The 144,179-nt window shown below is 38.6% G+C and overlaps 2 protein-coding genes across 7 annotated transcripts; one reads left to right on the top strand and one right to left on the bottom strand.

The window, feature by feature from the left end:
- Positions 1-26,331: 26,331 nt before the first annotated feature.
- LOC308059996 (uncharacterized protein) lies at positions 26,332-140,612 on the bottom strand. 6 transcript variants are annotated; one of them, XM_080378143.1, is made up of 5 exons: positions 135,838-140,612; positions 133,774-133,979; positions 132,864-132,941; positions 49,028-49,119; positions 26,332-41,489 (listed from the first exon to the last, which is right to left on the bottom strand). In XM_080378143.1, exons 1-5 carry the CDS (start codon positions 135,842-135,844, stop codon positions 41,486-41,488), a joined length of 387 nt encoding a protein of 128 aa, XP_080234269.1. In that variant the 5' UTR covers positions 135,845-140,612; the 3' UTR covers positions 26,332-41,485. The 6 variants fall into 6 exon arrangements, 2 of the variants coding, with proteins under 2 accessions (XP_080234269.1, XP_080234268.1); XM_080378142.1 differs by having other exon boundaries at positions 26,332-39,164; XR_013926547.1 differs by lacking the exons at positions 26,332-41,489; positions 49,028-49,119 and adding an exon at positions 125,045-125,381.
- MC2R (melanocortin 2 receptor) lies at positions 87,851-125,033 on the top strand. Its single transcript, XM_080378123.1, has one exon. It carries the CDS (start codon positions 114,549-114,551, stop codon positions 115,506-115,508), a length of 960 nt encoding a protein of 319 aa, XP_080234249.1. The 5' UTR covers positions 87,851-114,548; the 3' UTR covers positions 115,509-125,033.
- Positions 140,613-144,179: the final 3,567 nt, after the last annotated feature.

The following is a 144,179-nucleotide window of genomic DNA, read 5'->3' as shown; positions in this document are numbered from 1 at the left end:
TTGTTCACTGTTTGCATTTCTTGCAATTATGTGAAATTCTACCAAATACATCTGAGTAAGACCAAGTAATCAGCATGTTAATAGTGAAAATGCCATAACTGTGTTCATCTTGTTTTATCGGTTGGTTTCACTGGTTGTCAACACATCAGCAATTATACCTTCAGTTCCCAAAAGCAGAGAAGCGTATCTTGAGTTTCTTTGTAAGTCTCAGAAAAAAAACCAAATTTCAGCTCAGTGTCGGCTACAATTAAGCTCATCCACATAATCCACAATCTTATGAATTAGAGGTTTTCCAGGGATATATTTTGAAAAGTAAACAGTGTAAATTTTATCACATTGCAATTTGACTGTGGTGTGTTTAAACAAAGATAAATTGCAGAATCCAGGCAAATCTAATTCACACAGGTGCTTTGCAACTGTTACCGTAAGTTGGCTGCAATCCACTGCTTTTTAAACTCAGAACATTAGGCAATGTGTGATCTGCTTCAGAAGTTAGGTTTTCCTTTGTAATTGCAGTCTGAGTGCATCCTCTAGGTGTGTCTTACTTGAGGCATTGTCACATGCTGGTCTGAGACAGGAGCGTGGTTCTGTTTGTATTCTCGGGAACAGAATTAAGACTCAAAACAGAGTCAAGAGACAAGGAACTTTATTTGCCCAACAATAAATCTGTGAATGCAAAGGGAAAGATAGTGCGAGATAAAGAGAGAGAAAGGAAGGAAAGAAGGAAGGAAAAAAAGGAAAGAGTTCACAGCAATAGCTACCACCCCAGAGCTACGGTGTACCGACAGTCTGATTCATTTCCAAATACAGTGGGGGAACGTTCCATCCAATGTTAGTTGGTTCTGTTTTTTATAGAGTTGTTACAAGCTGTTCTGCTTAACCACACCTTCCACCCAGCGATGGTGTATGTGCCTAACATTATCAAGTGGTCCTCAGGGGCATCCAGGCACCTTGATCCTCTTGACACCAGGTCTGGGTGCATGCACAGGGGTTTGGTTAAGTTTTGCAGGATCAGCCTCCCTCGTTGCTCCATGGCGTCAGCTGGTTTCCTCCTTTAACAAGGTAAAGATAAATCTCTGTGGTGGCAGTGGTGTTATGTTCCTGCCTTAAATCTCTATGGTGGCAGTGGTGTTGTCTTCCTGCCTTAACAATGTATAGATCATTCACTGCGGTGATGGCATGAGTTTCCTGACATAGCAATGTTGAGACAACACATCTGCTGTGGCAATGGTGGGTCTCTTACAGGCATTGCGATGCACATTGATATTTTGCTAGATTTTTTCATAACAGGTGGGTGAATTGAAGTAACTGGCACTTACACTCTTAGCTACACCACACGTGACTCACAAAACTTGCAATTTGCAATTAGTTCCTACCCTAGTCAATATAAATTAGTCCCACAGTAAACTGGAATTTATGGTAGCAGCAACTCATCAAAGGAAATATACATATGTTTCAGAAGAGTGAAAGAAAACAAGTGGACTAAGAAAAGAAAATTTGGTTAACTTTCTATTTTTCTGCACCACTTACTGCCTTTCCTTCAGCTAAGAAATGCCATCTTTGTGTAACTCAGCAAAGGTCAGCTCAGACAGTTCTTTGAATACTCAGACATTCATCCCTGAAAGGTAGACAAAAACCATCTATGCCAGAAGGCCTCCAAAGAAAATGTGCAGCCAGCACTCTTAAACTCATTAAAGGAGACCAATTAGAGCCCAGAGCCTCAGTGTTCATTTTGTGCTGATTCAATACCCTCAAGGCTGGATACAGAAGCCTGACAAACCACATGCATAGGGATGTTATTGAGAAACAACACATTACCTATGTCATAAAAATATGAATACATAGATATATATTCCAGTGTTTTACAAGATGAAGCTGTCTTCCTTAGAAATAAAATTAATTTTTATTTGTAGTTTATTACCTAGCAGTTTTATTTTATGATCATTCTTTGCTGTACTGCTAAAAGCAGGACAAGTTTATTACATGACAAAAGCAACCATTACAAGAAAACAGCTAGAAACAAAAATGTCAAAATCTTGTAAAGTAACTTTTCTGTAGTAATTGTCTGCAACCAGTGAAGTAAATCATCATCCATGGTGAGTTAAATTCTATTTTACAGCCTCCCCCCCAAGAGTGTTCATTCAAGGTTATAGCTGCTAGAATCATTGAGAACAGATGCAGTGGCAAAATAAGCCCAGATTACCTGAACAGTGACATCAGATTAAAAGCTTTGTCCATCCAGTGCAGGTCTAGAAATAGCTTTTTAATGTCTTAAATTATATTTCCATTCTATCTGCAATAAGCATCCAACATAAGGGGTAGAAAAGCAGGCACACAATTTTTAAGACATTAGCCTTTACTACGGAATCTATTCATTCTTTGATTGCTGAGGAAAGACATGTTTGCCAGAAGACAAAATCCAGATAATGATTGTAGTATTACCTGCCATTGAACAGCATACCCAATAAAGGATTTAAGAATTTTAAAGTGAGCAGACTTGACTCCCATCACGGAAATTAGAGGCCTGTATGAGGATGACAAACTCCCTATGAAAGCACTAGCAGTCATGGGCTTCAGCGCGAGGTGGGAACACACTGGCATGTGGCACCTGGGTCAGCGTACACAACACAAAAAGGACACAACATTGTCTGTGGGAATTGATGTTGACTAGCCAACTTCTCCATGAAGACCTGAGTGGTTAAATTTTATTCTACTTAACACCAGTGAAACTACATTTTGGTCACTAGCTTGTGAAGTGCTTAAATTAATTCTTCACTGCTGATGATTATGTTCTGTGCCCTTCCCACACTGACTGCCCTACACTATAACCTTCTGAGTCAGAGCTAGTTGCTGATTTTCAGAAGCAGGAGAAAAGAAACACATAAAGAAGTGAGTGCAAATCCTTTGCAAGCAAGAGTTTTTTAGTTCTTTCCATCACCCAAAACATCATAAAAGCTCCCAGCATTATGCTGTGATTGGGTAAAAGATAAAGGAATGAAATGAGGACACAGGAAAAGACTATATCCCAGAAAAAAAGAGCAAGAAAAGATGTAGTCTGCAAGAACAGTACTTTTTCAAGTTTCTTTGGCAAGCAAAGCATAAATGATATAACAAGCAGGCTTACATCAATCAGTATAGGGATTACAAGATCCTAGGAAGACACAGAAAAACTGGATAAATCAAATCAAGTAATAGAAAGAACCAGAAAGGAGGTAGACAGTGAATAATTCAGAAAGGGCTCTGAGATGGAGAAAGTTCCTGGGTTATGGAGTTCCTGCTTCAGGACACATAGTATGCAGTAGATGTGAGTTTCTCTGTTGAGAGGGATGTAGTGTAACTGGCATGTGAAAGGGCAAAGTGATTGTCATTTAAAAATACTGACGATATTACGAGGGAAAGCATAGACTTTCAGAGGAAAGTATTTACTCTGTGGAGGATTCTGACCTAGAAGAGTTGGATTTTGGCTCCACATTGGATATGAGCTATAGCTTGGAAGAGCTGTACATCTAGACTTCACAGGAGGCCTACCCACAGCATAATATAAATTAAGCTGACAGATTGTGAATGACTGATATCCCACAGATCATAAGAAAGAATTTGAGATGTGGAGACATTGTACCACTAGTAAACCTGCTTAGAAAAGCATCAAGACTGCTGACAGGGGCGCTTCTGGTGTCATGGACCTATTCAATCCAATAAAAATATGGTAATCTGTTGGCCATGTGTCTGGCAGCTATTCTTGAGCAAAGCAATTTGAGTTGGTTTAGGAAACTCTGCCTGAAAACCTGTGAAGGATAAAAGCAAATTTGGCTCCCTGAGAGGCGGCAAATAACAGTGGGTCCTGGAGTTCCTACTCAGTAGTTCATTTTCAAAGAAGCAGTCACCTCCACATCCTCATGGCAAGGTATATTCTATATAGGATGTATATTATCTAACAAGAGGATGAGAAGAGATTTTGACATACTTCATAAGGGACCTGAATGGGTAAAAATGCAGGTTTTGACAAGTTGTTTTCATGAGATTCTGAATTGTGACTCATTCCCACAAGACCCTCAAGATACCTGAAATGTCCTTTTAAGGACTCAGGCAATCTAAGCTATTCTATTAAAGGTTATAAATAGTCTGTGCTAGGCCTTTTCTTACACCAAGATCACTTCAAGTCAGGAAGCATTGGTCTACTTCTCTTGTAATCACACTACCGTTTTTCTTCCTCCTGCCACAGAGCCAGGCATGAGTCAAAGAATACTTTCAGTTAGATGACCAGGCAAGTTCCCTAAGATACTACAGGAAAGATTCAGGTGCTGATATATTAGTAGCTAGCACCATTTGAGATAACTTTTTGCATTCAAGATATCCACAATGGAGATACACCACCGGACCACATGAGACCACAGACCTCCCTGAGTGGAAGTTCGCAGCCAGAAGGCATCACAAATGGCATCAGACACCCATGTGGAGGATCCTGAATCCCAACCACTGTGTCATTCCTATGCCTCAAGGCACAGGACTGAAATTAAGATGTTCAAATCAAGGCACAGATGAACAGGACATGCAGTAGTGGCACATCCCTATTTAAAGCAGATAAGGAGCAAGCCATCACTGATTTTAGAAGTGTGAAGCTTCTTGATGGATTATGTGCCACTCCCACAGGCATAACAGGAAGCAGGAAGTTATCATTAGCGAGGGGGAAGGTACTGCTTTAATTTAGTCACTTGGGTGCAGTCTAAATGTTGTCTGTGAAACAAGAGAAAATTGAGACTAGATGTGTGGACAAGACCAAGAAATGAAAAATCTTGACAGCAAGAAGGTGCTGAAGTGATAAGGAAAATCTCGAGGAATTTTTAATATGTTTACAGTGAGAAAAGAAAGATTTTGCCAGCAGGACATTTGCTAGCCTGGCACAGAGGAAAAAAATTGAAGTCCTAGAGTCAGCTGAGTGTAGTATCTGCTTCTTCCACAGGAGACTAAAAGCTATCAGCTCAGGTGTCTAAAAGAATTATGATCTCCATACCCATAGCATTTCAGTAGCATTGAAAAACTGAGTTCCCTCAAACCTCTTGTGAATTCTGACATCTGAGCTGATTGAGATATAAATAGTGCACATTTACATATGGAAATTACTGTGCTACATCTGACGTATGCATCCTCTGGTGCTGTGCAGTACCTTTAGAGGAAAGAGTCTTTGTTACAGAGAACTATGAAATAACCTGCTGGTATGTGGCAGCTGGTGTTTACTTAGTACCTGTGAAACATTTCTGCTTTCCACTGAAAATCCCATTTCATAGCACTGTTTAGTATAAACTGGAGTTGTGCAAATAGTAGGATGAAAAGTGAAATATAATAATCAGAAATTATTCTTCTCATGACTGACAGAGCTACATATCCTCATGCACCCACTATCTATCAGCTAGGCTGCCTCCTGCAAGCTGTACAATAAGCTGCATTAAGCTTTGTTTATAGAGAAGACTGAGAAAGATGAGAAGATGTGCATGTACTTTTTCTTCCCCTGAAATCCTCTGATCTTTCAATTTTCACCCAATATGGAACATAACACTGCTTTTTCCTACCCTGTCATCTTCATTCATGCCTTGTCATGAGATAAATTTCCTTCTAGTACTTTATGTTTGTCTTGTAAGATTTGATTTTATTGGAATTGCATTAACATCTTCATGTCACCTGTTTGTGATTAAAGCAAGGCCAACAAATTTGGTAAGTTTGTATATTGTACTTCCTTATTTTCAAAAAATTCTGTTAGATGGACTTTTTATAGCAACTAAGAAATGTAGAGAATTTTCCTTCATTTCATCTACACTACAGACTTGAAATAAACCCAGCACTATTTCTCATCTCTAGACTAGCTATCCCCAACCTATTCAGTATCTTATAGGGAGGCACTGTCAAAGGTCAAATAATTCAGATTTTAATTAATTCTATTTTAGCCACATCTGCTTTTTCCTTTCCTTAGAAGGCAATAATGTTTACTGAGCATAAAATATATGATGTAGTCAATACAAGCAAAAGGCCATGGCTTTGTACTCACCTGACAGAGCAGGATCTCAAGACATGTCTTGGCCTGTCCTGATTTAATATTTGTCTATTAGTGATGTGACTGTTGCCCCACTTGTTTCAGCATCAGGCTCATGAATGCCATGTAGGTAAAAAAAGCGGACCAAGGCAGGACTCAACAGGTGTCAAACAGTAGCCTCTTAAGGGAAGCTGGGACTTCTGGAAAAGAAAACATGAACCACCATGTCTAACAATAAATAATAATTATTATTTTTTAATTTTATTAATTATATATTTTCATATATTTCATATTTATTTTATATGTATATATTTATATATATTTATTTTATGTTTAGATTAATTTTTATTTATTTATTTATATTTCTATATTGTTTATACATTTATTATTTTATATTATATTGTTTGATATATATCGTTTTTATATTTATTATATATTATATATAATAGATTATATATATAATGAAAATTAATAAATAAATAAAAGCCTAACAATAGTATTTTAGCTTATTCTGGTTCACTTTAACATTGTTTGAAGTTCTTTTCAGCATGTTCTTTCATGGGGTGTTTTTAGGTTGTCATAATCCCTGCTATGCATTGCACATAAGCCATAGGTGAGGTTAATGTGGAAGCAGCAAGGGAGAATACCCTGCAATCCTTGCACACAGTACCTTGGTTTTGTTGAAATGGGTTTCATTTCTCTGTGCTGTGTAGGTCTGAGGAGCTTCAGGAATAGCTGCTGACTAGCTCAAATAATTCTACTTTAAATTTTTGCACTTTACAACTATTCTTCCCAAAAAAATAAAGCATTCCATGACTACCAGTTTTGTACTTGGTACATACTTAATTCATTTTGCATGTCTGACTAAAACACTGTACATATCCAGTGGCCATTTCTGACCTTTCTGGATGCCTAGGGTGCCTGAAAATCATTGAATTGTTGTCCAAAGTGGAGAAGAAGGTAGTTCTTAGAGTCGGTAGTCAGCCTCAAAAAATCGCAGGACTGTCTACCCTGCTTTAGCTGGGACTAGGGATATATTTATGTGGTGACTAAAAAAAAGGAGTCACTGTAAAAGTGTTTTCAGCCTAAATTATGGATTTGAATATGGATATATACAAACAAAACATAGTTCTGTAGGAGGGCACTGGCCATCTAACTCATGGCCCTTGGCTATTCCTAGGAATCTGTCCAGTGCTTTCCAGTGATTTAAGAATAAATACATTTATCTCCCTTCTGTCTTTCAAATCAGTTTCATACAGCAAACCACACTGAGCTCTGTGCTGACCTGATAAACATCACCCACACGAAAGCTAGAGAAAAGGAACATCATAGTGCTTTTGAAATTCTGCTGCAGCTTAAAAAAATATGAGGAGTACCAGAAAATATTAGCTGAGTTAATGTTCTGAAAAATGTTCTCATTTCTGGAAATCTATCCTTCATATTTTTTGTTGGCTTTTAAATATATATGTATATTGCCTTCTGTTTTCTTCTGCCTAAGCCTGACATTTCTGAGGTTTTTCCGTCCACCTAAAATGTCATCAGCCCCTTTTTTAGGGAATTTTGAATGACTTTACCCATCTCTAGATCAGTGGGAGGCAGTCACCATCTGTACTATGTGCACCTTACTTACTTTTCTTCCTTCATGAAAACAGCTCACAGAAGCTGTTGAAATTACTGTTGCACACTACATACCAAAAATATTCTTTCCACAACTGAATCTCTTTTTTAAAGGTGGTTTATTTCAGATTCTGCAGGAATAGTGGTGAATGCCAATGTGTAGGTGGGGGTGGTAGAGAGGGAGGGAGAGAGTGGGGGGGGGGGGGGGGGGTATGTGTGTCTGTGTGTGTGTCTGTGCGTGTGTCTGTGTGTCTCTGTGTGTCTGTGTGTGTGTCTGTGTGTGTGTGTGTGTCTCTGTGTGTCTATGTGTGTCTATGTGTGTGTGTCTGTGCGTCTCTGTGTGTCTGTGTGTGTGTCTGTGTGTGTGTGTGTGTCTCTGTGTGTCTCTGTGTGTCTATGTGTGTGAGTCTGTGTGTGTGTCTGTGTCTGTGTGTGTGTCTCTGTGTGTGTGTGTGTGTCTGTGTGTGTGTGTGTGTGTGCAAGCAACAGACCCTTTCCAGGGGAGTAAACAATGCGTTGCAATGAGATGCATGAGAAACTAAGGATGTGATTTAAGGGATGTCAGGTCTTTGTCCCTAGTATACAAAATCGCTTGTTAACACAGCCTCAAAGTAAAAACCAAGTTGTTTTTCTCTGACATGAAGCGAAGCTCTCATAAGAGTTCATTACAATTGTATAAAACTCACTTCCTCATCAACGTACCCTCCCTTCTGTCAATTTCTGAGAACATAAGAACATATTTAGAGTTCTGAGAACACTAATTTACAAATTTAACGATATAAGGGAAAATACAGTTCTTGGTTGGAGGCCCAGTCTTAAAGCTGCCTATTACCTGTCCTCTAATTTTGTGTTAGTCATCATGTTTAACTACATATATATATAGCTAAGTGGTTAAATAGTATCTAAAGACAGGATGGGAACCTTCCAGCCATCATTAGGTAAAAGATTTCTCATGGAAAATAATAAACTTTACAGACATTAGTTCAGGGGCTCTTTGCGGGGAAAAAATGTGATGATAATATAATTTGTGCTCTTATGAAGAAGTCACTATTTCACAGCTTCTGTTTACCATTGGGCAGAGGAATTCTTTTACATATGTCCCAGTAAGTGTGATGTTTGCCATGACCAGTAACAAGCTGCAGACCCTGTACAGCCCTGGCTGCGGCGGGTCTCTGGACTCATCCAGGCTTGATGTGGCCACAGTCTGTTTTGGCAGTTCCTGAGAGGAGCAGTACCCATGGGACTCCTGTTTTAGCTTCACCCTGTGATTCCCCGTGTGGCACTGGCCTGATCAACCGCAGTGGGACTCAGGGGGTGACAAACAGCAGCCCTTGAGGGCAGCTGGGGCTGGAGGAGGCCACCGTGCCACTCTCTGGCTTCAGCTGGGAGCCTCTGAGAAGGGGAAATCAGGCTGTGAGGAAAAACAAACAAATAAAAATAGCCACACACAGACCCAAGACTGTGGAGGAAGAGAACCCCATCTTGAATATCGTATCCCTCCCAGCAAAGATCCCAGGACAGTGACAATTTGTTGCAACCCTCCCATTTCCTCTTGAAGGGACTGAAACTGTCTTTCTCCCATCTTAGAGGCACACAGAAAGGGTGAATGTCACACCAGAGAAAATGGGGAGATAGCAGTAAGCTTTCCTGCACAACAATTCTAAAATTATTAATGAGTCTTATTTTGCATTTCTTCATACTTGTAATAGCATTAATATGGACTGATAACAGCTATTTGTTGTCCTTTGGTTAGTTAAAAATAAATTCTGGGATCCATATATGTGCCATGTTCCTTTTTGCTGCTAAAAATATTTTGAATGTAACATTTGTTTCACTTTATTACTATTTTTTCATGTATCTTAGTTTTGTTTTTAAAAGTTCAGTTATTTTAAAAAAAATAAGGTATTTCAGTTCATTCAACTACTTTATACAAGAAATCACAAACAACAAAAGGTTCAGCCCAGATGCTATAGAATCTTATCAGTTTACAGCATCTGGTTTTATTATAGAGGGATACAGTAAGTTGCACTACCTATAGAATATAATGGATGACAGTAAGTTCTCTGAAGCAGTAATCAACACTTAAAAAGCATTTTGTAAAGCATACATGCCAATGGGGCACTTGGCTCAGTTCAGGCCTCCAATGCTGACACAGCACAGTGATTCAAAACAGCTCACACAAAAATTGAGTACTACATATGTAAATGCTTATACTGTGCAAGCACTGTACTCATCAAGTACTGAACTGTGCTTAACAAGCACTAAATGTGCTTGCTAAGAGAGAGAAAAGAAAGGGAATCAGTAATAAGAAATAATATTTTGGTCAAAAGTGAAGCTACCAGATTCCTCTTATAAAACAAACACGATTAAATGTTCCCCAACTCTCTGATGGACAGCAGCTTCTAAACAGAACTTTTGCATCACGATGGTAAGGGATTCCAGCCTTCAAATGATCCTGTTCAGAGTCATCTAGCTGACCAATTATATTTATTTTCTCCTTCTTGGTTACAGATGATAGTCACAGCAATTAAAACCCTACTTGATTATATTAAACTGAGTAACTTGATGAATAGAAATGGGGTTTTCAAAACAACAAGAAAAAAAATAGATGAGTGAGCTAGCAATTGACTGACTGGCAAGGAAACTAACAGATTTTTAAAAAAAAGGTGAGTTGGTGCATAAATCACATAGAGTAGGTATGACTGAAGAGGAAAATCAATTGTGATTAGAAGTAGTAACAGTCTACAGAGTTTTATTTTTGCTTTGCCTTATATTCTTGTGTGTGTTCTAAGACTAAGATCAAAATGAACTGGCTTATGAAAGACAATCACATTTGGAACCAAGTGTTTTATTTAATGAACTTGTTACTATTTAATTGTTTAAGAATAGGGTGCTCTGAGAGGAAAAAAAGGTGAACAAGGCTGAAAATTAGCTAGACGTCCCTTTTATAGAAAATGCAAAAAGGAAAAGCAAACCATTCTCTATGAAGCCTATACTTGTCTTCTCTTTTTGTGATCTGCTAAAAGATGTGAAGATCTGGCAAAATAGGAAAATCATTATTGTCCAAAAGTCAGCATTGGTAGTGTTGTAATAGTTACTGAAAGAGCTGATTTGCCTAACTGAGCCATGAAAATTGGCTTCTTCCACGCCTTTCTTTTTCACAAGACATTATCTTATTATTTCAGACTGATTTATCTGTATATGATAATCTTTCTATCATCTACTGCCTCCTGCATCCTGTTAATTATTTGCATGAGAAACTAACAGTCATAATACTGATGTTTTTACATAAACTTGAAAATCTTCATGTATTATTTTTTGCTTTTTCCCTCTTTGTACTTGAGAAGCACTTACTTTATCTCTATTCCAAAATTAGGAAGTCATTCCCACACTGTTTTTCTTTTGATGTTGCCAATTAAATATCCCAAACTCCGGTCTCAAACTGAGCTTCACAGGAAGACAGACAATTTAGATCTCTATTGCAACTCAATGTGTGCCAAATGCGTTTCTCTTTGTATATGGAATTATATATAGAATGTTTTTATTACCTTGAATTCGTGTTTTCAAATGGTCTGTTGTACATCCAGGTTGTTATGATTGTATCTCAGAAATTATGAGAACTTCCACAAATGAAATCTGTTGTCTGTTGATACAGCACACATTTTGGCAGTCATTGGGTGCATTTTGAGAGATTTGTTCTTCCCCCAGAAATGTGGCCCTAATTCCAGTCATTATTCCAATCACAAAAGCAATAGTTTAAAATTAAGCACATGATCGAAGAAGAAAAATTTAATTGTTGGACTTCAAAAAAGCATAGAATTGTAATTGTTTGACTTCAAGCTAAATCAAACCTAATTGGAAATTATTAATGATAACCTATTCACAAATAATTGAATTATAGAGCTGTATCCACAGGGATGCCAGACCTCTGCTGGTGGACACAGCTGACAGGTACAGCAGCACGTGCAGATGGATGCACAGAAGGTGACTGGAAATGGATGAAGGTAGTGAGGGTCCACTACCTCAGTGGCGATGTCCCACAGGGCACAGTGCCATCACCCACAGGCACAACTATCCCTGCGCACAGCAGACGCTTTGACCGAGAGCTAGATCTGAGGGAGGATGCAATTCTGCAGGTCAGCACCTCCTCACATAGGAAGTACCAACATCAGGGAGCTCATTTTTACATCCAAGGGATCCTCTCTGAAGATGGAAGACTGCTAGGAATATATAGGATCCATCTGACAAAGTGGAGCAAGGGCATCTTTGCCAACAGGCTGGCCAATCTGGTGAGGAAAGATTTAGACCAGGAATGATGGGGGGAGGGGGGACATTGCAGACCACAGTTAAAAAGGAAACAGTAGAATGGCTAGAAAACAAAGGATGAAGGACCATGTGAACAAGAGAGACCTCAGGAGTGGTAGAAGTGGGCAAAGGAGCATCAGACTGTAGGATATGCAGAAATGCATGCATGCTGGGAAACAAGCAGGAGGAGCTAGAGCTGCGCGTGTCATCACAGAAGTGTGCTACTAAGGTCATACATAATCTCTCCAGAGAAAACAAGCATGGAAAGGGCCCAAGGGAGGATGTTGCCATCCATGAGCAGGAGCATCTTGGATATATGGGGCTGTTGCACATAATGGATAGCTGTCTGGGTAAAAGCTTGCAGGTCAGGGTCAGCAGAGAGGCCAGTAAAGGTGTCATTGTGGTGGGAGTTTGATCACCCAATCTGAGACACAAAATTGGTGACATCTTCTTTAAACAACTCATGGAAGTCTCTACACCACAGACCGTGGTTCTTGCAGGGGTCTGCCAGCTCCTGAAAGTGCAACAAGGAGGGACCCAAGCCATCGAAGGATTTCTGGTGGTTGTTTGGTGTATCTTCTTGATGCAGGAGTTTCACATCATTTGTGGAGTGAATCTTCCTGCAGCACATCATATTAAGAAGAAGGTGATTGGGAATAGTCAACAGAGATTAGCAAAGGCAAATCACACCTGACCAGCTGCGTAAGAACAGTGGGTGCCATTTACTTCGCATTTAGCACAGCTTTTAACAGTCTCCCTTAACCATCTTGTATACATGCTGGGACATTATGGTATGGATGGGTGAACAACCAGATGGGTAAAAAACTGGCTAGATAGTTGGCTTCAGAAAGTAGAGGTCTATGGGTAGTGCTCAATAACTTGAGTACCACAGGAATCTGCAATGGGACCTTTCCTGTTTAACACATTAATGAGCTGGAGAAGGTAATGGAGCACACTGTCATCAACACTGAGGATGGCACCAAACTGGTGGGGCACGGGGAGCAGTCAATATATTCAGTGGCAGAGCTGCCATTCAAAGAGACCTAGGCAGGTTGGAGGAAGGGGGCGACAGGGACCATGTGAAACTGAACAAGGACAAGTGACAAGTCCTGTCCCTAGGATGAAGGAGTTTCTGAGATGACACAGGCTGGGGGTGGACAGGCTGAGGAAGGACAGATCTGCAGGAAAGGCCCTGGTGGACAGCAAGGTGAGCCTGAACAAGCTATGTGTCCTCATGGCAAAGGTGGCCAGCAGCATCCCAAGCTCCACGAACAGGAGCATGGCCAGCAGTTCACAGGGAAGGGATTATCCCCCTCTACTGAGCACTCACTAGACTGCAACTTTTATACTATGTGCAGTATACTTTGTATACTGTGTGCAGTATAACTTTTATAGGATGCCCCACCTCCCAATATGAGAAAGACAACAAACTGGTGCACATTCAGTATAGGACTACCAAGATGGCAAAGAGGCTGGAGTGCTTGCCCTATCTGGGAGGAACTGGACTTTTTCAGCCTGGAGAAGGGATGGCTTTAGGGGGACTCGATAGCAGCTCCCCCAGCAGCTATGAGGAGGCAATTGATGGAGCCAGTCTCTTCACAGTAGTGCATGGTAAGGGGGTGGGAGACAACAGGCATAACTTGAAAGAAGTAAGGTTCAGACCAGACATAGGAAAAACTTCTTCACTATGAGGGCAGATAGGCATTGGTCCACGTTATCTGGGAAGACTGTGCAGTCTGTCTGTGGAGGTTTTCAGAACCTAAATAAACAAAGCCCTGTGCTTTGGACTGGAGACATCCAGAGGGCCCTCCAACCTGAATTTTCCTATGATTTTACTATCCTGTGAATAACGTATCCTATTTGGATGCAAATGCTTTGCAGATACCTCATCCAAATTACTACATTCTACATGAAATTTTGTTTTGGTTTTGTTTTTTTCAGATTTTTTGATGACTGGTTAATGGCTTTGGGTGGTTTCTTCGATAGGGTAAGACCACTGTGCTGTGTTATGGAGCTGTCATTAAAAAAAGACATTTCTATGCTCTAGTGCTCTACTGCACCTTCCTTTCAGGATGGCCTCCCAGCCTGACTGCATCTTGTACCTCATTGCAATGATCACCCCAATCAAAACCCACTTATTCCTTCATGCCCTCTTCCTGTCATTCTAACACATGTACAATCTAATAACAAATGGGATTTTTGCCTCATCTTTGGACAATAGCTCTGGGGAGAAGGCAATACATCAGTGTTTCTACCTTTCTTCTAAGGAATTTTTTGCTTCACATTTTTAACAAGTGTCATAGTTATACACCTGCTCATTTGGAAGCCCTTCTGGCTTGATGTCTTATTCTCTTTGAAGAGATTTTTGGCCTCTCAGTGATTCAGTCTTTATATGTTATGTCAGTCTAGCAGAAAATAGTAAAATCCAGTCACTCTTTTCTCCTCAGACTTTTCAGTCACAAATTGTTTGATTATAAGGAATTCTAGACAGAAGTTAAGGCTGTTGGAAACAGCAATAAGCCAGAGAATATTTCCCAACAGAAAACAGCAATAAAGAATGACAAGAAACTCAACAATCCCATAGTATCATTTTTTAAAAGAAAATGTATGTTGGGAAAAAAAAATTGTCTCATCAAATGAACACAAAAATACAGCTACTTTCTGTATTTGTTTGATTTAATTTGCTGGTTGACTGCACACCTGTAAGAGTCAGTCCAAAGAGAACAATATTGTCTCAACATTGCCAACAGACACCTGGAGTTGGAATGCAGTCCTCATGGACACCAAGGCACAAAGACCCTGGGAAGGAGAACTGCATGGTACGAGGAGTACTATGCCATTCCCTGCCACCTGGGATTGAAAGGAACAACTACAATAAGGCCGCATAACTGCTGTCCAGAAGATGGATCACAACCACTGTCATAGCAACGCACCAGAAAACTTGAACTTCAGGTGAACTTTCTTCATTATAATATCATTATAATACAAAAAGACACCTCCTGGTCTGAAGCTACCCGCCTCTAAGGCAAACCACGCCTCGGGCACTCCTCTTTGGACAAGCGTGGTAACCTTGTTGGAGAAGGCGGAGACTGGCAGCAATCCATGGGCCAGAGGAGGAGCAAGGTGTATTGCTTGGCATAAAAGATGGCCCCTTAGCAACTGAACTTTGAAGATCTTCCCCACCAAGGACCACGACAATCAGAAGGACCAGCAGGACACTGCCTGGACCTGGGACCATAGGGATGCCTTGGACTCATGGTGGTAGCTATAATCTTCTTTCCTTTTCTTTTACTTTACCTTTTCTTCCCTTCCTTCACTCTATCACACGCTGCTTTACGGGCAAACAATAAAGTTACACTGTTTGACCAAAGCATAAACCCTTGGTGTGGTCACCTTGATTTTTTTGTGCTTCAAGATCATAGTAAACGAACTATCACAAGTTCACTGAGTGGACCATGACAACACCTTGGCTATGTCTTCAAGATGCGTCAGTAACAACAGAAAGTATTAATTCAGCTGGAACCAGGGATAGCAGAACATAATGACAATCAATATTTGGTAACTGATTTCAGCTCTTGAAACACATTGCTGCAGTGACGTAGATGCTAGTGCAAGAGTTCTGCAGAAACACTGCCAAGATTTTAACTGAAAATAACGCATCAGAAACAATAACTTCAAAATACTTATAGGAAGTAGAACAGCTCCTGGGGTGGGAGGTAGAGCAGGAGCACAGCACTCAGCTGTCTGGCTCATGCAGGCTTCCTTGCAAATCACGCAGGAAAGTCTACAGAGAAGTCTACTGGGTCAGGCTCCAAGCATATTTTATAAGGGGGTGTTAAACTCTTGTTTAATTATCAAAATTAAGACAGTAAGTACATACAACTATCAGCCATAAATGAAAGAGGATGGCTGAGTTCCCACCACCAAAAGAAAGGATCTACATAAGCTAAAAGTTGTAATACATTCGGTGAACCTTGCTCGTGATGTAGGAGTTGATGGATAAAAGACTGAATAGATAGCTAGTATTAATTTTGCCTCCCTCAGCAATGGTACAATACAAACCCAAGCTTTTTAAAATTTTGTTTTGGTTTGGTTTGGTTGTATTTTCCTAAGAAACCATAAGTTCAATGCTTGCTATGGTAAACCTGTCCCAAAGTGAAATTTGCATACATTGTTCTGGCATTGTCCTTGTCTTTTGCTCACTTTTACTGCCCAGAACACTGTACTTCCTCAGAGAGGTGGAATGGGACATGCAATTGAAGGAAAAATAAGGCTAAGATACTGCTACCTTCTCAGATATTTTGTTTTCCGATTCTTTAGCCCTGCTTGTCGTCTTGTTTTTCATGAGTATATTCAGTAGCATTTTCGTGTCTTTTGCAGTAGGGGATTTCTTTAGAAACTGATGTACATTTCCCCTTACTTAGAATGTCCGTAATGCCGGTTTCTACCTTCACTAGGTTTTCATGAGACCACTCTGCATTCATTATACTGAATACAAATCCTGTGCAGTCTGTGGAGAACTGAGCAGAACAGATTTATAAGAATCATGGATCAAGATGTCCAGAGGTAACGTTCTGTTTCCCCAGGCATAATGGAAGGCACATCTGTTGCACAGGTAATAAAATCTCCAGGAAAAGGAAATAGGACATTTTAATGGTGATATAACAGCCCCAGAAAGATAGTTAAAGTTTATCCAGTGGAGGCAAGAGCTGTATTTGACAGCTAAGCACTAGTGACTCCTTTATGATCAGTGTACAGAATAAATGCATCAAGTAGAAAAAAAGGAAAGAAAAGGTATAAGAGATATGAATGACAGTTCACCTAAGGTTGCTGCCAGTAAAGCGCAGCTGTCTTACTATGCATTCTTATCTGTTACTACGCATGTCCATTCACATAGTATGTTTCACGATAGAAACATAGGTGTTGGGAGGAAGAATAAAAAAAATCTTGTAAACATATATTTTATTTTTTCCTTCTTTTTAAAGTCTTCTAACATTGATACCAGCCTGCAGAATTCCATGCAGGCTCAGCAAGTCTGCAGCATACAACAAATCCTATGATCAAAGCCTCAGACTATGACATTCATCAAGCACCACATGGATATGCTAACATCTGTGCAAACTATCTCTTGAGCTGCAGCAAATTAAGAGACGGGATGTAGCTTGATGCAAGCAAGATGTCGATTTGTTGTACACAATCACGAGTTTATATATGTTTTCAGAAGCTGCGTGCTTTAAACAGATTGGTTCTTTAAGCTAAGCATTACATACTAGGCAATCCCTGACTGGTGGTTAACTACAAACAAAGGACACTTTCATCAATTAGCAGCAAGGTATTACCTCTCCTTGGCGCCATCCGTTCCTCGTTCCTCATTCCCGGCATGACTCACCCTGTTGATTGTTATTTATTCACATTCTTTGTCCTCCCAGGGTTTGTGGCCTACAAGCTCGAGCACATTCCTTTCAGCTAACTGATTGCCACTTTATGGTCCTGATTTCCAGGCCCCCTCCTGCATTAAGTCTGGCACAAGTGCAGCTTTATAATCCCATTTTTCAATACACAGCTTGAACAGCAACATTCAGTTTTCTGTAGGTGAGAAAGATGAGAAATTATGTACAAAAGCATTACAATATCATACTGATACTTTTTTCCTAATCCTTGCATTTTTTTTTTCAGTGGTGTTCATAGTCTGACAGATACTCATCTATAGAGGGAGGACAGGCAGGTAGGCCGGCAGCCATCTCCAGAGGGTGTTTTTCCAATGATGGAAGTTTTGATGATGGCAGAAGGCATCATTGTGATGTCTTTTTCTTTCCGCGTTCACCTGTGAAGAGGTTGACTCTACTGAACCCCCCCAAAAAACACTGTTTAGTTTAAATGCAAGGGTGTTATTAATTTTTCTGTCCACTTCCAGAAAAAGATTCTTCTGTTCTGCCTTAATCTTTACTTGAAACAGTGAGTAAACGATACTGCTTAGTCCTGAAGAAGAGAAATATAAAAAACCCCAACACATAGGCCTTCTTTAAAAGTGAGTCTGTTTACAGGCTTAGAACAGTAAAGATGTTACTAACAGAAAAGTGTCCTAGGTGTACCCAGAATATCTGTTCCTCAGGAACTGCAAAATTACTCTTGTTCCAATTCACATTTTTTTTCCACAGTGCAGCAATTCAACAATTTTGTTCTTTAAAATAATACAATGATATCAGAGACATCTATTTTTTCGTTTTATCTTGGAAACAAAATAGAGATTTCCTGCAATCTTGTATCACTTTTTCAGGCTGCTGGCCACAAAGCTTGCTGCCAAGTAGGGCACCAAGATTGCCAATTTCCTGTTTCTGAAGTAAAACTGAAGATTCTAGTTTCTACCCAAAAACCTGAAGAAATGGACACAAAATCTTGCAGGAATTTAGTTTTCTCTTTGTGTGATTAAACACCATATTTTCTGAATATATATTTCTTCTCCTGAAACCATGCCCCAGATCTACTGAAAATTTATTTTGGCCATTAATTACCTGTTAAAGGAGCTGAAGATGCTGCCAGTGGAAGAGCTGAGTCACCATCCCCAGGCAGTCTTGAAAGCTCCTCAGTATAAGTGATGCTTTCTGCATTTCCATGCATGCACACAAAAAAAGCCAAAGCTCTAGACACAAAGACATGAATAGATACATTGAATCATTCATTATTCTCAATTCCTTTTCTTACAAAAGTTCCTTTTCGTTTGAATTCTTGAATATCTTCCTCCTTTGTCCTGAATATCTTTTCCTTCAAACACCCATTAATGGAAAAGGCTACTGCATCAATCAAGAAGCATTAGAAAATTATTTTATATTCTTCCCAAATGCTTCAGCTAGAACATTCACATCCAGGTACCTACTACAACTTAAGTGCAAAAAATATGCTGTCAAGTGAGCTTTTCAAATCTAAATATACTTCTCAATAGCCAAGATGTCATGCTATTATTTCCAAATAATCTATATATATAAAAATATATAAAATGTCTGGAATAAGAATATGACACATGCCAATAGAATTGCTAGACTTGCAAAAGTAATAGAATATATAATAGGGTGACCTTTCTACCGAATTCTTGATAGCAAATACACTTTCTCAATTTTTAGTTCATTATTTTACAAAAGTGTTCATATTTTAGCTAAGGAATTCTTTTTTGAAACAAAAAAAAATGGTTGCAATGTGCTTCTGGGGAACCAGAAATGCCTAAATGTATGCCTAGGAATATTTTATTTTGTTATATCTTATTTTATTTCAAAACAATAATACAATAAATGTACTTAAAGTCTTAATAGTCACGGTTCCACTGTTTACCTACGCATATTACCTGAGCCTTTGCCATCCTGTTCAAATTTCTATTGAAGTCCAGAGACAGTGTCCTATTGACTTGAATGAATGAGACTCTATGTTTATTTATTTTTCCTCTTATGTCCCTATTAGTTTAGATTCTTTCTTTATGTAGCTACAGAACTTTAATGATTCCTTTTTTTTTTCTCCTAAAACTTCCTCAGTAAATTCTCTTCTTCTCTCTCTTCAAGCACAGAGAGCTTTGACCCGTCATCTTCAGTGCTTCCCTGACAAGCCTGGTTACTTTTTTTTACTTTAAAATGTTATACAGTCCAAGCACTCTTACTGCCTTAATATTCAGCATGGGTATAAAATAATTATTGTACTGGTTTTGTCAACAATACTCAAATAATTTTGAAGTTGACTTTGTATGTATTTTCCTTTCTTTTTGTACTTCATCAAGAAGACACTTAATATTAAATATTCAAAGACTCCTGCATCTTGGGCTCTTTCATCCTCAGTGATCCCATATTTCTGGGATCAGGTTTTGCACTGACTTACATTAAAGGTAAAAACAACAAATGAGTGATAGTACATAATAGGGGATAAAGACATTAGCCGCTCATCAACAAAAAGAAGCCATGCATGTAAAGTAGCCTTAATCAGTTGCCTGGGAATATAAAGAACAAAATAATTCCAAAGCTGATTTCTCTGTTTAAGATGAAGTGAAGCCATGTGTTGCCGTGGCATGGTGGAATCACTGTGGAACTGGTTTTGTTAAACTCCTTCTTTGCACCATGCAAGTAAGGGTTGGAGCTAGCTCCAGCTGAAGAAATCAGAGTAATTTGCTTCTGTTTTGTGTTGACAACTGGGGTTCGAGAAGCTGAATGCCAGATTTTATGTCACAGTAACATGTTGCAACCTTCTGGTAGAAAAATAAAAGCTTTGCTTGCACAAGGTCAGAGTTTTCAAACTGCCAAGTTATTTGCATAAAAATAATAATAAATATATATTTGTTTCTTAGTACATGTTTTAGAGCACAAGTTTGTGTCAGTTGTATGGAAATAACGTTCCTGAAAATTAGATAGTTACAGCCTGGTTCACATATAAAATGTTGGTTTTTGTTATGTTGGATTCAGAACCAGAAAATACCTCTTCTATTTGGTCCCAACATGATACCAGTAGTGCTTTAGGAACAGCTGCTGTCATGGTTTTGACATGGATTTATTTTTTTTTTACACGGATTTTTGAAATCAATTCACACCTAATTCCCCCATGATTTCTCTGAGGACAAAAAAACTCCTGGGAAGAGTTCCTTGGATGGTGACACTTACAGATTCAACAATAAAAGCATTAGAGTCTGAATCTAGCTTCATAAGAGATCCTAGAATATTTGATTTCATCTGGTTTAAATTTTATTTTTTCATTAGTATGGTCACTTTCCATTCTGCCTCTCTTCACATTGTGGGATAATAAATGTTCAGAAATCCCTAAGTCTAACAGCAAGTTCCCTTAATAACTGTTTGCCAAGGTCATACTTCAACTCAAAAGTCTGTATGTGAAAATAGAGATGACCTTCTTCAAACAAAACTTCCACAGCCCTGGTTCTCAGTGTCCAAACACCCACCTCAATCCATCCATATTATGCGTGAGAGCTTTGATGACATATTTCTCAGCATATGCAATTTGACAACAATTTAGGCCAATCCTGCCCCTCATCCCTGGACACTGGCTACATATTGACACCCCTTCCTGCCAACTTTTCATGAAGGTGTAGCAAGCTTATTCAGGGAACTGAAAACTGACAGTTGAAAAATAAATGAAAAAAGAAGACTCACACAAGTGCTACTGCTGACACAGTCAGGGGCACGGGAAGCTCTTGCTGGCAGAAGGAGAGCACGTGAGAGGACAGCAGCCTGAAGTTAGTTTGGTTTAAATTGTTAGAAAAATTTGCAAAATCATGTATATCAACATGAAACTTTCAAGTAGCTAAATATAAAGGAACTCTATAACATGTAAAAAGCCATACTATTCCACAGTATTGCACAGTCCAGAAAAGCTGTGCCAGTAATAGATTTAATCAGCTGTGTGTGACACTAGAGTGAGTTGTGAATTTGAGAATTAGTGGTTTTGGCAAAACGTGATTTAAGAGTTTTACACCTTGAAGACACCGAAATAATACTACATCTTTATATGAGTTCTATCAAGATAGGTGTACTGGAGGTACATGTTTGTAAATATAAATAAAAGCAAACAGGGTTGATACAGATGTTCTAGAAGGATGCAAATTGTAACAGATGTTTTGTCAGATGTCCATATGCTTCAATTACAAAGGAACATTACGCTAATTTAAAAGAATGGTTGAATTTAGGACTGGGGGACCTCGTAGCTCAGCAGATCCAATTCCTGATGATCAAATACACAAGCCAAGTATTTTGTTCCTATTACTTCCACAAGGAAAGTGTTTCAGTTCTGTCAACACTTTTCTACACTGCATTCAATTACAGGCAGCTTATAGTCTTTAGAGTTTGCAAGCTTGCACCAATTTCTATACTTTCACTTATGCAACTCTTTGTTTTCTTCTCTGATATTAATTTAAGTCTCTATAAAGCAGCTGGTTCTCAGTCTTTACTTGCAGCCAATCTCTTTTTCATTCTCCTGATTATCTTTAAAAACAGCAAGAACAAATGAAGTCCTAGCATTGTCTGGAGTCATATGCCATGTGTAGATATATGGGAAACTTTATTGTTGCACTATTTCACATCAACCAAAGAATTAAAAAAAAACATTAGAACTGCTGAATCATATAACCTGATAGAAAGTTTTTGATTTAGAGGGATTTAGTCTAAACTCACTTTTGATGAAAGAAATAATTATTGTCTTTCTGAAAGCTGTAAGTACTATTATGAAAGTATCTGGCACTAATTGTTACTTTTTTTATTCTATAGGTCCAAAATTTGTTCTTTAATAGGGAGAATAGATGTTACTGTTATATGGACAGGATGGAAAATACTGATTATGTGATTTCACCTCTTTGCCCAGAAATAAGCTTAATAGAACATTCGGAAGGTGAAAGTATTCCTGATAAGAGGCTACTGGAGAGTATATGGAAAAGTAATGACAAAGAAATTTAGACTGAGATTAGTTGGTTTTGTCAAGAAAATGTTAATTTTGGAATTCTGAGAGGAAATATGATTTTTTAAGTAACCACAGGTCAGATTAAAGATCAAGGTAAAGAAGAATTAAGGGATTGTATTAGTACAAAGTCAGATAGGTATAATTTGGGCATTTAGATTGAAAATTAAGGGTTTCAATCATTTAAGGCATGAAGTTCTAAAACAGCCTTCCAAACACATCCATGTTGGGGTTTTTTTGTCTGCATTCCTTTAAGAAAATAAAGTTTGCTGATTTTATCAACAGGTACATTTGTAAAACAGAGTATGGGTGACCTAAAGATAGAAACATGATAACTCCTTGCCTGATAAATCCTTCCCAATTAAAACCTTTATTAAAATTAAAAACATACAAAAAAAAAAAAAAGTCTAAAATGTCCAACAATAATTGACCTTGCAAAAATGGTTGAAATATCATAGAATCATGGAATTATAGACTGGTTTGGGTTAGAAATGTCCTTAAAGATCGTCTAGTTCCAACCTCTCTGCCATGGGCAAGGACACCTTCCACTAGACCAAGTTGCTCAAAGCCCCATCCAGCCTGGCCTTGAACACTTCCAGGGATGGGGCATCACAACTTCTCTGGGCAACCTAAAATTTGTAAATAGGCAAAATAAAAATTATCAGAATTATCAATATAGAGCAGAAGATTCTACTCCACTACCTTGTAAAAGTCTCACATCTATCTGCATAGAAGAATTTTGGTGGAACTTAGTTCCATGGATTTTTAGACTGAAATTATGAATACTTTATCATGAGAAATGCAAGGTTTCACTTTAGTTGGAGAAAGGGAGAATGCCAATATGTCACAGATGGAAAATTTTGTGAAAACGTAGCAAACTCAGAGTCTAACACCTAAAATAATAGGAAGGAAATTCAATATAACAGAGCAAGTTGTAGCTTGATGGACACATGATGTTTGAGAAGGGGAATCTAATTACTTGTGTTCATGCACTATGCAAGGAATCTGTTATGTGGACTTCCATGCTTAGACTATGGAGATGATGTATGCCTCAGATCTGTAGAAAATAAGAACTTTAGAAATTAATTCACTAAGCAAAACAGTCTTTCTGACAATGAGAGTACAGTTAGTTAATATTCTCTGCCTTCACCACCTATCCACAAGGCTTCCAGCCCTGGGAATTGCTTTCATTTATTTAGTTTTGCGGTTTATTTTGGTTTTTAATTATTCCCTGAAGCCCTACTCTCAGAAACTAACAGACATATCCTTTTGGGTAATCATTTATTTATTATTTTTCCAAATGTGTGGGTTTGAGTTACCTCTTCTGGGCAAACATCAAAAGGTTTTGAAAGTTCAAGCTGCTTTTATGAATGCATTATGGCTCCATCTCAGTGCATTCCAGGTCATCTTATTATTTTGGTTATTTTTGCAGGTTGTTTTTTCAGGAGGATTTGATTTTTTGTTTTGTATGAGGGTTTGCTTTGGAGGAAAGATAGGATCACCACATACACCTCAACAGACTCTTAGGTATCACTGTCTACAGGAATATTAAATACTGAGAGATCATCAGGCTGGTTTTGCAACTGGTCTTCAAAAAACTGGCAAAAATAAAAAGGACAAAGTGAATAAAGATGATAATGTACTTTGTTTCACAGACCTTAGGGAGGTAGTATTCGCAGCACAGCTTAAAAATTACCTGCTTTTGATGCTGGCTTGCGTTGTCTTACCAGTGGTTAGGATATGTGACATTAAGCTTCTTGGCAGTAGGTTTGGGTTGTTTTGTGTTTTTTAAAGAAGACATAATAGAGGAAGACCTCAAAATAATGAGCCTTCGAGTCCTGAAGGAAGAGAAACATGGCAGGATGTTTTCCTTTAGAAAACAGACATGGAAGTAATTCTTTAAAAGAACTATGGAATTAGGAATAGTGCCCTGGAAAGAAACCTTAGCAACTGTTTAAGATTGGGAAGCTGTCATCTGTTGCTGCTGCTGACAGCCAAGCTGTAGGAAGAATTCAAGCCCTAACAGCTGTTAATCTTTCACAAACCACAAAACCTTTAATGGGAAAATCAACAGAATGAAGGGGGCTTAGAATGACCAGCTGGAAAGTGCTGAGTCCACCTTGTATGTAATACTTTTCTGCTCCCCACTTGCAAAACATAGACTTTCCAGGAAGAATTACATGAAGTTAAACTGCAGAGTTCTTCATGTATCTAATAAATTTTCAATGAACAACGAAGGGAACCATAGTTTCTTCTTAAGACAGAATTTAACACAGAAATAAAGTAGTTTAGAAGTCTGAAGTACACTTATTATTCCATGAAAAAAACTTTATAACTTTTAAAAGCACTGTTTGAGCGTCATCTCATTTAAATGTTGGTGCATCACAGAGAATATCACTGTCCCAAAAGTCTTGCCCTCTACTGCAATTTCCCGTCAACTAATGCTAGCTAAGTCAGACAAAAACATGTGAACTTTACCTAACATTTTGGTCTGATTTTGTTCTCCTTAAATAGGATTCCTATAAATGTGTATATGTTTATATTCCTATAAACAGCTGATCCTAGTTTCAGAATATGCATCTAGCCGTGTTATAAACATAGAACCTCTTCAACCACAGTCATGTCCCTTCTCTCTTTACTCTCCAGAATGTACCCTACCCGTGGCAGAATATCAACTTTCGACTTACCTTAAAGAAGGAAGTTACTAACAGTGAATCAGTCAGTGACGATTACAAAAATGATACGCAGGAACAAGGGAGACAGAGGTTTTTAGATGTACAGCAAATGAAGAAGTCACAAGAAAAGGAGGGATATCGGAGGAAGCAGAGATTTTGATACAATTTCAGATGTTTACATGCTCCAGATGACTCAGGTGCCTTGCAATATTCCCACCCTCACAAAACACTCCCAGGTATGGGCATATGCTGTTAGACCACTCTACAGCTAGAATTCTAGGGAGATTATTCCTACTTCTGAACAGATGCAAAGCATTTCTGAGCTACTGGATGAGTGAATTTAAAAAAAAAAATGTTTGAAAAATAATGGATAATTATATATAAAAAATATATTATAATAACTTAAACCTAAATATACTCATAACAGTAATTTGTTTACCTTTTATAAAATTATACTGCAATAAGAATTAGTTATAACTTACTCCCATGTTCCTTTGTATCTCTTATTCTAGAAGTTACAGTACTGAATCTTATGGAACCTACATTTTTTACAACTAGAAAACTGTTTATGTCAACATACTTAGAACTAGTTGTTAATTTAAATACAATTTCAGCAAATGTTGACAAAACGTTTGACATAAAATGGAAATAGGGCACTAAACCCCCATATTTTTAGTTTTCATGTATGTATATGAATGATTGTAGCAGCTTAAAATCCGTGGGAAGGTAACCTCATTTTAAAGGAAGAAATGAGTAGAAGACAGAAATGGAAGTGCTTGGGAATATACCCTACAATCTGGAACTTAAGGTATTCATGTGGAAAGGTAGAAAATCACATTTGTTACCTTAATCAAAGTTAACCATGGAGGGAATATGTTCTGATGCTCCTTCTTCCATGCAAGTTCCATAATCACTTGGTATTTGTAGGAGCATAACTGTCTCCTCATCTTTTTTAGCAACTGTAATCCCATTGAGTCTTCCCTTAAGACTCCAGCCCCCCATAATTAAATTTTCTTGGTTTTCTTTCTACAGAGTGTTATGGTAAGCTTTGCTTTGAGTGGATTAAGAGACAAAAAAATTTAATTCCTATAAATCTACGGTGCATCAACACAACCTTGGTGACTGCAAAATATGTTAATACATCTCAGAGCTGTATGCAAACAACCCCCAGTGCAAACCAAGTGCAAACTAAGATCTCTCCCCTGAGAAATGTACTCCGAGGAATTCAAGACATGATGCATGAAGACTATACCCATATCCAAATGGAACGTCAAGACTGCAGCAAGAGCCAGCTAGATGGCCCCAAAACAGCCAGAGTTGAAGGAGCTAAATCACATATCAATATGATCCTAGTTGAAGCCACTATACTTAAGTTTCTGCAAACCTATATACACGATGAATATTCATACACGCATCACACCTTAATTCTATCGGTTACGTACACTGTTCAAACGCTGCTATATAGATACTAATTGATTAAAAGCATACAAGCAGTTAGTCTCATCATTAAAATTGTTGACATTCTTGTGGTCATCAGTTCCCAGCTCAGCTCCTGTTCTTCTGCCTGCTTAACTGCCAAAGATCCCGTTTTCTTCGTTCCAGGTGTCTTCCTTGCTCAACTGTGCAGCCTTGCTGAGCAGATAAAACTTTTAATCATATCAAGCTGCTAAAGCAAGAGTGACTTTTGATAGGCCAGGTGTCCCTTTTCTTTCAAATACATTGCCACAAAAAGTCATATTGAACTCATGGCAGGGTTGTGAGGGGTGTCATTTTAAAGCATTTGCTCTCACCCTGTCAAGAAATGGTTGACTCAGTGCTCCCCTGTGGTCTGGAAGGGAGAAGGAAACCGAGGGTCTGTCAGTCAAATTCACCTTCTTGAGCACAGAATCGTATTACCAGCACTGTGTTTCTAAGTGCTCAGTACTGTAGGATGACATTCATAGATACATTTTATCTATATTGATTGAAAAGACTATCAGGAAGTCTTAAAGCCTAGTGTTTTTTCAAGCTGACAGCAATTACCACTGAAGGAGCATATGCCACATGCAGCGAGTTTTAAGAATGAGATGTGATTCTTTTGTGAGTTTGGTTTCATATTCAGGCAGAGTGTAAAACAGTTCAGTGAAAAGATTTTGGGTAAACAGTTTCATTTTCGATACAGCAAATGTGTTTACCTGCGAAGTTTACTAGTTACCCCCACCCAGAAAAAAAAAAAAAAAAAAAAGAGCGAAGCCCGGATTGGGTTAGCGCAGGAAAAGCTTTTCTCTCTTTTTCCTGGCAAGGTACTCTGGCAGCCTTCCTCTAAGATGAAAATGTAAGGTATTTTTTCAGAAGAATATAAGTTTCCATACACTAGGCTTCTAATGCATGCTGGTGCTTTTGAAAAACAGTTCCCACCTCTCTAATTTTTGCTACTATGAGAGAATGGGAAGCACTGTGCTTTCTTATGCAGCATTTTAAATACAGATGTCTCACAATAGATTTTAACAGTAAAAGGCTATAGGGTTCCATTTGACATTTAATGCTTTTAACTTTCATTCAAATTTAATGAAATAAATGTTTAGTATCCGTATATACAAGTTTAATTGTCAAACAAACAGCAAACCCTACAAACAGGTAGATAGAGGTTTCAACTTCTCTGCTCTCTAACCTTTCTCAAACTTAATTTTAGAGACTTAAGTGACTCAGGAAACAACATTCACGTCTAGGTTTGAAATTACTGTAGACTAATAACAACTCCTTCAGATAAATGAGTTATTCAGTGACCTGTGCAAACTAGGTTGTTGGTGTCAAAGCTGCTTTCTTCTGAGAAGCTGTTGTCAGTGTTGTTGCTAATTGGTAGTCTTAGTGTCATTCTCAGCAGAAATTAAGGACTGAGTAGACAGAGACTTGCTATTTCTGGACAGTTTGCCCATGAAACTATATGTCCAGTGGCAGCAGAACAGGGGAAGTTGTATAGAAAAACCTATATTTCTTCTATTCCTATTTGGGTTTAATAAAACTATTACTGGAGTTGAAGTAGCCGTAGTAGCATCTTTAAAAAATACGACTGTGGATATGGTTTGGGTTTTTAAAAATGTGGTGGCTACAGTGGGCTGAGTTTGGGGCTGAGTTAAATACCTTGTATTTCTGAAGTACAGAGAGATGCAGACACCAAAACAGAGAGGAGAAATAAATTACTGGGAAAAATCACTGATCTCCTATTCTAGGTAATACAAATATTCATTTCTTCACCATACATTTTCAGAATTTGGCATGCTATGCCTTATCATAAACTGAAAAGATGTATGTTGTAAATACATTTCAGCAGATTTCTTGCTGTGCTTTTCTGTACTACTTCAAGTAAACAGAAGAATGGAATTGAGTTAAATGTAAGACATACAAGACAGTAGCTCAAATACAGAACTTGCACAACCTGAGTGAATAGGACATAAGTGAATGTGACTTTCATGCAGCATGCAAGTTTATTCTCTCTGTGAGCTATTTACTTACATAACTTGATTAACAGTATAAGTGAGACAACAAATGGGTACAAAAGGAGAGAATAAAACCATAAAAATATGTGGCTACACAGATGCAATTTACAGAAGAAAACTGAATAAAACTTCAGCTAAAATATTATTTCACTCTACAGAAAATTTGTGTTATTAACTGTTTCCATCAGGCTATTAAAAGTAAACAAACCAAGGTCTTCTAATGTAGACTAGAAGACAAAGCTGGCATTGAAATGAAGAAGGGTGCAGAAAACGCAGACACTGAAAGTAGCTTTCCTCACACAGTCCTCTCCATTCTCTTCTGCTACAGGTTTCTGACCAGTGGAAGGATAATCACACTCCTTCACCATCAGACTCTTTTTCTAATCTTCATCTTTTAACTAAACTTTATACTGCTGGTGTTGTTGCACAGTGATTTGTATCTTCCAAACAAAAAAATCATTTAATTATCAAGGACAAATACGTGTCTGCTTAAAAATGTCTCTGATGTCTTTTGAATGAGCTCAGCTTTTTGACATTCAGAGAGGTAAGTTTTAAAGAATATAACAGGAAATAACAGTGCTTGTAATTTTAAATTTCATGCTTATCAATCCCTATGGATTCAGCTCTGACCCTCAATCACCCAGTGCTGGGATTTCAGAGCAGAACTCTCAGGTCACAGACACATGCTACAGGTACTAAGCGGTCAATTCTTCTTCATTTCTGCAAATAGAATAAAATATAATAGAATAAAAAATAAAGAGCAAGATTCTCAAAAAGCTAATCTGGCCTGTGCACACCACTTCTCTCTTACTCCAAAAGCCCTTTCCTGCCTCTCACTCAAATTATGTGGTTTCTTGTAGAGGAATGAAGGCAGTGGGTTGATTAGCATTGATAATATGCAGCTGTGGCCTTGCCTGGAAGGTGGATGGATGATGTGCAGCTGTAGCTCGTTCCTGCTAAGTGGTTAAATAGCACTGAGGAGTGGAGGTGAAAGGGATGGATACAGGAGGGGTAGTGTGCTCTGGTCTTGTTTCTGGAGGAAGGTGAAACAGTAGAATCTGACTGTAAAAGCCTTGTTGCAGCCTACTAACTTGTCTGTGCTGTAACAATTGGTGCCTCGTGTGAGGCTAAGTTGGACTCAGACTACAACAGTTTCTTGGTTGGCTGTTTCTTAAACCTGGTTTTAAAAACTCACTTTCAGTAGCAAACCCCAGCCATCATCATCATCCTTTACTCAGACAGAGAAAAGGCTTTTATCTCTGCATGCAGCTTCACAGGCAGTACATATTATGAAAGCCTTGCAAATTGGGGGCACACCAACTCCACCACCCATGGAAATGAAGTTCCCTCTGGGTAAGCATAGCACCTGTGATACTCTAGATACTGCCTAGAGTCATATAGACTACTCCAGGCCCACACTGTAAATCAGGACTGGTAAGTGGATATGCTATGGCTCTGGTCATGCTGCTAAGGAATAAGTACTGTGTGGGAACTTGCACTTGCTAACACTGGGCAAATTTGAAATTGCAGACGCATTCTGAAATGTCTTTCTGTATCTATTTTTATTTTATTTTGTTTTAAGGGAAAAGTGTCCTGCAGGGATCTCAGACAGGAATGACTCACCGAAAAGTATATATTATTACGAAAAGGACAGAGCAATCAAAAGAAACATAGTTCCTGTTATCCTTTGCAATGAAAGGCAGCAGGAGGAATCAACTGGATTTTAGCACCAGATTTAGTTTTCTGTTAAAAAAATCATGGAATGAGACTATAAGAAGGCAGAGGATGACTTGCAGGGATGTTTTGAGAGGAGAGGACTCTTCTTCAATGCACAAATTAAAACATCTTCTGCACTAATCACAGGATCAAAGTTTTTTGGGGTTTTTTTGTAACCTAAGTGTCTGAGCAACTATACTACAGCATTTTCTGTTTAGGTTATGTTTGCCTTTTTGAAATAGGTGATGCAATTGTAGGTGGAAGTATGGAAGCATGGGGGTTTGTTTTGTTTTCCTGGGGAAAGACCAAAATATGTTAATGCTTTACTGAAACCACAAGTGATAGTCCTGACAGTGTCACATTTAGCCCCATCCATTACACTGCCAAAGACTGCGTCATCAAATAGGTGATCCTGGTTGGCAGAAAGGTATGGAGGGGAAAATGAAGTTCACAGGCTCATGTCAGCAAGGTGGACAGGGTGGAGATTTCCAGCATGCTCCGTTGCTTGTGCATCTAGGTTTCAAGTAAGTAACATTCATGCTCTTTGGCTTTAAGTGTCATTTAGCACCTCTCATAGTGATATGTCTCCCTTTCATCAGATAGATGAACATTTCAAACATGAGTAAGAAGCAATCTGAATAAGGACTTCAGCATTGCTCTTAAACATGCTATAGAACACCAAAGGCTTTGGACTCAGCTGCAGTGAACAATAGCATATCACCATGGAAATTACCACCTGAGATTACAGCAGGCTGAGTCAGTGCCTTTGTTCATAAATTTGATCTATTAATCATCATAACAAAAGGCATGAAGAAGTAGCTTGCGCTTGAAAAATGTAGTCTCTGAGAAGAATAAGACCAGAGCCTGTTGGCAGGTTGAATAAGTTGCCTATCAATGTTGTTTGCATAAGCAAAAGGCAGATTGGCCAGATGCATCCTGTACTCAGAACCAGTTCAAAATAAATCAGAATCCTAGTAAAAACTTAGAAATAATCATAAGGATTATACAATAATCAAATGTTGGCGTGTTTGTTCTTCCTCAGGTGACAGGGAGAATTAAAACTTTTAGTTCCCTAGGTAGAGAAAACATGTTTTTTTTTTCTTTGCTAGTCACTATTCAGTGGAAACACCAAAGTAGACTACCCAAATACAAAACGGCTGCTCTTAGTTTTTAGCAAATACAAGGCTATTTTGTAAAAGGAAATTCCTTCTCCTTTACAGCTCACTTGTTTATAAGAAGCCTTGAGCAGCAAATTTGGCAGTTATTGGCAAATAGCTTTCTCAGACCTCTGGAGGCTTTTAATAAGATGTCTGCTTTTGTGAAAGGTGATCGTTTCTCAAGGACTGCTTTGCAACAGTCTCCTGCTTTTGGCAACTCCTGAATATTTAATAACCTGAGAAGAAATCAGTTATTCCCCTCAATCTCATGTACACTTTTCAGTAATACATCCCAGGATGCAACTGTCCTTTTTTTTTTTGCTGCAAGGTCCCACTGCTTAGTCATGGTCAACTTGTCTAGCAGGACAACCAGATCCTTTTCTGCAAAGCACCTTTCAGTCTAACACACAGCCTGTACTGGTATATGGGGTTATGCCATCCCAGGTGCAGCACAATGACGTTCTTGAAGTCCATGGGGTTTTTATCAGCCCATGACTCCAGTCTACCAAGGATCCTCTGAGCAAGATCTTTACCCCTCTTCCCAAGCACATCAGTCCTTCCTGCAATTTGATATCCTTCCTCAGCTTTTTGAGGTGGACTCTTGCTCATCATCCAGGTCAGTAATAAGTTGAACAGCAGCAGCCCCAGTACTGGCCCCTGAGGAAAGCTACTAGTAACTATCTACCAGCTAGACTTTGTACTGCTGATCCCAAACCTTTGAGCTCAACAGTCCAGCTGGATTTCCACTTTCCTTACAGCCCACCTATCAATTCCACATGTCATCAGTTGAACCATAAGGATACTATAGGAGACTGATGAACATCTTGCTAAAGTCAAGGTAAACAGCCACTGCTCTCCAGTCATCTGTAGAGCCAGTCATCTGTAGAAAGCTAGCATAATGGCCAGGTACATATTGTCCCTAGAAAATCCAGGCTGGCCCTTCCCAGTCATCTTTTTCTCCTTCTTGTGCTTGGACATGGTGTCTACAAGTATGTGCTTGGTAACCTTCACAGGGACTGAGGTGAGATTGAGCCTCCAGTTCTCTAGGCCCTCCTTCTTTCTCTTCTTGGCTTAATATTTGCCTATTTACAGTCATCAGAAAGTTTTCCAACTCGCCTTGACTTCTCAAAGATGACTGACAGCAAATCTACAATGACATCATCCAGCTCCCTCAGCCACCTTGGAGGCACTGATCCTTGGACATGTGCATGTCTGACTTCCTCAGGTAGTCCCTCAGCGTTCCTCTAACATGGCTCATGGTTCCCTCCCTTGGACAGTCCGAAGCTTAGGGACCTTAGATGCCTGAGGGCAGATCAGACCAAGAAAAACTGAGGCAAAGAAACCATTAAGTACCCCAGCCTTCTCTATGGCCTATGCCATTTAGCACTCCACCGAGCAGTGAGGTCATTTTTCCTTAGTCTTCCTTTTTCTGCCAATGCACTTACAGAAACTTTTCTTTTTTTCCCTTCAAATCCCTCCTAGCTTCAATTCCAGCTGAGCTTTGTCTTTCCTAATTCCATCCCTGCACATCCAAGCACTGTCACTAAATTCCTCCCTGGTTCCATCTTTTGGGTTTTGTTGTACCTGCCTGACTCTCCGCATCAGAATGGACTGTTCTTGCTGTCTGAGGAATTTATCTTTGAAGATCAATGAACTCTCCTAGGTTCCTTTGCCCTTCATGCACCAGGGTGCAATGTAGAAATATCTGTTCAATTTTAACTGCGATATGAAGAGAGTTGAAGCTTTTTCTTTTTCATCAAAGTTTTAGGAATAAAATGACACACAGTGTTTTCTATGTTCCTGCTTGTCAATGCCTCCTGACATTTTTAGGGATTGCAAGAATTTTTGGATTTATTATGAGTTCTATATTCAGAAGTCTGTGTCCTACTCAGACTAAGACAACCTTGTCCAACACTCAAGTCAGACAGCCCTTCCAGTGATTCCAGAAGCTCTTAGTCAGTAGAATGCTGGGCAGAGAAGGATGAATGTTTTTTCACAGAAAAGTTTGAAGTTTTAAAAGTTTGGGTGTGGCAGTGTGGTGGGGTTTTCTCCGTGTTATGAAGAAAACAAAGACCTTCAGATTTATTATGTAGAAATACTTATGTAGCAGATCATATCCTGTTAGGGAACTGTCCACTCATGGAGCCCATGCAGGGAAGATTTTTCTTTGCATTAATGAGGTCTCCAAGGCTGAGCTTCCCATCTGATATTCCATCCTAGCCAGATCCTTTTGGATAAAAGGTGTGGGGACAGACAACATATATCCTATTCATTGCTGGTTTGGTCAAGTCTGAAGATGCTGTTGTGAATAACACTGTGGGTTTTGGAGGAGAGAAAGGAGGCATGGAAAGTAGGCTACAGAATTCATTAGTACAAAGGTTGCACCATCCACAATGTGTGATACATATGTGAAAAAGGTTAGTCATGTCCGATTTTGTTTCAAGAGTTTTCATCCACAACTGTAAAACGTTCCAAAATCAGTCATATTTATACTTTGATGTATAAATATCTGAGAATTATAGCTTTCATAAGGTTGTACTTCAGATCTTATTCTGAAATATCATCTAAATAATATTTTTTTCTCTGAAGAACGTTGCTATGGAGACGAGTGACCTACATGTTTATTTTTTGACACAGGAGAACGGGTTAGTTTAAACCTTCTTCTGCATGTGGAGGGTTTTTCTGGTTAAACACAGTGTCTATGGATACCAAGAAGTCTACAATAACTCCTCCTTTTTGCAGTCAGAATTGTATTAATACTCTGGGTATTAGCCATGGGACAAGAGGAACAAATCTGTGTATTCAGAAGGCTAAACAGAGTCATGTGAATACAGTAATGGTTTACACCATTTCCAGCCATGACACAGATAAAATACACTTCATCCTCAAACGTTCTGGATCACAGCAGGGTGCAAAGTGAAATGTGTTAGGTAGACTTGGTCTCAAATTCCCTGACATGTTTCTCCTCAGACTGCAATCGCTGGTAATTTCTCTGACCATTTTCTGTAACATGACAGAGACCAATCAGGACTTACTGAGAGACAAGACTTATTAGTTCAGGATTATTGAACTCTCCTCTACTTCTCACTAATTCCAGAACAAGGTATTTGGATTGAGGTCAGTTCTGGATGTCATTTAACAGTTAACCAAATTGACAGTTTATCAAAGGTCTCATGAAAGGAACTACATTTCTTCATTTTTTGTTATTATTTTTGCTATTTTGCTTTTGTTAGTCGCTCATTTTTTATATTAAAACAAATATAAAAGATATGAATAAGGGAATTAAATAGGTTTATATACTGCTAAAAGTGAAGATTTTTTTTGTGTGGCAGCTATTTGTGAGTAATACCTAACACTAAAAATTTCAGATGGATTAAAAAAAAAAAATAACTGGAGGGGGGGAAGATGTGAAGAGTTTTCTGTCAGAAAGTTTCAAAGCTAGGGGAATGAACAATATTTTCTTTCAATTACAATTTTTAAAGTTGCAAATTCACATTGTGTACATGAAAGACCTCACAAAAATTGCTAACTAGTGGTCCAAAAAAAAATTATTTTACAACTAGAACAGTCACATTATATTTTAAATAAATGGCTAGCATACAAAGAGCTTGAGCTTTAGATATGTCCTTTGAAACTTAGAAGAATGCAAATAATTAATGTATCATCTGCTTTGATGTGGCTTTATCTCATTGTAAGTGGTGCTGCTCAACATGAAAGTATGTAAGAACTTTAGTGAATCAAGGCCCAACAAAAATTCTTGAGTGACAGTTGTCTGTGACATCTTAAGCCATCAACCAGCAGAGTCACTAGCCAGGTCCAGAGACCATATGACCCCAAACTATATATTCAAATGTTATATCCCGTATGGAAAGCATATGAAACACAACATTTTCTGTATGTTCATATCAACCAATCTACTGCAACTGTACAGACTTTCAATTATGTGCAGTCTGGGAAACTCTACTGAATACACAAAGGAGTCCAGCCAGACTTGGTTGCTGTGTTCAAATGATGGTTATTATCACAGCTGTATGATTTATCTGTCAAGGACAGCAGAGGTGCTAAAACAACACCATTCAGAATTCTTGAACTGGCATCAGAGCTACTTGTGTTCATGCAGAGCATATTACAACCACAAGAGCAAAGACCAATATTACTAGAATAAAATCTTCACTTGAGTGGGTGGATATAAACAATACCCTCAATTCCATTATCATTTTGGAATGGATAGAAGAACAATTCCATGTGTTTGTTTTCAGTTTTATGTGTTTTTCTAGTTAAAAAAAAAATAATGAGCAGTATAACGTGGAGGACAGATCACAGTTTTCAAAGACCTATTGAATTTTTTGTAAAGGCTTAAGGCAGCCTCAACAACTTATAAGTTTGGGATACAATAACAGACACTAACAACTTTATATACTTCATAATAACAATACCGTAGCAAATAACAGTACTGTAACAACAACCCCCCCACCAGCAGCCCTCATTCCTGTGCAGAGGGATGGGGGAGATAATCAGAGGGCAAAAGTGAGAAAACTCATGAGTCAAAATAAGACAGTTTAATAAGTGAAGGGAAAGCTGTGCATATAAGCAATGTAATGTAGGGAATTCTTTCACTACTTCCCATCGGCAGGCATTTACAGGAAAGTGGGGCTTCAATCAAATAGAATAGTTACTTGGGAAAACAAATGTCATAGCTGCAAACATCCCCCTGCCTCCTCCTTCCTCCTCCTCCCCCAGCTTTTATTGCTGAGCACAACAACATATAGATTGGGACATCCCTTTGATCAGTTGGGGTCAGCTGCCCTAGCTCTGTTGCCTCCCACCTTCTTGTGCAGCCCCAGCTAACTCATTTTGGAGGGGCAGAGTGGGAAAAAGAAATGTTTGTACTGTACAATCACTGCTCAACAACAGCAAAAACATTGGCTCTTACCTTGAGGACAACGGCGTCTCCATCTGCACCAGAACTTGATAACCCTTGGTAAAATCTTCTAATCCTTGTCTTACTCTTGGACTAAATGCAGTGAATGCAAATGCTAGCATTAAGTTTAGCATAACAACATATCAGGAAATACACCAGAAAAGGTAGATTATTGTGCCTGTGCGTAGTCATGAGTGGATATTCCCTTAACTATCTCAAAGTCAAGGTGACAGGCATGTGGCAGCCTGAGATAAGCATGAAAAGAAATGCATAGGGAAGCTAAAGTCCCAACACTGCAGCACTCCTGTGATGTCATTTGTAATGTGAGTGACAAGAATTTGATAACTGTGTCCATCAGCCCCTGCATTTGTGATGAAGTTGAACCCTTTTGTGTTCAAAACTGAGTTCAATAAATGTGTTGCAGAGCTCTTATGCATTTGCATCTCTGCAGTAGCTCTCCAGAGGGGTTTCACTGACTTACCCCCTTGGGCATGTGGCAACTCAGGCTGCACTTGAAAGGGGGTATGCAGGAGAAAGACACGTGGTCCTTTACAAAATAATGTCAGCTTTATTTTTTCCATACATAAATAGTTGCAGTGCAACAATTCCAAAATCAAGGGGGAAAGTGCCAAAAAGCACAATGCTGATTCATGAATCAAGTATTCATGTGTGCTGTAGAATCATGTAAGCCGTGTAGGATTTTATTTGTTTCTGTGAAATTACATAGTTTTCTTCAGGAATGTGTGCTAATAGCTGGTGCCCAGTATTTTGGAGAGGGAAAGCATGATATTCTTTTGAAAAACATACTTTTGACATGCCACTGACCATTCTTGACCTCAGAGTTCTCCAGCCATCCTGCAAATGCCACATTTTGTGTAAGGTACACGATTAAATCCAGTTTCCCCTCTCACAGAAACCATTGTCAGCATCCTAACCCTCATCATATAGGTATGAAATACAATTTGTGAAGCAGAGGGTCATCAGGCCAATTAGACTTTAATAAAAGGGGGCTATTCTGTCAACAAAGTTGGTACTGTTATAACCCACTATGAACAAGATACACACAATAACATACTGTTATTGAGAATACAGTAACTATAGATAAGTAGAAAAAGAGTTCTTACCCCACAAAACCTAGAATGATTTCTAAAAAGTTTGGTTTCTATCAGGACAAAAGTTTAACCTTAGGAAAGCTGTGCAGGAAAGACAGGGAAGTTCGGTGTAACCTGGAAAGAGGTCTTCCCTCATCAAAACAACAAATACCCAAATGGTTATTGCAGTCATCCTTGGTCATCTTGCAGGACTTTTTCAATTTTATATTAACATGGAATAACACAAAAAGAGTTGAACCAATGACCAACGTTCACCCCTCCAAAATGCTGAATGAATACTCCAGCCACCAGGAAATTATCTAATCTTTCATGGAAGATGGGTGTGCCTGACTTCTGATTTTTTTTTCCTTTTCTTATTTAAAAAAGCATTCACATTGTTTACTACAATTAAAGAAAAAAAATGCACGTAAGACCTAAATAGACTTTTATATAGAATAAATAGTTCAAAATCAATAGTTTAAATAGAATTTGAACAAAAAAAGTTCAAATTAAGAAAATGCTTCAACTGAAAATTTCTCCAAATTGCAATCAGTACTTTTCCTTTAAATATGAGAATGTGAAGAAATTTTATTCTTTCCTGAAGGGGGTTTGGAGAGAAAGGGTACATATTTCTAAATACACTCCGTTTCTCTTGCTTTTTATTTCAGTGACTGTGAAGATGAGGTAGCTTCCAAACTGTCTTCATCCCTGTCAACAAGCACTGAAACACTGTCCCGCATATTTGGTGTCTTGATGGATACAGGTTGTTTTAGGCATCCAGCATTCATGTGCAAAACTGGGAAAGCAAAGCAGCACAAGCTGGGTTAGCCAGGAACTAGTCCTCAAGTAGCTTGGATAGACAACATGACCAAGATATACATTGGGACACTAGAAGAGAAATAATGACCCCACAGGTCAACTACCAGTATCATCTGGTAATTTCTGTGTGTATATACTTCAGCTGATGGAGGCAACAAGACCTTTGCTTATAGCAATGTGACAGAGATGGTTACAGTCATCACAAATATGAACTAACTACATTGGCAGATGTAAGAAAATCTTTAAACCCATTTTTATGATTTATTTATTAATTACATAAAGATGAAATTAACCTTTCCATACAACACCAGTTAAAACAAGAGAAACCTGTATGATGTCATACATTTACTTTTTTTTTAAGAAGCAACTGTCTATTTCTACAATCAACAACTTCATTAATGGCAGAAAAATGCAGAAAAGCTGGTAAACATACTTTAATTGATACTATTGCAACTAATTTCTGGTGAACAGACTATCTCCCAAATAACTACTTTGTGACCTGAATATTTTTTCATTTTACCATGTGCAAATATGTCTGAAAAGAGAAATGTGATTTGATTCTCCATTACTAACAGATTCCATGTACTTTGCCTCCTGCTATTTGCACTATGATTGTATAATGCAGGAAAACTTTCACTCCAGTTTTGACTGGAACCAGACCAAAAAAAAAAAATTTGGAAAATGTTTTTGTCAGAATGGTTAATTCTCTTCAGAAAACTGTCTCCTTTTTTTCACTTGATGGACTCTACATGAAAAAATATTTTTTTTTTTTCCAAATGTCAAGCCATGACATTTCAACTTCAGACTCTTCCATCTTTGGAAACAGGCACTCTTTCTGCTTTCCATTTACAGATTTGGATTTTCTGTCAAAGCTTCTAAATTCGTCTCTCGGTTTTGGAGTTAACAAGGTGGTGACTTTTCCAAGGTTTTCCTGCAAGAGTAAAACAAATTTAACTTTTTGTTTAATTCAGAAGTATTCTGTGGAAGTAACCCATAATCTTTCAGGAAAGAGTCTTTACCAAAAACGAGAAAGGATATGGTGAAAATATCTTTTATCACTTTCTATAACAGATATTATGATGAAGTCTGTCATGAAAATGTTGTTCTTCTGCAGAAGACAAAGTAACAGAACTTGTTTCTAATCCTGTCAATCTCATTTGTTTTTGCTGTTCCCTCTGGGACTATTCTCTGACAGAGATACTTGCTAGGAAAACTGAATACAACTAAATTAACATCAGAATAGAAAAATGGGGGGGGAAGTGGTGTCTTCAGGTCCCTTGGGAGACATAGCATGCCTGCAGAAATTTACATCTTTAGAAGTAAAGCAGCTTTGGGGCTGGACTTGGTCGTACATTGCTTTTTAGTTCTTTGACATAATGAGATCAAGGCTGAGACATGAAGGGAGCCCAGGATGTTTGATTCTGGTCTGTCAGCAGCAGGCCTTCTGCTAATGGGGATTGAACAACTAATACTATGTTTTCACTAAGTCATACTGAAGCAGCTTGTATGACAAATACCACAAATGTGTGTTTCAAAGCCCCATGAGTGTCGTTGCGTTGATTTTTCTGCACTTCCAAATGCTTTATGAAACAAATTTAATGACATTTTGAAACTGGTGGAAGAAATTTTACCATGATATTACAGAAACACTAGCTTAATACTGTAATATAAAACAAAACACAGTAATATCTGCAATCATTTTGGTCATCCTAGAAAATTGGTCTTTTTCAAAGTGATCACAATATTTACTTTTATAAAGGTTAAAAAACCAATCTGAGTCCTCAAAAAAACTTCTATTGATTGTTCTTGATCTTTTACTGAGTTTTGTTGAGATCCTAGCAGTATCCTTCAATAATATCTAAATATTAGCTTTTCTCTTTCTCTCCAAACACAAATATTTCCTTTCTTTTCTGCTAGACTTCACCCAATTAAGCTAAAATTTTTGAGCAAAATCTAGTTTTGAAAATGTTCCTGAGGGATAGCCTGAATGAAGTGCATTTTTGTTTAAAGGCATTAACCTCAAAATAACAGTGCAACTTATCATTTGGGATCAACTTTCAAATGTAACATCCAGCAGATCATAGTTTCTAGCAATTACCTCTTGCAAAGCTGATAGCTTTAGTAGTCCAGTGGACTGGAGCTGTGATGAAGGCTGATGGATGGTGAAGCCAAGGTGGTTCATCACAGGGGCTGGCACTACAAGCAGCTTTTAAGATAAAGACAGGCTTACTGTGTACACACACTTAAGTTCTTTAGCATTGGTGATGATTTATTTCAGAAGCCTGAGAGCTCAATCAGACAGGAGGGAAGTTTTGTACTAAAAATGGATGGGAAAAGGTATTTTGAGGAATGCACTTTGTTCCTAAAAGCTGTCTCAGTCAGAAAGCTCTGATTTTTCTAGCCATGAACTAGACTTTGTAACTGAACTCCCCTCAGATTTCTTTCAATCAGACAAGAAAGCAAGCAGCAAAACACCTCACGTTAACATTTTAGACTATGCTTGAAGGAGGAGGCCGTTGTTTCTGTTGGCTTCTCAACAGCAACATGACCCATTGTCCTCCCCATAGGGCCCTAAGCTCCTGAAGTAGCTGAGAGATTTCCTGCTCGTTGTCATGTGTAACCGTTACGCTCAATTAGGCCCAGAGCCACTGAGGAAGAGGGTGTACTCAGGCTCTTATAGCAAAAAAACCCTATTAATTTATTCTTATACAAGGTATAATATTCTGTAGAGAAAGATGAAATTATTTTGTGCAGCTAAAAATTACCACTATTTTAAGCCCTGCAATTACCACTGCTTTAACTCCTGCAAGGTCCTAATTTTTTCTCTACAACCTCTTTTGACTCATATTCTCACTATCCAAAATAGTAAAGTCCAGTTACAGAATAGTTATCATCTTCCTGAAAGATACAGCAGGATGAAGGCAGTGGGAAGAGGAATGTGTATTTGTCTGACTGACTACTTAGACTTTCCATTTTGGTGGTTATCAGCTGTTTAAATAATATTTCCCTTAGGCACTCTAAAGACACAGAATCATATTTTACAATGTGCTTATCTATCAGATAGTAAGTGTTTTAAACAAGTGTCAGTGGAAACTCTACTACCTCCCATCCTTAACAGTATAGCTTGTAAGCTGATGTCATATACTGCTTCCATGAATTAGTGGTAAATGACAAAAACAGCAAAACGTGACTCAAATTTCAGGAGTGCTCATTTGTATAGATTCCATATAGCATGTAGAAGTGTTCTGTCCTCTAGCTATGATTGCATGAAGTTTGTATTAGATAAATACATTCACTGAAGCAAAATCTTCCTACAAAATTAGAAACAGTTAATGAATAGTAATTTTTTCTCTCCTTTCAAAGACATTTTAACTTATCATTGAGCCTTTGCACTCAGGTTTGTAACAGTATTAACCATAAAAATATTACTCTTTACAAGGTTTATTTTAAGTGATATTATCAGAGATACTATACTCAAACTTGGCAGGAAAGGACAGACTAAAAAGATCTTTGCAGGTTCTAAAGTAGACACAGTTCTATAATGCATCTCTACCTAATTAAGTCTGAGTTTACATTTCCAATGAATCACTTGATATTCCTGGGTATATCCATGCCTCCATCAAAGGACTGAGTGTTATGAACAATGGAGTCAAATTACATTCAGAATTTTTTCAGTCCTACCGTGAATGAAAGGAATGTCTATAAAGGGTAAATTATATAAAGTAATCTCAGTCACACTATTAAGGCAGCTTTCTGATACACGGGCAAATGAGATTCTCATTAAAAAGACTCGGTATTGTTAAAGACTTCCTCATTAAGGATTTTATTGACTGAAAACCAGGGCAGAAAGAGCAGAAATGAGCAATTGCAACATAGACTATTCACATTCAAAATATTTTTTCTGTACTCAGAAAAGCTTTCTTTTATGTTTTATCAAATATTTGTTTTTCTTGACAAGACTTTGGTCCAGTCTCTGGGCACAATGTATGCACATACAAATCCAGTTCTTGCCACCCAACCCCTTTCAGGTCTCAGCTGCCTGTGTCCCTGGCTAGCTGTGCACCACAACAGGATGTGTGATTTTACAGGCTTTAATTGAACTGGCTCATATTATAGCTGCAAACCACTTCCAACACAGCCTCCCAACCTCCTTAGCCACTGGAGATGCCAGCATGGACTCAAGTGGCTGACACAGATGTCTGAACTCAATGGTTATCCAAATTAGCTCAATCACACTGAGCTTAAGTATATCTACATACACTGTGATCCCTCTTTTGATGCATCTGGAGTTGTACCTCCCCTCTTCGTATCACGCTGGGAGATGGGGGTGTAAAGAATGAATGACCTCTTGCAATTAAACTTGCTGCTTTCAAAAGATCCCCAGAAAGCTGTTTTATAAGGATACCACATTTCCTTCTGCTTTCAGAGGATATCCCTTATTAAGCATTTTGACTGAAACTGAGTGAAACTTATGAGTTCACTTTCCATTCTGTATTTCAAGCATCGTGTGCCAGTTTTGAAAGGTTAGGTCAGATTCTGCCATTCTTGCCTGCTTTCAGCCCAGCTTCTGGAAATACTAGTGAGCCATACAGTAAATATACTAGTTACTGAGCAAGGTTCTCTTAACAGTTGGTAGAGATGTTAGCATTTAACCCATAATAAAATTACCCTAAGATTGATGCTCTCAAGTGCATTTGCAACTGCATTGAAGTTCATTGTGCCCAAACACCTTTATAAATATTAATTAAAACTAAAACTCTGTTGATAATTCAGCACATTCTGAGCTCTGAAGTGCTGCCATTGTACCATACTCGTATAATTTTAATGTAATTTTAGTATAACCTAAATTATATTATATAAAAATCTAAAATAATGTAAATTAAACTATAGAGTATACATGTATGGATTAAAATAATTCAATATAATGTAAATTATATAATATGATATGAATTCAATGTGACTTGGGGATGCAGAGTTCCTCAGCAGTATAGCAGCTCTTCACCTGTCCATCAGTTCCCCATAATGTCAATCCCTCAAATGTAATTTTGTGGAGTTATAATTCAGAATTTTGGTAATTGTAAACCTGATATAAAAAGGGAAAATACGAATTTTTGTTTAAATATACATGTATCAAATTACCAGGATAATAATAACTAAGAAATTGATATTATCTTCAAAGCTTCTCTGTAATTTGGACCCTGCTAATGCCATACATGGGAGCAATCAAAGTATAGCTCTTCTGGTTCATCCTAGCCACTGCACAAGAAAAAAAAAGGCTGATAAGGAAATTTTGTATCTTTGAGATCTCTGTGTTCAAAGATCTAAATATTTTAGGGGAGCTCTGTAAGTCTTATGTCTTGAATTGGAAAGTAATCCTTGAGCTTCATATGTTCATGTCCTTTCACTCCCTAGAAAAGAAGAAGCTTTAGATAGCTATAGTTTCTTGTGGACCTACATACCTGTTCTCACCAATCTGCAAGCAAGCATACACTGGGACTGGTTCCCTGTGCCTGCTTTGAAGAGGTAAGGAGAAAAAATGTCCTGAGCTGGGCTAGCAGCCAGCTCCTGCCCTCTTAGCAACTCACCCAGTGGAAAAACAAGCCTAGATTCCTGTCTGGGCAGAGACTGAAGCAGCTCCCTCTGGAAAGAAAGGTGAGAGCCAGAATTGTAAAGTACAGGTGAAAAGGGAGGAGGAGGAAGGCTGCAACTTCATCTTGTAGGGCCAGTTAGCAGCTAGGCTGGCTCTATGCCCCAGCAAACCACCACTTCAGATGGCAGCAGACGAGCCTTCCCTGAAAGTTTGTTTATGACTGTGCAATTATACTGTTACTGTGAAATAAAGAAGTCATATAGTCTATAATAATTACATGTATGTAGTTACGGGATTTAATATCATATTATGATGAAAACTGTCATATAGAATGTCACAATCTTCAAGTTCCTTTTTATTGTTGCTATAATGGTGGGTTTTTGCTCTGGAAAGTGCTTTCATCCCTAGAGTTATATATCAAAGCAGACAACAAGCTGTTCACAAAGAAGGTTGTCAGAACTGAACTTTTTTTATTGCTATAATTATATTATTGTTAATACAGATATTTAAAAGATTAATTACCAAAAGAATATATTATATCTATTTCCCATATTTTAGAGGACACAGAAAAAGCCTCACTGTTCTTCCAATCTTTGCAGTGGCCACACTAAGTTCCTGAAAGAGTGGCATTTCACAGATTCCATGCTTCACATTTTCAGTCACAAAAGAGTTATATTTGTCTTGAAATTGTATCCAGGGTGAGTTCTCAGCTACTTTGTTTCTACTATAATTAAATGCTGGGACTCTACTAGGGCAGAGGTGATTCATTCCCACTGTTAGCCACCACTGCCAGTGACAGGTATGTCCAAAGGTCCATCTCTTCCAGTGCCTGAGTTCAAACAGACGATCACTACAGCAGACCAGCCTTCTATGCGCTGGTGCTGGCTTCAGCTGGCTTACAGCAAATGCTTTTAAATGTAAGAGTTGTCTTACTTTTCAGTCAAATAGCTGCGACTTCTAGATGAATACTGTGTTTCAGAGAGCTGGAACTAAATGAGCTAGTGATGTTTAACATCTCTTGGAAACATGCTCTGCAGCCATGGGGACCTTGAGTCTCATCTACAGCAGTAATGCTGGCAGTGCAAACCTACTTTTTTTTCTCAGAACAGACAAAGCTTTTGTTGTTTGCTTCTTTTTTGAATCAGACTACCACCTAGACAAGATTGTTCCTGAGAGCACTTGTGACAAAAACTGTTCTACTTCCAGTTTGAAAATCAGACAGTAGTAACAGGAGAAAGGCAAAACGAGGTCTCTATTCTAGGATGCAAATAAGGGTAAGAAGCATTTCCAATTATAATCAATGGCTTTTGACTGGTTATTGCTTACTCTGACCTCCCATAAACAGTGAAACAATCTTAACACAGGCAATATCAGAGCATTTATTTTCACACATGGACCCTGCACTCACATCTGGTGATGGCTCTTAGGATGTACAAACACCTCCAGCTCTGAGATCTCCTTGGACAATGCGCTTGTACACTGTTTTTGCCAGCAATGCAGGGCTCATTCAGCTCCTCCTTTCCTGAAGATTTGTATCCTGTTTCCCACCTCAGTGCTTACAAGCTGTTCAGACTGGCAGCTGGATCAGACACAAATATTTTCATAGCCTTTATCTCTTGTGAAAACAGCAGGAATGATGACCTTGTTCCTAACATGGTCTTTCTACACATTTTCTTCTCTTAACTTACCTTTTAACTACATCATCTGTCTTCTTTTTTTAGTTTGTTGTTTTAGATTTAACCAAACAGTTCTGACTCTCCAAGGCTTCCAAGAGACTCCAGCTGTTTTTTCCTTTCCTCAAAACATTTCTGATGCAATTCTTACTACTCCCTATACTAGTGTTACCCCATTTGTAGTGCATGGGCCACAGATGATCCACAATATATTGAGCAATCTGAGAAAAAATCTGTTTAGAAAGCTCACAATGAATGTATTCCTTTCTCTTCTCTTCCACACCTTCTTGGTTCCCAACCAGGCAAACATGCAAAAAGATAAGGGGGGGGGGGGCATCAAAGATAAAAACTAGTTAAAATTTTGTACATTTGTTACATGATTGTGAATAAAACACATCCTGTCAGTATTGCATTCTCACACAACATATCCAGTGTTAAATTAATGCTAAAATACAAATGCAGGGCTTTGAAATCTGTCTAACTAGAGACCTATTATTGTTATTATTACTATTATTATTATTATTATTATATTGGTTTATTGGTTTATTCATTTATACTTAACCATTTTTCCTGCCTGCCTTTTTTTTTATTCCTTTTTTTTTTGTTTCATTTAAGAATATGTTGAACCTAGCCACCTAAAAGTAAGGAAGCAACATAACTGTCAATGCTTTTCAAATGAAAATCACCAAGTTATATTTGTCTTGAAATTGTATCCAGGCTGAGTTCCCAACTAATTTGTTTATTATCACCAAGTACTGAAATATCAATCTGCAGAAAATAATTGCAGTGTTAGAACTTTAAGCCAAAGAAGCAATACAGTTGTGAAATGTTTGCAACACAGAATGGCTCCATTTCAATTTCATACTTAGTAGAGAGCAAAATTATGTTGAATGGCAGATAGCTTCCCACCTGAGGGAAAGTTTGCTTTAGAAAATAACATCTTCAAAGTGAGTAAAAACATGATGAAACCTTCAGTGAAAAGTAGTGGGCCTGTGAAGTCAAAGAGAAATTGATGAATGTTGTGACATTTCCTCATCTTTCTCAAGAATAGTAAATGATAATACAATAAATTAAATAGGCAAAAACTGTTAGAAAATGAGCCGTTGTGTTCTTGCTTTTCAGAACAGATTTGGATATTGCTATTTGGTAGAAAAAGTTATTTTTCCTTGACCCACTACCTAACAATAAAAATGATAAATATTCTAAGGAAGAAGTACTGCTAAGTGAGTTATGTTTAGGTAACCCTGGACTTAAAGAAATGAAGAAAAATTAAGGAAGAAATGTAAACTCTCCATCTTCTGATTTAGATTAAGAAATAAAGCAGTAAGTGTGTTGTTACCATTTGTGGCAGCTTTCTTGTGAGAGTCTTCCCCTCCTCCTCACACCGTAATGACAAAAACATCAAAAGAAAGAATCCACAGCAAGATCCTGTGTTAACCTTTCACACACAAGCTTCACACTATGACCAACAAACTTGCATAAAAGTTATGTCTACAAGGGGTTCATTAACGTTTTATTTATCCATAGGTTTAATTAAACAATTTAAAGTATTCCATTTTTCTGAAAGCAACTATAACCACATCAAGAAAATCCTGATTTCACAATTGTTGCATTAGTTTCCTAAATATTTTATTTATCATATTTTGCCTCTTTCCTTCCTTTATTCTGTAACCAACAAGTAATAAACAGAAAATGCCATGTGGATTTTTTTCCAAAAAGGCTCTAGCAGCAATGCACCATTGAAACATGCTCTGCTGGAGACTGAAATGCCTTTGATTTTGTATGATAGTTGACAGAAATATAGTAAAGGAGATGGTATATTTGCCAAAGATATATTCTAGTTTTATATAGGCAACTGCCTATGTTCCACAATTTTGTGTGAGATTTTTGACCAAAAATGCATTAAAAACAGTCCCCCTTGTTTTGATTTACTAAACAGTTTGGCTTGGATAGAAGGATAGGTTCTACTGATTTTTTTGTTCTATTTTATCTTTTAAATGAACAAGTATTGTGACTGCAACCTCTGTGATTTCTCCTTTATTTCTACCTTAAAAAGCAGAAACATTCCTATCTGAATTATTGATCCTTCACGTCTCTTCTGCAGAGGCTCACTGTCTTTTGGAGTACACTTAAACTCTTTGGTTATTTCTTCTGCTGTCTTTCTATTGCTTAGATAGGGGGGTCATCATTTTTAATATGAGGAATTGTCTCTCTCTCTCAGTGTAGTGTTTCCCCAAATTTTTATTTTACACATAGATTCGGCTAGCATCAGGTTAACTCACCACCGTGATACCCAAATTTCCTTCATTAAGTAGGTTTCCATCAAGTTGTTCTGCACCCCCATATTAATTTTACTATGATATCTTAAAAAAAAATAATAATATCCCAGAATTATTCCTGAAAACTCGTCTTTTCAGTCATTCCCAGTGGTTGGCTAATATTTTCTTTTTTATGAAGCTCCTCCTTGAAGACATGTTTACATGCACACTGTGGTGTTATTATGGAGAGAAGAACTACCTTCAAATATAATAGCTTAGAAACCAGAAGTAATTTTGCCATCCCAGAACAGAGCTCTGCATGAGGTAATTTATAATGTCGAAAAACATTATGGTATTCAGCCCACTGTAGCAAGGTTGTTTTAGACTATAAAAAAAACAAACACCTTTTTAATAATGCAGTTTTATGAACAAAAATGCTGATGTAGCATTGCCTTGACAAAACCCATTAGTCCTTTGCTCCGTAGTAGCACTTTATACATGCCCCTGTAACCTCCTTGTATCCAGAAGAATATAGCATACTCATGACTGCTATGCAATTATTTGATATCTTAAACCCATTGCAAATCTGATAAGCATTGCACTCCAAAGAACATACATCCATATGCAATAGTGCTATTTACACAATTCAGCTAGAGGCTTTTATGTGTTTACTGCTGTGCATTTTCCTGTATCACAAATACTCTTCCGATATTTTCCCCCTGCATACACGCATACATTTGTAATATTACAACCCCAAACTGCATAGAGAATGTTTGAAAATTGACATGGAGTGCTCAAGAGAATTGTCTGAACTTTTTTGGGGGTGGGAGTGGGGGGTGGAATCCTTCTCTTGTCCCATGTTCTTTCCTACAAGGAAGAGAGGTTGACTTCTAAGGAAGTGATTAAGGCTCATTTGATCAGAGGCTCATGTTACCATGACAACACAGAGGGATTAAAGTCAGTTATGTGAAAGACAACTGAGTTGATGCCAACCACCTCCTCACAGAAAATCAAGAAGAGACTTAAGCAATTCTTCACCATCCAAAGCACATCTGGGCTTCTTCAGCATTCCCTGACCTGTTGTATGGGTGGTTTGGTCCTTACAGGCTTGAGAGTTTATACCCTGAGCAGTACCCAAAGGAAATCTCTGGTAAGTGAGAACAAGGGTCTGCATGACATTTCATGCTTGTCACGTACATCCATCGCTCTGAACACATTTTTTGTGTGAGTCAATTTCCGTTTGTATTTCAAAATGGGTAGCCAGCATACTCACCGATTCCCAATGAGAAACATTTTTAAGAATGTTACAGCTTCTTGCTGAGGTGCCTCTATCCACTTAAGAATCACATAAGATAAGTGGAGATACTAAAATGCAATGTGTGGAAATGTTTTAGCAAGAAAAATGTAACTACCACCTCATTGTCTTAAAAACATAGATGGAAGAATACAATGGCAACCTCAAAGTGAAAAATTATCCATTCAAATTTTAAAACTATTTTCTTAAGCTCAGTTGGAGCTGGAATGAGACCAATTAGATGCACTCCATAATACAACAGACTCATTGCAGAATGGTTTTGTTCAATTCACTAAAGAAAAATTAGCAACTTACTAAAGAATTTTTTTCAGTATGATATTTCCAGACATAAAATTCCTAGGCTCATTTGTTTAAAATTAATTAATTCATTTCGAGTAAAAAAGAAATAAAATAGCAGAACCCCGGTGGGCCCATTTTCTTTCCCTCATGATAAAGATTTATTTTACTTTTGTAGGCAGCTTTATAGACATCAGACCATTTGATGTAACAATGTTTTGCTGCAGCTATGAGAGTCCAGACATGTCTAAAGATTTTTTAACTATCTGTTGGAATGTTTTGCTCTAGTATCCTTATCCCAAAAAAGGATCATAAATACATTCTAGTAAACTACACCTACCTTGCTTAGGCAACATCTGAGCTGTGTTCATGCACAATAAGCTTCCACTTAATAAATTGTACTACTATGTTAAGAAAAGTGTGATCTCATAGAAAGCACCTTTGCAGAGACGGACCAGAGGGTCCTGATGGACAACAAGTTTACGACCAGCCAGCAGTGCACCTTTGATTGAGGGTTGTGGTCCTTCCATCTGGAGTTCTGGGTCCATTTCTGAGCTCCCCAGAACGAGAGACAGGTGGAGAGAACAAGTTGCCTGGGGACAGTCCAGTGAATGGCCACAAAGAAGAGTAAAATAAGGGTTTAAAGCATTCATCTCGTGAGGAGAAGCTAAGAGAGCTGGGGCTGCTTAGCCTGCAGAAGGAGTCTCAGAGGAATCTTATCAATGTGTATATATACCAATCAGGGGTGGGAGGGGGGTAATGGCAAGGAGCAAAGAAGTTAGAGAAAAAGCTGTGCTTCTTCAATGCATGATATGCCTGGCAGCTCTGGAATTGATAAAGCTTGACTGTTTTATTAACACTTTCAGGCAATTTGATAAGCACAATTAAACTTCAGAGATTTAGGCATCAATCATAGTACAGGACTAGATATACTACCTTTCTGTGAAGGTACTTCTATCTGATCTGAAGTAGAAATGCATAGGATCTCAGAAAGTAATTTTGAAAAGCCACTAGGCACCCAATCAAATTCCTTTATGAATAGTTGATCTCCTGCACAGCTATCAGTGTAATTTAAACTTAGTATATTAGAGTGCACTGGAGAATGACTCCTTCGCTTGTGTAAGCAAGTCTTTGTACCCAGGACAAGAATATTAAAACCGGAGCTTATCTTACAGTGGTGAACACCATAGAATACTTCTATTCTGCATTTAAATGTTAAAAAGAATAAAGATCTGTTAATGGACCAGTCAATTATAGAAGATAAAGAGAGACAAAAGGTAGGAAATGAACAAAGAAAATAAAAGAAAGAACAGCAGGCAAAAATATAGTTTAAAAAATAAATTTTAAAAAGGCCCACATAGGAGATTTAGACTATTTAGATATGAAAAAAAACCTTGATTACAGAAAATGCCGTCCATACACCTAAGCCATGAAACAGACAGGAACAAAAGAAGTGATGAAACAATACCATGAAATAAGAGGACCCTTCATTAGAAAGAAAATTTGCAGAAAAAACAAAAGATATGACTAAGATTTTATTCCAAGGAGCAAAGTAGATAGCAGTCTGGAATTTTCTCCATGTTAACGTCTGCAGCAGGGTAATTTGTTTGAAGCCCTATTGTAAGATATAGGTGAGAAGTTGGACACTGGTCCCTGGAAGGTGTCCAGGACAAAAACTGTTACCTTACTAAAATTTGAGAGTATTGTCATGTCATTGTCATGTCATTTTCAGACTTGCTGAGATATGCAAATTCCCATAAGTAACATTTGTAGATGCTGAACACCACTGAAACCCCACTGAAGCAAAAAACCTTAGTTTAAGCTGCTTAATCAGCCTCTGCCACATTAGACCCTATTCTTACACACACCCCATATCTTACTCTTCCATCACATTTCATTTGTGCCATACCAGATGGAGGTACAAACACGTAGTGAAACACCTTGATTAAAACTGATCCAGTTGTTTTTGTTGGGATTTTTTTATATATATATAAAAAAGGGTGGTTCTCATGCATCAGCTGTGCTAGAACAAGGAAAGAAGCCAGGCAAGAATGGTGGAAAACTATGGCAGACAGTGCTGTCCATTACAGATAGATGATAGGCAGATGGAACACCATCTTCTTGTAGTGATAGATTACAACATCCCTACAACTGTCTTAAATCAGCCTTGCTGGCTGCAGTTGACATTGCAGAAGGCATATGGGTAATTTACCATGATGTAACCACAACATATCTGAAAAGGGTTGAAAAGACCTTTCAGTTCATTGTTGATGAGGTAGGAGCCTCACCCTCCAAAAGTCAAATTTCTGTCTCAGTTTCTGCTGTCTAAGCCAACTACTTCCCTTAGACCAGTTGAGCACTCATCTGCTCAATAAATGAGTCGAAGAGGGTTTGAGTAATGAGTTTGACATTTCTGACCTGAGTGCACTCCTGAGGCTCTCTGAGTAAGAGATCTAGTGCAACAGAAGAGCTGGGAGCAGTATAGCCTTTTCCAGAGGCTAGCAAATGGCTTTGCCATTTTCTAGGAGTGTATTCCATCTTTGTACTACCTATTAGACATTTCTTCTTTCCACCCAAACAAATAGCATTCATGCTAAGTAGATGTGCAGCACACATTGCTTCCATGCTCAGATGATGTAATTCCTACTGCAAGCTAATACTTCTAGGCCAGTGCCTTCACAGAATGACAGAAGATGCATGGAGCACCAGTTTTAGAAAGAAGTCACAGGCTCTCTCAAAGAGACTGAAAATAGTGACCCTGTACAAGACCTAAGTTTCCTTGAAGATGCTATATTCTGCTTTCAGAATCCAGAGTGATCTGTTGGGAAATGATGGCAATGAACATGTTTCCAACAGTGCCTGCTGCAATGGTGGTGAGCTGCTAGCATGTACCTCTGCTTCCTAGGGACCCATGGCCCTCCGGGCAGATGCCTACAACTTTTCAGCCCCGTTCATTCTATTATTCTAGCATTATTATGGGTAAAACAAGACAGCCCAAACGTCCTAAAGTAATCTAACTCCCACACCATAGAGTACAAAGATCCTCTTCAGTCCTGAAGAAGAGTTTACTCCAAAACAATTTCTCTGAAAAATCTGTTTTGGAACAGAGAGTTTCAGTGATGTTCTATTTCCCTGAAAATAGTCTAACAAGTTTTTGTGTGCTGCTCTAATTGCAGCTAGAAGGCTCAACCACCTGTTATGCTTTCTGCATGTTTGGAATACTTATGTGAGGAATTAATTCAGCTGTTTCTTCTTTAGTGATTTTGAACCCATCAGAAGTCCTACATCATCTCTCAAACACCACCATTTAGGGCACTGGAGTTCATGTGCATGGCCTCCTGGGCTGCTGTGATTTGCAGCCCTTGTGCTCTTCACTTAAATTCTTTAAACTGGGAAAGAGGAATTCCCACGGTCTTGCAAACCAAGGTGCTGGAGGAACTAACCAAAAATAAACTAGTAAAAATAAAAATGTTCCTCCTCTTTTCCTAAATGTTCTAGTAATCAGGAAAAAAAGAAACAACGCTGATGCTGAATGCATCATTACTGGTGCCAAAGCTGGTACACAACAAACTGCACAGGTCACTTTACATGACTCAAACCAGTTATTTTCAGACCTCGAGCAACATTATCAAATGAATGGTAACATGCAGTTGCCTTTAGCGATGTTTTCAAGGTTTTCTATACAATTGTGACAAAGCAGTATTTCTTCAGTCTCTTGTGGGGTTTCTTGTTTTGGTTTGGTTTTCCCTGTGTTTTTAATGACAGGTGACAATTAGGAATAAGAGCTATGAGAGTAGCCAGTATGCAATACCACCATGTATCTGACAGAAAGGGAAAAGAGAACAGTGTTTGAAAGTAGGAGTGAAGACAGAAACAAATGCTTCCCCAGTGATATTTCCATGTACATTATCAAAACTTCCCCGGTGTATGCACACATGCACTAAAATCTCATCCACATCTGTAGAGAAGTGAGCCTTACTTTTAGCATGCCAATTTACACAGCCTGAACAAGGTGACATGTAGATAGACACTGTCATGAAGGATACGATTTAAACAAAACTTTCTTTCCTTTGGAGGATTTTCCCTATCAGACAGTAGACAACTGATTCATTCTTAAATATCCTTGCTTATTGGGGAAGGGGATGTGGAAATGTATAGAAAGCCCTGCTTCTATGGGCACATTAGAGATAAATAGCTAGTAAAAGAGTCTGTATTCAGAAATGTCAGTACAGGGAATCCTACATGTAAAAGTATGAGCATCTGTGCCACTTCTGCAAACATCTGCATTTACAGCTGAGAAAACACTGCGTTATTTAGGTCTTATTTGTCATATCACCAAATGCCTCAGGCCCTTTCCTCCCCACATCTTTCCCATTGCCTTTACTAAATCAAGAAGCTTAATTGCTCCTTCTGCTAAGTCTGAAAGATAATTTGTTACTCCCATACATTTTATAAATGTGTTCCTTTCTAGCTGAAAAAAAATATGCTAGTATCCATTAACTATTTTAAGCATAAGCTGTTTTGTTCAATTCTTTTTCCATTTTTTTTCTTATATAGTACTTGTAGTGAACTCAGATTAAAACCGTTCTCATTAGGCTATTCCAAGTAAGCAATTCAGAATTACAGCATGCAGGGAAACCCACCACCTGAATTCTTTGTTGTAGGAGACCACACCATTTATATGCACAGGATTTGACCTTCTGACTAAACTGGAAGAGGTTTTACATAGAGCTTTCATAAAACAAACCAAATTTTTCTTGGTATGAAAAAGTCAGCAGCCATTGCAAATCCAGCCATCTGGCACTGTGGTGTTTCAATTATTTCCTTAGCAGTTTGCTTGCAGCAAATATATTAAATCTCAAAAAAGATATGATCCAAAATAGGTTCTTGCAGAGATACAGTATAATAAAAGTGACTTTTAAAGACTGTTTCAGCAATGGTGTATATATATGGGTGTGTATGGATGTGTTCGTGTGTACATAAGAATATCTAAGAATTTTAAATCTGTAAAATTAACTGAGGTTTTGTGGCAATGTATTTGGAAGAAAAAGGGACACCTGGCCTATCAAAAGTCACTCTTGCTTTAGCAGCTTGATATGATTAAAAGTTTTTTCTGCTCAGCAAGGCTGCACGGTTGTGCAAGGAAGACACCTGGAACGAAGAAAATGGGATCTTTGGCAGTTAAGCAGGCAGAAGAACAGGAGCTGAGCTGGGAACTGATGACCACAAGAATGTCAACAATTTTAATGATGAGACTAACTGCTTGTATGCTTTTAATCAATTAGTATCTATATAGCAGCGTTTGAACAGTGTACGTAACCGATAGAATTAAGGTGTGATGTGTGTATGAATATTAATATTGTATATAAGTTTGCAGAAACTTAAGTATAGTGGCTTCAACTAGGATCATATTGATATGTCGTTGAGTCCGTGATTTTGCTCCTGCAGGTTTCTATTGATGTGAAAATCTCGTAATCATAAAGCCTCAGGTACTCAATGTCAAGTAAATGTTGTTAGCCATAATAACAGACACATCATAATTTTAAATCTTTTCATAATTCCATATAATTATCATCATATTGTCATTATAAATATAATAATATAATAAGCATAATATCATATCATACCACATCATATTATATTGTGTTATGTTATATTATGAAATATTATCTAATATAATGCAATACAATGTAATATAGTATAACATAATATGATATCATAATATGTAGTATTATATTATATAATATAATATGATATAATATGAAGTGATATAATATAATATGGGTGAGATATTATATTTTTCTTTTCTTTTTAATTAAGCATTAATGCTTGAAGATCTGTAATACATGTTTGGTTGTCAGTGTACCATCCTAACTAAAATTGCTTTTACCACAAACTCTTAAACTTGTAGGGTATCATAAATTGATATGGTGGGAGATTGACATTACCATTCCCAGTAGTGCATGAAGATCCAGTATAGCGGGGAGATAAGCTAGGGGTTCAATCTTTGCATCATGCTTTCAGTTGCTGGTTAGCCACGGGTTATTTTTCTGCTGGCTTTTATTAGCTCTTGCCTCCCTCTACAGTTTTTGGTCTTGCACTTAACTTTACTCAAAAAAAAATTTTTTTTTTTTTTTTTTATAAAGTGCTTATTAAACATTTAAGGAAAATGTTTGTTCCACAGAGACTGAAAAGGTAGACCTGTGTCTGCCCAACAGACTACAAATCATCCCTGACCTGAACATAGGTCCTTAAGGCAGACCAAAGACTAACATGGATCTGACTGGTTAGTACTGGACAGGAGACACTGTACCCAAGGAATGACTATGGCAGGGCTATAGTAACTCAAAATGTCCCTTTAGAAGCTTTTATTAAGAGTTTTTATATTGTACTGCTACCAAATTCCAAGTTTCTTTCAGAAGGAGAAAAAATATCTGTCTTCCTCTGGATCTGAATTACATGTAAGAGTTGGAATCAAGCCCTCCTGGTAGGACAATTACAAGTATCTTACTCATTCAATCATACTTCAATGAAAGCCATCTATTTAATGATATTTAATACCTTGTATATAATACCAATCTTTGTAATTTCCGAAAAGTCTCTCTCTGATAGTGTAAAAGCCAGCACACTTATTATCCACACAATGTTATACCACAGAATAGGCTAAGCTGATGACGTTGTTCAATCATCAGTGAACTTTATTTTTCTTTTTCCTGAAGGACAGGAGATTTCTGTTGAAAGCTCTTACATTAGATACTGCACATTCAAAAGTAAAACATCAGGAGTGGTTCTCAAAGAATACTTTTCTACTGCTAATGTGCGTGCAGAATTTTCCAAGCAGCAAGACAATAGATGACCATGACTTACCACCGTTTTGATTATATCTCAGTAGGACTTCTGAATGAGACAGAAACACAACACTAGATCTTCCAGAGAGAGAGAGAGAGAGAGAGAGAGAGAGAGAGAGATTATTTATAAAATGCAGTGCAAATCTGGCATGCTAGGTTTTCCTTATTCCCTCCCCTACAATGACATTTTTAATAAACCTCTTATTCTAAATGTTTTCACATATGGCTTTCTCAGTTTGTTTTATTTCACTGTAAGCTCTCAGGGACAGGGACAATTCACATCTGTGCTCCACAGGATCCCAAGCACACTCTTCACACATAACAAACAGCACCATCCCAGCTGTCTGCCTGTTCTGTAATGGGAGGTAATTGGTATGTCCTGTCGCATTGTAATTATGCTGTTCTGCAAATTTTCATTTGCACATTTTAAAGGCAGGCTTAAACTGAAAACCTTGATCTGCATCATTGTATATCTGTGAGTCCAATGTATTTCTGCGCAGCTGAATCTCAAGAACAAATGTGAAAATCCTAAGCTTTTATAAAATTTAATTTATAACTCAAAATTGGAGCCCAGATTCAAAATATTTAGAGTCAATGAGCCTCTCTGTTGCTGTCATACTAAGAGATACCTAGTTTTTACACTTACTGGTAAAATACACCTATAATACCACTTGAAGATTATATAGTTGATAATTCCTTCAATGAAATCAGCTTATGTAGTTGCAGAGAAAGAGAGAATGGCAGTAATATATAAAGGAGACAGTGGATCTGAAAACTAAGACTTGGGCTGATATTTCGTTAAGATGTGGATGAACTAGATGGAAAGGGCACTCAAGAGGGACTGTAGCAACAGCAACCCAGAGAGCAGCAGCTTGTTAGTCCAGACTCATATTTAGCACTCTTGACTGTGAAAACATGCAAGGTGAGTAAATGCAGAATGCTTTGCCTTAACACCAGTATGGCCTTTGCCAAGACATCTCTTATAGCAGGTAAATTTTCATTTATTAACAATGTAAAACAAAGCCTGGATTCTCTTTGGAAGTAAGGGCTTGTGCACACAAAAATGCAGCAGCCTGATAGCTCATAGCAGAAGACAGTGATTGCAGCAGACAGAATGAACGCTGACAGAGAAGACAGAAAAAAAGGACAAAATTCCAATAGGAAAGTCAGTCTGGTATCAAAACATACTTCACAATCAAGATTCAGAAAATCTTGAGAAATAGATGGCTTCCATTCCGGTTTTTACACTTGAAAATGTTCAAATTCTCATTTGTCATTTTTATGTTGAAGTCGTGCAGGAGAGGTGTTTATGGACTGTCAGCAGTGAAAGAGCTCCACATCCCATGAGCAATCACTGAAAGTTGTCCAGTGTGTCCTGAACAGACACAGGTTAGATCAATGCTGGTATCTTTTGACAGGCCATAACACAACCAGTTCTCATATCCTTCCACCAAAAACACAGTACTGGCAGACATTCCATGCATGGACTTGGTATCACAGGGATGTGATGGTTCTATACTTCACAAGTTTACTTTCTTAAATCCAACTTGAAGCTACCTTTCAGATTTTTAAAGGAACAAGGCCACTATATTTCTTCATTTCTAAAGTATAACTTAAATATTTTACTGTCAAGGTACAAATCATGTTCTTGTAGTTGAAATCAATAATTGAGTTCAAATTCTCATCATTTCATATAGAGAATTTAAATTTTGTTACAAAGATGAAAACTAGCAGTCATTGTTAAGTGAGCTGTTCTAATGCGTTGCAGACATTGCGTTGACAAGGTTAAGTGTCAATAATGCTTTAGTTCATTCATGGACAACAGCATTGAGATTTGTTTTCCTTCACTCTGCCTCTCTCTCTCTCTACTACAATTAGAGATTAAACATATCAGACACTGGAGCAGGGCTGCTTTATTAGTGCTTTTAATTCATCTTTATAATATTCTAGCTAGATTGAGGCTGCAAAGTGGGGAGCTTGCTGAAATCCTACATTGTGCTCAGAGGTCCATGTTTTCCAGCCACCTTGCTGACTGCTAGCCTGGCTGCTGCCAGGGTCACATTATGCAGATTTTGCTCAGAAAGAATCTAGCTAAGCCATCAGCTTGTTACTGGAGTTAAAAGAAACTTGCATCTGTTTGTGTGAAACCCTTTCAAAAGAGGTTTAAAGCTCCTCTGAACCACCTGAGGATAAATGATATGGATCAGAGATGTCTCAGTGTGAAAACACTCTCAAGACCCAGGCTTACTTCAGAGTCTAGAGGTGTACCTTTATATTTACTTCAATGTACCTGTGTAACCCTATTTTTGCTTTTTCTTCTCACCAAGCATGCGCACTGCTGTTTTTCCAAGCGATTTACTTAGTCCTTCTGCTTTGCACAAATGCTTATTCATCTCCGTAGGGTGCCAGTCTTTTGACTTTCTTCTAGATTCACTTCAAAACCTCAGCTTAATAAACTGCATATTTTTTTCCCACTACAAGGTTTAGCAGCAAGATGCATCTGTTTCTTTCTCTCTTTCATCAGCTCTGTCATTTTTTCTGAGTTGAAAAGTGCTAATAATGCTTAATCAGCCAGGCAATACTGAGATTTCCCACCTAGATGTCATTCTCTAGCATAGCAACTACTGAAATAACACCTATAATTGTACTGGAAATAGTTTGCAAGATCTTTTTTTCCAGACTCTTCTTTTTCTGTAAGTTATGAGATGGAAAACTACTCACAGATAGAATCATTAAAATCATTAGTTTTATAAGACATGCAAGTGACAAACAATGGGCTAGCCCACCGCTATCCTACCTTCTTTCATTTTGGCAATATTCCCAGTTTGCTTAGCTGTTTTCACAGCAGAAGGCCAGATTTTGAGATCCTTATTCTGTCCCTTTCAGGTGACTGCTGAACTGTTGATGAAGAAGAGACCACAGGATTGCATCTGATCCTGCGTAGTCTCCAGTTTCATGTTTCACTAGCATTGCCAGTTTTGCTCTTCAGGCGAAGTTATTTATGCTGATATTCAGAAGAATTTGTGCAGCCTGTGTCTTATTTCCACAGAGCCCAGGCTTTGCAGTATACTTTGATCTTCACTTTATTCTTGAAACTGAGTTTGGTTCTTGAGTGAATAAAAGCATATTATAAAACTAGAAGATCTCTAACACCAAGTCCAGTGTCCTGGCATTACGCATGATAACATATAAAATCACTTTCATAAGTTGCCATGGCAGTAAGTTTGAACTAATGAGTCCATAAAGAAAGGGTGGATACGTGGGTCTTTCTAATGGATGCACTACCTAGAGGCAGAGAGGATTCTGGTTTCGAACAGGAAAAAGTTTTTTTATAATTACTTTTTTTTTCAGTTTTAGTATTTGAGCTACTGACGTCAGAAAACAGAGCCAACAGTACTCATCAAACTAAACCAAAACATTCAACAGAATAGAGACTCTGTGAAGAATGAAATTAAGGCCGCATCCAAAAGAAATACAGTCACACGTAAAGATTTTCCTTTAACCTTCTGTACAGCAGAGAGTAGATACACAGTATCCTCTACCCTGTTGCTCCTCCACACATTCACCAGATGATGGTCTTGTGATAACTGGAGATGGCCAACATGAGTTGCATTTGTGGTGCACATAAACAAGGTAGGTAGATAATTTTGTGGAAGGGAAGATGGAATAACAGACTGACAGAGGTCTGTGCAAAGGTTTACAGGGCAAAGGTTTACAGGGCAAAGTTTTTTAAAAAGAGCCAGGACTGATAGATAATATTGATGGAAACAATTGCCAAACTACAGCTTATGGAGTAAACATAACTAAATGGAACCCACCTTGTCTTTTGTAAACACCTCAGGGATGAAAACACAGTTCCTGTGCTACTGAAGTGTTTATTTATATCATACATCTGAGAAGGAATTCTCTCTTCATTAAGATCCATTGAGCCTGAAAAATGCACTTTAGCTACTCAAAATGTTGACTTTATCCTGCAACCATAAATACCTTTTTGATAGTTACATTCACCTTGGTTTGATTCTATCTGCAATAAAGGCTGTTAACAAGAATTTTCTATCTAGCAATGCATTTCCCCACAGTATCTCTAATTAAAGCCTGTACATACGTATTCTCCTACTGAGTAAACTGCAGTATGGATGGCTACTCCTGTCACACAGCTGCATCTAACAAAGATGCCAAAAAACAGCGTGCTTTGCAAAACAAGCTCTGTCCATGCAGCAGCAAATTGGAATTTAGGAAAAGATTATTCGTTTGTGAAGATTAATTCATTAAAAAAAGCACTACAGAGACAACACCAAGACGTTTAGAGTGCAGAGGTGAGCAGCCGGGAGGGAAAGTACCCTTTGGATATAGTAATTTCTTAGTTTTAAATTCTTTCTGTACCTAAAGATCTACAGACTTTTGCTAGATACATGGATTGTATTAAATGGGAAGAGTTGCGTTCCAGGTTTCAGCAGTTTTCATTGTCAGTTTGACATCTGTGAACAACATAGATTTCTTTTTACTTAACCTTTACATCTACTGTACTTGGGAAATATCCAAGACCAAATTACCCAGCAGCACAGATTAGCTGTTGCAGGAAGAGTAGCCTGTATCCAGCTGTTTGTGGATATGCATATAGCCAACAGAATAACTACACGAGCTGGTGGTGGTTGTTTTTCTTTCTCTTCATTGTCGTTGGCAGGGAGCATGTAAGAACTAAGGATTTTACTGAAGACCAAAGTGTGCCTAATCTTTACACAGAAATAGGACAATACTATTATAGTACTCTGATACACATGCAGCTCTTGAAAGTAGGAGCAAAGAAATTGTTCTGACCCTGCTTTGGAAGTACAGCCTAAGGGATCTAAAAAGAGAAGACAGTGGGGAGTAGGCTACCACCCAAAAAAAAAGGCTTAGCTCCAAGTCATACTTCTCAATAAGATACTCAGTTGGGAGGGATGAACCTAAAGCCTGAGAGGGAAGCTCTTGCACTCTTTCTGAAAGGGACAGTAATATTGACACAGCACCACTTCCTGCATTAACCTGTAAAAGCCTATTCCTGGTTGCTGAAGATCTTTTCTAAATAGAAGTAGAGGATTCTTTAGTTAGGTTTGACAGCTAAGAAAAGCATATAATATAAAAGCACTGAAACTCTTTTCCACAACTCAGGAGGTTCTGGTACAGTGGGACTGGTTTTGAATACAAATGTGCAATAAGCTACCAATTATGAAAAGACTCCAATTAACTTGTTCTTGAGCACTGACTATTTGCTTTGCATAAATATTCTTTATTATGCATTTGAAGAACAGGGGAAAGGTAATGTGGAGATTGCAGGAGGATGGATTTTTTTTTTTCTTACTTTCTTATTTTCAAAAGCAGAAGCAAAGGCAAAAACCTTTGGGGTAGGGTTGGCTCATTGTGACTGGGGGGGGGGGGGGGGGGGGGGGGGCGGGGGGGGAGGGGAACAAAAAGTGGAAAGATAACAGTAAAGCAATGCCATAATTACAAATGTTGGCAAGAACTATAAACCAAGCCAACGTAATTACAATTGTTGGCAAGAACTATAAACCAAGCCAACGTTAGAGTACAAATACAATTTTCAGTGACTATATTCTATTTTCATATCAGAAAAGGTTCCCTGGTTTGAATTTAGACTGAGGATTAAGCTGATAATGAAATGCAAGTTATTGCTGCTCCTTGGTAGACCTGCAGAATTGAGAACGGAGCTGGTGTCCTTATTCACATGCTAAATTTAATGTTTTTCTTTCAGGCATGTTCCTTGTTAGACAAAAGCCAACAGCATTATGGAAAGCTACTTTGAATATTCCCTTTCAGTGATGCACCATTTTGCACAAATATGTAAAACTTTCTCTCATAGGTTACTCTCAGTATTCCTGTTCTCATCACAGTTTCTTGTCTCTTAGGTCCCCCTTCTTTTTTAACACAATGCATTGAATAGCTTTCTATGTAACCTGCCTATTGTTTTAATCTCTTATATTTTCATTTGTTTGAGAGGTCTTTTAATACAGCTTGGCTTAATCTGCATTTTGAAACCTGCTGTAGGTAATTGGAGTAACTTGTGAGTTCATGGAACTAAGAGAGTGAAATTAAGCACTCACATAATTTATTTGCATGCTGGTCCACCAATGCTATTCTAACTCTCCATCTTCATGCTTACTTCACTGCAGAAACAGAGACTGTTTATTTTACCTACCAGTGCTACTGAGCCAGCAACCACTGAAAGCTCAATAGTGCTTGCACAAAATAGGAGTAAAATCACTTAATGACTTAACAAAAAAATATTTTAATGTCTGATATCTTCAGTGGGAGAAAAGGGATATCCTGTTTATCCTGGCTTTAAAAGGCCCGTTTGCATATTTTTCTCTAAGGGAAGCCTCAAATATTCTACCACCTCTGTTTTCAGGAAGGTTTCTGTGCTTAAACAATCTGGTTTTCAGCCTCCAGAGGGACTGGTTAAGCTCTCTAAATTCTTTTAAGACTTAATTAAGTTAGCATTAGGAACTGCATAAAATAGTGTAGTTACCTAATTTCTTTAAAATATTCATAACAAGGAGCTGATATGTTTAAGGTTTCTGATTTGACAGTTATAAATGTAGTGTATGGACCAAACTTTCCAAATGAGCTCTAAAATTTATGGCAGTAAATCTTTTGTCTGACTGGGTCTCTTTGCCATACGGTAGAAGAATACACACGGTAACAGCACTGAGCCAAATTTCGCTCTACAGCTGGATAAATCCATTTATCTCCAAACAATTAATTGTGGCACACATTAACACAGCTTTTGACTTGAGAAGTGGAGCGGTGACAGGAAAGCATGCTCTGCTGTTAAAAGCAAGCTGTATCTGCAAGGAACACACTCTCTTTCCTTGCACCTTGCCATCATTGCATGCAAATTAGAGTGGTCATTTCTGATAGTCTACACAGCCTGCAAAACTGCAAGGTATTTGTGATTCCAGACTGCAATAATAAAAGTTTCGGCATGAGGTAAAATGCAGGAAGATCAAAACTTGCAAACAGAAGCTATGCTGAATGAATTATACTTCTAAAGATCAAACTTTACTGGCGCTGCTTGACAGATGAGTATGAAAATAAATCTGCCTCGTAGATCTGCCCAGTAACGGAACAGATATGCTAGGAAAGGGATTCCATTACCAGCTCCATGCTGACAGCTTCCCCATGCCCTGCAGGACTACATGAGAGAAGAACAGATACAGGCATGGAAGTATCTTTTACAGTATTCTGTAGTGAATTAATAAATGTAGAGGGAAGGGCTTCCTAGTAGGGGTTAAGTTAGTGGGTAGCACACTGGTAGTGCAAGTGGATGAACTGATAATAAACAACCATAAAGTGATGAGAGAGTAATACAGGAAAAGAATGGCAAAAGAAAAAGAAAAAATCAATATGTATTCTCCCTTACATTGAAGCAATTATTTTGTTGGATGCAGAATTTCTAGTTCTTCCAAAATCATTTCCTCAAAATCTAGAGTGCCTAAATTACACTCTCTCTTAGCCAAGAGTGTCATAATATGATAGAATAATTATTAAAAAGTTTTCCAAATTCATTAATATCTTAACTATTTTGTAGCAATGAAACACATGAGGAAGCAGCACAGGAGTAGAAAGTAGTGCCAATAGGATGATAAACATCATAAAGGAAGTAAAAGTTTTAAATTCAAATAAACACCCTCCTGGAAAGAGTAAAGAATTGTTCAAGCAGCCTGACAGTTGAAGCAGCAAGGGTTTGGGTAAGCAAAGAACCATGCTCTCATCTCTTTATCCTGTCTTCTACCTACTTGGGCACTGTGATGGCTTTTTTCAGTACACTTTACCACAGTGATTAAAGCCTACAAAGGGGAACAGGTAAAGACCAGTTCTCTGATGACACCCCGTGCTCACATCAAGGCCAGCACTCAGTGAGGGGAGCACACAGGCAGCAGCTAGAAGTGTTGTGCCCAGACACTAGGCAGTTCAGTTAGGTGTTGAAGTTCCCCTTATATTGTGGAAGAGGCAGTTAGGGATTCAGAATGCCAGTGCTCTACACCAGCAAACCGTGCCCATAGGAAATGTTAAAAACAAGCCAGTTTCTGCTAACGTTTCTTGTATGATCTGCTCACCTCACTGTTCATGTAGGTACTTGCAAAACTAAAGCTTAAACCTAGAGTCTGTATAGCAGACTTTGCAGTCTTTTTTTTTTCAGACTTTGCAGTCTTTGCAAGCCAAGATGCCATATCCTTACAAAGGTAATGCATATCTTTTACCTTTAATAATATCAGTGAAAAAACAGAAATAATCTATGGACTCTCTGGCCTCAGCCAACCGATCTTACTTCTCAGGTTGCAAGAATCCGCCAAAGAAAGACCCCAAACCAGTTAGCTTGGTCTGAACAAGCCTTCTGAGGAGGCTCCACAGGTTCCAAAGGTCCAACACACAACTGCGGATACTCTGGAAAATCTCTGCACAAAACTTTAGGCATTTATGACTTTGTAAGCACCGGTTAGGTATTTTATTGCATTATTTTTTTGAACATGTGCTCTTAAATTCCATTTCCACCAGCAAACTGGTTTATTTAATGCTTTTGGTCAGTTAAAGGATTTTGGCCCACCATGTTTCCTTGGAAATAAAACTGTTATAAATTTTAGCTATGAAAAGTTTCTGTCATCTTTAGCATATTCTTTATTAACACATTTCATAAGGGTGAAAGCAAAAGAGCTCACTTGCCTTTTAAATACTTTAGGTTTCACCTGTATTAGTCTGGGTACTTGTACTGAGCAAAATAAGCTGTTGTGCACTATGCAGTTTAAATACCCATCTCCCTGCATATCTTCATTTTTCTGTTAACACTGTGAAACTCATCATTGTCTGGTACAACACAGACGTTATCTAAAAAGATGATGCTATATAATCTCAATCATTTTTACCTAATGGCATTTTGCAATGTCAGGAGAGCGTCTGACCTTTGAATTTACTATGAAGTCAGATGTTCAAAAGGAAAAATTGTTCACCTAATATTCACATTTCTACCACAGAGAATTAGACTGGCAGGATTTCTATGTAGTAAAAAATAAAAAAGCTTAGTATTATCTAGATTACAGAGGAGCCATACAAGGAAGCAATGATAAAGTTACACAGAATAAGCAGTAGAATCAGAAAGTCAGAGCTTCCTTCACTTAATAGAGGACTAGGAAAAAATTTGAAGTACATAAGTGGGTATATTTTTGTGCACTATGCAGTTTAAATACCTGCCAGATAATGAGATGTTCAGTTCCTAGCAGTTTTCTTATTTGATTGCAACTAGCACAGACAAGGAATTGTAAACAGGAGTGCTTTCAAAAACAGAAGAAGGCTTTTCATCAAACACCCCTTGGGAAGTTAGCAACATGCAATTACACAGAGAAAAATGTAATTTATTTGGAATAAATGTGTGAATTGTAAGATTAATCCTGTCAAAAAAGAGATTAAGATTGACAGCTAAATTGCACCTTTCTGTCTGCTGCTACCTTAAGACTGATATTTTACAACCTACACCACTGCTCAGATGACAAGAACTGAAGAATCAAGTGTACAATAATTACAGTGCTCAAAACTAGGAGAGAGGTCCTGAAACTTGACGCTTATATTTGAAAGACCTGGGAATATTTGTGGACTCTGGAGCTTTACCAAAAGCAGACAAGTAAATACACAGTACTATAGGAAAAGCTTAAAAAGGACTGTCAGTGCCTTTAAAGTACTCCTATAGAATATGAATGATAAAATTATGAAGTACGAAATTACTTCTATATGCATAAGTAAAGGGGGGCAAGAAACCTCTCTAGATGCTGCAACCAAGTCATCTATGTTGAAATTTTTATTACAGTGTCTGGCTCACTTTGGACCATGCAAATCTGCACCCTCCCAAACCGTTCATGGGCACAGTCTGTGAGGTAGCAGAGGTCACAATTGCCAGTTAAATGCCCTGGTTTGCAGGGTTAAAAAGCTTAATTAATAGCATTAATGAATTGCAGGTTATTCAATGCCACTTGGTGTTCAAACCAGAGAGCAGTTGTACACCTATTTAATTTGCTAGCCCAGACACAGGCTGACGGACTTAAGGAAGGCTCTGAGGATGATCTTCATTAACACCATGTGGTATGTCCACAATGGGGAATTGAGCTGCAGCGTATTTTAAGGTTCAGATTAGCGTCTAAATCCTATACTCTTTGTTCCCAACCTCTCTACCTCCCTCCTACAGCAGGGCACGGGGTGGGTGCCTGGGGCTTCGGTCAGCAGCTGTAGCCAGAACTAGCCATATCCAGCACGGGGCAGCGTCCGCCTCTTCTACAGAGGCCACACACAGTGATGACAATTCTGTCCTCCTCTGCTACTCCTCCTCGTACAGGGTCAGAGGTCCCCAGACATAGTTAGACCAAGAAGTGATCTTATAAAATCATCTCAGTTGCCAAAAGATTGAGCACAGGCAGAATTTTACACACTTTTTTTTTGGTTTTTACTTCTCTTAGTTAGGCTAAAGAAATTCTGGAAATGCAGCTCATACCTAGTTTTATGCAGTTACCTGATGATTACAAGGAACAGCTCTGCCAACACATATACCACTGTTTTTGGGAAAATGAAGCAGTTCTTGTCATCCCAGGAGGCATTACTCAGGACAAGAGGGACCCCTCCTCACTGCCTTCTGCTCAGGCTTTCCAGTGGCAACATCGGGAACGACAGGTCTGCAACACCAGCACCGCTCATTCGTGCGCAGAGTTTGATTTAGAAGGCTAATTTTCCCATCGCTTTCTTATAAGACAGCAAATCCTTCCCGAGATTTTCAATTATTATTAATAATGCCATTAGTCATAGGAATCTACTGGGACCGCTGCCACTGCTTGAGAAAACACTGAATAAACATTAGCATGTCCTATTGTGCATTTTAAGGGTTTCCAGCTAGCCTGGGGAACTGTGAGCTATTCACAGAAAATACAAACTTTGAATCAGTCAGAAAGGTTACCTTCAGTGCTTGAAAAAATGTCACTGTGCAATACCATCATTTATAACATTCTTAATGAGAAAAAAAGAGGATAAATTTGTGTGTTGTTAACATTAAATGAGAAAGCAGAATGTGTGTTTATTAAATGCAATGAAAAAGCATTGCATTTCAGACTTTTATTAAAAAAATCCAGTACTGTACAGACATAAAAACTTAAGCTTAAATAATCCTAAGCTTTATTTCATTTTTTAAATTAACCTTTGGTTTAGATGGTAGTAGATGGTACCTAAAAAACGCAGTAGAAATAAAGCTACAGAAAAAAATTAGTTAATATTTGAAAAACATTTTCAGAGAAGTGGGAAAAGTATTCAGACTTATCTGTACATATAAATAAATACTCAATTTAAAAATGCCTTATTAAAAAAGGAGAAGAAATGAGACTGGTACTTCAGGCTTTTCTATTACACGGGTTTAAATTGATTCATGAAACAGGAAAATATGAACAGAAATTTGGAAACTTGTTTTTTTCTACCAAAGCATCTGCTTTTAAATGTGCACCTTGAAATCGCAGGATATGGTAAGCAGTGCTCATCAGACTTAACTTTACAGCCAGGCAAATACAACTTTGCCATTGTTAACTGCCATTGCTGGCTGCCCTGAAAGGCCATGGAGTCTCCTTCTCTGAAGACATTCAAAACCCACCTGAACACAGTCCGATGCAACCTGCTGTAGGTGACCCTGCTTTAGCAGGGGGGTGGACTGGGTGATCTCCAGAGGTACCTTCCAACTCTCACCATTCTGTGATTCTGTGATTATGTGAATAAAGACCCATATGCTTTGAAGTGACTTGATGCCTCAAGGTCTCAGAATTTGTTTGGAGTGGTCTTGACCTGAGAACATTACATTTGTTTAGCTGCTATAGCAATGTTCTACCAGTCAAGTAACTTTTGCCAAAATTTGTATTAATTTAGGTTGAACCAACATCAATAAGAAGCAGTGACTGGAACCATGATTCTAGAATACCACATGGTGGGGAAAACTGCAGACACACGTGATGGCAGGAGGTCCCAGCGTGCAAATACAAATCACAGTGGTCACACCGCAGTCACTACAGGAGGGCAGCCTTGTGAATCACTTAATTTGGTTTCAGAGATAACAAGGAAAATGGAAAACAGATTAACTGGAAACCAGTGAAAGGAGAGAGCATGTGAGGTTCCAGTTTTAAGCAGGGAGAAGATACAAAGAAGACATGAACATCACACTTCTCCTGTGAAGATGCCAGGATGCTGATAGCTCTTTGTAATGCATCCCTCCTAGTTTTCCTGGGGAATTCTGAAACACCAGCTTTGGGACATCATCAGAGCAACACTGGAAGGCCAATTGTGCCTTCAGTCAAAGAGAAGGTAAAGATGCTAGGAAGTTCTGGAATAAGATTTTACACTATAACACCAATGAGACTTTTCTGGGTTAATTTGGACTATGTTAGTATCATTGTAACTGGACTCGTGATAAGTCTTTATTTTGTTTTGATTACACTGTTAAAATTAGACTAACAATGACATCTGAACTCCATAAACAAGGCTTGCTCCCTTTTGTCCATACCAAGATTTTGAGTGTAGTGGTATCAGGATGCACTTTTATAATAATCATTGAGAGATGGTTTTGGAAAGTTACAGGGGCTGCAAAATTGACAGAGAAAAATATACACTTAAAAGGGCTTTATAAAGAGATAATTTAAATATGGCAAATACAACTTCCATCATTTTTCAGTAAAGTGCTAGGAGCTGTAATTAGGAAATATGCATAAGAATCAAAGTGATAACCAGATCAAGTTCTTCAAAAAGAAGCAATAATGGAAAATCTGTAGCGCTGTTGGGTGTGCATTTCTAGAAACACAGACTGGAGCTTACACAACTGACAGGGCAAATAGTTCTTATATGAAATAGTGTAAACAGTGAAGAACTCACCAAACACAACACAACAGCTAATACATTTTCCCAATTTTATCAGCAGTGCTGATGACTGAGCTTGGCCCACAGTATCTCAAAACCAGTAAACTATGAAATACAGTGATTCATCCTGTCTATCTAGAAAAATTACTTTTAAATGGCTCTTCTATGAAGTCTGCCAAATGGACTGAATGCTGGTTTGGAACTCCAAACACATACAGATTCTTCAATTATTCAGTAAATCATTTAGCTGGAAATGCCTCAGGGACTATGGATAATTAATAATTGTAATGATTCAAAACGCTTCACATTATATGTCAATCAATTCAATTCTACATCTTGTGATTCACTGGGGTAGAGGTTAAGTTAGTGATCTAGTGTAAGTAATTAACCTAGTGCTTCTCTAAACAGGAAGAGAGAAATTCCTCCAGACAAATATTTACCCACCCTTAAATAAGTGGGTTTGAAAGGGGCACATTATCAACAGTGCAAGTGTTAATAATTGGAAGACTACTATGTCTCTTTTAGCAGCAATTGCCAATTCCACAACAGTGGCAAAGAGATGAAATATTTCTCACTCAAAACAATCTTTATTAAAAATCTTGTGACTAAAAGAGATCATCCAAAACAAAATCCAACTCAGCAAAGAGAAGATGTTAGAGAAGGTAAGGAGGAATCATGATGTTCATTCAAACACATTGATCCTTGAAGAATTAATCTCTGATGGCAATAGTTCTCACGTCACTGAAAACTGAAACAAGCAAGTCATATTTTACTCTATTTTGTGGTCTGTAGCTCAAGAAAAGTGTCTCATCCTGCAGGAAATAATTGCAGATGGATCATAAGTTTACCAAGTTGGTCCCATTTTGACAGTGTTGTCAACATTTAAAATTTCCAATTTTTTTTAATCAATAATTCAGATTTAGGTTCCCCAGGCAGAATAATTAATGCAGTAATAATCAGAAGAAGAAGAAGAAATCACAATAAACAAGTAAAACAGTTATATGAGAGTAATACTCTCTGAGTACTGAGTGGCATTTATATATTTCACACCTGTACTGAATGCCACAGGTCTCCTAATGTCTAAATTATGTGCTACTATTATTAATCATAAAAGGCAGATTAATCCAGTACTCTTACATAATGCTACTTGTGCACAGTATTAGTTAAGTGCATTTTCACATTCTATATGTTCATGAATTGTCACATGCCACAGTCAACAACTGAAATGCTCTAAATAGATTCTTAGGAAATATAAATCTGCTCTTATTTTTAAAGCCTTCCTTTAACACAACTTTTGTCACTCAAGAAAATGAGGTATTTGTGCCAGGAAACCTCTCATTTCAGGACAGTCCAACAGTTTTTGCAAAATTCTAAGACATTTAATATGTTTTATATGGAATATGTACAATAATTACCATCACACCAGTTCTGTATTAAACTAAAGTCTTTAACCCAAGCAAGACCAAAGAGTGTTACAGAGGTCATTCATTTACTTTCATATAGACTTCATCTTTATTTTTGATGGCAATGTTTCCCTTTCATCAAGGACTAAATTGTTAATTCCCTGAGATGAATCTCAAATTCAGACCTCCTGCATGCCCTCTGGTCATTTTCCAAGTCATTCAGGATTACAGAGCTATGTTTGCATGGAGCTGTCAGCCTGCATCACAGAGGAAGAATTAAACAAGTATTCATGAGCATTAGTAATGGTTCTTTTATTATTAGTGTCAGAGTAAAAATATCTTTCTATGCTTTCCAACTCAGGGCTGTGGAGAAAAAAAAAAACATTACCCAGCCCAAATAAAATGCAATGACTGTCATCACTGCAAATAATCAGTATTTACCACCAGTCTAAGAACACAAGGTAAAGGATTAAAAGGAAAGGAAAAATAAGAGCTAAAATGAACTGGAAAAAATCAAGACATTTTGTAGCCATTGCACTGCATTCTGCTGTCTTATTTTTCATGCGTGCCACTTACGCTACAAAACTGTTACTGCAAAACGTAGCCCAATGGAAACAAATTGTGTGAAACTCCCCTCATGAAGCATAGGAGTCACTTGTGCTGCTGAAGCATAGACAGCATGAGCAATACAGCCTTGCATATGCAAACACCCACATACAGCTGGCACAGAACTAATTTCCTTCAGCATCTGCCAGCTAGCCAGCATCAGGTGTGTCACACAGAAGAAAAAACCCAAATAATCCAATGAGATGTTCTTTCTTACTCCAGTTCTGTTGTATCAGGCTTCTGCCTTTGCCTTTGCCATGATAACAACTACTAGATACAGAGAAAGTGAATGAGTTTTTAATGAAGGTTGCTTTACATAACTCATGCACTAGCTGTCAGCAGTAATATTCTCTTGCATACAGCTCAAGCATATAAACATTTCATTTCATCTCTTATTTTTACATTTCAAAGTTCCTTCTTCTTTCAAAGCACAAAGTTGAATATATTTTTTGTTGTTTCATAGGCACAAATGCTGTCTATCCACAATCTGTACCTTTTAAACTACAAAATTTTAAGAATTATTGACTGCCTTTAAACATACTTAATTTTATTATTGTCTTTTTACTACTGCTATTCAGCAAGTATAACCTTACCTGTTGTAGCACTGTTACTGTTGTAGAGCACATATTGCTGCGAGTGATGTTGGGAAAATGTCCTTGGATTTTAAGGTTCTAGGCATGAACTTTTAGTGAGACCACAGAAAACTGATTTAGTAATGATATATGACTCTGGGTGTGGGCGTGTGTATGGATTTAGATTTGGAAGTGGGGGGACTCAGCTGAGCATTTCTGCATGAAAGGAAGAAAAAAATGCTATGATGAATCACAGCACATTATCAAAGTGTTTTGATGGCATAATAATGCCATATAAACAAGGTGTTTTGTCCTGTATAGATTTCACATCACCAATGATTCGTCTCACAGTTTACAGAAAAAGCAGTTGTACCTGAAGTTTAGATTTCATGTCAGCTAATTAATATCTTAGCTTTTTTTGCAAGAGATGTATTTCCCAAATTATCTCTTGAACTGAAATTTTGCAATAAATGTAGAACATAACAGAAACTATTTGTTTCTGCAGGAGCTCTAAATCTCCTAACCATCTTTCTATAAGCAGAGGGAAAAGTGGTCATTTTCAAATTACTGAAGACTTGTTCAACAACATCAGATTGCCCCTCAGTTTAGCACCACATTGGAACATGATTTCTTAGTGAATAACACTCAGTTGCCTTGGGACATATCACTAAACCAGAAATGCCAGCTCATTTCTGCAGTCCAGGTGGCTTATATGCAAAAAAAAATGCAGGAATAGTTGATGCTGGTGAAATCAAAAGCCCATCATTTCAAATGAGAGCTGTGTAATGCCAAATTATTTAAACAATAGAATTGTAAAATACTAACAGGAAACTTACAGAAATCTTTCTAAGTAGCCAACATTCTGAGATGCCTCTCTGAAGTACCTGTATAGTATTGTACTCAGAACAGGGATTAAACATGAGGAGTTAGAAATCTGTGCAGATAGAATCTTAGGATCACAGAGGGTCATGCTGCCACTCAGAGGAACCTCAACAGGCTGGAGAAGCAGGCTGACAGGAACCTCAAACAGTTCAACAAGAGAAAGTGCCAACCAAGTCCTGCACCTGGGTAAGAGCAAACCCAGGCACCAGTACATGCTGGGGGGTGACCAGCTGGAGAGCAACTTTGCAGAAAAGCCCTGAGGGTCCTAGTGGATACCAAGCTGATCATGAACCAGCAGGGTGCCCTTGCCCCAGAGGAGGCCAGTGGTGTCCTCAGCTGCAACAGCCTCCTATTAGGAGGCTTGCAGTAGCGTCGCCAGCAGGTCGAGGGAGGTGATCCTTCCCCTCTGCTCAGCTCTGGTGAGGCCATAACTGCAGTACTGTACCCAGCTCTGGGCTCCCCCCGACGAGGGAGACATGGACATGCTGGAAAGAGTCCAACAAGGGCCAGGAAGATTCATGAAGGGACTGGAGCATTTCTCCTATGAGGAAAGGCAGAGAGAGCTGGAATGTTCAGCCTGGAGAAGGGAAGGCTCACAGGGATCTCACCAACATATATAAATACCTGACGGGAGGGTGCAAAGGAGACAGAGCCAGGCTCTGCTCAGTGGTGCCCAGTGACAGGGCCAGAGGCAGTGGGCACAACCTGAAATGCAGGAGGTTCCCCCTGAACATCAGGAAACACTTTTTTCACTGTGAGGGTGATCAAGCACTGGCAGAGGCGGTGCAGAGAAGTTGTGGAGTCTCCATCCTTGGCAACGTTCAAAAGCCCTTTGGACGTGATCCTGGCAAGTGGCTGTAGGTGGCCCTGTTTGATCAGGAGAGTTGGAGCAAATGACCTCCAGATGTTCTTTCCAACCTTGACCACTCTGTGATTCTGTGATTCTGTTCTACCGTTTGTCACACGTGAGGCACCAGCCCATTAGCCAATAGTTGCACCCTTACCTCTCATGAGTGTAACAAACAAAGCAGGGATTCAAACAATATTTATGTAAATAAAGCAACCAAGTTCAAACCAGATTGTAGTACCACAGAACTTTGATACCACTTTGGGAAAGACAATATTGACAGTGAATACCATTGGACAAAGTAATACAAAGCTGCAATTACCTAGACATAATTCTTATATGATTGGATAGATAGGTAGGTAGATAGATTGCTTTAGGTTATGTTGACTGTTATTTCAAAAGATAAAAGGGAGTCAAACTGACATAAGCAAATACTATTTTTTTTTCTAAGAAATAAAAGTGCTTTCGTTATTAACTTTCCTTTCATTATTGAATTACTCAGCAAGGATACAGCCAAGGATATTCAGGCAAATGAAGTCTGCAAAATGATACTCATAGCAACTAGGTAGAAGAAAGTAGGGTTTTCATTTTTCAGTATTTACAAAGTACCAAGTGCACTGCAAAGAAGACAAATTATAGTACCAGATGCTAATTAAGGTTATACTAGATTCTTTTTAAAAGCAGTCTTATCTCCCACAACACTTCTGTGTTGTCTATTATGAAGACATTATTATTGTTATTTGCATTGTGGGAGTACCTAAGAACCATGTGCAAAATCTGGCACTCTATGAGACTGGGCATCATATATTTGAACAAGTGTTTCCCTCAGAGTTTGCAATTTAGAACCTAATTTGTGGATTTACATTAAGTGATTAATATCTATCACACTGCTGTTGATAGAAAAGGTGTATTTTCTTCACTCTAATCACAAGTTGTAGACTCTACGTTTATTTTTCTCATTTTTTGTTATACCCTGAAAGGGAAATCTCATATAGTCAAGCCTTAAACCTTTCTGTTACTGAAGCAAGCAAGAAGCAATTACCCAGGGAGACTCCACAGAGTCTCACAGGAAAACATTCCCAATCATCTTTCCATGTCAAAGTATCCATCTGGCTACCAACATGGGGTTTTATCCAGTTGCATTATTAGCAAGAACTCATACAGAGTTGATAATGAATCACATTTTTTAAAAATCTCTGATACCTGCAGAAAACACATCACATAGCAAAGCCCCAGCCTAAAAACAGCAGCCTCTTCATTCATAGCCTTTTTACAGAGGCATAATTTCTAGGCACGTATATAGCGTTTCTTAACACATAAATATTTTGAGGGACAGCTTGACAGAGGGGCAAAGTGCTTGATTTTAAAAGTTTGGTGCTATCATATTGGATACTTGAGCCCAGCAGAGCAAATCTTATCAGTTTTATCACCTGAAAAATATTAGATTCAAGCAGGGTGAAATGAATGGCGCTAAGCATTTCTGCCAGAAGGGGCCAGCCAGGCAACTTGTGTAAAGTTATGCAAAGCTCCACTCTCTCATAAACGGGAAACAACAATTATCTCCGGGCCATCTCTCTTCTGCAGACCCATCCTCCACAGTTGTGCTGCACTGGGGTATTAAATCTACCACACTGCACAACAAACTGATCCAAAATTTCCTGGTTCTGATCTTCATTTCCTCTCTACCATTATCTCCTCATTCTCTCTTTATCTCTCTCTGTTTGCCTTTGCCCTATAATACATGTACTTTCAGTGGTAGTATGTTTACATATGGTTTTGTAACACAGGCAGCTTCTGGATTCATTCAGAGCCAAACCATTCATTCACAGTAACTTCTGAGCAGCCTTGGGATAAAAAAGGCTTACTATGATGTGCTTTACTATGATGTGATTTTTTTGATCATCTTCCTTGATAGTCTATCTCTACTTTCACTGAAATCAGAGCTAAAACTCGTGTTTACTTCAAACAATATAAATTTCCTTAGAAAATATAAATTTAACATAAATTGCCATATAAATTAGCCTAGACCAACAAAAACAATGTATCAGTGAGATTCTCCACCATATCTTTAATCCTTTAATTTACGGCAGCTTCTCTGTCTTCCAGCTCAAGTAAACAAAATGCAAGGAGCAGATGGTATAACCAGTAATACTACAGAGTATTAGTTGCAGAAAAGTAGCTGGGCAGTTGTATCTTCACCGTCATCTGCAGCCCTAATTATGTTCTCAGTATCGCCAAGGTACTGTCATGTGAAATTTGTTTTGCTCCCACATGTCACTATTTCTGCACTGAGTGCAGTGAATAGATATAAAATATTTTGCTTCGAATGAGCAGAGAGGAGGATGCATTGATGTGAGGACCCTGGAGCAAATGAAGGGCCAAAAATAATTAGCAAAATGTTTGGAGCTAAACAGAGTCCTGGAATTGTGAATTCATTGGAGAAAAGCTGAGCTTGATTATCCCAAGTTGAATGGGACATTCAGTCACTGTTGGCAATCAGTAACAGAGAGTGGACTAAGGGCAATGAAAAAAATAATAAATGGAAAATAAACTGTATCTCTTAGATTTACAATATATTTGGCATAATATTAAATATGAGCTTGCTTCCCACATCTGTTTCTGTTATATTATTTATATTTAAATGTACTGGCTGATACAATATTTCTAAAGTTTTGGGTTTTTTAAAATGGAATGTGATTTTCTTGGGAACTTCAGGCTCCCTGTGGCACCTATTCCTGAAATCAAAATATACATCACATAAAACACAGGAGATAATAAAATTGACTATGTACTTCTATAAATTTGTGTCATAAATTAAAATAGCAAGAAGCTGGGAAAAAATCACTAAGGTAAATCCCTGAGAGGCTGGAAGTACTTGGCTTGGCTGATATTCCCAACATACTAGTAATGATCCTGAAAAAAACATCTGTATCTGAATAGTCTCATTACATATCAGATAGAACACAGAAAGAATCTTTCTTTGAACAGATTATTTTTTTAAATTTTGTTCTGTAATTAACCACGGTAAAGTGGGAAGCATCATTTAGAACTGAAGAAATAAAATTCCAGGGAAATTGTTTTTCCTGAAGCAAAATCCTGTGAGATTCAAATATTTTTTTTTACAGAAAAAGATGTCTCATCACACTTCCAATAGTTTTTATTTAATTCTGTGAAACAGCATGCTCTGAGATAGTACACATAGATGATTTCAATAGCACATTTACATATATTTGATTTAAATAAAGTGACAAAATCTCTTCAAGGCTGATGTTATGGGGATGTGTTTGGGGGGAAAAAAAAAAAAACAACAACCACACACACACACAAAACCTAGAATGTTTCCACTTATGTTCAAGGCAAGGGAGTTGGCATTCAAGTGAAGACAGGATTTGAGACTACCTGTAGGATCATGTCTCACAGAATATGCTGAGTTGCAAATACTAGTTAAGCTCACACTTGCCCAGAGTGGAAGTGCCCAGAGACACCAGAATGGGCAGGACACAATACTGCCGTCACTGCAGTGGTAACATCAGCAGGTCCTGCTGCTTGTGGAGACACAGCTTGGTCAGTCTGTAAAATTTTGTTCTCCCATATTTTGACACGTGGTATGTTTCTATTCCCCTGAGATCAAGCAACTGATCACAATCTTTTTTATATTAATGAAAATAATAATTAAAAAAAACAAACAAAAACAAATTCTTCACCCTTTTCCTTATCTTCATTACTACGCAACATGCTTTAACTTATTTTTCCCAGCAATTCTTCTACAAATGCTATTGATGTCAATGCTGGACATTTACAACATGAATGAGAATGAAAGCAGCTTCTCAGAAAGCCTAAGACATCTCTGTAAAATACTACATCACTATGCTTAATACCTCTTCCATTTAAATTTGCTGGAAGGATAAGAAGCCCAGAATCATACTCTGTTTCTTTCCCCTATTAGCACAGTATTTCTAGCTACACCTTTGAAAAATATTTCAAGAAAAGATAAACAGTATTTTCTGTTAATCCTAGCTAATGAGAATATACCCAAAAAATGCATCCTATGGACGATTTACATTTCTGTCACAGCTAAAGCATATCATAGAATTGGCTCTGGGAGATTTTTTTTGGTTGGTTTGGTTTTCTAGTAATAAATATAGACTTCCTCTTCTATGTTTGCAATTAATTCAGATGTAATTTTAGCAGAAATTATGCAGAGTGTTGATGTGATGTAGATTGCTCAGCTTAAATCACAGAATCTTTGTATGAAATGGATGTGTTTGTGTTGCTGAGAAAAGTGTTTGATGAACATTTCACTCAATTTTAATAAAAGCACCCTGTAACTATGCTTCTTAAAGAGTAAGAAACTGCTTTCATTGCTATACTGTATGCTGTGAAAAATTATAGCATTACGCTACTCCACAAGATTTCTGATTGAATAAGGCACTGTTCATTTGATTAACACCAATCCAAACTACAAAATTTTGCTGCTACAGCCATGTGAATACAAATCAGGGGGAATCTTCCTTTGTAGACACAATTTGTACCTGACAGGTTATGTCATTCTGGTAGGTAATTTAATTATCCTGCAGAAAGAACAACTTTGATGGGTACCAGCATTATCTCTATTAGAAATAGAATAAGTTCAGTATAGCTCTACAATCCAAGATTTTATAACAAAGGTAAGTTCTGCGCTAGGTTCTTAAATGGTAATATTTAAAATAAGAAAATATGTAAATCAAAGAGGAGGCAGAGAGACTAACAGAAAATAATTTTCCTTGTTGCATAAAATTTCTGTTTGTGCCATTTTTAAAAAAATGAAAGGCTTTATGTCTCAAAACACCTCTCCTGAATCTTTTCTTAGTTAAAATCTTCATATTTAATACTTATTTAACTTGGTTAATATCATGCTGAACTTGTTTTCCTATGGAATAAAAACTCCAGCACCATCTATCTACACCTGCAGCTGAATCTGCCTCTTTTCTATGGAAGCTACTGTCTTTTTTGGGGATGCAGTGAAGATACAGGGAAGTGCTTTCTGTCCATTTTTGTTCACATTTTAAATAAACAACTTTGGCCTAATTATAGTCTTACTTACATATAAACAAAATAGATAAGTACAACATAATAAAATAAAATTTACTGTGTTGTTACATTTGTTCCTTGCTCACAGAGATAATCCCTTTTCTCACCTTACAGAAAACATCCTATTGCTTCACCCTCTTCAACATGAAATGGCATTTATTATGACATTTAAAATACCAGCATTTCTTTTCTCCTGTACATGTCCACTTATCACTTCCAGTAGGTGTACACAATTAGGGACAGATTTTCTACGGAATAGCTTGACAACAAAGGGAATGATAACAGGAATCTTAGTGCTGGGATAAAGGGTGAGTGTTTTTAACCTATAAAACTGCAAGGTTTTAATAGCATGTTAGCTGTTCTAATTAGTACCTGACTAAAATTGACTAGAATAAAAACAATGCAGTGGAGCCTCCAAGGAGACATAACACTTAGCAGCCCAGCTGATGTCCTATTTCACCTCCTCCCTGCCCTTCTTCACTGCCAGTCCCAAGACTTCCCTCCCCTCCTCACACTGCACTGGCTCAGGTGCCAAGTGGCTATCTTGCTCAGCACAGTCAGCTCCCTAACAGCATAAAGATGCTCGGTTTTAATTGATGCTGGTTCATTTTCTAACAGTATAGTTAGCTGAACCATTTGGCACAGCAGGTGAGCCACAGAACCAGTAGGAGTAGAGAGGTGGAGAGACTGGACTAGGGATTAATTAGCTCAGTCTGTGAGGTATTGCTTCACCCCTAAGTGCACTGCTTGCAGAACGTTTTCATACAGAGCTACTGTCATTTCAGACAAACCAGACCCTGAAAATGTCTCAACATAGATAAACTGCTATGAATATGGAAATGAAGTTCATTTGCTTTACTAGACTTCACTCAAGCCATTTCTTTTGCTATTAATAGTAGAACAGGTTCTTTAGGCCACAAAGGCCACTTCATGTTGTCTCAGGAATACTAGGATTCCAGCTGTTGAACCAGCAAAGGTGGAAGTATCAGACTAGGGTAAGGCATAGAAGTCTGCTGAGGTTCTGTGCGTGCCTGTTAACACAGCCAGCAGTGAAAGCAAGAGCAAAATGTGTGTGAAGCTATCCAAGAGATGGGGAACAGGCAACCCAGACAGCTATTGTAACAGGAGGCAGGGAGACATCCAGTGTGTGCACTCGCCATAGGTGGGCTTTAGCTCCTAAAGGCAGACTTTAGCTCCAGATTCAGATATTTCAAGTTAGGCATTTGCAAGAGTGATATCCACATATAGGCAATGAGCCTGCATTTCCACTATAGCCACTAGCTAGTCTAGTGTATCCTGGAGTGATGTGCAGCTGACAAAAGGTAGGTACATTTGTTGAGATGAGCTAAATAGCTCTTTAGACCCCACTAAGTGGACTTAGGCACCTTAGTGCATGAACCAGCTGCCTAAACATGGGTGTTATGCTGTCACCTGAGACCATGTCAGTTATGCCCAACATCTGATGGGTGGATTGGTGGATGTGACACAAGACCTACAGCAATCTGCTCCCTTTTGGAGTTGCAGCTGGGGGCCTGAAGGGTTTTTTTATACCACCACCTAGAATAATACTAGACATCTCTGTTTAGGCAACTGGTTTTTCTCTTTTTCCCCTTACCCAGCTTGAGATTTAGAATGACTCTTGACAAACTCAGGCTATCCTACATTGTAAGGGCTATTCTGAAAAGAGGTGCCAGTGGATTAATAGTTTATAGGGTTAGGATACATGATAGTTGTTCATTTCTAATGATTACTCAGTAGGAACACAAAAAAAAAACCCAAACCACAACAGCCACTCTCTAACCAACAAGTTTTTCCCTCTCTTATAGCTACCTCTGCCTTGTAGGAGAATATCAAAAATTTAAAGTTGTCTTTCAGACTTGAAGCAGAGTAACAGGGCTCAAAGAAACATTCTTCCAGTCAATTGTCAGCTTCTGACTCCTCAAGCTGGGAACAGCTGGAGAATACCAGCTAGACTTTATAATAAATGCAGTGATATCAAAGCTCAGGTTTATTCCTAAGGGAAGGAAAACAGCATCTAGAGATATGGACTAGCATATGAATCTACTTTGTTTTCACTTTTTGCACCTGATGGGTTGGGTGGGTAACACTGTCATTTGAAACAAAAAGCAAAACCAGTGCATTTTAAATCATATCAAAAGATCTTCTTTAGTTTGACATTTATGGTCAGGCAGTTGACATCATTGCACTAACTCCCAGAAGCATTTCATCAGCAATTTGTGGAATTAATACTAAATTCAGAAATGACTGCAAGATTTTCAGGGACAGGACCCAATACAATTGTGTTAGCCCTGCATGCAGTTCTGGGTCCTATAATTTCAGAAGGATGTGAAGGTACTGGAATATGTGCAGAAGCGGGCACCAAAGCTGGTGAAAGAGCAGGAAGGCATGTCCTGTGAGGAGTGGCTAAGGTTTTGGGTTTGTCTAGTTTGGAGAAGAGGAGGCTGAGGGGTGACCTCATGGCTCTCTGCAGCTTCCTGAGGGGGGCACATGGAGAGGGAGGTGCTGATGTCTTCCCCCTGGGATCCAGAGACAGGATGCATGGGAATGATTCAAAGCTGCACCAGGGGAGGTTCAGACTTGACATTAGGAAGCATTTATTTAGTGAGAGGATGATCAAACACTGGAGCAGGCTTCCCAGACAGGTGGCCGATGCCCCAAGCCTGTCAGTGTTTGAGGCGATTTGACAGTGCCCCTAACAACATGCTTTAACTTGTGGTCAGCCCTGAAGCTGTCAGTCAGTTGGACTAGATGATGGCTGGAATATTCTATTCTATTCTACAGATTCAGCTGCCTTACTGACCCTTCGGTGCAGTGATAACTCCTTGCAACCGGAATCTTCAGCAACCAGTGGAGCAGGAGTTAGCCGTTCAGCTAACCAGCAGCAAAGTTCAAGGGAAATGGCACGGATTAACTGACACAAAAAAGCTAGGCATTTTTCAGGTAGAACACAGGAGACCCTCTTCTACATATGATTTGACAACCAGTTAGAATTTTTTATATTCTGTGGTGGATTCTCCCTAAACCTCTCCTGTCAGCATCCTCATTCCACTTTCCACAAGTAAATTGCATGCATCCAGAGAAAGTCACATAGCTAAGTAGCTGACCATCCATCTATGAGCAGGAGATATTTCAGTCCTTGTTTACCCACTACCCTATCCCACTGCCAACTCATCATCATTCTATTGCAACAACTGCCATGAGATCACTTGCTGCTTCTCACATCTTCAAATGATAAGTCAAAGCTTTATGGCTTTGTTACAAAACACTTAACTTTGCAATCTGTATTTTAATACCTTATTTAAAACCACTTTTAGGTGGCATATATGATTAAAAGCAGTGAAGGAGCTTGTAGTACTTTTCTCTCCTCAATTTATTATTTTTTAAAGTGTTAGCATTTAAATGGATTTAACTTCAAAGCCAATATATTACTGAGGTGAATACAGTTCTGTAATTTTAAACTTTGCTATTGCTTCTGCTTATCCGTAACTAGTTTTCTGAGGGGTTACATATATGAAAATAATTATTTCAGTTGCCTTTCTGCAGCATGTGTAATGAATTGAAATGGGAAGTCTCAGAATGTTTCATGGTAGGGATTATATCTTGCTAAAGCAATAAGCATGTGTATGTGCCTAAACATACTTCTCTACCCACTCACAGCAAAGCATTAACTCTAAAAAAGTGTCAGCATCTATTTATATGGGAAGGTAATGTTATGAAAGAAGTTCACATATCTATATTCTTTACTATGATCTAGTGGTGATAAATAAAGTGGCTAGAAACAAAATCTATACAACTAGACATGAAGTGTGTGAACATTGGTCATTAGCATTCTGAAGTTAACCAAGTTAAAAAAATGAATTTTAAAAGATTAGAGAAGCATTTATTTAAAAATTTGCTGATTCCTTCTTGCCTCACACACTTGGTCCCAACTCAGATCATTGTCACAAAACTGAGTAAACTCAAAAAAAAATCATCCTGTTCGCACTAAAATGTGATTTTTTTTTTTGCTTATCATTCTGTTTGTCATCACCTCGTACACAGTATTAAAACACTTTCTGAGACTGGTTATCGAGACAGTTAAGCACCACTGCACCCCTTGCAGCCTCCAGTTATGGACACAGATAATGGACTGTTGATATTCTATTTTAGAAATATCTCTAAATTGGAGTGGTCAAACACTCTTACAGGTTGAGCAGTGGAGTTGTAAACAACTCCACTGGTTGAGCTATTCAAAACCCTGCTGGACACAGCCTTGAGCAGCCTGCAGGTTGCAATATAAACGCAGGTTTACACTGACGCTGCTTTCAGCAAAGGGACAAACCAGATGACCTACAATAGAGCCTCCCAGGCAAAGTTATTCCTTGATTCTGTCATTACATATTTGGAAAACCAAAAAAGTTGTTGGCCTCCCTTACATTTTTCTTGAGCCTATTCAATTTTTTCTTTCTGATTGTATTTACTTATAAATTTATTTATTTTCTTAACATACATTTGTTCTTTGGAACAAAGACCAAAACTCAGTGCCTCTATTTCAGCATACAAACTCCTGTCCAAAAAAGAGTATTGTGTCCAATCTATAATAACTACTAATTGTGCTCCAGAAAGTTGCTATTCCTATTATATTCTACTTTGGATTATGGATCTGAGCTAGTGAGCAAGTCATAGTTGTTTTGATTTGCAGAAAGCATAGGAAACTGTTCTGGAACTTTTATAAAAGGGAGGGAGGGAGGGAAGGGAGGGAGGGAGGGAGGGAAGGAAGGAAGGAAGGAAGGAAAGAAAGAAAGACAGAAATAGAGAGATAAAGAAAGCGAGAAAGCAAGCAACACAAAGACGGGAAGTGAGAAAGAAAGAAAGAAAGAGAGAGAAAGGAAGTTAGAAAGAAAGAATGGAAGGAAGAAAGAAAGAAAGAAAGAAACAGAGAAAGATAATAGAGAGAAAGAAAGAAAGAAAGAAGAAAGAATGAAAGACAAAGAAAGAAAGAAAGACAGAAAAAAGAGAAAGAAACAGAGAAAGAGAACACAAGACAAAAAGAGAGAAAGAAAGAAAGAAAGAAAGAAAGAAAGAAAGAAAGAAAAAGAAAGAAAGAAAGAAAAGGAAGAAAGAATGAAAGAAAGAAAGGAAAGAAATATGTAAGGAAGGAAGGAATGGAGGAAGGAAGAAAGGATGAAAGACAGAAAGATATAAAGAAAGTGAGAATGAAGGAAAGAAAGCAGTAATGAAAGGAAGAAAGAAAGAAAGGAATAAAGAAAGAGCAAAAGAAAGAGAGAAAGAGGGAAAGAAGAGAGAAAGAGGGAAAGAAGAGAGCAATAAAAGAACAAAGAAAGACAAAAAAAGAAAGAAAGAAAAAGAAAAGAAAGAAAGAAAGAAAGAAAGAAAGAAAGAAAGAAAGAAAGAAAGAAAGAAAGAAAGAAATTAAAGATGTGAACAGAACCTCACAAAAACAGAGTAGGCCTGAAATGTCATATTTTTTTCTTTATTCCTTATTCTGGCGTTAGTATAAGTTGCCTCAGTAGATCACTGCATTGTTCAGAACTTCATAAACACTGATGCTATTGTTTGACCTTATTTTTGCCCATTGCTGTTTAGCTTTAAAACCTGTCTTCTGCTGCTTCCTTGAGTCATAATTGGAGACTATGCATTCTCATGTTGGCAATGACAATTTCAGGCAAGCATCTCTACTTTATGATTATGTTGCTAACTAGAACATCTTATTTTTTAGTCTAATCACATAAATTACCACTTTCAAGTGCTTCAAGGTGTTTGATGCTCTCCTATGAACTTTGAATCATTAATTAGTTTATAATGGATGTTTTGTGGTGCCAAAGCCACAAGATCCTTAGTAAATAAGGTAATAATGATTCTACACTGTACAAAAAGTAAAAAAAACAAAAGGAAAAAATACCCCAAAAAACAAAACCTTAAGTGATGCATGGCTAGTACAACTCAGGATATAATTGGCATATTTAGCAACCAATGTCATTTGAAGAAATATTTTATCATCATACTACAGAACAGGTAGAAGATGAAACAGTTTTTCTTTTCTTTTTACCCTGATACAATCTCATAACAGATACAAGTCCATTCAGAAACTGAAATTAATAGGCTCAATTTAATCCTTTACAATAGCAAGTGGCAGATAGATTATACACCTTCAAAGGTCCTTACTATGTTGTGTTTCAGGCTACACCAATATTCCTAAAATCATTGATCAGGTATTGCTTAATCCTGGAGAAGAAATCTTCAAGAACTGTTCCAGCATGAGACCTCTCTATGGGGTACAGTCCTTCAGGAATGGACTGCTCCAGTGTAGGTCTCCAGAGGCCACAGTCCATGCCAGAAAAGCTGCTCCTGTGTGGGATCCTCTCCATGGGCCACAGCTCCTGCCAGGAGCCTGATCCTGTGTGGGGTCTCCACAAACTGCAGCTTCTTTCAGGGCATTTCCACCTGCTGTGGCATGGGGTCCTCCACAGCCCGTAGTGTGGATAGCTGCTCCACTGTGGTCCTCCAAGGGCTGCAGAGGCACAAGCTACTTCACCGTTGTCTGCTCCATGGACTACAGGGGATTCTCTTCTCCCATGCTTAGAGCACCTTCTCCCTCTCCTCCTTCTCTGGCCTGTATGTCTGAAGAGCTGTTTTTCCTACTCCTGACAGCTGCTGCACACTGTTCTCTGCCCTTTCTTAAACATGTCGTCACAGAGGTGCCACCAGGATTACTGATGGGCTCGGTTTTGGTCAGCGGTGAGTCCATTTTGGAGCCATCTGGTACTGGCTCTCTCCAATGCAGGGCAGGTCCTGATCTCTTCTCACAGAGGTGACCTTTGAAACACACATACCTCGCTACCAAAACCTTGCCACTTAAACCCAATACAGCACCACATAAGAGACAATTGCAGGGTGCAGCAGCAGCCTCAGACCCTTGCCTTGGAAATCTCGACATGCTTATGTTACTCTTGTTCCCTTTCCCCACCCTCATGTCCCTGTTCCCAAGCTCTACATCCATGCACACTGCCAAGGCACAAAACGGTGGTGCCTTTCGCCCCCAGAAGAGGATGGGGAACCCTGATGGGTCTGTTGACACCCCAGAGTACCACTCCACACATGAACTGGAAAATCCTCCATAGAGGGGTGATCTGGGAGAGTTCACAGGGCAAAGTCCTATGAATTCATAATCCTTTCCGTGAAGAAACCATGCTGCTCATAATCTTTCTATGAAAAGAGCGAAACCTTGGCACAGATATACATCAAGCACACCAGGATAAGGCCTTTTTTTCCCCCAGATGTTTGATGTTTCAGCTGCATTTTTCACCTCTTTAACTCTTCTCTTCCAGGCCCACCAAGCCACAGGAGGTCCTTGCCACAGCTATGTATTTCCAGCTGTTCATGTACAGTGCGTTTCCAGACAGAGCATCACCAAACAGCATCCCCCAGCTCCTTGGAGAGCTTCAGGAATGTTTGACCTTCAGGAGTGCTCTGTGTCCCTCTAGCTCCAAACTATCCTTTGAGGCTCAGTTCCTTCCTTTTCTCATTCTTTGCTCATTCTTTCCTGTGACCTATTTTTCTTTTTGAATTGTTTCTTAGCCCTTCCGCTTCTGTTTGAATGAAGGAAGAGAAGCAGGCTGGAGAAGCAGGCTGACAGGAACCTCAAACAGTTCAACAAGAGAAAGTGCCAACCAAGTCCTGCACCGGGGTAAGAGCAAACCCAGGCACCAGCACATGCTGGGGGGTGACCAGCTGGAGAGCAGCTTTGCAGAAAAGCCCTGAGGGTCCTAGTGGATACCAAGCTGATCATGAACCAGCAGGGTGCCCTTGCCCCAGAGGAGGCCAGTGGTGTCCTCAGCTGCAACAGCCTCCTATTAGGAGGCTTGCAGTAGCGTCGCCAGCAGGTCGAGGGAGGTGATCCTTCCCCTCTGCTCAGCTCTGGTGAGGCCATAACTGCAGTACTGTACCCAGCTCTGGGCTCCCCCCGACGAGGGAGACATGGACATGCTGGAAAGAGTCCAACAAGGGCCAGGAAGATTCATGAAGGGACTGGAGCATTTCTCCTATGAGGAAAGGCAGAGAGAGCTGGAATGTTCAGCCTGGAGAAGGGAAGGCTCACAGGGATCTCACCAACATATATAAATACCTGACGGGAGGGTGCAAAGGAGACAGAGCCAGGCTCTGCTCAGTGGTGCCCAGTGACAGGGCCAGAGGCAGTGGGCACAACCTGAAATGCAGGAGGTTCCCCCTGAACATCAGGAAACACTTTTTTCACTGTGAGGGTGATCAAGCACTGGCAGAGGCGGTGCAGAGAAGTTGTGGAGTCTCCATCCTTGGCAACGTTCAAAAGCCCTTTGGACGTGATCCTGGCAAGTGGCTGTAGGTGGCCCTGTTTGTGTCAGTGGGCTTGGAGCAGATGATCTCCAGAGGTCCCTTCCAACCTCAACCACTCTATGATTCTGTGCCATTCTAATGCTCCTAGGGGTATTGGGAAATCACCTGTGTGTGTGCCCAGCTTGCCCTCACACACACAGATAACATCAGCTCTCAGATGAAACATCTAACTTCTCCAGGTTGGGTGGAGGATGGCTATTGGATTGGATGGTCTGGTTTACCACCTTATTTTTGACAGCTGTGACTGTAAACCACTTTCTGGGACTGTCACTTTGCTGGCAGTATTCTAGTGCTATCACACTGACCATGCCCCTTGAGCTCTCATGCTCTCTTTGATGGTAGATTTTTCAGTGGTCATGTTCTCAGTCATAGAAGTAAAATCCCCTCTGTCAGAAAAATGTGTCCTGTGATCTTGATATGGAGAAATAGTGTGAAATGGGGACGCTTAACACTGACTGTGATTGTATATGTCTACTCAGGAATGTGGGTATGGTGACTAGTCATGGGTGCGGTGTCTGGTCACATAGGCACACAGCTCTGAGGAGACAACTACAGTTTTTGGGGAGACGCCTGCCCCTCTTCCTCTAACAAAGGGGCTATTTAAAAGAGAATGAGAAAAGATGAGAGACATTCAAATGCTATCTAGAGGGAGGGAGTGCTAAGTCTCCTTGCTGGAGAAGATTGGACGGTCACAAGAACATGAATCACCTACAAACCTGCAAGACCACCACATTCCAGGCAAAGGACTGATAAGCTAATTAACATACGAAGCGGGGTTTAGGTAACGAATATGTATAGGCGTTAATTGAATATTCATTTGTTTCATTGTATAAATGTGAGATGGTTCGTCACTTCGGGTATGCACGCTTGTGGAGGAGCGATCCCCCGTGCATCTGCGCGCAATAAACATACCTACTTTATAACTTTCGAGTTATAGAGTCTAATTCCGCACGTCAATCTGAGAAGAAAGAGAATTGACATGTGACTTTATGATGTACTCTTCTGCTTGATTTCGTGCTACTGCAGGGGAGTGAACGTGACATAGCTGGTCTTCTTTGGTCCTGTTTCTAGACGGCTTCCAGTATCCCTGGATAATTAGAGCGATGCCAAAACAGCACAGAGTAACTGCTCAGAGTTGAATTTTGTCTTTAAGCAGCAAAGGTATTTATTTTGTGCAACGTTGGGGAGCTAGCCGATTCACACCGGACAAACTAGCTCCGAAGTTTTCAGTGAAAAGTTAGGTATTTTATACAGTTTTTGTGAGAGGTTACAACATCTTTACATACATAGTTATTCGATTTTGACACCCAGTCATTCCATTCACAATAGGTGGGATCTAGGTGGAGTAGACCTTTCAATTTTCTTTGTTCAACGATTTCCTGACTTGATGGTCTCCTTATCTCCTTCAGGTGCCTGCCTTATCTTTTCTAATTATTCAGAGTACATTCCTTTCTCAACACAAACAGAGCATCACCCAGAGCATTGTACCAAACTCATCCTGACTAATCTTTCTATTTTAAAACCTTGTTCTGTTTCAAAAGGAGTGGGTTTGCAGAGGTAAAGTAGTTAGAAACAGTGTGCTGGTTTGGGCTGGGATAGAGTTAATTTTCTTCATAGTAGCTAGTATGGGGCTGTGTTTTGGATTTCTGCTGGAAAGACTGTTGGTAACACAGAGATGATTTTGTTATTGCTGAGCAGTGCTTACCCAGAGCCAGGGGCTTTTCTGCTCCTCACCCCACCAGCAAGCAGGCTGGGGGGGGTGGGGGGGGTGGGCACAAGAAGCTGGGAGGGGACACAGCTGGGACAGCTGGCCCCAACTGACCAAAGGGATATCCCATGCTATATGATGGCATGGTCAGCTATAAAGGCTGGGGGAAGAAGGAAGGGGGAACATTTGAAGTGAGGGTGTTTTTCTTCCCAAGTAACTATTACATGATGGAGCCCTGCTTTCCTGGGGATGGCTGAGCACCTGCCTGCCCATGGGAAGCAGTGAATGAATTGCTTGTTTTGTTTTGTTCACAAGTGCAGCTTTTGCTTTACCTATTAAACTGTCTTTACCTCAACACAAGAGTTTTCTCACTTTTACCTTTCTGATTCTCTCCCCTGTCCCATTGCAGGGCGAGTAAGCAAGTGGCTGTGTGGGGCTTAGTTGCCAGCTGGGGTTAAACCACAACAGGTATTCAATTAGTTACATGGAATTACAAAATTCTATCTGCCAGAAAAGCCTGTTCCATACAAGAAACAGAATCAGGGAAAGGCTGATCCAAAGCTCTCACAGGATGCTGCAAATCTCTCCAGATGAAAATAGTTCATTGTTCATTGTTTGCCCTTACATTCTTTTTCATTTTACTTTTATGAAAGGGAAAATTATGCAATTATTATGGGAAAAAAGAAATTGTTCTAGTAGAAACCTAATCTGTCAAAATACTATTTCAACAGAGAATTTTCAGCTCATGCTATTTTCCATATCACTCTGACTTTAACTGGAATGTGGAAAATTTAACTCATATATGACACTTTCTCATACTCACAATAGTGAAAAGTAACACTTGTTACTTTTCACTATTGTGACATACCCAGAAGTTACGGTTTCTAGTAAGAGGTTAGAAAAGCAACCTGTGTGAATCAGAATAGACGTTTCTGCCTTGAGGACAGCGAACAGACTAGTTCAGCCCCATTTTCTTACCATTTTTTGTAGTTTTACTGCAGCTAACAACACCAACTTTCAGTGCAAGTCGGTATTAATTATTCTAGACTTAATTAAAGACAGCAGAGTCCACAAAAGATGTCTGTGAAAGGCCTAAGGCTATAAGTGTTGTAAGAATAGATTTATAATCTGTCACCCTCTTATAATGCAATAAAGAATTAATGCAGTGTGAGGGCAAATGAAAGAGGACTTACGCAAATCAAAAACTCAGCAATTATCTAATTATATTAATTTGCTAGAGGTTTGGTATTTTTCATACTTAGCTATTGTGATGCTACCTCAAAATTTTTTTTCTTTTTTTTTGAATTATTTTTATACATTTACAATGGCACTTATCAAAATATCACACCTTGACTACCAAATCTAAGAGACATTAGGAAAAAGGGGTGTTTTTCATTACACTCACTGTGCATCTCAGCCATTCTGAACTGACTTGCTATAATTACACCTTAAAAAAAAAGATTCTATATACAAAGTAATTATCTATGATATTGTTTAAAGGCAACAATTTAACTGGAAGCTAATGAGGGTATGACAGGTTTCAGCAGGGAGGAGAAACAAACAGAAGAAGCAACAGTTTTCAGTTTGCACATTACACTTAGATTTTGTTTGTGCTCCACAGCTCTAACCTGCATTCATTGACTTCAGCAGGATACTGCCTTGTATATAGTTGCACACGTAAAAAGTATAAAAGTAGAAAACAACCAGCAATCCTCCATTACTTAGAGATTTGAGTTGTTGGTTGTTTGTTTTGTTTTTTTAATCAAGCCTGGACATCTTTCTAAAATAAAAGCTTTAGCCTAGCAAGGAGGAATGAATCTTGAGCAAGAATCATGGGGAATGTGTGTGCACAGCCTCTTACAGACAGACACAGGCCACTTTTCCCTGTTCTTCTGTTCAACCAGCTGCAAATCAACTCCAGACTGAGGCTATTAGATTCTGCACCCAGCTAATGTATCTCTGTTGCTTCCAATCAAGAACCAGATCTAAACACAGAGAGGGTGAGCCTGTTTCTGCCTGTGATCATACCTCACATACCAGCTACAGCCTGATATGGGGGATTGGACCATTGTGGCTTTCAAATTTTGAAGGGGAAAAAAGGAATAGCAGAAGGCAAAATGGATGCAAAACAGAATTGCACTGAACACTAAAAGGATGTCTGAAAAACAACTGCATTTAAAAGCAAGCATGTGCCTCCTCTGTCCATATTATCCACAACATTGTATAGTCATTTTTGTGTATGCCTCCCCCTGCAACAATAGAAGGGAATCAAAGGGGTTGTCTCTTTAATCACCACATTAATCCATTTAGACACAGGGTTTGATAAAACAAATACTGCAATTCAAAGGCACAGCCCAGCAGGGAAATTCTGACATATGTAATAAAAACCTGGTTGATAAAGAAGCAAGAGTGTAGTGGAGGAGGAAGAAAACCAGTATTATCAGTAACCACTGCCCTGTAGTAACTTAGTTGTCCTCATTTACTGCAGCACAGAAAAATTCCCTAGCTCTCCAGATCTGCATAAGAACTAATATGTGAAGTGCAATCTTCTTTTCTTGCTGAATCTTTTAGAGTTGACCTGTGCAGTCTCCCATCAATAGTACTGTGACTTTGTCCCATAAAGTAATTAGTAATCAATCCCAAGAAGGGCTAGAGGTAGTTTACTTGCAGTAGAAGTACTTAAGTATCAAAAAGCTTAAAAAACACATTTCACACATCGTGCTACATACATGCATCTCAATTCATGACAGAACAAAGTCACTGCACTTCACTATCAGTTGCAATCCAGCCTCACCACAGTTCACAAATGCTACTGAATTGCTCAAGAAACAGTTTAGAGACTAGCTAAGTCAAAATAAGATATTTAATGTAAAACTGACATACAAGTATTCATTAAAGTAACAATATCAAAAGCATAAATGATTACCTGTTTGCAAATTAGTACATTTTTGCAGTACCTTATTGCAAATTTTGTAAAAGCAAACATTAACATAACATGAAAAAAAAAATCCCTCAGAGATCTACCTTTAAAGGTCTATACAGAATTAATTTCTTAGACAGATAGATAAAAAGAAAAAAAAAAAAAAAAAACAAACCTCAAATTCCACTGGATTGGAAACATCTAGAATGTTTGTAAAGTGAATACTAATATAATTTGTTAACCTTTACCTAAAGCAGAGATTTAGGGAATAAGCACAATACTAATTGGTCTTTCTTTAATAACTGAAGTGAAATGTGTAAAACTGCCTATAGTGGTAGAAGTAGTCGACTGAAAGTTTATTACACATAAAGGGCCCCTTGCAGACAATGTTTATTTGAACTGCTCTTTTTCCTGCACTTGAGGAGGAAAAAAAAACCTACTCAGAGTTGCTATACAAATAGATTTCCCCAGAGAAAAGCCAAAAGATTCATGTCATAATGTGCCATTTTGAAATGTGCCTGTAAGTATCTGTTTTGCTGTATCATATTAAAACAATTGCAGCTGGTTTTGAAAACATGTTTTTAAAATACTGTGAGATGGTAGGTGGTTCCTAGATGTCACTGCTGCAGAGCAATACCCTTCTAGTTCTGTATATTGCAGAAGTGGTTGCTCTTGGAGAAATGCCCGTTACAAACAGTGCTCCCAGAGCACACTGACACTGGACTCTGGGTCGAGTGGGATGCATCCAGGCTCTCATTTCCATTGAAATCGGTGGCTAAATACCTCTGTGAATATGGCATTCATGGTTAATCGCACTGATTGGAGCAAGAGCTAGCAATTAAGCTGTGTTGCAACAACCACGAGTTCTGGCATCCTGCATAATACAGACCATAGATGTGCTATGCGTTAAATGTTGTTTCAAGTCTAGCATCTGTGCTTGAACAAGAATTTTTGAACAGCATCTTGATTAAATTATCACTATTTTACCCTTCACACATTGTCCCTGCTGTTAACTACAAAAAACAAATGAGAATGTGAGTACATCCATCTTCAACTTTAGGCCTTTGTACTTTCATTAAATGTAAAAAAACCCTCTATTTGGAAGCTGCTACTTCAGATTCTGTAAGCTGTATTCAGATCGCTCCTCTCTCTTGTAATCTTAATAAATTAACTAGAATCCAGTGTAACATTCTGCTATAGGCTCAATTCTTTCTAAGTAGCCTAAAATTAAAAAATATTTTACGTATCTCTTTAGAAATTGCACATTTCAGCAAATACTTGACACAGGACAGTTTGGAAAGCGATGCCTATTTGTAGCACTGTGTGCCAAATTTTCTGTCAATCATATTTGCAAACTATAGCTTTCAGGCTAGTGAGTGTCTAATTCAGAGACAGCAAGTGTTCTGAACATTCAACTGCTTTTATGCGAGAACCTAACTGTCGATATTCTGCAGGTGTGACAAGACTTGTCTCCCTGTTTTCCAGTTTAAGTGCTGATGCCTTAGAGTTTGCATACACCAGTTTTTATAAAAAAATCCATAAAGCATGGACAGCTTATGAAAACTATTGTATTCATTCAATATTGTGCATGCACAATCATGCCCTTTGCAATGCTGCTTTTACAAATTAGGGAGGTTTATAAATAGAAAAGAAAATGGGCCTAGTCTACAGGAATGGTTTTTTTAAGACACTCTTCATTTTGTTAGCATAATGACTGCCTATTTCATTTTTTTCTTGAGCTCTTTCTTGCTGAGCATCCTGTATTTCCTCATCTAGTGCAGACTCCTTTTAGTGGGAAAATAATCCTTTTCATGGGAAAATAAAATAACCCCTTCAATTCCAGTTGTTAGCAAGGCTCCAGTACCACGATTACACAGAGATGTATTTGTAGCTGGGCATAAGCGTTTGCAGGAACATGAATCTCTCACATGACAAAACATAGTCACTCTTCTTTTTGCCATATCATTATCTTAAAAGGTGGTAATTAAAATTATTTCAAAGTTCAGATTTAAATAACATTTTGATTAATTATGGACTATCCATTACTGCTCTATTTTGAAATTTCTCTCATTAGCCTTGTATTCCATAAGCAAATTAGTATGACTGAATTATTGTTAATAACTCTAGATAGAAATAATATTCATAATCTGTATCCTGGATGTGTCAAACTGGACAAAACTTTTTTTTTTTATTTCACTTTCTGAGCCATTCCATCTTTCAGGCTTAATGTAATTATGCACCTTTCAGAATAAAAAGCAAGTCATTTTGACCTCTGCTGAGAGCAAATATAGCTCTTCGGCAGCCCTGAACTGTAACAGGACAAGATTAAAAGTTAAGGTGCACATTGCTTGCTGAAGAAAAACATTTTCTGATTAAAATGATGAAGGCAGTAGCATTCTTTAACTGTCATACAAAACATCCAAGATAAAGAACTACAGTCAAAGTGCAGGAATTCTGTGTTAGCTCTCCAGATCAATGTGATCATTACATATATTTTCATTCTTCTGCTTCTTAGAAATATTTCAAGCTGTTTTCATTTTAGCTGTTGCACATAATAATCCCAGTGGGAAAAATATCTTTTCAATTGATTTTTATAAAAAGCTCAACAGCATTCAGATCACAGCCAACCTGTGCCAATGCTTCCCTAGCTAGATCATGTGTATGGTGTGGACCCATCTCACAGACCCATTCTGTGTTCACACTGTCTACAAATTGTATTGCAATGAATGTGGAGAAAACCCCAAGTGCTTATGTTCCCTTAGGGTCATTCTTTTGCACTGCCCACTCTTCCAGAGAAGAGGGAGGCTGAGATCAGTCTGGTCTCCCTTCTGGCCCATTTATTCAACTTGGTGGCTGAAAACATGGAGAGATTCTGAGAAGAAAAAGACTGCAGCAGTAATGGTGTCCTGCTGAGAAATACGAAGTCCTCATCTCTTCTTCTGTTACATATCAGTGGTAAGCCAGTCAAAATACAACAGAATTTTAAAAGTCAAACTCTTTAGTCTCAGGAACTAGCTGTGGGTGCAGGAAGCCTTTAGGTTTTGTCTCTTAGACAATAGATATGAGGGACTGTCCTGTGGAGCAAGGCGTCTTCAAAATGTGACTTCCTGATTCATGGAAAGTTCAGGAAAGTGGGGGTAAAAAAAAAAAAACCAAAATAAATTCCATCTCCAGACCCATTGTTTCTGGAAACACAATGCGGTATCAGCATGTATGGAGTTTGGCTGGAGCAGGTTTCAGGGCAGGTCTGTCAGGGCCATTTTTCTTTCTGACCCTGCCTGGCAGGCTGCCTAAGACCCCAACAGGCAACTTAACCTTTTCATTGGTGGCTTTGTTCAAAAATGATTCCTTGAGACCTTCTTACCAATCTCAGTGATTGTCCCTGTTACAGGATCTTCACTTCACTGTAGTTTATAAATAGTTAAACATCTGTAATGATCTGGGAAATTTTTCCATTTGCCACTTATAAATTGTTTAGTATTGACAATGTATTAAATGTAACAGCCAGAAGAAAAATCAAGAATCAACACATTTCCAATGTTTGCTTTCTTTGTGGCTTTTAATTACATTTAGAATGCAGTTCCAAGGGCTAGTGAGAGACCATAAACAACAATATTCATTAAACCTTGACAATCTTGCATTTAAATCAAAGCAACCCCTTGGGCAGCCAAATACACTAACACCACCAAATTGTATCAAAGAAAAATGCCTGCAAGTTATAAGACTACAAGGTAGGAAGGTGAATCCCTTGACAAAAGATACAGAAAACTACACAGCAAGGAGGTAATTTGGCAAAAAGGAGTTAAAGCCAAAAGCAATCAGCTTTCTGCAGGAGAGGGAGAGTTAAAGCTGCAAGAAAGAAACTATGCACAGAGATATAAAGATCCTGCACTCCATAACTGTGTGTGACAGAATTTCAAAGACCTCTTTGTGGGGAGAAGTGGCCAGAGCATGTTGCCTGTATTTTTTAATGTTTCCTGTGGATTTGTACATTTTCTTGCGTACCATCAATCTACAGACAAGAATATTCATATTAGAAACCATTTATATGCTCTATATTGGTTTAAGCTTCAGTTTTATTTATTCCTGGAGGCTTAAGTAGTACAAAATTCCTGGAGGCTTAAGCAGCTCAAAAATGTGAAACACTTGGAAAGGTTATGCTGAAGTTAGAAGAAGATATTCGTTGACATAAATCCCAAATCTGAATACAGGTCCAGCCCCTTATGTCTCAGAAAAAAAAAAAAAAACAAACCAAAAAAAAAACCACAACACAAAACCAGACAAACAGGACGCCAATGCATGGCACCAAGACAGAAATGCTCATTGTTCAGTAGAGAATTTCCCTGATCCAGGACATCATCCAACAGGAAAAGCATATGTGTGTTTCAATATACCATTATCCCTGTCTTCCTTACCCACTAAAACACGACTTGTCCTTTCGTAAAATGGAAAGAGGAGCTATATTCTAAACAACAAAAGCAGGATGTCCTTCCCACAGAAGAAAAGCCCATGGGTCATAAATGTGAGGAACTTATTGCAAAAGAATGCTTTGAAGGCTAAATGTTTATATGAGCAGGAAAGGAGGACAGACAACCATAATAAAAAAAAAAATAAAAAAAAAAAACCACAAACAAAACCAAACAACTCAGGTTTACTAAATACCCAGAAGTGAAATTCAGTGAACTGAAAAAGTTGGACCTTGTTCTTGAAGCATCCATCAATCATTACTGCTGTAAACAAAATCCTTCACTAGCTGAACCTTTGGCTTTACCTGAGCTCACTGTAGGTACGTCTTTACATCCCCTCATGGAGCTCAGTGCCACCACTGAGGTGACCACTCTCTGCCTGACCAGCTGATGGCCCCCATCAGAAGAACCTGTGGTTAGTATCAAAAACATCTGTTTCATCATCCTCCTCCTGTCTTCTTCTTGTGGCACTCCCTGTTGTAGTCTCAGACAGAAAAGCAAACCAATAAACTCCAGAACGAAGTGCTGTTGCTGTGGCTCTGCCCTGGGACTTGGCAGCGACGGGGAGCCAATACTGAAGTCAGTACAGTCTCATGTGAGCAATCTGTGAGTGAGCAGCAGTGGGTTACAGTGAATTGTTCTAAGGGTTCAGCTGCCCACGCAAACCCAGTTTCTAGCACAGTTCTGTGCAGCTTTTGCTATTCACAACCACTGAGCCAGTACTGATAGTAAAAAAACTAGCTCTGAGAAGCTTTTATCTTATGGTAAACAGGCCATTTTCCGCTTCTCCATGACTCATTTACCCATTGGCAGACACAACTAGGAAAAAGGAATTAAGACTTTTTTTTTTACCTCAAAGTTACTGTGCAGATAAAGCATATTGAAGATGATCACAGAACTACAGAATGGTTTGTATTGGAAGGGACCTTTAAAGATCATTTAGTCCAACCCCCCTGCCATGGGCAGGGACATCTTTCACTAGATCTCAAAGTTGTGTCCAACCTGACCTTAAGGACTTCCAGGGTAGGGACACAGATGGTAGGTATGCTCAGACACTGGAGCAATAGAGAGCAAGAGAGAGCAAACTAATGTCTTCTGCATTTGTTTTCCATTGTCTTCTTACACTACCTCCTTATCTTGATGAAGCTTTGTGCTGCAAATCTATTCTTTTACATACCTTCTATTTTGGTATGTGAGCATATCACAGAAATTAAACAGTCAGTACCAAACAGTAAAAGCCAAGCTTCCACAAGCTCCACTGCCCCCACTTCCTACCAAGACAACTACCGTCTGGCTTTGGAATTCACTTAAGATTTCAAAGGGGAGGGAAAAAAGAGTCTCTCCCTTTTTCTTTCTTTTATTGCCTACTGAACACAAACGCCACTTGTGAAGATTAGTACAAGTACAAAAAATTCAATTTACCAATGCAAACACATTCAAATTTTTGCTCTAAGTCTCAGTACCTATGCATAGGTGAGAATGAAAAATGAGTAATATAGGAGGCTTTTCAGTTATACATAGCAGATAACCAGACATTGTTTATGGAAAATGTGTTTAGTGGCAGTAATAGGTAGGTAGATACAAACTCAACTGAGAACAAAATGCAGGTCTTTGTTGATTTTCTGTCACACTAAACTAACGAAGCATTCAATAAAAATATGCTATAGATTGATTAATAGAGGAAAAAAGAAACCTTACAAATGCCAAAATAAATGTTTTTTCCTTGAGTTTCTATCATAACCCTAAAATAAATGCTGAATATGAAAGTCTTAAAAGACAAAAAGCAATAGACAAAGCTGTTATATTGGTTATCTCTGGTTTTTACATGTTAAAAATGATAAGTGTGTTATTTCAGATAGTAATCATTTCACAATACACAGAATATGGAAAGTACACAAACAGCTCTTTAAAAAGATCACCTGATTTACAAAGAAATTAAATGTAAGGAAAAAATATGTCAATTTTAAAAAGTCCAAGTTAAAAAAAGATACTGAACAGATATCAATGCATTTAGAAACTACCCAGATAAATTGTTCTTAAAAATCCATTTGGACAATGTTTTTATTGGGTAATGATGTGTAATGGTCATCAGAAAAAGTAAATGAACACATTTCAGCAGTAACAGCACCTGTCTGTCTCGTTGTCTTTAAGTGATATAAAAATTGCATGGGTTGCCTTTGACATTCCAGCGAACCTTCCTCCACTTACCAGTCTCTGCATTAGAGGTGTTTTAACTCTAAGAGGTTCATATTTTAAACTGCAGTATTCCTTTCTCCAGCGTTGTCCCTTCCATTCAGCTTAACTCTATTGTTAAAGCTTCCAGTATAAAGATAAATCAGAATTTTATAGAACAAAAGGTAGTACAGGTGGCCAGGTTAACAGCAGTGATGCTAGGGATGCTGCCTCATCCTGACATGAAGTCCTCACCTACTCCATCACCAGCCCTCTGCACAAAAGGAAAAGGAAGCAAGAAAAATAAAGGGAGAACTTCAACCTGCTTTATCAAAGGATTGCACTTTTCCCCCTTCCTGCCTCCAGCTCAGTAGCAACGACAGACCTATTGCTGCTCTTGCCTTCAGACAGTCCAGAGGCCCAGAGGCTCAAGATTTTTCTGAGAGCAAGAAAAGACATAAGAAAAGTAAAAAAGCTGAAGTAACACCTCAATCTCTGAATCATCAGCTACAGATTTCAATAAATTAACAAACAGTTTGAATGTGTTGAAAATGTAGAATTTTAGTAATACTTACCCCTGTCATTAACCTTTATAATACCCTTTGTCTATATTTATTTGTTAGCTTTAATTAGTGTAAAAGATGTTAGTATTTCCTCTCCTACTTAGAGAGAAATCACAAAGGCATAAAAGTCTATATAGACATTCAGACTTCTTCAGAGATTTTTTTTTTAAATGAGAAATAAAACTCAAATATAATATTAAATTTCAAATCAAGAAGCTTCTCATGTTGCATTGATGGTGAACCTATGCAAATTCTTTGGAAGTTTATGAGGGTTTTTTTAAAAATTAACTGCACTAACTAAACATGAAATTTCTGCTTGTTAATAGCAAACTAGAAGACCCAGTCAACAGATTATCCCCTTACATGAAATATCATTTTGCTGTCCTTAACGTGATGTATGTTTTACAATTAAGCACTAAAATACAGCTTCCCCAGCAGTGCCTGATAAGAGAAGCAAGCTATCCCAAAGAAGATGACAGGTCAAAAGGCACCCGACCTGTGCCACAGCCTGCCACTAGCAATGCTTATGATAAACAAGGCTAGAAGGAGAAAAGGAAAGTACTTCTACCTTGTAGGAATTCTGGAAGAAGAGATTTCAAAGTCCTAGACACTTCCTTTCTAAGGTATTGGCTCCTCCTAAACTTTGAAAGACTAGACCTGTCAAATAAACCTGAACTTTATATATCTTGAAGGCTTCATAACTTTTAAGTTCATATGATACTGAATATCTTTAAGTTCTTTACTGTATTTACAGATATTTTTAAGAAATGTAATGATTCCAACCTACATGCAAATACGGTCGTTCATCTAAGTGTAATGCAGAATTAAGGATATGGCTATTTTTTAAAGGCAATTTTATCAATGAAAATAGTTTTCATTGAAAACTACATCAAAATTCATTATATTGTTGACAGTACTCTGAAAGTAAATCAGTAAAAAAAAGCAAAAATAAAGTTCAGGAATTTAAAGAAATGGCAAGGAATTATGGAAATAAAGTATTTTATAGATATTAATTCATGAATCGAGAAACCTGTTGTTATGCATCACAGTACTTGTTTTCTGAAGATGAAAATAATTATATAGCAATTTTGATAATGGATAATCATGTGGAAAATACTTTAAAAATGCCTCCTGTAGGTTTTCTTTAGCATGTCTCCCAAAAGCTCTGTAAAGAGGGAATTCAGGGAAAACAAGTAGCAATTAGGAAAGAAATAAAGGAGGGTGATCCTAGATAGCCAATCACACTTAATAAAACATATATTCCTTTTCACCATTCTTATTCATACTTTCAAAGCAAATAATTTTTACAAAATTACTAAATTCTCCTGACATACTGTTCATTGAATGTACTGAAAACCTATAGAAAATTTTTCGGTCACCTTGAATACCAGTGTTTGAGCAATGGTACCTGACCACGACACTAGGTGCATGAAGACTGTATCTCAGAGCAAAAGCAATGCCAGCCTTTCCTTTTAAAATTTTTCTAATTTTTCACCTTGAATAGCAATATTATACATAAAACACTAGGTATATTATTATATAATATTCTATAAATATAATATTATAGCAACATTGTACTAGAACACCTGTAACAACATTACACAAAAATCCAAGTGTTTAAAAATTAGTGTTAAAATTAAAGTAGGCCATGCAACTGCAGTTAACCCTTACATGAACCGAGTCTAAAGCACTCCTTAATTATGCTATTGTGGATTTTAACAGAATTTCATATACAATTACTTTTAGAAAAATTGAGATGAGCAAAAAAAGTTCTATCTCAAGAATTTTCATTAATATACACGAGGCATCTGAAATGAAAAGCTATTTAGATTGACACTGCATTCTTGTGACATTTGGGCTGACAAAATGAGCTGCAGCTCTCTATGTGGGCTGACACCAGAGATCGACTGCTCTAGGCCTCAGAGGAATGTACAAGGATCAGGAAACTAGGTCTCCACTTCAGAGAAGTCTGGAGGAGACAATGGTCACATAGCCACCCTTACCTCCTCCTACTTTCTTTTATTACTCTTTCCAGCCTGCCCTGGTGAAGATGTCATTCCACCCCTTCTCCCTTTGCCCTGTCACAGGCCGCTAGTTCACGACTTTGCCCATTCCCACACCTCATCAAGCAAGGGCACACCAGCTGGGAAGTCTCCAGCTCTCCTCCTTTTCCCCTCACTCCAATACACTGGATATAACTAGTTAGTGCAAGAACATAACAGCACTACCTTTGATATTACTGCAAGTATTTTTGGTTAATGACAAATCAAGCTTCCCAGGGGTTTGGCGCTGTAAATTTATGTTCAACAGTGTTCAGCTGCGGGGTGCTGAGAACCAAGCAAGGGGGGATGGCTGGAGACAGAAGTAGACCAGTGTTGCACCTTGGGCTTCTCTATCTACCCCAAATTCAGCCAAAAAAATCTCTACTAACATTTTAATACCTGTTGATAACAGTGTGTATTTCAGCACTATATTTCACTGTGCAAGATAAAATATGCTAACATCTGAAAATGTTGGCTGAACCCATTCTTGTTGGAGTTTTGTTTGACCGTATGGCACTGCCTCAGGGATTAATTCATTACCAGTGTGCTTCCAGAAATTCCCTAAAACTTAATTTACTATCATGCTCCCTATTTGCCATGTCACTGCAAAGAATGAGTAACATCTTTGTGCAAATACCAGATTATTAGTAATAAAATTGTAAATATTCACATTTTCTTGATTTACCAGACAATCACAATTAGGCTGTCTTCTGCTTAAGAACAACCTCTTCTCCTGCTAATGTCTTCTCTAGCTGTCTGTCCCCTAAAGATTATGGTTTTCTTTCTGTAGCCTAATAGTTGCCTTTTCTGCAAAGCTCCAAGCTTGCATAGCATGCTGAGAATGGCATGAAATGAAAATCTGACCTAACAGGTCTATTTTTAAGCAAGAATCAAATGGCAGGTTAAATCCACTCATGAAGGCATTGGCTTTTGCTTACTTGTTTTGCTGAAGGTAATGGCTCCAGAATCTGAGACTTTAGTATTTAATATAGCTAATGAACTACAGTTGATGTACAGAGAGCCTCTACAGCCAAGTCACAAGTATAGTAAATACAGCTCAAGCTCTTGTACTGCTGTAGCTCTGTACTTAATGCGCCTCCCGAAGGCTGAGAGTTTTGTGAGCTGCAGTTAGAATGAAGGACACGGTGCTGTCCCTTGCACACCTACAGCTCCAGCTATGTTGGGCTGGTAGAGGTAACACTCACATTACATAAGAACACACATATTTGAAGTATTAGTAGAGACATACTAAAGTGTTAGGCTAATGTAACCTAAAGAAGGCTTCTCTGAGGGCCTTCTGCTCTTCTGCCTAAAAGTCTTAATAAAATGGTCATAGGGCAAATCATTTTCCCAATTCTTTTTAGTAACCTTATAATAATTTAGTAAATCATCAGAATGCAATGAAATCAATATAGCACTCTCTTGTTGACTGCAAGTTCCTTCTGACTTTCTAGACTTAAATGAAAATGAAAATTGAATTTTTGTACTGTACATGATCCTAAACATTATTATGAACTGACTCCTTACATTTTTCTCAGTTCAGTCTTGATCCAAATTTACTTGTTGCCTAAGGCTGACTGAAAAGGCCTTTGTGCCTCCAGTGTGTTTATTTTCTCTGCAACCAAAATAAAATGTAAGCACAAATTTACAGACTTTTTTCCTTATTAGTTATTTAGTTACCTTATGGTACAGACTTTTTTGTGCACGCAATACACTGTTAGGCTCTGTATTGTACTCAGCGTAGAACCAAAATTCACAGCACAAGAAGAGGTGAAGGCTTTCCACAATTAACTTTCAAGGCGCCTAATGAGTGAGTTCAGGTCCAAAGCAGTGCAAAGAACCTGAATTAATGAAGAGATGAGTTCTGCCTGACACAATACAGAATGAGTGCCCTTGAAGCTAGTGCTCAAGAGCAAGAACAACGACAAGGTATAGTGAAGGAAGTTATTCAAATGATGGAAGAGGACGATGAAAATAAATCATAAAAAAATATTCTGCAATCCTGTGACATCAGATCATCTCCTGATCTTCCATGCCATGCACGTTTTTACTATTAATTATCTTTGTGTATCATAATGGCACTCAGTGGGTCCAACTGGTCTAACAAAAAGGAAGTTAAAAAGCAAAGATGAAACCTGTGTGCATTTGAGAATGGAGACTATGAGTGAGGCATTTCCTCCTTGCAAATCTGAAAGACACTCAAATATGATGAACACACCTTACTTTTTCTCAATTCTTTTTCTTCTTCAGGTCTTTTCCCCTCAAATTTGTTGCTAAGCCTTTTTCCTTCCAATTATGTGCAAGGGACCCAAATGGCTCTCACTGGAGCTGTCAAATTGCTAATTGCAGAGGGTTTGTGTTTCCACCAGTCCACCTGCGCACAGATTTATTTAACCCTCAGTTCCTGAGCCCAAATTCACTCTTTCTGTAGCAGGGTTGGGCTTTTGTTTGGTTCACTGGAAGCAAAGAAATTTTCTCAGTTTATACTGTTAAGAATATGATTCTGCTTTTGGGCATTTAACTGCAATAACTGGTATTTAATAAATCCAAATGTGAAGTCTTTCTCTAAGGTAACTAACTTATGCTATTGCCCCCTATTTGTTACAGTAATATGGACGACCAACTCTTTATGAAATATTGTTAAAGCTTAATACATTTTTTTACCTTCACGACCTGAATTATAGTTCTCCATAATGATCACTTAAATTTATCCAGTCCAGTTGGACTTCAGTGCTGTGGAGTTCTCTCTACCTCATTAACATTTCAGTTCAGCCACCAGTCGTGTCTTTAGTACAGGTCTTAGAATGAAATCCACAGTGACAATAATTTTGATGGGCAATAAACATCCTATGATATTACAACCATCTACCTGAGTGTTTAAACACTCTTTATAATAAGGACCATGGTATTTTTATGAAGAGACTTCTTGATTTACAGTCTGTCAAATATTAGGGGGGGAGATTATAAAGATCAGGAGTAGCTGAAAGGGAGTCCTGATGAAACAGAATATTTTCCCTTTGACATCTTTTTTTTTTTTCTTATAAATATTTTCAGAGACAGTGAATGATTTATTTTAAAGTGACCCTAATTCAAGGATATGCCAATAAGGCAACTGTCTTTCTCTTTGATTTAGATGTTCCAGTCTTTCCTTTACGCAAAGACTATGTTGGCCTCATTTCCTTTATAAGCAATCTTGCTCCTAGAGTTACCAGCGCACTGACTCACAAGTTGTTTCACTAGCAGGTAAGTGGAAGTTTACTAAATATATCTAAACCTCAGAGAACCTGCTTGGAGAAAGTGAAAGATGCAATGTTATTTGTGGAATTAAGTGCCATATTACTAGTGTTCCCTAAAATCTTTCATCTTACGGTTATTCTTCTCTATAGCAAAATTTTGGCAGGGGTTTTATGCCTCTTTTGTCAAGTTTTAGTAAGATTTTCCTCGTTGCCGCCTGAAGAATTTAAGCTATACAGCTTGAAAACTGCCACTAAAATGTTTCTTCTCTTTCAGATAGTGCTATTCCTGCTTCATCTCAGTTGTTCACTGCATCAGCCAGAGGTCACATAACTCTCAGAGACTTTCTAAGTAGTCATCAATGAGTCTTTTTCTGGATCTGGACTTGGAATTATGCAAGGAGGGCTACTCCTGCTGGGTATGTCTTTGTAACACTCACTGCTGCAAAGAGACTGAATCCTGTTCTCACTCTCTAGAGTAAGTATTGAGTAATTCCATCAATCTGCCTGTTACTGTTATAGATTTTTAGGAGTATAACTGACAGAAGACTGTGTGGCTTGGTGCACTGTAACTTCCAATATTCAGATACTTAATCCTATATTAGTCTGCAGCACACAGCAAAGGAAGGCAGAGGACAGCAGAGGTCTCCTTTCCTTGAAGGACACTACCACAAGGAAATCTGGGGCAGAGTAAATGCTTATATTTAACACATGTTATAGATACCTAAACTAACACTTATCCTACGACATTCCTTGTTATCATTTTTAGACCAGAAGCAGAAGCCAAATAACACCACACACACACGCACACATATATGCATGTAGTTCTGTGATAACTGTGCAGAAATGGAAATACCTGTTCCACCACAACACCATTGCCATGGGGATCTACATGCTAATGTATGGAACAGACAAGCTAGAATGACCTAATTTGTGGTATCTTCATAAACCCCACACACCTCTCCAGAGGTGGAGTTGGATGACAGCCCACCTTTTTCAATGAGACTTTGTCTACTTCTACCTATTGCAGGAGCCATGCCAGCATTGGATACCAACATGCAACCAGATTAAAGCTTTATGTAGCCACTATTCTAAATGCAAGCAGATTTTTATGGGCTTGCAGAATTTAAGTTTGATTTTTCCCACATTTGTTTCCTTATTCCTTATTTCTCCCTCCCAGACAGATGGGCTCTGAAAAGGTACATCTCAAAGAGGTGTTTCCTTCACCCTGCCCCCATCCTATAGGTTTCCCAGAGAAACTAACCATCTGTTGAATTCATTTTTTAACCATTGTCTTTTCACTATTTTTACTTTTTAGTATAAAGAGATGTAAATACATTAGTTCAGTGGCAACATAAAAAACACAACAGTATTTTTAAAGTAGCTCTCAGGAAAGAAGATCCTTTATCTTTCATACATTCTTTGATTTAATAAGACATACCTGGGTTTACAAGATCGCACTTTTAAACAGGGGGATGGGCTATAAATCCACAACTTTGTTTTCTGTCATTTAAAAATATAAAATATTATTCTAATGGTTCCATCTGCTTTAACTATTGTTTTGTTTGCAACTACTGCAGCAACTGCAGCCAGAGAAAAAGATGGTGGCACCTAAAAAAAACACCTAGAAGGGCTGCTTTCTTTAGAGCAGAAACACAGAACTCCTTTTTCAAGAAATGATTGATGCTTTTCTGCACAGATTTCCTTGATGATTGTTGAAAACTTTTCAGTGATGGCACTGTTACTGGCAAACCTAATGATTTATTGGAAAGAATAAGAACAGAGCAGTGGCCTCAGAAATGTCACTTGAAGGCCTCTTGATTGATTTTTACAATGATCCCAGAGAACTATTTGTCCTATATTCAAATTATTATTTTTCATTTCTTGTAAAAAGTTACAGCTATACATAGGTTTAAAATTTATTCTGAAAGCAAGAAACAATAGTGTTAGAAAAGAAGGTTGAGTTTGGAGCACAGTAACTAATGTTTCAAAAAAATATGAATCAGCCTACGACAGTCTTAATAAAGAAACATGTATTTAGCAGGCATTGATCATTGTACCTTGTCACCAAGTCACTCCAATGGATTGAGACTGATCTGCTAGAGTGAAGGATGTGACCAAAGGGTATAAGTATGTCACTTCCAAAACATTTACCTGCCTCAGGCACAGCAGAGTTTTTCCTTAGGTAAATTTTAGGTAATTTTAGGTAAAATTAGGTAATTTTCCTTAGGTAAATTATGTTGTCAAAAATTACGATAGACTAATAATAGTATTTCTTAATATATCACAACTTTGCAAAGCAACAGCAGCTTTACAGAGAGTGAGACTCCATGTGTTTAAAACAACTCTCACGATCACATATGCTGTCAGGCTGCAAGGACAGGGGAAACCACTGAATTTCATTCCCTTCCCTGACAGCTGTGTATTAAATGACTACGTTCCCCCTCCCCAGGGCACAGCATGCTGTCTGCACCAGTGGGAAAGCCCCTCCAAAGGGCAAGCACTGGATAAGGAAGCAAAACACCTGTCATTAGGGCATTTATGTATTTACAGCCCTGGATTTTCTACAGGTTCTAGTTTTTCTATATATAGATTGCTCGTTTTCAATAAATTGTTCACACACTTGATATGAAGAGGGTTATTTTACTAATGACTTTGTGGGCATTTTGTATTTATGCCTCATGACAAAGCAAGTATTTTTATATAACCTCCAACACTTTATGCAATTTTTTTTAGTTCTGGATACTTGAGATAACAGCATAGTTTGCAGTCTCAGCAATTGTATGCGAAAAATGATTCTGCCATCAGAATCACAAAATGTTTCCTGACATTTCAGCTTTAATTTCTTTTTCTTACTGTTATTTTAATGATTCTTGTCATTTCATTCATAAACATCTTAAATAATTCCTTTTCCTCTCTAATTGCAAAGCTTTTTTTAAGTATATTGAGAGCTCAGCCCATCTTTTCTTAATCATTTTTACTTTTCTTGCTTTCATTATCTTTGCTGAAATATCCAGTGTTGTGCATCTTTTGAATGAAGCTACACTAGCATCATATAGAGAGAAGTAGTCCTGGCCCATAAGTTTCTGCATAGCTTAGATGCTTTATTGTATTTTTTGTTGTTGGCAACAAAATCATGGCATATCGAATATACCTCACCTTAAATACAAATGAGGATATCTTTCCTGAGAGTGACATTTTTTCCTTATTCATAAAATAAACACTTAACTGTGGTATTTCAGTGCTGATCTTAAGGGGAATAGAAAAATAATTATCCATAAGAAATAAACTCATCTTTTGGATTTTCCTCATCTTTGCAAGACCTCCAGTCTGTCCAGTTTCTGATCTGGTCAGAAAATTATTCTTATCCAATTTCCAAAGCCAGGAAAAAACTAGTGTATAGAATTCCCTTCAACATATACACACATATCTGACATTTAAAATTTCAGCAAGTAAGATTTGCAGCTTAATTTCACTCTAGAAATGCTGCTTTATAAGGAAGCCACAATTAAAATAATGTGAGAAATATTTTGCTAGTAGTTAGCCCGGCTGGCGTATGTATGGTTTTAGATACAACAATATTTTTTCTGTATTTAGCTTGTATACACACACACTTCCTTTTTTTGTGTCTTTGCTGTTTTCTTCAAAAAGTACTGTATCAGTGTGAAGTTATTTCTAAGAAAGTAGTAGACACTGAAATCATATAGGACATACATTCATTATTCTGATGCAGTATATCTCCAAGATACAAACATTTAGCTAGGTCTGATGCCAGTTCATGAATTTGAGATTAGGCTACATAATGTTCCATAGCGTCCACACATGTGGGGAACTAGAATAGCTGTAATCAGTCATTAATACCTGGCTAACACTATTTTGTTGAACACTAGAGGGAGATCAAAGCAAAAGAATAAATTAACTAATAGCTTATGGATATTAATCAGAATTGTTTATGAAATTTCAGCTGGTGATAAGATGAAACACCACATATCATAGTATCTTAATTTTTCATCATAGTTATCACATGCCCTTATTTGATATTCTTTTACTTAGATTGTAATTTTAAAGAAAAAAAACTTCGAAGGAAACTGACTGTGTTTATACTAATACCACAATTTAAATTAGTTTTTCTTATGATATAAGTTTATTTCAATGAGCAGATAGAAATTTTATCAACTGAACAATGAAACATAAGCACAGAGTACAGCAATCTCAATGTTCTCTGAACACATGGTACTTTTTTCTAGGATGTACCTACAGCAGTAAGTGGGGGAAACATGTTTCTGAAGGACCTTCTCTGGAAAGAGATCTTTCTGTTAGACCTAAAGGCAAGCAACTGAGACTGTTCATATTCAGGACAGGATGGAAATTATTGCTGTCACCCTTTTGCTATCATCACAGTTGTTGTTTTGTTCAGTGTTTGCTGAGCAAAGTTTGTAACATAAAATGCCTATTTTAAGATACAGACATTTTTTAGTTTTACATGAAAGAAAGTTATCAAATACACACTTTTCGCCCTCTAAGTTACTGCTGGGAAATACCAATACTTTCAGCATGATTCCCAAAGGAAGAGCCCTTGGGGCCTTGAATAGTTTCCTAAGGGGAAGGACCTGGTTATTAAGCCCTAGCAGAGGAAGAAACCTGGCATCTGAGTTTCACAACCAAGGAACTACTCGTGCTGCAGTTTGTACAGAGATTGTTACACTGGTGGGGATGTCTGAGCTGAATGGAAACAGCACAGTGTTGGCACTGGTAGAAATGTAGTTATTGATAAAGAGCTCACAAAGTTAGGGTTAGTTTACCCTGAGTAAACTGCTATGCATGGTAGCCTGCAGCTACCTCACACATCAGCACAGTGTGCTGCAGCCCCAGCACCAACCAGCACCACCAGCTCACCCCATTTTCAGTGTACACCATGGTGTAAGGAGAAAATGTGAAATGAACACACTATTAATTGCTATTGTTACTTAGGGAAGAAAAGGTTTGGATAGTCTCAAGGGAGATAACAGGAGTGAGAGGGCAGGAGCAGAAAGAAGCACAGATGGAAAGAGAGAGCAAGAAATTTGACTTTCAGCACAGCAAGCTGCTAAACTGTCTCTGGGCTTGCTGTGAAACCATAACCTCTTACAAAGTTACCAGTCAGCAATCCTCCACACAGAAAAAAAAGAATGCTCCAAGTTTTGCTTCTCAGCTTGGTTCAAAAAGGAGCAATATTTATACATTATTGAAGAACTGTGCTGCCTTTAAAGTTGAGTAGCAACTTCTCAGATGCCTCCTGCACTATAGGGGTCTGTTTAATAAATGGTGAGGGGTTTAAAATCTGGGCCATCTGAGAAAACTATTTCCTTCAAGGGTTTAAGAATTGCAGCTGAGGATGTTTCACATATGATCTGCTATTTTTTGCCAAGCAGATTTCTGTCTGGGATTTTTTTATACAGACCATGTTGAGGTACTTAATCATAGTCAACCTAGAAGTCAGTGGGATATTTTGAGTACTCTGAAACGGCCAGTGATCTTCACTTTAGCTATGGACAGAAAACCTAGGGGAGGTTAAGCAGGCAACTTGCAAGCTAACAGAGCCCTTAGGAATCTGTAAATATTCTAGAGTAATTCCTCTGAGTCAGTTAGTTTTAACATCTGTAAAGAACTATACAATGTGCAGGGCAAGGCTGAATCAGGCTCTGCGTGTCCTTTTTCCCTTACTTGCTCAATTCAGGGCTAAGCCCAGAGGGTAGACATAAAGAAATGGCTGCTAGGAAGTGAAGGGAACATCCTGCCCTCATAGCTTTCTTCCTAAAAAAGGTCCAGTCCCCTTTGTGTCCATGAAAGACATTGTTTACCTACTTAAAAAAAAAAAAAAAAAATGGGGAAAAAAAAGGGAAAAAAAAAGGTTGTCTTTTCATTTGTTTTACAGCCTTAAAAACTAAGCCGCCACATCAATGTTTTTAAGTGGCTTGTTTCCTTCTTAAATGCCTGGTACGTCTGGAAAAGCTGGAAACTAGGGAAAAGGTAATTGTCCATAATTTTTTCTCGAATGTATTTTGATACAAAACAGTAATAGGTTGAATGGAAGTAACTGAAAAAGTATATAGCTCCCATCCATGGGACTTTCGCTGCCATTTTCAGAAAAAGGTCATCCTAGGCACCACCAGGCAGCATAACTTGTCACACACAGCTTGTCCAGCCCTCCACAACAGATTAATGTTCCACTATGACCAAGTTTTAGAAGGAGAACTAAGCTGAACAGGTTACCAGGTGTCCTGATGCCTGAGTTACTTTATCTAAACCAATGAGAGTTTATACACTGGATAGCTTTGGGGATAAAATGCTAGACAATGACATGAGAAAGGCATTTGCTAATGTGTTGGAGACTTTTTCGGATTGAGAAAAGGTCACGATATTTCAAGTGCAAGTAAGTACCTCTGTATACACTGAATGGATTGTAAAGTATACTATATATACCTGTGTCTGAAACACAAAATGCTCTTTTTCATTCCTAATAAATTATTTTGTAAAAATAGAAATATACACATGGAAAGACAGAGAACTAATACATTTAATGGATCTAGAAACAAATCACTGCATCTACAAAAGTATCTAGGTATCTCAGCCATTTTGTGCATTCCAAAAGCAGAAGAGCCTACTCAATGCCCTTACAGTTTTTATTCACTGCCAGCAAATACAGCTTGGGGTCTCTCCAATAAAGGGAGGTATGGTTTTCTAGTAAAAAATTAATGGATGCAGATGAAAAAAAAAAACAACCTGGGAAATTATACAGTGTTTAAGATGAAGTTACTTTTGTTGCTATTACAGCTGACCAGGCCAGTTTATTTAACATTTTAGAATTGAGGGAAGTGTGTTGTTTATTTAATGAATAAGTTTTCATTCACTTAAAAAAATAAAATAAAATCAAGTGCAGACCTATTACTTTCTTTCAGGTGCTAAGTCATTGCATTTCTACTGTAGAGAAAATTCAATTTTTGTAATCAATAAGCACTGGGCATACAGGAAAGAATTATGCTTTTTGTCCAAGGCTAATTCTGCATGCTGCTGGGAGCTCCCAGCACCCACAGAGGCATTCTTAGCTTTGTCACAACCTGAAACACCTGGAGTTGGCTTTTAGATGTGTAATATATTCTATTGCAAACATGCTTTGCAAGTGTCAGAGTGTTGTAAAGAGCCAAACCATGATCATGGTGAATGAATACAATTACAACTGACAGATAATCTGAATTCTACTTGTGTCCTAAGTTTGTTCAATATTATCAGTATAGTTCCTGGTACCGGCTTCCAGTCTCAAAGTCTCCTGCTTCATCTTGCTTTAGATAACTACAAATTGAATAGATATTGCTGATAATATTATAAATGTATGCATTTTTAGTAACTTCAGTATTGCCATCAACTCATTGCTCATTATACTAGCTCAGAAGACTGCCTCTTTCTGGATAAATAATGTTTCTGAATATACAATATTAATTAGATGTTGATTTCTCCCTCTAGGACCTAATCTAAACATTAAAAAGAATGGGTTGAGGGTTTTGCACTTTTTCTGGTACAGATACAATTGCAAATGTGTTTCAGACTTAAACGGGCTTTTTTTGTCATTTATTGGCTTTTGACTGTTTTACATTTCTTGCTACAGGCAGGCAAACTTATTCTTAGACTGTGAATGACCTCGAGAAATGTAAAATTCAAACAGTTCAGTCATTACCAGGAAAAAAATTGTTGTAGTATAAGGCATTTTTTTATTCTTAAATGTTTGTATTCTATTTTCAACAATTCTGACACATAAACACTAGTTTTGAAAGGCTGATTTCAGATACCTGCAAATGATAAATCTGAGGTCTTTCAGAGGGTGGTGTTGGTACGTGGCATGAACCCTTTATCTAGACAATACAATGATGAAGCAAACTGACAAGTTATTGACAGCAGGGAGGAAATCTGTTGCATTCAGCCTGTCCCTGGTAGTGTAAACAACACAGGAGGGTAAGGACTTTTTTCACCTGATGATTATTTATAACTTCATGTGAAATGACCTTGGCCTTAATTTCTGTAGCCAGTGGAAATATGCATCTAAGCTCCAAGGTGTCTTCTTTTACCATTAGTTTTTAGAACACACTGAGGTTACTCATAATATTCACAACAGCTTTACATCCTGAGTGTAGTCTGTCTGTTCTACACTACTTAGATGTGTTAAACTACTTCGTGCACAGTACCTGACAGATCTGCAGCAATGAAAGAATCCTGTAAATGTGGAACTTACTGAAGAAGTATGATATAATGTGTATTGCATAGATCAAGCACTGGATTTACTACCTGTGTACAGCACCACATACACAGACATTTCTGCCTGGGAAGTCTGAGACAGAAATATGACTGCGCACCACACTGAAGCATAAGAAAAGCAGATAATTGGCAAGATGCTTGATGGAACCCAAATAAAATAGTGTACAATAGCCATGTATACATGATGAAATGACAGTCTCTGAAATAAGAATGTCTTTTTCTGGCTGTTAAGTGTTTGAAAACAACATTAAGTAGTACAATGTAATTATTCAGTTTATGGTAAATGCGCCCAAACCTTATAAGTGCTCTAACCAAATGCTGTACTTAATATGAAGTTACTATAAAATTATAAGCAGAAGATGTAATATATCATGCCATTCATAATACTATATGTTTTCAGCGAAAGAACCTTCATGTATGTCATGCAGATTATCTTAGCAATATGACTACATAGCAAAGAAGCATTATTGACAAACAGTTCTGAAAGAATAGTGACTGAACAAACGCATTTTTGCCAACTGATTGTCCTGTTTAAATACCATTGAAATGAGGCTTTGTCTGAAGTTTCCTTGTGGACTTTCTATTAAAAGTCAAGATTAAGTTGTTAAACAGAACACTAGATTAGAAATCATAAAACTTAACTGTGGCAGTAGCTTTAGGTGAGACTAGGAAAAACATATAATTACAAAGACATTGCTGTGCTCTTATTCTTGTTAGCCACTCCCTACTTCACATACCAACAGATGTTGACCCAATTGTCTTTGGGAATGTCCATGTGTGCTGCAGTGCAAATAGTTCATTCATTCCACTACACAGCCTTTGTTTTCAGATAAGTATGGGTACAATTTTGAATGCTTTCTCTTAAGTGAGCTTGTTTCAATTTAATTCATGATGGCTGGTGGTGCAAATCTCAGCATTCTTCATCACAAGTAGCACCTGTTTTCCATTGCAAAGTGGCCAACCACAATCACCTGCATTAAGACTAAACACATTCAAGCAGCAGTTCAGCTGCCCCAATTACAGGTATCCACCGACACTTGCAGAAAGCATTGTTTGTATACAAAATAATTAAAACTTTTGACTCCTTCCTTTGAAACAGTAACAGAACGTATTACGGTATTCAGTGGCCCTGACTACCAACAAATGTCCAAAGGAATCTGAGGATTTATTCATATGAAAGTGTCAGACAAAACTGTTTTAAGCTTAAAAACAGAGGGAGAATATATCAGTTCTGTTAAAAAGCGTGGCCTTCCAAACAGCAACTCATATGTGTTTCACAAGTGGGGCTTTCTTCACAAGAAAAAGTGGATCTGATTGTTTATGGGTAATATCCAAGCTAAATGTATATCATATCCATTTATATGTTAATGAAAAACCTAAAAGCCTAGTCCCCTGGAAAGGTTCCTATATGCTTTGATGTAGTGTAGATCAGGATCATTACGGAGAAAGGAAAACATCGTCCTGATGTGAAATAACGTTTGGTCTTTCAGACCATTGTAAAATACAGCCAAGAAAAGTTGTATTTTTGATCTTAATCTGCATTAGAAATATGTTGATTAAATCACAAGACAGTTTCAATTTAAATTAAAAGGAAGCCTCACACTAGTAGCTAACATGCCTCTAAAAACATCAGTATTTATGAATGTTCACATTTAAACTTGAAGGCATTTCATTTCACCATCAACAGTGTGGTGGTAAACATGTTACTGTTCTGGACAACAGTTTATCTTGGCACTGGTCTCATTTGTGTCTAATAATGCAAGTCTTTTGAGAAACACCAGACTTTCTCAAAGCAAACAGCTGGACCAGTAAAGGTTGCCAAATTCTTGAAGTCTGTCAGATCAGTTTCAGTAAATGCAAGAAAACTATTGGTAAAGAAAACTACATATATTTTTTAAAACTGCTTTGAAGCTAAAAGAGCATTTACACTTTGTTTTCTTCTAAGGCTCAGCAAAGCCTGGAGCAGCCCTTATTTTACTCAAACCAACTTTTCCTGTCTCTGATGATGATATATGTACATTCCTTTGCAACAGGTGATATTTCATATGCCTATTTTTGCCATGTCTGTGTGGTAAATTTCATCTTGATATTTATGTTTCTATCTGTTTTATTGTAGGAGAAATGCCAAACATTTCAGCTAAGTCTTAAAATTGCTTCAGATGTAGGAGAAAGCCTTCATCAAAAGACAAATGATCTGACTGAGAGATCAGCTTCAGAGTAAAGCCAAGCCTGAAAAACAACAACCCAGAATCTTTCCACGACCAGAAGAAATGAGCACTGAGAGACCTTCCAACTTAATCAAACATCCAGGGCAGACAAGCATTCCTTACCTCGAAAACATAACTGATTTCTCCTTAAATATTACTGACTGCACCCAGGTAGTGGTGCCAGAGGAAGTTTTTTTCACTGTTGCTGCTGCTGGAATACTGGAAAATCTGCTTGTCCTTATTGCTGTTTTTAGAAATAAGAATTTGCATTTGCCCATGTACTTCTTCATATGTAGTTTAGCCATTTCAGACATGTTAGGTAGCTTGTACAAAACTCTGGAGAACATCTTTATCATCTTGTGTAAAATGGGGTACCTGACACGTCGTGGGGACTTTGAGAAAAAGCTGGATGATGCCATGGATTCCATGTTCATTCTGTCTTTACTGGGGTCAATTTTCAGCTTGTTAGCTATTGCAGCAGACAGATACATCACTATCTTCTACGCTTTGCGGTACCATAATATCATGACATTAAGAAGGGCCTTGGTTATCTTGGCAATCATTTGGACATTCTGTGCTGGCAGTAGCATTGCCATTGCCCTCTTCTCCTATGAAGCAGCAACAGTCATTCCCTTCACCATCTTGTTCCCTTTGATGATGTTTTTTATACTGTGCCTTTATGTCCATATGTTCCTCCTGGCACGATCTCATGCTAAAAAGATTGCCTCACTGCCAACCAGCACAGTCCATCAGAGAACTAACATGAAAGGAGCCATTACACTGACTATTTTCCTTGGAGTTTTCCTTTGCTGTTGGGCTCCCTTTGTTCTTCACATCCTCTTAGCCAGGTTTTGCCCTCATAACCCATACTGTGCCTGCTACATGTCCATTTTCCATGTCAATGGGACACTTATAATGTGCAATGCGATCATTGACCCAATGATTTTTGCATTCCGAAGCCCAGAATTATGGAGTACATTTAAGAAGATGTTCTGCTGCACCAGGTCAAACTGGAACTGCTAGATGCTTCATGAAAAATGAAGATTATAGAAGCACATCTATAGGGTACTGTGCAACATCAGTTTGCAGAATTAAAAATACCAGCAGTTATAGTCAAAGCAATACTGTGCTTGTAGGACGCTGCCAGAGACTTTCAGAAGGGTACCAAAGCAAGCATAAAAACTAGTCATGCACATAAATCTTTGCAAACGAGATCTCCAGAAATAATACTGCTTAAGTTAATTCTGGTGATAATTTTTATGAAAGTAAAAAAATAACTCTATCTTAAATATATTTTGTCATTTCAGAAAAATTCAAATCCAAATATTCTGCATCAAGTATTGCATTACATCAGAGATGAGTTTATGCCAATTCCTTTTATATCAGTAATTTCAGTTTGAGGTGTGTAATACTTTAAAATTCTTTTATTTAAATCACAATCAAATAAGCATTTGTTCCTAAACTGCACATTTATATAAAAGCCTAGGATAAAGTAGAAAATATAGACATGTAATTGAATTTTGCTGGAAAAGTGAATTCATGACTGCTCTTTAACATCTAGTCTCTTTAAAATCATGCAATTAGTGTTCTCTACATCTCAAAAATAATTTTTTGAGTGTAAGTCCAAGAGAAGATATTTTGGTTTGAAAACTATTTTTAGTGACTTAAGAGTTTTTCCCAACATAAAGTTGTGGCAGCAAAGATGTGGTTTGAATTTTAAAACGAAAAAGCCAGGTCTGCACTAGCAAAGGGCTAAGCTTGCCATGACCCCATTGGAAGTCCCTGGTCCAGTTTGCATTAATAAAATAATAAACTTTGCAGACAGTAAAATAAGTTTGATTCGGCCATGAATTTCTAAACATACTACAACAAAGAACTGAAAAAACAAAATACCAGACACAAAATTCAAAGACCTCCAAGGAAGTCAGCCACTGGAATAAGGAGCCAGCTAGCCAGTCTGGAAGGATGCTACAAAACAGTTCATAATTTACAAAATCCTAGTGAGAAAATTTTGAATTGTCTCTGCCAAAATAATACAAAACTTTAAGGCAGAATAGTTTTCAACGGCAAAATATCCTGAAGCAGTCCAGAGCATATGGTGAGAAATTAACCTCACAATAACTCAGTGGAGTTAGTCAGCTGTGCCAGAGAGAATGTTTAGTAAGAGACAGACATGAAACTAAGAAAGCCAAAGCACAGCTAGAACAAGGAGGGGAAAAGATAAAACCTGTTAGAATTCATAGATAAATAGAAGAATTTACTCTGACGGAACACTAAGTACAACAGGAATTTCAAGATATATGGAATATCTACCAAACCATACATATTCAGGTGGACTTAGGCTTACAGATAAAGATATAACAAAAGGACAATAAACCTGAAAGTCTCTATAGAACCAAGCAAAGAAAATATCTTTAATGAGAAAAGAGATACTAAAATGAAAATTTTTCAAACCTATATATTTACCAAAAAAAAAGGTTTATCTATGAAATGCAAGTTCAGAAAGGAGTTCAGATATAATCACACATTTTACTTTAATGAGAATTTTTCATTTCCATCAAAAGTAGAACAAATATAGAGCTGCACAGCAGGAAATTACTTTTAAATTAAATTTAAAAATTATACAATACTAAAGGCAAGGCAAAACAAAAGACCTACAGTACCATAATACCCTGTGCACATAGTTTATGTGCTTCAAAATGTTAAAAAATATTCATCAGAAAATTGTGATTTAGGCAGCCCCTATGTTAACTCTGCAACACATTAAATACCTACTAAATAAACCTTAACTCAGAACTTTATTTTTCACCTACTTCACTAAAACAGACATAGTTAAGAGAGGTAAGTAGTCTCCACTATGTTACAATTCACTGCATCTTGTTAGGAAGTCCACTCTAACTCCACAGATGCAAGGCCTCCATGTTCAGAATGAGGTCTCCAAATGAAATTTTTAATAAAATATGTGCAATAATTAACCTCATAACTTCTAAACACAGAGAAGTAATCCTTAAAGAAAACACTGTACATTTAGCACTGCAAAGAGGAACATTCAAAACAGACTCATGTCAAAATCTAAAATTCAGCAGTAAAACACATCATTGAAATGCTGTATAAAGTACTCCCTGTCTTGTGGAGATGCTGACAGTTAGGGCTGGGAAAGGGACAAATGTGAGACCCCAGGCTGGGCATGGACATGGCTGTGGCTATAGCAGGCCCCAGACTGAGCCGCCTGCTTTCTCCTACCACACCAGCCACGTGGCAGCTCAGGGTAGTCCTGAGGCAAGTGTGGCTTGGCCTGGAGGAAACAGGACAACTTGGACCTGGCTGCCTTCAGCCCTCAAGTGACTGCCCTCACCTACGCAAGAGCCTCAGGAACTGGCTGGTTCTAGCCTTCCTTGCAGCATGCCCAAGCCCAGGGAAAGAGGAGGGGGAGCAGTTGCTCACAGACCCTAGGAGCCAGAGCCCAGCTTTGGGCTGCCAGCCCTGCACTGCCAGCACTTTGCTTTGCAACAAGGACCTGGGCTCCTACCTTGCCACCAAGCCTGGTCTGCAGGCCATGTCCAGGGGAGAGTGGCCAGAGGCAACAGTGTTGGACAAGGCACAATTCCTACCCTCGTCCTACATGTCCAGCCGGTCTTATGGGTTTCCCTACTGCCCTATGTAAGCTGCAGCCTCCAGAAATGGCTGGGAGTGGTGGCACTCTACTGCCACGGTCCCAGACCTACACCAGAAGCCCTCAGACAGCCTGTGTGGTGCACAGACTGCTCACCAACATCTGGACTCACTTTGTCCCTTTCATTATCCACAGCTCAGCCTCAGCCTTGGCCTAAAACACCAAGAACTTAAAATACAGAATCCATCCTACAAGCACACGTTTAATCCCCTTCCTCTTGGCCCTACGTCAAGGGCAGAACAAACTGTCCTCCAGTAACCCAGCATCTGTCCACTCCTTCCCACACTGTCCCAGTGTCTTTCTCAGCACCATCCCCAAGCCTCCAGCCACCTGAAAAACACAGAGCAGCCATGGCCATGTCTGTTATGGCCCAGTGAGATTTTTCTTAACATGTAGCTTGTTAAAACAAGGAGCCTCCACTTAGGCAGCAAATTTTTGGCAGGTTTTGTCCCACACTGTTTTCTATGACTTGAAAGTATTATGCAGTTACTGACATTGGATCTCAAATTGCCATGAGATCCAAGAACTGTCTGGAACTGGTTCCCACCTGATGCTGCCAAGAGTTAAATGCCTAATCTTTGCAGCCTACCTGGTCTCATCTGTGGATAGTCAGAACACTCCAAAACATTTGTTCATGTCAGGATGCCGGAGCAACAACTAAACTAAGGGTTTGAAGTTACATCTTTAAACTGGTGGTAGAAACTTGATGGCTGTTACCGTTAAACTCTATGTTTAATACACAGCCAGCCAGCAAGATTGGGAAAAACCACTACACAAGCGGATATAAGACAAAGCACAGAGATAGCAAGGTTGTAAATTATGAGAACTGTCTGTTGTCTATTTTTAATGTGTTCAAAACAACAGAACTTGCCATGTTCTCTGTGTAAATTTCTAAGAAATGCAGATCCTATGTATTCATAATACAGCTGAAATCTACATCACAATATTGGCTCTCAAACTGAGCCTAAGGGTTATATAAAGAAGTCAATATAAAATTCAAAAGACACATATAAAAAATTTTTAGTTTTTCTTCACTTTGCAGCTGTTATGATTAAATAGTGCATTCTTTTAAAAATATATCCTTTCTGGGAAGGCAGGAGGAAGAGCACAAAATATTCTTGAATAAAAAGGCTTCTAGAAAGATTTTAATTTTCAAGTCTGCCAGCATTTGTTGCATGTCAGCAGATGGGTAAATCTCTGTATGTTATCTTCTAATTGGCTGTAAAATTCATTTGCATTTTAGCGGTTGTGCAGTCTCCAAGCAAATAAGTTTTCCTGTTTCACGAACTAATGTCGCCATATATTATCCTGTGTTGCTCTTTGAACAGGTTCCTTAAGCAATGGTTTGTGAAACCTTCATTGTATTGTACTGAAGTCACTCTTGAAACTATAGTCTGATATATTAATGCATAATAGTGGACACCTTTCTCAGATTTTGGGACTTCTGCCCAGATTTAGATTACAAGTATTTGGGAGGCAGAACTTGTACCTTATCTTTGGAATAAATAAGTTCATCTTGGATCCTACCAGAACCTAGTAAGTCTGGAAGGAAAATCCAGTCCCTTGAAAATCACAGGCAACACTACAATTGTTGTTTCATTTGGAAGGGCCCATGGAACTTCACATGCCTGTGGCACCAAAACATTTCTTAGTCAATTACTGCAAAACCAAAGAAGAAAAGCTCCTCCTCTGTTTCTGTTGTTTTGAACTGAACTTCATGTTCAGGAACAAAGTGAACAAATCTGATAAAGGCACCCAGGGGAATTAATTCCTCTGAAGCAGTCGGGATGCCAGTGAGGGAGAGACTTGCAGAGCAGTTTGGGTTTGTTCACAAAATAGCAAGACAAACATAGTTTATTTGTGAGAAAATATAGTTTAGAGTTTATTTCTGTGAGAAAAATCTGGTTTCTATGAATTATGGTACTGGGAAAGACTTTCAGAAAAATAGGTGTCTTGGGCTTCTATTAGCTAAACAAAATTTTGTTTTTTCAAACAATATTAAAGTAACTGGAAAAGAAATTTGACTTGAAGTGCAGAGCACTGTCAAAAGCAAGAAATATTTGTTTATAATATTTGTTTATAATATGAGTTGGGGCGAATGTTAGCCTTCTCTTTTTAAACATCTCAAGCAAGATATGTCAGCTAAAATTACAGGCAGGAAAAGAGTAAAAGGATCTTAAGGTTTCTATTTATTGTGAGACCTAATGCTGCTTGTAATAGTACTAAATTGTGATTATGTTTACAACCTTCTCAATTTCACTGATTTTTTTTATTTAGTTTAGCCTTGGAGGCTTGGAACTTTCATTACTTTTGTTTCAGTACTAAAGATCAACATTTCAAGCCAATACTTTTTGTAAAAAGTCATTTTGAGCCAGATTTGAACTAAACTCTTCAAATGATACATTTATTCAGACAGTATCTATTCCCCAAGTAGGCACATGATCTGGTTTTGAATTCTCTCAAGACAATTACAGCAGATAGATGTCTACAAAGATATTTTGTGTTCATCATTTGATAGTGCTTTCATATGGCTTTGTTTGAAGTGTCACTTTTACAGAAGACACAATGCCGTTGTGAGCTTCTGATTCAAAGAGAAGGACTTACAGGACAATTCTGTAGAAAACGAGTGTGACCATTTCAGAAAACTTTTCATGTCCACTTGAAAGCAGTTTTCTTATGTCTGCAAATCCCTTCAAATTACTGCTGTAACACAAAGTTCATACTATGGAACTGTCACACATACTCTAATGAATAACCACCATTATTTAACAAGTAATTCTGGATAAGCAAGCTGGAGTACAAATGCTTAATGAATAATTAAAATTATTTATTTCTTTCCATATATATATTTATTTTTTACATTAAGGCCATGAGATAAGTTTCTTACTTCACATTCCGTTGCTTCAGCAGCACCTTCACACTACCATTTATTACAATTTCTCTCCTTCAACCATTACACCTAAACTTCATGAAGGTAGAGCTAGTCAAAAACCATTTGCTAACAGGAGGAGTTACTCCACTGGCAACTTCACACCCTCTGACATACTGACCAAGGATGGAAGAAATGGGGCATGTGGCCTGGCTGGACGGCTGTATTGACCGTTCAGCTGCAGTAAGGCAGGTGCATGGTTATCATGGATACCCAAACGGCCCCTTTGGCGGTATTGTTGTATAGGAAGGTTTCCAAAACAAAAAAGCAGGCTTCACTGCATGCAGCTTTACAGATCAACAACTTGTTTCAGTGTCATGGTCTTGAGGCGCTGCCAGGTCTGACTGTCCCTGCCCACCCCTGGGGATCCCCCAACTCTGCTTGTGGCCCAGAATCCCATTTCAGCCCCCCAGAGCCGTCAGTCCCTGCCTGAGCAATCCTGCAGCAGGGCTGGTGTCCAGATCCCCACAGCTCTGCCCTGCCCAGCCATGGGTCCTGCCGAGCCAGGCCCACCTGTGGACCTACGTCCTGGACCAGCCTCAGCCCATCCCTAGGGAAGTGTCCGATGCCCAGGGCTGGGCTGCCTTGCTCCTGTCTAGGGTGGTGGGACAAGCCCTGGCTGCCAGGCAGGTCCAGCCCTGATGGACCCCAGAGGAGCCCCATGGCCACCAGCCCCCACAGCACCCTGACTTTAAGCTGTTAGTTACAAGCAGGCAGCCAAGATCCACTTCCACAGAATCTGGAACCACACAGGAGCCTCTGTAGCATAGCATGAGAATGCTGGGCTCTGCAGGGAGCCTCAGTGTCAGCATAACACCATGTACTTTAATACAGTCTCTAAAGCCAGCGAGAAATGTCTTCAGCCCCTTTAAAATCCTATCACATGAGTTATTCTGGCTAATCATCCCTTGCGGACAATTTAAATTTGGACTCAGTGCTTGGTGGCATTATAAGTCTAAGGTAGATGTCTTCCAATTCAAAACTAGTTTCCCAGTCCCAGGGACTCCTGCGGCTACTCGCTTTCAAAACCAATTGATATTATCCACCATGCTAAAGATGCATTTGAGCTTTCATTTGAATTTTAAAGAATGATCTACAGAGTCTGCTTCACTGATGTACCACTTCAGTCTTACAGTCTTACATTTTAATTTACTTGAGAAATGAAACCACAGCCAAGAAATTTGGGTAATCGCGTCATCTGGTGTGACAGATAAATCTGTCTTAACTGCCAGTCTGTGCAATGAGGAAAAAAAAGGGAGAGAGAAAAAAACTTCTTTCTTCAGCCTGGCACAGAGCGGTCCATGTCAGAGGGCAAGCTGGGAGGAACTGATGGAGGCCTGAGGTCTCTCATCTGCACTTAGCTTCCTCTCAGATCACAGCAGAGTCTTTGGAAGAGGGGGAATTTGGATAAAATGCAGCTGCTGGCTCCTGGATGAGCAGGCAGCTGAAAGAAGCACAGCCTTGCAAGCAAGAGCTGACTAGTTAATAAGGAGCTGAGACTGGCAGGGTTTCCCATTAGAGGACCCAGTACTAGCGGTTGTTAGAAGTCTGGGAACAGGCTCAGGGAAAAGGGTCACTGAAGATTAATTTTTTTTTTTTTTTTTTTTTTTTTTTTAAATAAGGATGTGAAATGAACTAAATCAATTCTTTAGTCTTTTTCTACACATAGTGGTCTTTACTGAAGTCTTTGTCTGGGTGGGTCAGGAGTATCAGGGGCATGAGAAAGCTCATCGGGCGGAGGGCTCCCTGATCTCCCAGGCTGCAAATGTTGCCAACAAAGCCAGGGTCAGGCTAGGAGGAAAGAAGGCACAGAAGAAACAAGTAATTTCTAGGATTGGGTAGGACAGCCTGGAAGTAAGCACAACAGAGAAAGAAACGGTTGGAGAGGACATATTCACCTTGCACTGCTACAAAGAAGTGTGCAGACCTGAGAGAGAAGCAGAAATGAAGAAAATAAGATTCAGAGTCAGAAGAAGCAAAAGAATGTTGAGATGTGAGTGAAAGGACAAGGATATGTCCAGAACAGGGCTTTTGTTCTTGATTTGCAATAACAACAAATAATTGGGGGGGTGTGTGGGGGGGTGTCAGCTGCATTTTCTGTTTGATATTGATGTATTGGGTGCAAGTGCTCAGGTCCTGGCAGTTGAGGGGAGCTGCAGGAGTGGCCTTTGTGGAGAGAGGCTGGAGGTGTCCTGTGCCCAATAGCCAGATCCAGCCAGGTCTGAAGGATCCAACACAGGGCACAGCTGAGCACTTCATGGTTGCACCTCTGTGAAAATGTGCTTATGAGTAAAAACGCTGTGCAGCAGATGTGAGAAAAGAGTTGGGGGAAAATGTGAGAGAAACAGCCCTGTAGACACCAAAGCTAGAGAAGAAGGAGGCTGAGGAGGTGCTACAGGCACTGGAACGGAGACTCCCCTGCAGCCTGTGGAGAGACCATGGTGAAGCAGGTAGTTCCCTGAAGCCCTTGGAGGTGACCATGCAGAAGCAGCTATTCACACTGCATGCAGTCCATGGAGGACTCTGCTGGAACAGCTGGGTATTTCCTGAAGGAACTGCAACCTGTGAAAAGCCCATGCTGGAGCAGGTTTACCCTGAAGGGCTGCAGCCCACTGAAGAGGACACATGCTGGAGCAGAAGATACATATGAGTAGGAAGGAGTGGCAGAGAGGAACTGCTATGGACCAACCACAACCCCCATTCCCCATTCCATTTCAAGGCAGAGGAGGACATAGAGGAGTCAGGAAGTTGAGCCTGAAAAGAAGGGTAGGGTGGGGGGAAGGTCTTCTTTTTAGTTTTGTCTTTGTTTCTTGCCATCATACTCTGTTTCAATTGTCAATAAATTAATTTTGCTGAGGCTGAGTCAGTTTTGCCTATGACAGTAACTGATAAGAAATCTACCTGTCTGTATCTTGACCCACAAGCTTTTTTCACCTTATTTTCTCCCCCTGTCCTGTTGAGGAAAGGAAGTGAGAGAGCAACTGGGTGGGCAATCTGGCAGCAAGCCAAGGTCAGCCCACCACAATCAATTAATCCTAAAAATTAGGATTAACAGTTCTCCTAGAGATCAGATGCAATAGGATTGCAAGTACGGGCAAACCTCAGGTGAAGGAAATGGAGTACTGTAGACTAGTTTCTTGAACTTGCACGAGATTTCATGGATATCCCAACCTGAAGCATCTTTAAGTGCTGTCACAATGACAGGAAAACACTTAAGACTAACTGATGAATAAATCACAGATAAAAATGTTAAAATGAGTTCTGTGAATAAACCTTTGGCATCCTTTTACCTCAAAGCACTGGGACAAACTAAATAAATCTCTTTCCAGATGATGAGAGTAAACTTTTCAGGTATACATGGCTTCGTGTGCTGAGTACCAACTGCCAGCTTTCTGCCATCAGATGGTGAAAACTGGGTGAAAATTCCTCTGACTGTTAGAAGACAATCTGAATTAAATAAAGAGGTGATTTAAAATTGGGCTCAGAGCTTAGTATTATTGCCTTGATAGTGCCCAATAAAATCTGAACATTCAGGAATAATATTTTATATTGAAAATGCACACCAGTAGCTTCTTATAACAGGATATTGTGTGACAGCTGGTCAGGAGTGTTCTCAAAATGGTCCATATATTTACTGTTTATTTAACTGCTGTTCAAGCTCAAACCCTGTCATCTTTCAGAACTCATGTCAGTCTCAGCATGTCAAAGGCAAAATTTTCTGACAATACTCAAGCAAGATACAGGCAAGTATCTTTCTTGGCTGTATCTTCTTTTTCTTGCTGCAAGATACAGGCAGAGCTGACACAGCCTGTGAAGCAGTTATTTCTGTTTGACATATTAGTGCCAGAGCTACAGTACCACATGGCAAAAAGAGCACTTGCCTCAGAAATCCCAGTGAAGAGGTGGCTAATAAGGAAAAAATATTTTGACCACCAGCTGCCATTACTTCTGCAGTGGTGGCAGTAGCTAGGAGAGCCCAGTGCCTGGAAGGAATGGTGAAGCTGTGACTAGCTGATTCACCGTGATCTCTTGTTGTGGTTCTTCTCAATGCCATGCCACAAAGTAATTGAAACATTTGTACGTATCTTCACAGACATACAGATATACTTTCTTCATACTGCTTTATTCATAAAGGTTCTTTCAGCTCACACAGGCTTTCACTCTCAGTCCTGCATCCATTTGATTTAGTGACCAAAGAAGCCTTAAAGTACATTTCCTGTGTTATCTCTTTGGATATGTGTAAATAAAGGGATACTGTACCTCATGGAAGAATTGAAAACAGGTCCTGAAGAATCTATAATGTAAACAGGGTTTACAATGGCTTAATTATTAATTTATTTTTTATTTCCTTCCCCATATCTTCCAAAAATATTTGGTTTCTTCCTTAAATCATTGTCATAAAATTGCCACGATCCTGGTCCCTGTTAATGTATCATGTCTGGGAGTCAGTTAGAGTCAGATTAAGTGTTCTGTTTCTGGTATTTCAAAAGTAACCCAATAATTTAAAATTTAAAGCATGTACATTCATTTGAAATTTAGATGTTGAGGTTTCAAAAATATTTCATGCATCATACCTGCAAAATGCTTTGTATCTATTCCATAACTAAATACCTGACAGTACACTTTCCTCAGCTGATTGTCCTCCCAGCAGCTAAAGCATGATGATAAATTTTAGCTTAAATGACTAAAATTACCAACGTAGTATCTGTACCAACATTCATTAGCCTATTCAAATGTTTGTTTCCTTGCATTTGTAACAGAAAATGTGAGTAAAAGGCAGTACTCTGAAAGAAAAGATTGTAGGACTGAATAAAATAAAGGACTTTCGTGGAATTTGGTGCCTAAAACAGGATCACCTACAGCTGTTTCTGTTTTGTTGGCAAGCAAATGCACACCAGCTTGGTGACACAAGCAACACCCATGAAATGGAAGAATAAGATTCACATTCTTCTTATACAGAGAGAATTCAAAACCTCATCAATAGTCTTTCTAAAGCAACTGTTGGGCCATAGGGCTTTATGAAGGTAGAAAATTTCTGGTTGCTATGCCTTGAAGATGTTCCTGCTGTTGAAACTGTGCAGTGAAGAAACCAGCATTCACTGGAGTGGGCGAAGAGAGAGACTTGTGCGTCAGAAACACCCCTGCAGGTCAAAGGAGCTCTGCGACTCCGGGCCTCCTCCCTGTACTGCTGACATACTCCACTTCAGCAAAAATGTAACAAACTGAATCCCCAGGATTTCTGAACTGGAAGTCCCTCAGGTAATAAAGACCAGAATCCAGCCTCATGTACTTCTGGAGTGGTGGTTTAAACATTAGTCTATGGCATGAATCTCATAGTCTTACAACCAAGACAATGGCAGGATTTTACAAGAATGGTACCAACTACATAGCTCCCTCAATAAGGAAGGGCATGATCACCCACTCTTAAAAAAGATATTCAGTATGTGGCTCCATACCCCACCACTGTGTTCAATATTTCTGACCCTGTTTTTAGACATCTGCTTGTATCACCACCCAGTTTGGAGAACCTTAGACCTAAGCAGGGCTCTGAATTCCTCTCCAGGCACTGAAGAAGGTAACAAAATCATCAGAACTAGAACAGTTTAACTCAGGTCTCCAGACTGTCTTCTCTCCTACGTGCACAAGCAGTGGACGGTAAGAGTTTAGCTCCTTTCCCAACACATTCTCCAGATGGAGCTGAGTGGCAACTGTTTGGCCCATGCAAACTGTGGAGCATGAACCATCCAGAAAAGAGCATGAAAAAGGTACTACATAGCCCCAGTGCCCAAATGCAAGCTCACTTGCAAAGCAAATCTCTGAAAAGTGAAAGTAATCATCCTTACTTCCAGATTACAAAAAAAGACCTGGTTTTGAACCAGTTTAAAAGTTTCTTATTTTTGTTAAGAGGCCCTTCGTATTACACTAAGACTGTAATGGAGAATTTCTCCCCTAAAGAGGCAGATAAACTTAACTAAATGGTCTCATATTCCCTGCAGTTAGCTTTGTAAAAGCCCAGACTTTCAGTTTAAGGATTTGGAAAACATTCTCCTGAAAGAATGTGATAGGAAATGAGGGGGAAACAAAAGGTCTTCTGAATTAAGCAGATCTACTCTCCCAGCCCTTCTGGCTATATTGATGACAAAGCTTCCCCCACAAGGAATATGCCTTACCAACTGGCAATGTTTTGAAACAAATGCCTAGAATAAGAATCAGAAATAGCATCTGGCAGTTCAAAAAGGCATCTGTTCTGTTAATGATACTTTCATATCCATATTTTTGGGTCACAGGTGAAGCTATATGGAAATGAAAGTGGTTTTACCTGTTTTATTTTTTCTCACACTGATTTCAAGCTGAGGCACACTTTTTCTGTCCATTAGTGAATCTCTTCAACAAATATCTTTGCTCAGGTCTGCTTAATAAGTCCTGGAAAGGCATGCTTGGGCTGGTTTGTACACCTGACCAGTTACCAACTTCCCCGCATCAGACTGCAAGGCAGATTGTCTTGCCTGTGAGCTTAGGCGCCCAGAGCACAGCTTCATTAATACAAGACAGCAGGACAGCAGTGGGGAGGAGAGGCCTTTCCCACAAAAGAGAAATCTAATGTTTGCTGGCACCTGCAGCACACTGAGTGACAGTGCCCCCAGGTTCTGAAAGCAGGTATGGATAGGAGAAGCTGTGCTCTCTGAAGTGCATAAACCTCTTCAGCAAAGCGTGGCAGCTGCTGGCAGGTAGGCAGCCAGAGTTACAAGATAGGTGACACAGAGCAAAGGAGTTGCCAGCAAATGTTACCTCAAGAGAAAGAAAAGGCAACGAAACTGCTTCACCTTAGTAGTGCTGTCTAGCAGCTTTCAATACAAGAAAGTGTCATAATTATCAAGAGAAAAATGACAAGCACCACTGTGCCCAGGACGCCTGGGTTGCAAAAGACTTCCTTGGCACAATGTTCAAGCAATGAGAAATTTGAAAAGACTAAAACTAGAATATTAGGAAGTAAATTTAAAATAGTATATAATTCAGTAATGGAAAAAAAATAATCTCATTCTAAGATTTCTGCTTAAAGGTGAGCAATCTGTGAATTACCTGTTTGACATATTAGTGCCAGCTCCCCTCAACTGCCAGGACCTGAGCACTTGCACCCAATACATCAATATCAAACAGAAAATGCAGCTGACCCCCCCTCCCCCCCAATTATTGGTTGTTATTGCAAATCAGTGCACACTGATTTTCAAGATGGTTGGCTTTTGAAGGATATTCTAGTATATGTTGCAGCCTGCATTTTCTGTAATCCCTTTTATCCATCTACACTAGAGACATTTTGCTGCCCTTTAAAAATCACTTTTTCAAAAATCAGAATGCACTTTCAACACCTATTTTGGTGCTAAATCTTCACAGCTTTTCTCGTGACCCACACACCACATTTCTCAACCAGTTGCGAGATGAAGCCTTAGTATTACTCTGCTAGACTAATTACCTCAGGTCATTTTCTTTGAATGAAAATACTCAAGTTTATTACAACAATATTATTAGAGGGAAGGTCCTCTGATTAAGTAATAAGCACATTGAAAAGTTGGGGAGGACATATTTTGACCACGTGGAGGAAACAACGTTCTTCCAACAGAAGCTCCCTCAAGCTTTCCTCTGTAACAGCCAAGGCGGGCCAGAATAACAGCGGTGTCTGAGCCCCGCTACAGGGAACAGCTACAAAACCTTTCATCCCACCCTCACCACTGTAGCTGAAGGACCCCAAGAACTATGAACTCTGTGCTATCAGCACACATACCGGTAGGTCTCTGCAGCTGAAAAAAAATTGTTCTTTAAGTGAATTTGGGAAATTGGAAGACAATAACATAATTAGCTGAACATGAAAGACTGAATCTGGAAACAGAGGCCAGAATGCAGCTAGCTTCTATTTCTGAGGAAGAGGTTAAGGAAACAGGAGGTGAGCCACAGGTTGATACTCCAGGGAGAGAAGAAAACAACTGTTAGTCAAAACCCAAACATAGTTCATCACTGCAGGAAAGAAGATAAAAGTAGAAAAATCATCCCTACAATAAACAGAGCAGTGAATTAATTAGTTTTAGTACTTAGTGGTGTAGACTGACTGTGGTTTTTTATGGGGTTTTGGACCCTGTTTAAATCAGAGGCTTTCTAATAAGATTATTCTAATTCTTGGGTTTTGACTCTCTTGTTTCTACAAGTAGAAACAAGTAGCAAAAGTAGGGGATTTACTGTGCCAGATTTAACAAGCAGTACATTAGCTTCCCTCAAGGAATACTAGCATCCCTTCAGGGGAGAACTGCTGTAGCAAAACATAGTGGTGAGAGTAAAGAACAGATACTTGACATAAGCTTTCAAATATATGTTTCCATGGGACAAAATTAGCAATAATATGTGGAAGACTGTACCCACACTTCAGCCAGTGTTGCTTCCTCTTCACTCCCTGGCCACATCTTGCCTTCTACATTTCAAATGTCTGTGCACCTGTTCAAGATTCAGATATCTGTCCTCAGCCAACTTAAAGTAAGTTCATGTATTATCTTTGGCATGTTTTATAGACCATTTGACAAGTACTGCATTACCAAAACCACAATTTCATATACTTGAAATACAATTGTACCCACCCCCAAGGCTGAGAGGGAAAAAGCTGAGAAAAAAAAGAGTCTGAAACAAAAAACTTCACCCATCCACCAATAACTTGTGTTAGAGCAAACATCAGGAAGAATAAATGCAGGTAGACCCTTTTGTAAGACATGAGGAAAATATAAGTTGGCAATCCATCAGGAAGAGAGGAAGAAGTGACAATTACTGCATGTCTCTTATGCTGATGTACAACTTGGTTAAGCCTATCCTTAGCTTTGCAACCCATGACCTTTGGATCTGTATACAGATGCTTGTCGTTCAGTACCCTTTTTGTTCTAGGAAAAATGTATTTCCCAACTGTAGCTCCCAGTTGGTTGCACAAGTTTCCTATAAAAGAGTTGACCTATTAGACCAGTACGGCTTTAGGCCCCTTAGAGCAGTCACAAGTTAGAAAAGCCAGAGGGAAACACTCCGATGAAGAATCTGGTCTAAACAGAGGCTCTCAAAAGAGCCCATTACAGAGAGCAGTCATCTTGCCTCATTTAAAGGGAGTGAGCTCTACTTAGCCTGAAAACAACTGAAAAGAAATACTGTCTGACTAACATGTCACTAGTTGTCTCAGAGGTTTGTCTCTATGAGTTTAACTCCATGACTGAGGTTTTAAACCACATATTCTTGGCTCTCAGCAGTCTGTGCATATCTCTGATGTGGGATCAAGTTCTGCAGAGCTGTTTGTACATGTGGAAAAAATAAGAATAACAATAACCACCTAAAAACTTCAGTCAGGAGGTTCAGACATGTTTCATGAGCTGTTAGCATTTAGATCATCAACATGTATGACTTTTCAGATGAATAAAGAAAAAGATAGATAAATAGATAATAATATATCATTATTTATTGTTATTTTACCACTTTAGAAGCAAAGTTAGCCACTCAATAAAGCAGTACAAGAGCCTCAGGGGCACAAGCTGATTGGTACGAAAAAAATACATTTTTGGGAAGAACTAACAGAAACAGCCCAAATAATGATTCCAATATGATCAAAGCACAAAGGACAATGACTTGTTTCCCACTAACAGATGGACATGTAGGGATGGTGGTTTCTACAGGAGATAAGAACTTAACCTTGTCTTTAGTATACGATGGAGCAGAAACAAAAAACACAATTAGTATTGCCATCTACAGCACTGATGAGTTTCAAAACCTTAACGGCAAAGGGAAACCTCCAAAAAATCTAAAGAATTACTGATTCAATGTTGGGAAAAAATTAATGTGGAACTGTAGAGCCAGAGTCTTCTTACTAGTGTTTATAGCTGTAGCTTTTATATACAGGGACTCTGTGAATGAAAAGAATTATTATACTAATGAAGATGGCTTTCATGTTAGTGCCAAAGACAGAACTGTAGTCCAAGGAAAGCTCCAAAATGTCTCAAAATGGAAGTATAGTGCTATGTCTTCTAATTTCCACCTTATTTTGGCACAGTTTTTTTCTTTGTCAGAATGTAAATGTCTTGTTACTTCTATTCATCTCTTTTACAGACAGGACAGTTTCACAATCAGATACTGCAGCCATTGGTTTTAAAAGCATTGGTTTCTCTGGATGGAAAAAGCAATTATTTTGCAGTTGCAATTAAGCAGAGTATAATTTTATGCATTCAGCCATGACAGCACTTGTTGATTTAAAGCAAATGAAATGATTATTGAAAGAAATCCCTAGAACATTTTGCAGACAAGCCATTATTTTGCCTGACCTCTGAAACCTCCACTGATCACAAACCTGTATCTGTAAGAGAAAATCTGTAAGGAAAAATCAAGCAATTACACTAATTAACTAAGGAACAGTAATGGAATCTCCATTGAAGGGGGTAATGTATCCCCTTCTAAAAGACATATTCCAATCTGGTTTATTAACAGACATGTGACATCAGTGGGCGATCTCACCTAGGGAAGTAACTGTCTTTATCTTTCACATAAAGTTTTATTAAATCTACTTAAATCAAAGGCTATCAGAAAACATAAGTTTTCTCTTATTTTTAGTCATGTTCATTGAAGTAAAAAACTATTTTTCTACTTAGTCATGTCAGATTGAATCTAAGTACTTATACCATCATTATTACCATGACAGTTATATTCATAGTATTTTTCATTGCTTTCCTGGCCACTGTAACTCCTGTTTTGACAAATAATGCTAATACAAATTAAAATTGCTCAAAAAGTACTTCACAGATGAATTGCCTTGGTAAAAATTTACCCTTTTCCCAGCAAATTAAAATATTATTCTGCAAGGAAATTACTTTTCCTTCAAAAAACACCTATTGATTTTATTTTTAAAAGGTTATGGTAAAGCTAAAATGTTTCAAACAGAACCAGTCCAAAACTTGTACTTTTTTTCAGGAACTAGAAAGCTATAAATGTTACTTGAGACAATAAAAGGAACTGGGAAAGGACATTTTGATAATGTGAAGGCAGCTATCTTGGGGACAAAGGTTGGTAAACACAGTCCTCTCCATCTCTAGTAGTTGCATAACTAAAGATTTTGAAAGAAAGTAGAAAAAACAAACCTAGTACACTGCCAAAAAAAAAAAAAAAAGGTTCTAAAACTGCAGAAGGCCAGAGTAATTAGTTACTAATTAGTCCTTTACACAGCCAGAGATAAATATCTGTATTTCAGAGAAACGTGTTTCCGCTTCTTTTATTATTATTATAATTACAGTGAGTAATTGAGGATTTACAAACAGTGTGTTCATAGGCAACAGCATAAATACATGCAGTGAGCTCCAGAGAGATGGCAGCAAAGGAAAAATAGGCAGACAGCTGGGAATGTCATGTATTTCACCCTGAAAAAGCGTTTGGCATGGTACCTTGCTGCTGGCTGATGACCAGCTTTCTCATTAGAGGATTTGTTTTGTTTAAGCACAACAGCATACATAAAGGTAGTGTATTGTGCTTTCAGGTCTGTGTTTGCATTCACATTTCTTCCCACTCCTAATGATCTTAAAGGCACACATTCTTTTGGCACAAGTGGCATTTAAATGTACAGGCCTATGCAACCACTCAGCAGTCACTTCAGCTTTGATGTCTGAAGTCATTCTTGAGCCACTGGGAAACCACATTTAAAGACCTGGTAAGATGTCTATTGCAACCCCAAGTGAAACACAGGCTACATCGCAACCAGTACTATTCCTCTGCCTCTTACCTGTGTGTTACCAGTGGAATCTTCTCCTAGTTGGTGCCACAAGGGTAAAACCAAGCTTCTTGACATTCCCAAACACTTCTGCACTGGGAAACAGGGAAAATTTTCCCACTAAGAGAGATGTCTCCTTTGCCTGTGGACAGACTTGTCAATATAGTGGATCTCCCTAATACAGCAAGCATGTTTCTATACAGGTCTCCTCTTTCTTGCATTCACATAAAGCCAAGCTTAGTGTAAATCCCAAAGTAACAGTAATGCACAGTATCTTAATTCTTTGTGATCCTTTTACTTGCTGGTCGGAATCTTCCAGACAAGTGACTTACATGAGATAATTTTGCAGTGCCCTCTAGATCATAAGGATCTCACATCACGAGTAGCTTTCTGTGTGGTAGTTGTCCATGTGCACTCACATGTGGAATGCCATAGGCCATAGATGCACGTCCAGTCATTCTGCTTAACTACACTCTGATTGATAGCTGCTTTTAGGTAGTACCTCAGCTGTAAAACCAGAATTGCTTGCCTACAACACCTGGTCCACAGGCAGAAAAGGTTATAGCACTCTCCCATCCACAACAGCAGGGAAGAAAAGAGCATGATGAGATAGAAGTACATTGTCTAGGAAAGGAAAACCCTTCCCAGGCAGACTTTCTTCCCGAAATTGTCATCTACAAGTGCATGACTATATCATTCCAAGTGTCACATGCTTTAGGTATTTCCCTCCAGAACTTACAGCTCTTAAGCTTCTAATAGAAGTCCATCACTAATTCTGTGCTCTATTAAACTGCTTGAAGCATTTTTGTACTTTTTTAAAGCTAAGCTGCCTGTCAAGGCTTACTGGGGAATCAGAAAAAGGATCCTGATACTAGCTCCCCTGAGACTGATGGAAAGGGGAACACTGACAACCTTCTCTCACCTGCAGCTGAAGCACAGGCTCACCCCTCCATGCTTTTTCATTTCCTCCAGACAAATTAATACATGTCAGTACAACCTGCTGCTGGATTCTGCCACAAATGCTGACCTCAGAAGTCTCTGTCCGTGTAAGCTGAGGTCTCGGTGATTTTACTTCACTGGCAGATTTAGGATCCCTGCTTCTTTCCCTGTCTAATGTGATGACAGTACCTGTTAGGTAAGAAGCAAGGTGGTTCAGCAGGCGGAAGGGAAGGGAAGGGAAGGGAAGGGAAGGGAAGGGAAGGGAAGGGAAGGGAAGGGAAGGGAAGGGAAGGGAAGGGAAGGGAAGGGAAGGGAAGGGAAGGGAAGGGAAGGGAAGGGAAGGGAAGGGAAGGGAAGGGAAGGGAAGGGAAGGGAAGGGAAGGGAAGGGGAAGGGAAAACTTACTAGTTTAGGAAGGTTGGTTTCCGTTTCAAGAAAAGGTCTGAAACTGTGGCATTTGCAAGTGAAGAATAAGCACAGTGATTCAAGTCCAGATTGGCTACAGAGTCAGAGCAGTGCTGGCAGTAGCCTGACAGCAGCTGTGATTACACTTATGAAAATACCTGGCTCACTGAGTCAAACAAGGCCAGCAGTACCTAGAAAAAACTTCAGTTTCCTTCATGTAGAAGAAACCATGAACCGTGAAAGAACCTGAAGTGGCCAAAGGGAGTTTGGTAGCAACAGCATAGGATCCATTACTCTGCAATCAGCAGATACAGACAAGAATGACCCAGGGAACTGCATACTGAAAAAACCCGAAGATCTAACATGCTGCAGCAGTAAAGTAGCCAGGAGAGAATAAAACTGTTTTTTCAGTGATGAGCAAATAACCTTTAAATCCCTCTAATCCCCCTGAATTGTAAATAGCTTTCAAAACAACACTTCAGCAACAATAATCACTGTAAAAGATGGGATAGAGAACTTGGCAAGGACAGCACATGTTGCAATAGAAAAGAAAGTGGAAAAATAAGTCAATATGTCTGCATGTGCTGGGATGCTACTGGCAGCTATACTTGACATTGATTTCTTAATAAAAAGATAACTTAGTTTCTAAAATATGGAGAGTTCTGATGTTGTAAATGTACATATGTATATATATACACATTTTAAATCTTCATATATATATATATGAAGATTTAAAAATGTATAATCTTCATTGACATTACCATAACAGGACAATGAAAAGGAGAGGAGGAGGAAAGGGAGCTAGTTCATATGTGATGGCCCCTCTATCCTTCCATGAAAGTTGTCATCTCAGTCAGCTCATTAACTTCTCTGCTTCTCCCTGAACTTCTTGAATCTTCTTTGACAACTTCACTTTTCGTCACAGAGCTCTCTGTCACCTGGATCACTCAAGCAGATCAAAACTGCTTGGGGGAAGTTTCCTCCTTTTCTCTCATCCTGACAACAGAACAAGCAGGAATGCAAAGTCTGAATGAAATCCAGCATCATACCTTCATGGGTTACTTGAGTGCTGTGAAGTGCCCCTGTCACTGTTTCAGCCTTGTTGCAGTGAAGGTGTATTCAGTTTTTTATCTGCTTATTTCTGTGCCTGTATAATCCCCTCACCTCCAACTGCACAACAAAGGCTTTGAGGAGAACAGAAACTGTTTTTGACACAGAATGCCATAAAAAGCCAGATAATTTGGAAGAGTTTTGCAGAGATGTGCTCTCAGAGCCCTGTAATATTTAGACCTGCAGCAGCATAATTTGCCTTAGGAAACAACTCCTTCACAGACTTTTGTCTGAAAAAAGGCCTTCGGAGGACAACAGTGATACCTGTAACTCATGCACCACAGGTTTCTGAGTGGAAGGGCAAGGCCGTTGCTTCTACAAAACACTCTTCTACCTCTGCCAGTTATGAGCCAATCCAGTTCTAAGCAGTCAGTTGTTGTGCTGCAGAAGGCAGCTCACTCACCCCCTGTGGGATGGGAGAGAGAATGGAAGGATAAAAGCATGAAAACTTGTGGGTTCTGATAAAGACAGTTTAATAGGTAAAGCAAAAGTCAGACACACAACCAAAGCAACACAAGGAATTCATTCACTACCTCCCATCGGCAGGCTGGTGTTCAGTTACCTCCAGGGAAGCCGGGCTTCATCACATGTAACAGCTACTTCGGAGGACAGACATCATCAGTCTAAATGTTCCTGGTTCCTCCCACTTTCCTTGAGCTTTGAATCACTGAGCACAATGTCATAGGGTGTAGAATATCCCTTTGGTCAGTTGGGGCCAGCTGTCCCAGCTGTGCCCCCTCCCAGCTTCTTGTGCCCCCCCAGCCTGCTCGCTGGTGGGGTGGGGTGAGGAGCGGAACAGCCCTTGGTTCTGTGTAAGCGCTGCTCAGCAATAACTAAACATCAGTGTGTTATTCAACACTGTTTTCAGCACAAATCCAAAATATAACACCATACAAGCTACTACAAAGAAAATTAACTCTAACCTAGCCCAAACCAGTACATCAGTATAAAGAAAGTGTATATGTATATAATATATAAACTTCCTATAGCTCCAGCTATAGGAAGTATGACCAATTTAAAATTTAAAAATAATTTTTTTTTTTTTTTAAATTAAAAATAAAATAAAATAAGTACTTAGTAAATACCATCAGGAAAGCTGACATGAGAAAATAAGAGTAGCACCAGACAAATTTTTAGTCTCGTAAAATACCTAAGCCACCTTGAAGGAAGAGAAAATGTAAGAAAATGTGCTATTAACTTTCCCTCCAGAGGCTGGCTCACTCTTTGCTTTTAAAGATGGAACTTCAAATTCTAAGTCATCTATGGACTTTTCACATATATTTTTAATATATACTGTACTACTAGGGAGTACAATTGTAGTAGTTACAAAATACACCAGTAAAGTATCTTGAAATACACCAGAAAGGGGGAGAAATAAGATTGACTTTATATAGAGAACTTTTGGAGGCTTATATTTTTGTGCTTTCTGTTCTTTTATACATAAACATATTGTTACAAATGAATGCTTTCTCAAAAATGCATTACACAGGAGAGAGCAAAAATCCTTTTTGTTTATATGGAAAATATTTGCTCACTTCTTTTGTTCTAACTTTTGCCCCTGCTCTACAGAAACAACACTTACCTGAAACTAACTTGCATGAAACCTCACTAAGTGGAACTGGAGAAGAAGGATGTATATTCCTGTTTTGGTTCCCGCCACTGTATCTCACTTTCAGCTGAGACATTGGGAAGTCAAAGGCTTGTGCTTCCTTATTCTTTAAATGAAAAAAAGATGAAGTTTCTGAGGCAAGACACTCAAATGCTCATACAGAAGAGAATTAAATACTATCATTTTTTTTCTGTGACCCTTAAGACACTTAACATTGATGCAGTTCAGGCAATCTAGCAGGATCAACACTGGAACAAAGTGTATTTTTGCAAATTAGGGTTAAGATACCTTGGCAGAAGTCCACAGCATGAAACTCACACAGCAGGTATTTCTACAGCTGTCTAAAGTATTACCACATTCCACTGGAGCAACATTCCTTTTCAAGGTTGCCATTTGTAGGAAATTATATATATTACATCCTCTTGGGAGTTATTTAACAGGTATTAACTGCTCACAGAAAAACAATTATTCAAAAGAAACAGGCAGGTTTCATGTTTTGACACCATTTCCAGTCTTTAAAGAAAGATTGATCTTTATTGCATAATCCATCTCTCCAGAAAAATCTCCTATCTCCCTGCTTCGTAGTGAGAAAGCAGTGAAAAGTCAAGTAACACCATGACTCAACTAATGTCAAAGGACATATCAAAATTATAATCCTGAATATATAAAAATGTTAAAAATCCATTCCTATAGATCTAAAAAGGTTTGGAGTAATTTAAAGATTAAATCCTAACTGGCTTCATAGGTCTTGTCATTATTGATTTTTCTAAGAAAAAGATAACATGAGTCTACTCCTTCAGTTGTAACATCCATTTAAATGCATTTGCAGATAAATAGAACTTCCCCACTTGTGTTCATACAGATGAGATGTCTTTGATGCACACAGAGAAACTTCTGTATCTTCAAAGGGTTCACAGACATTGCTTTCAGGGTATAAGACAGTTACTGGATGGAAATGCTATATTCCTGGTAATTCCATAAGAAAGTAACACCATATAGCAAATGTAAGCCTCTCTCTCTGGCATTTTGGATCAATTCAACTGGGTATGAAAAATGAGCACTCAAGTCCAGAGTTCAAGTCTGTAAGAAAAAGAGATCCACAGTGTTTTTTTTTTCTTTTTGGTACCTGTTGTTCAGATGTTTTGGTGACTGTTCTGAGGTAAGTAAAGCTTTTCAGTTATGCAAGTACTTATCACAACATAGGATGAGTTACAGCAATATAGTTTCAACTCATGAAGGAGTAAGCTGTTACATGAGACCCAATCATTTGGCCAGCTACAGCTGAAATAATTTTGGATCTCATAAAGCTGGTGAAAAAAAAACAGGAGGTGCATTTAGAGAAAATATCAGGAACTTTTAGACCCCTCAAAATTTTGACTTTTCTTTCAAATAACAACAACAAAAAAAAAAACCCTCTTTGAAACCAGATAAAACAATCCCTTCCTTTTCCTTTTTCAATCTTTTTCCATTTTTTCTTCCCCAATGAAATTTGATGAAAAAACAACCTAAACATCAGCAGGAAGAGACAAGAAAAAATCACTCCTTCCATTTGAAAAAATAGTAGTTTCATAAAAGTACATTTAAGCCTGAAAAATATAGTGGAAAATATACTAAATGATCACCTTTTACCATTTTTTGAGAAAGGCTTTTGCAGTGCCAGAACTGTTCTGTACTGCTAAAGCCAAATCATTCTATAGAAGTGTGTTAGCTTCAATGGTTTTTGTATGGGAATGCTTCTGAAGTCAAGGGGTCCCTGGCCACTTCAGAAGTCCAGAGAAAATGACAGAGAGAGCCTGAGATCTAAATCTGAAACCTTAACACAATCACATTTCATAAAAATGGGTTACAGAGCACGACAAATTTCAGAACCTTAAAACTTCACGAAGTGTGTTTGTCCTCCTCTGGACATTCATTCAGCTGTGGTTTGAATGGGAGACATCCTCTTCCAATGAGTTATACATCACAACCCAGGCTGCAGACAAATACTGCAGGCTGGGGGGAAAACTCTTCAGAGTAAATCGTAGAATCAGAGAATCATTTAGGTTGGAAAAGACCTTTAAGATCATCAAGTCCAACCATTAACCCATGACTGCCAAGTCCATCATTAAACATGTCCCTAAACACGCATCTATGCATTTTTTAAACACCTTCAGGGATGGTGATTCCACCACCTCCCTGGGCAGCCTGTTTCAATGCTTAACCACCCTTTCAGTGAAGAAAGTTTTTCTTAATATCCAATCTAAACCTCCCCAGGCTCAGTTTGAGGCCATTTCCTCTTGTTCTGTCACTTGTTATCTGGGAGAAGAGACCGATCCCCCCACCTGCCTACAACCTCCTTTCAGCTAGTTATAGAGAGTAATAAGGTATCCCGCCACCACAACCCCAGTTCCCTCAGCTACTCATCATAAGACTTGTGCTTCAGACCCTTCATCAGCTTCATTGTCCTCATCTGGACCTACTCAATTCCTTTCTTGAAGTGAGGGGTCCAAAACTGAACACAGTATTTGAGGTGTGGCCCCACCAGTGCCAAGTATGAGGGGGAAATCACTTCCCTAGTCCTGCTAGCCTCACTTTCTGATACAAGCCAGGATGCTGTTGGCCTTCTTGGCCACCTGGGCACACTGCTGGCTCATTTTCATCCAGCTGCCAACCAGCACCCCCAGGTCCTTTCCCACCAGGCAGCTTTCCAGCCACTCTTCCCCAAGCCTGTAGCATTGTGTGGGGTTGTTGTGACCCAGGTGCAGGACCCAGCACTTCTCCATGTTGAACCTCACACAGCTGGCCTCAGCCCATCGGTCCAGCCTGTCCAGATCCCTTTGCAGAGCCTTCCTGCCCTCAGGCAGATCAACGCTCCCCTCCAGCTTGGAGTCATCTGCAAACTTATTGAGGATGCACTCAATCCTCACATCCAGATTGTCAGTAAAGGTATTATCAGGTAATAGCAGTAGCTACATCTTGGGAACATTTTCTTTTTGATCAGCTCTATTCTGCCTATGCTTACTTTTGAAGTAACTGCAGTTGACTCCATGAGGGTTTCAGGAGCATTCACAGCAAATCTAGGTTAAGAGAACCAACTTAAGTACATTATCAGAGGTGAAAAAACACTCTAGCATGGCTCATGGCTACCATAAGGTATGGCCGGGCTCACCTGGAAACTACCAGGATTCACAAGAAGGCCTCTGTGGTCAAGATCCTAAAGACACTGACATCCCAAATAGCACAGCAGCAAAGAGACAAACATAGGCAGCTTACCTGTGAAACTGGTGGACGGGCAGAGTGTGCTGTTTCCTTTCTCAGGATTAGAGAAAAGCAAGGTCAGTTTACTGACCATGAAGAGGAGCAAGGGATGTCAGGCTCCAGTTCTATGATCATAAACAGCTTGTCACTACAGCCTGTGCAGCCACCCTTTTTTAGCAGGTCTTGTGTCCTGGGAATGAGTCTCTGAAGCTGTTACTTTGGCAGACAGCCGTGCCTGCAGTGGCCCTGTCACTCTATTTAGCTGACGCACAACCCTGTGTAATGCCTTCCTGTACCCAGTGACTGCTTCCACAAACTGTTATGCCCCAACTGCCTTAATCCCACACTTCAGTTGTTATTTCTCAGACTGTGTAATTAAATCTATTCTTCTTCCCCCTCAAGCCAATCCATCTACTTCTTAATACAATCTTGGTTCTACCTTTTCGGAAGCAATTCCAGTGTGTTAGATCAGAGAATCATAAAGAGGTTGGTGAATCCTGAAATGTAACTTTCCAAAGCAAGAAGGCAAAACCATAAACAAAAACCATAAACCTTAGAGGAGAAAAATGCTGCTAAGCAAGTTTGTGCAAAACATATCATTGTTTCAATGAAATTGTGAGCCTGCTTTATAAGCTGTAACACAAGAGGCAGAAGCAGAGTTTGTGGTTTTTTTTCCTACAGTCATGAAAGTTCTCTAATACTGATTGAAATGTATTAAAACTTGAAGTCCCAGTTATTCTTATCCCTGCATTGGCTCATACACGGTGATGGCTCATGTATGAATTATTCTGTGTTTATAACACATAAAACAGGAGGGTGAGGATTGCAGTTATAGCATTTACTAAAATATTTTTATTACAATCCTAATCCTGATCCTAGTTTCCAGGTCAATTAACCTAATGGCACTGGATGCATAAAGGGGAGCAATGGGATGAAATGTTTAGCTCTTGAACTACTTGCTTGATCATAACTGGGCAAAATGACTTCCCACAGTGTCCCTCACTAAGAAAGAGGGCTAAGCTTCTCATTTCCCTTCTCCCTCATGGAGGGGAATGCATGAATATAAGATGACTGGAACAAGAGAGAAAACTCACAGGTTTTTCCCTTGTCTCCTTGTGGGGGCCTTTATTCTCCCTATGGCCAGGCTGCCACTTGCAGTCTATCCCAGGAATAGAAAAATTCTCCCACAGGTTGTTGAACTTAAATAAGTAGAATGATACACAATGTGAAATATCCCTCAGCATGATTCACATAGTCTGCCTCTTCAGCTCTCCGTTTATTTTAAAAGCCCCTTGCATTCCCAGGAAATCTGTTGTTGGATTAAGATGATTATTTTCAGATATTTTATGTCTAATGGCATTCTACAGCTGAGACTGTCTTTGGGAAATTCCTAGCCTGCATTTATTGCATTTCCACTAACTTTTAGTTTGAGAAAAAAGGCTGAGACACATTATTTTCATTATTGTCTTTTAAGTCCATTAGGAGAGAAAAAGTCCAAATCAGAATATTTTAACACTGTAGTAAGAATTTGCAAGGAACAGTCATATGGAGGAAGATCATATACAGAGTCCCCAGTAATGAGTGGTTTAAATTTTGTCAACTAATCATAAGTTATCTAATAGTGTATGTAAAATGGTCAGCCTAATATCATTCATATAACTGGCAATTAATCAGGCCCTTTAAAGTTCTCCCTGTCTTTCATCTTGCCTAGAGGAAAAAAAAATGTACCACCAGAGGACATCTGGAACATGTGTCTTACTTTCAAACATCCTGCCTGCTGCATAAAGATTTATGATGTTTATTTATTAATTTTCCAAGCAACTCCTTAGCCATAGTCTTTGTATCACACCACCCCTCACTGCTCCTCCCAGTGCCAAAGTCACAAAAAGTCAAGGTGTTGGTAGCTCCTAATGGCCCTGCAATCCCTGCTCTGCAAACAGAGAAGGTGGCAAAATCGTCTGCATCAGGGGAACCCAAACATGTTTTAAGAGGACTCACTAAAAAAAAAATCTAGGTAGAAATTTGCACTGAACAAGCACTAGCATGTAAAGACTTCTGTTTGAAAATAATTCTTAACCAGCTAGACTATGGGGCTACTAGAATGATATCCTGTTAATATTAAACAGGAATTTCTGCTCAAATCAAGTTAGATGTTAACTGTACACTAGAAAACCTCGAAACTGTTCTACACCCATAATTAAAGACTTTTACTTATTTCTATAATTATCCCAAAGAAGTTCACCCATCCCAACCAGGAATGATTCTATCATTTATCTTTTACAATTTCATTTACACAGTTTATCATCCTGATGGTTAAATGGATGTCAAAAATGACAGCTCATCCATTTACTTGTGGGAATTTAAAAAATATGACTGGCATGAATTTAAGGTGATTTTTATTACTCCCTTGCATTTTACCTTCTCCAAATTTTGTAATTCATTGCTACCTATACTAAGCATTTTGGAGGCAGCAAAAATACAAAATAACCAAAGCTCTGGATGATTAGAGAGGCATTAACACATCAATGCAAAACTAAATAAGGTTAATCACGGTTGTTTTAAATAAGGTTAAACAATTCCAGGAAATTAAGTGATGAATTAAATGTGTCATGTCACTGCTAGATCTGGATAAATTAATTTTAACATAAATTGTTTTCCATGAGCTTAATTCTATCTGTTTTTTTATGAATTAAATATTCCATCAACATTTCTCAGTTAAAGAAAAATTTTGTACAAAGCTACTTCACAGTTCAGACTATTCACTTATCCTGTGATTTCTGACGCACTCCTTGTGTTAAATTTCATACAGTTCTGGTGTTCTGATCTTAGCCTGGTCTCATGAAAGTTCTAGCATGAACCTCTATATTTACAAATGCAGGCAAACTTCTAGACCATTTTAATTTTCCCCTTAAGAAGAGCAGAGTAATCACGGTTCATTAGCTTTCTTGGGAAAGAGACCTGAACATTTGCTAACTTTTCATTGAACTTAATTCAGAATTTTAAGAACAGAACAGATTAACATGATCCACCAGTCTGACTTTCATAATAAAGACCATCAAAATCTCATCCTGTGATTTCTGCATCGAGATGGTTGATATATTAATTCCTTACCATTAACAGCTCGGCTTCAGCAAGTTCTTGCCACAACTGCTTTCACAGCCTCTCGGTTTATTATGTTAATACAACAGCGGCACCAGGCATGAAAAGTAACTTTTTCAAGTCTGGTGAAAAATTTACTCCTTTGAGAGTATCCACACAGTCCCTTTACTTGTGTTTTCTTCCTTCGTTCTAGCTCCAAAATGAAACATGCACACTGCATGAAGAAGGGGCAGAGATTAACAACACTTTGCAAAAATAAATAGCATGATGAGTAATCTAATATCATTCAGCACTTGAATTTGTCAAGTACAGAACATGGAGACAATGATCCAGCTAAGCATTTTACTCAGGGTACATCTACCCCTTGCCACATCTCCCCTTAGGCCACAGTGCAGAGACCTTTGAAGAAGCTCTGAACAAGCTGGCACCAACGCTGTGGGAAGCGTAACAGGCACTGACACTGCTGTCAGCAGCTGGCTGTTACACTTAGCCCAAAGACAACACCAAATGTAGACGGCTAGATTACCTGGGAGCCTCAAGTCGGTTCTTGTGACATATTTTCCTTTGTTCTGCAGGAATATTGGGTCTAGCTGTAGGATCTGTACCACTTACCCCAGAGTCATTAAGTATGCAGTCCTGCAGATTTCGGAAAGACAGCTTGCACTTGTAAAGAAAGAGCAGCCTGTTCTTATGTATTTGCTTGAATTGGAGACTAAATAAAGAATACTACCATAAAGTTAATGAACAGCAGATGCCAGTCAGCTACAGATCTTTTTGAAGGAAAACATGCAAACTGAAAAAAAATGCCCTCAAACCATCTGATTGCAGATAGGCTAAGGGGATTTTAGACCAGATGGCTACATATAGGGTAAATAATCAAAAACAGCAGACTTAGCTAAACCAAGGTATTTTAAAAAGCTTTACTTTTCA

This window comes from Falco punctatus (genome assembly GCF_963210335.1).
Source record: "Falco punctatus genome assembly, chromosome: 3".
In the NCBI taxonomy this organism is placed as follows: Eukaryota; Metazoa; Chordata; class Aves; order Falconiformes; family Falconidae; genus Falco; species Falco punctatus.
The sequence above is the reverse complement of the archived record's forward strand: the minus strand, read 5'-3'. Positions and strand labels throughout refer to the sequence as shown.

What these genes read in the sequence shown, in the direction of transcription:
- MC2R (XM_080378123.1), top strand. Translation starts at nt 114,549, where the DNA reads ATGAGCACTGAGAGACCTTCCAACTTAATCAAACATCCAGGGCAGACA.
- LOC308059996 (XM_080378142.1), bottom strand. An exon ending in AGCCTGTGCTTCAGCTGCAG is followed by an intron (nt 132,942 to 133,773) that starts GTGAGAGAAGGT and finishes TTCCCAGTGCAG; the next exon opens with AAGTGTTTGGGAATGTCAAG. An exon ending in ATGTTTCTCATTGGGAATCG is followed by an intron (nt 39,165 to 49,027) that starts GTGAGTATGCTG and finishes TTACTCTTGCAG; the next exon opens with GAAAACCTTGGAAAAGTCAC.